Source organism: Telmatherina bonti, assembly GCF_933228915.1.
Source record: "Telmatherina bonti genome assembly, chromosome: 10".
Lineage (NCBI taxonomy): Eukaryota > Metazoa > Chordata > Actinopteri > Atheriniformes > Telmatherinidae > Telmatherina > Telmatherina bonti.
In genome coordinates, this window is record NC_136628.1 from 19,554,172 (window position 1) to 19,698,350 (window position 144,179).

The window sequence follows — 144,179 nt, forward strand, 5'->3', positions numbered from 1 at the left end:
TCATATTAGCCTAATCCTTCTGTTTATGAGATGTTACAATGACGCCGAAAGCCGCTGCGTTGCGCGCTCCCGATGTAGTGCTGTGGCGGGAGGCGGGGCTTAATGCAGAAGAGTCTCAATCCACTCGTTTTGCTCGGGGGCTGGAGTCCAGAGCTGGTTCTGCTGAAAAATGTGGAGAGGCTGTACATGATATGACTGCATACATGTTACTGAAGTGGCTCTTATGAATAATTTTTACTTTATCCAACAGTGCAGAAAACATTCAGAGACAAGAAATGAAGTATAAATGGAGGAAGAAATGGGAACAAGTAACAGCTATTTAGAGGAACTATGAGCTTGTAAGAATTAATCTAAATCCTTTTTTCTGTAATTTATGGGACATTATCTGACTCATCTGACTACACACTTGCTATTGCTATGAAACTGGTATGCATATTTGGGAATTATCTAAATTGATGTAAGACATAATTGATGTAGTCAATAATAACCATAAATGAGTGTGGTAACCACTAAGACCAAAAATATTTAAATGCTATAAATTACTCATGTGTTTATAATGGCCAGCCCACATGCAGTATGGGGGTGACTGGACTGTTAGCTAGATATCCAACTTCCTAGATTTAAGCCTTAAAGACAAAGCTATTACTGTTTCTGCCATGATCTTAACATTGTAATTGCTGGGCTACAGGATGTCTGTTCTAGTGTACCTTGAGGCAAAATGAAACATAATCAAAAAAATAGCATCTAAGAATTGGTGTAGACACATTGTACACTTGCTGTCACATTTTGGAATGTTGATTATATATCTAACCATTCTGTTTTCCTTACCTCTACTGGGTATTTGATATTCTTCCAATTCATTTAATTTGACTGTTTTAGTTCAACTGCTTTGCCTCTACTGACCTACTCTGAGCTGACCTCACTACAATGAGAAGATGGGCCTTTCTTCATTGTAAAACAAACAACAATGTGTGTATATGCGTGTGACCCACAATTCCTGTTAACATATATTCATACAATAATTTCATAGGAACTTAATCTTACAATGAGATGTCTTTGACAAGAGTGTTTCTAATTTAAACAAGAAAAAAGACTAAAGAATGTGACAAATTTCAGATAGATTATTAATTAGTAGAACGTGGTTTACCAATTTGCACTGTAAAGAGACATCTTTAGATAGATAGATAGATAGATAGATAGATAGATAGATAGATAGATAGATAGATAGATAGATAAATAGATAGATAGATAGATAGATAGATAGATAGATAGATAGATAGATAGATAGAAATTAGATGTGAGGACACATTGAGAAAAAGAGGATTGCTGAGTGAGCCAATCCCCATAATTTTTAGTCTTGTCTGTTGTCAGTAGTATCGATCCCATGGCACCAGAACCAGATCTGTATCACATCTCAGTGTAATCTACACTGTTTGTTCTTTCAAGAATGGCTTGTGAGTATAGATAGATTGTAGAAGCAAAGATAGATCCCAACATGATAAGAATGGCTCCCATTCACAACCACATAAACAGAAGATAAATATTTAGTGATAATTTAGTGATAAAAAAAAAAAAAAAAAAAAAGGTAAAATGCTGTAATCAGATTAAAATTTCAATAAAAAAAAAAAAAAACAACTTTTGAAAATAGTAAAGTAAAAAAATTCTTAAATAGGTACAATTCATGCCAGGCTACTTTGTTTTCTCAACATCTTGTTTCTTTATGAGAGTAGAATAAAAGTGACTCCAGTGCCATTTTTGGTCAGAAAGTCATGACTCAAAGCCCGATTTGTCACAAACAATCCTCCACAGAGGCTCTTCATCTCCTCCGTCTGAACTATGGTTGCCTAGTTTTATTCTAGCAACAGAGACAATGCAGCTGTCAGAGACTGAAATAAGACAAAGGATGACAAAGAAGAGAAGGAACAGTAAGAACTCGCTCCAAAGTCAGGAAAGGCTAGTGTTGTCTCCCTGCTGGAGGTTATCCTGAGCTACACTTCATAAGATAACTTTTACAATCTATCCGTACTCACAAACCTGGAAAAAAAACAGTGTTGATTACATGAAATGTGATACAGATCTAGTTCTGGTGCCATGGGATCGATACTACTGACAACAGACAAGACTAAAAATGATGTGGATTGGCTCACTCAGCAATCCTCTTTTTCTCAACATGTCCTCACATCTAATTACACCCTGATATGGAGTGCATACACTTCTTTCACTGCCACTGTCTCTTACCTCAGCTGGAAGAGCTAATTTACAGCTTCATTTTTGTTCTGTAGTCTCTATTAAAATCTGATAAAAAAAAATATGACCATATGAACGTTACTAAAGTCACATAAGTACATTAGAAATGATAACTTGCCTTAAAAAAAAAAAGCTAAACGGGTCAATGTAACAGTTTCTTTAACACCAACAAGGTTTGTGGCATCCTTCCTGTCTCCTGCAAGACTCAGCCTTCGCACAGAAAACACATCCATTAAAAAACAAATCAAACTGTTCTCCTATCAGAAACTGCAGTTCAGACACTGGAAGCTGAAACTGTTCAGTGCCTGGAACACTTAAGTCAGGAGACAGAGAGAAGTACAGGAGAGTAATGGCCGACCTGCATAAAGCCATCACTCCGGTATCAATGGACGCAAACCTTGTTCCATGAGACAACTTGTAAGGAACTTTACTGACTCCTGTGCTAATCAGCTTACTCACAACTTCAAACTCCTTCTTTGGAAATGGATTAAAAATGTCTCATTCAATAGACTCCTGTGCGTCTGAATCAGTCACCACTCCTTGTCCACCATCACTCTCATTGCTGTCCCCTGAGGCTGTGTTTCTGCCCAGTTCTATGCTCCCTCTTCACACATATACAAACACACACACACACACACACACACACGCAATTTCTCTCCCAACTCCAACACCCTCATCAAATTTGCCAGCGACTCCACCGTTGTGGGACTCATAACCAACAATAATGAAACTCTACAGGAAGGAGGTCCTGTGCAACAATGTGGAAGAGGACAGGGACTGACTCACATGCCGACCACCAACTACATCATCAAGAGAGTCCAGCAGAAGCTTCTTTCTCACGACCCTGAGATGCAATAACTTCCATTTAAGACTTCATATCTGTTTTTACTGTTACACTGAGAGCATCCTCCCCAACGGTGCAGTGCTACAGACAAGAAGGACATCTTCCCCACATAAAACTGAGCGACATCCATTCAAGCTGTTTCCTCAAACAAACTACAATCATCCTGCAGGACCCCTCATATCCAGGAAACCCCTTTCTTCACGCTCAGGTATAACGAGAACCCCAGCACACAGAAAAAAAGTTGGAAAAAGCTTTTTTCCACAAAGATATGGATGTCACAACCCCAGCAAACCCTTTGCACACACCTGACAAGAACAAGATCACACCTGGACCCGGTGCAGTAATGGTGTTTATGTCTAATAACGCTTGATTATGCTCGGTCATTTCTTTACCCCTTAGGACCTAAGAAGCCCTCTTAACATGACAACAAGTATGAAGGATTCTGCAAGAATAAAACAATCACACAACTTGTCTCTGGGAAAGGTAAATAATGCAGGAGATGTCATGATTCGTAACTTGTCAAACTCAAGCATATCAAACTACTCACACCACCTAACATGCCTTTAAATGGCATCAAAGTTAACTCATAAGACCCCCAGAGGGTTGATCAGAAAAAGGCAACTTTAGAATGATATGATAGTAAAAAAAAAAAAATTACCTGTTTTATTTTCTGAAGAAGAGGTAAATGAAAGCCAGATGTTTTGTGAAGCCAACAACTAATGACCCTCAGAGGTGTTCCACACAAAGACTCGCATGCACTGAAATTTTTATCCAGTCTACGGTCTGTTTGCTGTTTGGTGCTAAGCATACACAGCACAGCAGGCTTTTAGAGCGTTTGTACTAAAAATAGCTCCCTGCTAGAGATAAAAATTAGCTATTGTGGTGAGAAAGAACTGCATCAGTAGAGTTGTGGTCCAAAGCAAACAATGAGCTGAAGCTCTTTAAAGCTTTGCAAAGTAGAGGCTACCAGGATATCAATGTCAAATTTCTCTGCCGGCTATATATCATCACTTCATACAGATTTTTATCCATTACAACAGTTTTCCATTTGCTATACTGTTTAGTCTAAGTCAGCATGGCGGGGGGGCTGGAGCCTATCCCAGCAATTAACAGGCAGGAGGCAGGGTACACCCTGAGCAGTTCGTCAGTGTATAGCAGGGCTAATACAGAAACACAAACATTTACATGCATTCACAGAGAGAATTTAGAGTGACCACTTGATGTGGCGTGCACGTCTTTGGACTTTTAACACAATTATTAAATAAAGGAAGAAAAAAAACAAAAACAAAACAGGCCGCCACCTTCATCCATCTGTCCTAACTTAATCCAGTTCAGATTCACAGGTGAGGGGTGGAGGTGAGTTATGCTCTGGATAGTTCATCTAAAGTCAATTTTAATGAAAACAAAATGTTAATTTAAGACAAAAATTCTTGAGGATGATTATGATTAAACATGTTTCCAGCTTCATATATACATACATTTTTTTTTTCTGCAACTGCTTGTGCTCGCTGGAGTGTGTGGGCAGGAGTGTGTTTGTTTCCATGTGCATACTCCAAGGTGAAGGCAAATGTGCTCTCCCACAGGGATCAACAGACACATATTGCTGTGAAGCTCCACAGTAAACACACCACTTTGTCTTCCTCTATTCCTCTCACTCCTCCTCTCTGTATCTCATTTCCCCAAACCCTGTAAAACAAGATAGACAGGTATAAAGTACAAGAGGGAGAGAAAGATAAACGATAAGACAAGTGAAAGATATGGATAGAGGAGATAAAATAACCCCTTCATTCAGGGTTAGTCTCAGAAGAATAAATGCAGCCTGTGGGCAGGCACCGCTGACTGTTTTCAATCTGGCCTATAGTAAGCATTCAGTGTAATCTATTGAGCATTTCTATCTGCAGCTGTGACATTGTTCCCTCCTGAAATCAGTCCAACTGAACCGCTAATTAAACACGAACAGGATGAAGTTGATTTGAGAGCTCCATTGTTGGTTTTTTGTTTTGACCACCTTTCGGGAATTGCCACAAAACTGAAAGTGTGTTTCTAACTGTGATTGTTTTCTGCAATTTAAAATAAAATAAAACAAAAAAAAAAACAAGAAACAAAAGAAGAAAAAGGAAGGTAAAAAAGGAAAAAAGTAAGCTGTGATTAATAGGGCAGGTAAAGGAAAATGTATTAGACATGAAAGCATCTACAGGAACTGAAGAGTAATTGTAGAATATAGTCAGACTGGATTCCACAGTGAGGACGGTAAAATGTAGGAGATTGCAGCTACAAATTTGCTGTGGTTAACAACTGGGTGGTCGATAAGCCTCTTCATGTTACCCTTCAGAGGCAAAAAGAGGAGATGGGAGATGAGCTGCTCAAGGTGGCGCGTTGGATTCCGGGTGAGAGCTGATGTGCACCACTGCAAATGAAGGCAGGAGAAAAGAAGCATGAGTGTATGAAAAGAGAAAGCTGAACAGGGAGCAGACCTTTCCAATGAAAAGGTCGTCCAAATAGCTCCAATTTTCAGGCTAATCAGGGAGGGATGGGCTGGACACTAATCGGCTGGTCAGAAGGTTGTGAAAGGTCACTAAAAGGTTAAAAAGGTCACACCGGCCCAGCACAGATCACCTGTCCATCATCTCTACGTATGACCTATCTTTGCAAGATGAGCAGTAGAGCAAGGCGGCTATTAATGTCTCTGTGTTGCAGACATTTTGCTTCGATGGGAATAACACAGTATTTACTGAAAATAGGCACAGCTCATCTGGTTAGACAGAAATTAGCCTCTTAAGAGGAGATAACGAGGGGTGAAGCAAGGGATTTAAAACACAGATGCAGAAATTCTTGAAAGACAGGTGGAAGGGCAATAGAGAAAGAAATGTGTCTGCAATTACAGGAGCCAAAAGATTCTGTATACCGGCAGGATGCAGGATTATACACAGTATTCATTAGAACAGACATATGGAAGCTTTACAAACAACTGATCACTGAAACCAGATGGGTCTAAAATGTATTAAGCCAGAAATTGAAGATGACACATTTCTTTAATGCTTAACCCGAATCAAATTTAAATTTCCATCTTTGACAGGTTGAATTGAAACATGACCTATCTTCATGTATTCTGCTTTCCACATGGAAACTCCTTGTAACACACAGGTGTCAAACTCCAGTCCTCGAGGGCCAGTATCCTGCAGGTTTTTGTTGTCTCCCTGCTCCAACACACCCGACTGAAATTCATAAATAGGTTAACAAGAAGCTGCTGGATCCATTTGATTTGCATCAGGTGTGTTGGTGGATGGAAAAAAAAAAACCTGCCGGATACCGGCCCTCGAGGACTGGAGTTTGACACCCCTGAGCTAAGAGTTGATCATTTTCCCACCAGTGGCTTCTCGCTGTGTTGGATTTCTTTTGTATTTTATAAGCAAAACATTTTAAAAACTCTACACAGACTTGATTATATTGAAGTTGTTTTTTTTTTGTAATTTTTTTTGCCTTTATTTCTTTTGGTTGGTATCCTGGCATAAATGCTATCCTCTTTACATCTTATGCTGTTTTTTATGGTAGATGTGATGTGTGCTTAACAGTATTTGCTAATATAGCATTTTATTAATTATTTTCTTCTATCAGTGAAATCTTCCTTGTGGGAATGTCTGCAACGCAAGCCGAGACCATAATGAACCCATCACGATGCTTAAGAGATGGCAAGAAGCCGTAATTTAAAACTGCACTCTTACATTTCTTTGAAAACTAAAACCTAAAAGTTATTTTTTAATAACTTTATTACCTCTCACATCTTGTTTTTAGTTTTTTATTTGGTTTGTTTAACACAGACATTTTTGCAGTTGCTGCACAGTAAAACTATCCATTTTCTTAACCACTTAGTCAAAATCAGGATAGCGGAGGAGACTGGAGCCTTTCCCAGCAGTCATTGGGCGCCAGGCAGGGTATACCCTGGACAGACCACCAGTCCATCGCAGCACAGTAAAAGTACTTCTACAAAATCTGCTTTACTTGCCCAACTGTGAATGCTAACTACAGCTCTATTGAACTTGGATCAACTGGTGTCCCTACTAATAAAGCTGTAAGAAGTAATAAAGACTGAGACCTTGGTAACAGCTATGTGAACCTCCCATATTTGGTATGTCTGTTGCATGAATCCCTTTTCCTCTTGTCAGTCTAAAATAATACAAAGAATAAAGGAAAGTACAGCATATGCAAACGGGCTTTTATTGTTACAGATCTTGGCAATTACTTTTGAATGGTTTTTCAGCCTTTCATGCACTGCTGTAAAAGAGCCTATGTGAGAAGGACCAATCAAAATAATTATTTTTCATTTAGATGAAAATCTTAATCAGAAATCTTGACAACTTAATTCATTGCCATATGAGGAGGTGACTAAACATCTCTATGGTAATTTATAAAAGAAAAAAACAACTTGTGCAAATGTGATGTTACAATTTCTATTTTCCAATACTTGCTAAAGGTTTAGACAATTCTGTTTGCCAGTCAGAGTTATTTGTGGAAAACAATCTCAAAACAATGGTTGGTTACAAGCCAGACTAACCACTAAGTAGGTATAACTGAACAGCATTTGGCAGAAGAATGACTGGACAGACAGATGGTGGGTGACCAGAGTTGACATCAAAACCAGGAAAAAGACCAAACTGGGCAGGAACATTTCACACATGGGAGTCAAACCTTGGAAAGACATAACTGAATCCCTTCAGACCGTTTCATAACCGGAAACTTTCTATTGACAGAAACTGAAAATAGTTGCCGATGGAAGAAGTGGATGATATGAATAACTGGATGACATGATCTGTTTTATAATGGGCTCATTGTCATTCTGTTTAGTAGGTCTCAACAATCAGGCACTAAAAGAGTTGGTGTTTTAAAATATCTCTGCAGATAAGTTTTAAGACAGTAGAGTTACTCTGATCCAGTGACAATTAGTGTAAGACAGTTTTCCAACAGGAAAAGTTCAATCAGCTGTTGCAAAAATCTACAAAGCACAATTTTTGCTATTTTAGAAATCTAGTGTCAATAATTTAGCAAAAACTGGTCAGTTTCTTCAATAAAAAGTCTGGTAAGTGTGCATACAGATGGAAAACTACATAATTCAGTAATTTAACCTTTTAAAGGCAAACTTTAGAAAAACTGGGGAGAGCTAGCCAGGCAAGTCAGACTCTCTCACTGTACCAGCGTAGAGTCTCAGGACTCACTTGCATCAATGGATTTCTAGGGCGCGACGAACAAGTGTGGAGCAAACCAATCAGAAAAATGGCGGCTGTGACGTCAGTAAAGGGGCAGCCTACAATGTCCAGAAGAGTTCAGTAGAGCGAACGCAACAGTAGAAAACAAACATGACGTAAAAACATTTGATATTTTCCTGGTCATTAAAAACAGCCTTGACGGCAAAAAGAAACGAACTCCCGCTACGTCTGCGTGCCATCTTGAATGTTTTGAAGAATATATGGTGACGCAAGACAAGAGGCAGGAGTCTCCTCAGATCAACCAATCAGAGTGGCCGGTTTGTTTAAGACTGAAGAAAATCTCTGTGAAGGGAAGGAACTCCCGGACAGAGTCGCTCTGTATTAAATATATAGTGCACTTTATTCTGGCATGCTAAGCCATGGGAAGCAGCCCTTTTTTCGTTTTTTAACCCTTTATATGTCCCTTTAACAAAGTTTGAAATAACAAACAATTAATTTTTTGGTATTTAGTACTATGTAAGAGTACTATGTATTCATCTGATTCCTAGTATCTATTAGGAGGCAGAAGACAGGTATTAGATTGTGGTTTTGAGCAAAGTTTCTAACAAAAATTATACAAAATGTCTCAGAAATTGTATGAACCAGATATGATATGTTTGTCTTTATGGTTGAAAGTGACATAATAATATCTGACTGATGAAGAAACTGATTTAGGCTACTGAAGGAGTTGTTTAAGAACATTTATTCTTAAAGGGTTAAACACACATTACTTTAAAGTTTAAGACTGAACTATTAACCGAAGCATTCATCACCACGCAAACCCCTTTCCCATCTGCAGCTGATGTGCTGCTGGACTTGTAGAACATCATGTAGACACACGAGAGTTAGCTTTCCCAGCTTTTTAATGGTGAATATTATTCTGCAGATGTCCTTTAATTAGCGAGGAACACAACTGGTGTTTTATTGGACAAATTATATAATCAACACACGCATTTGTTTCACTATAGGATTATCAAATAAATGCACTGCATCTTTGCCAACAAAGGAATCATGTCTTATACCTGAGTGTTCATAATAGTCTTCCCACATTAATCAGCTGCTTTAGCCCACTATTAACAATCATGCATGTCTATATGTGTTAAGAAACAACAAAGTGTAAAAGTAAACAGAGCCCCAGGTTTAATGAGATTTGAATACCAGCTTGGCCACTGGAGAATTAAAACACTAGACAATAATTATTTCTATTCCTCTTCTTGTTCGCTCACAAATAATTACTTGTCTGATGTTTCAAGCTCAGATGATCTCTTCACCTGAGTTTGAGATTAATTTTTCTGCTTTTAGATGTTTCACCAAAGGTAATCAATTTACTCTGTTTCTCAGACAAAATAAACCGCTATTTTGCTCTAAAACAGGCAATTTGCCAGTAATGTTTGTTTAGTGCTGTTTGTCCACTCGGAGCTGATTTAGCTGTGAGGCACTCATTCATAACTATGTAAATTACTTCAGATGGAATAGACAGATAAAACAACCACTGATATGCTTTTTACATATCGGGAGGGACTAACATTTATGAATTGTGTCTAAGGATAGTTTGTATTCCTAATCCAGATCATCCTGAGCTAAGATTTTCTCACACCCTCTGAAATGTGTAAAAACATTTGAATCTAAAAGTCTCCCCTCCATCAAATTTGGACTGATAGAAACTTTATTAAATCAACAAGCTTCTTATAGATGAAAATGAAATAAATGCTTTCAGAAAAAAATTGTAAGATGTGCATTTTTATTTTCTGAATGCAGGCTTTGATAAAATCTTGATGAATCATGGCAACAACAGCTCAGCATATTTCTCTAATCAGTCAATGTTAAGTCCTTGATGAAGCCTCAGAGGTTTCTAAAGCTCTCTGTATCAGCACTGTGTCTGCCCATTAAACATATACACGACTTGCACAAACCGTATTCTGTATAAGTCATGTGCAGGGGTATGCTTTCTTCAAGTATGGTATGAAGATCAAGAGATAATAACAAACAAATAATAATAACAGGCAGCTGAACCAATTTAATGAACATTATATCAATATCTTCCTCACTTCTTTCTCTGCTTTTGGAGTTTTAGAGAACTGGTCACATGGTAAAAAAAAAAAAAAAAATCACTAACTTTTAGAATACCTTTTAATAGATACAGGGTCTTCAAAAAAATATTTTTGTAACACATGATCTTATTAATCCATTAAAGATTCACTGGGTTTTTGCTTTAACACTTTCATAAAATCACAAAAGCAACAAACTAATTAATTAGTAATGCTGATTGTAAAAACAGCTCTCTGGTGGATGAAACTGCTCGCAGCCATGTTGACTTTCTCTCCTCCAATAAACTCTGGTAGTTAGGTGGAGAAAACAAGCAGGATTAAAGAGATCAATTGCTCAGCATTTAGAAATTTACTGTAATATAACTGACTCTCAGAGGACTGAGGGTGTTCATATGAGCAACCAGCACACCTAAAAGTCAGCTATGAATAAGGAGACAGTAATAATTCGTTGTCCAGGAGATATTTGGGAAAATGATCATTCTACTTATTTTCTCTTTTGACTTCTAAGAGTTATACTGTGACGTGTCATTTTATACACTTTTAGCTTTCCTATGAATCCCCAGCTGCTACTGCAAAGTTCATGGATCAAACTGAACCTATTGGGTTACAAAGGCTCCTGAGTTTCATTCAGTTTTATCCTTTTCATACAGTAATATTAGGAACACGGCTTTTTTTGGCCAGAAACGTACTACTCAACAGAACAAACTGGTATATCTTCATGTAATTCAGTGAATACTATCATGAATTATCGTAGAGTATAATTTTGTCTACAGACAAAGGGTTTGAGACCACTGCACTCTTACAGTACACCTGTAAAACTTGCTAAAAGGATGACATTTTGAACAGTTTGTCCAGCAGATTTGCTTTCCTCACTATCATTCAAATTTTAGGTTTGCTGCACTTGTTAGAGATTCGCATTTACGTGGAAACGTGCAACAATGTCGCACCACAAAATGTGCACAATGAACATTTCTTAACATGTCCAACATGTAGTAAGCGGCGTTAGTATCTACAATTGTAAACTGTGAAATGGGAATTTATACCAGTTGTTTTCTGGATTTAACAACTTTTAACAAACTTTTAACTTTTAACTTGTATTTAACAACTTTTGTAAGATATGATGGCAATTGCAATGCTCAGTTATGTAGGTTACAAATAATCTCTTCATTCTAACTTTAACCACCTACTTTGATGCCTGAACATCTGAATACAGTATGAAAGTAAGAAATTATTAGAGGTTGAGGAAGAGATATGTGAGGCTATTGAAAACTTTGTTAAGACAATTCTAAAAGAAAGTAGTGCTATTTTGAATACTTAGCCATAAAGGTCGACCATTAATAGCTCTTTCCATCTTCTCTGACCTCCTCATCTTTTAAAGGTTTGTGACAGACAAACTAAAGAAACCTTAGAATGAGGTGAATAAGAGACATTGTCATGTAGAACCATGCATGGAGATGTAGTTTGTCAGCTTACTGACAGATTTAAACTCAAGCAGTATCAGTGCAACAAACCAAGTAAACATTTGTAGTTATTTAGCACAGTAAAATCAGTATGTTTGTGCCACGGGCCAATGTATTAATCTCATGAACTACCATGTAAACAGGCTGCAGCATAGCACTCTACATGACAGTAGAGCTGGAATTATCAAACTTTAACCTGACTAGAGGTCCGGTCAGTACAGAAAAGGAAAACTAGTGTTCACACATTTTATTACTAATAATGAAGTTTTGCTCAAACTTCTATGAAAGTTTTTTTTTTTGTCCACATGGCATCAGATATTGGATGTGTCTCCTGAAGCCTTTCTTGTATTACATTATTCCCATGCACAATGCAGCGATTCATATAATCTCTCAGCCATAAAACAAGCAGGTTTCCAACTGCACAACAGGAACAATGGCAACTTAAACAAAGTGTGTTGTAGTTGTGAACTTCATCATTCTCCAACACAGGTCCAGCTTGGATTGCTTTGTTGGTTTGTTTGATCAGGGAAAGTTGCGTCTTAGTCTGACGGGCGAATAGTTGATCAATGTGCTCTTCTGTCCAAGTTCTGGATCATTCTCACTCAGACCTGCATGAAGCCTGGGCTTTAGTGCCTCTTCAGGTGATGTTCTTTCATGAATGCAGGATAAGAAGACAGCGTGTAATGTCAAATGAAAGCCTTCATCCCCATCCTCAGCAGGAAGCTAATGTACCTGCTGAGAGAACAACAACATATAAAATTATTGAAGAGTTTGTGAACATAGCAAACATTTGCAGTGCTTAGGTAAAGGCTGAGAATAGTGCACAAAGGAAGGTAAATATTGGATCATTAAAGGGCTCAGAACATAACTCAAGCATGAGATGCATATGGCTCCATATACGGATGTGGACAGAGTTGTTGGTACTCTTCAGTCAATGAAAGATAAACAAAATAGTCACAGAAATAACTTGAATCTGACAAAAATAATAATAAATAAAAATTCTAAAATGAAATTTGATTATTTCTTAGATTTATTCAACCGCTTTATTTCAGAATATCTAATTTATAAAAAATATTCACCTTTAATCCATTTACCAATAAAAAAGAAAAAAAAAAAAAAAGAAAAATCTCTTTTCCCACTACCCTCTTAGAACTTTTTGGGTTAATCCCCACAAGACTTGCTCACCTGGATTAAAGCAGTTCTTCCTATTCTTCCACACAGAACTTCCTGCGCTCTGTGATATTGTGGTTTTTCAAGGTACAGTGAGCTATCAATGTTAACTATCTGCAGACACAGCATTTATTGTCTTTTTTTTTTCTCAATTATTTTAATCAGTCTGACTTTAAGATGACCCTGTAATGAACTGGTGACCTGTCCAGGTGCACCTGTCTCTCAGCTAATGATTACTGAAATAGGCTCCAACTTCCTCATGGCCCTTGATTAGATGGATGGATGGATGGATGGACGGATGGATGGATGGATGGATGGAAGATCTTACTCAAGATTTGTCTTCAATCAGCTACTTTCATTTTGATATCAGTCCTGGCTAATCTCACTGACCCCGTCACTGTAATACATGTCATGATGCATCCACCACTGTGCAGTTCACTATTTCTGCTGGGTTCTGCTCCATTAGTTCAGTTTCTGCCACAGAAATCAGAAACAACTGTATTACTTTCAGTCTGCTGTTGTTCATTCTTTTAATTGGTATGGTGGTTCTCCTGCTGCACCATTAAGAAAACCAGACAGATGAAAGCTTGCTGACACGGTGCTTCTCGATCACATTCTTGACCCAGTATCTACTTGTGTACTTACACCGTGTGATATGGTGGACTGGGGATGTGTTGTGGGTCAGTGTTATGTTAAAAAAACAAAACAAAAAACAGCACAAAGTAGAAACTTGTCAACTTTGTCTCTTAGTTATAGTTTTGTTCCAGCAGGTTGATCATGAAGGCTCGATGTGGACTTTAAACCAAGGTAAACTGAGTCCCCATTCAGCCTCCGCAGCAGACCCACTGGTTTTACATATCTAAGCATGGAACACAGCCAGACCTTTTCTGTCATTTAAAGCTTTTGCTGTTCAGCCAGATAGCAGGCTCTTTGAATGCTTGCAATAAAGCTCTGGCTTATATTATAATCACATACATTATACATTATACGATTATAGTCCATTTGGATGCTGCAGAATTTCAAATTTAACCTCAGTTAAAAACTGTCTTGTTTAAACTACAGCTGTTTGATCAACTATCATCTAGAAGCTGGCAGGAGATAATTCAACTAACTCACCCTTAATAATACAAGTTGATGGCAATAATCCCTCACCTATGTCCCCCTTCCCCCAATCTATTATCTCATCACTCTGCTTCATCAGGGGTGCTTTATTCTTTATTTAAAAACATTAAGACATCTGTCATCAGGTATTTTCTGAGCAAATCTTTAAAGCTTGTTATGGGTAATTTTCAGTCATGGTCATGGTTCATCCTACCTTACTGGGTTGTGTCTTTGGACTTGGCAGCATGTATATTTGAATGAAACGGCTTGGATCAATTTGTTACATGTTGGGGCATGTTAATGGGTTTCTGATCTATTTATGTTTAACTCTTTTCTTTTCTTCTAAAATAAAGAACACACGCTTACCTGACTAAATCAGACATGTGATCTGGAGTTTGAAAACATGAACCTAAATCATGACAAAGTCGGAAGATTCAGTTAATGATAGGTGCAGTGCATAAAACTTTCTGTAAGACAGGGAGTGTCCAGTGCATTCAACTTTAATTTCTTCTGTACCACAATTATAAAAGCAGACATAAGAATTCCTCATGACTTTAAAAAAAGTTCTTTAAAATAAAATCAATTGTCACACTTATTCAGAACATTGTGAGGCTAATCCAAAATGCTGTGTTGTACTTGATTCTATTATGGCTGTGCTAAAGTGGCTTCAAATTTATATTTCAGCAGAGCGAAAGTAGCTGGAAGTAAATGAGGGAAAGCGGAGGAAGAAAGGCACTAAATGAATTGTAACTGAATCATTTTGTAATATTGTTTATGAACAATTGAAATGAAATTGAATTGAGGGAGATAAAAGAGCGGCGGACAGAATAGGAGCGCGAGACCTGATGCAAGCAGGATTTTAATATGAGAGCTGCTCAATTGCTTCACGAATATATAAGATTCTTCTTTTTCATGCCAGTAAAGCAAAGCCAATTTGAATTCAGCGAGAGACCGGTGCTCTGGCATTAATCAGTCCCATTTCTCTGTGGGAGGAAGGGAGGAGGGGGGGGGGGGGGGGGGCTGAAGGCTCTCTGGTAACAGAGACAATAGACTCACACTGGCGATACTCACGCAGCACATTTTAGACTCCACCTGACCTGCAGCTGAGGAGGACGATGATGAAGACGTGAAGGAACTTTCATCTGCTTATTGTTTGTTTTTCACTGCGCTCCGGACACAATCTGCTAAACCTCGGGCTTCTTATCAAGTCAAAATGTATGTTACTTATCCATAAACGCCAGATGGCGGCGAGTTGAAATATAAACTGCATCCCATCCAAGTGTGTTGGGACAGGACCAGGTGGGTTTTTTTAATTTTTTTTTTATTTTTATTTTTTATTTTTAGGAGGGAGGTTCTAATAAAACTGCGGACAACTTCTTTTTTTTTTTTGCAAATCATTTTTCCCGGTATCATTTATCAATCTATTACCTATATAGGCATATATATAAATCTATTTCTTTCCAAACATCACTGTAGCCCCTTTTTCGCCTACTCCTCCACCACCTCCTCGTCCTCATCCTTTTCTACCAATCGCCTTCACTTGAACAGCCACAGAGAGGACAAGACGACAGTCTTAACTGCGAGCTGTTAACAGGAATCAAAACAATCCGGAGAACAGCAGCAGTAGCAGTAAGAGGACTGGACCTGGACCTGGACCCAGACCAGGATGCTACTTCAGCATAGAGTCTGCTAAACGGTCCCGACAGCCGCCGTCAAAATGTTCAGGAGAGGTAAGAAGAAACAGACTTCACTTGTTTTGATCGCTGATGGTGGCTTTTCATTAATGTGTGTGTGTTCATGAGTTTGGGAAAGCTTCTTCAAGTGTTTATATATATATATATATATATATATATATATATATATATATATATATATATATATATATATATATATATATATATATATATATAATACAATGATTATGTATTCTAATGATGGGTGAACGGAGTCGCAGATGCGTCTTGGTACTGCCTTAACTCGGCCACCGTCCGACGTTTTATCCGCTCCGGCGGCCGAGTCTGGAGAGGAAATTAAATATTAATTCACTTCATGTAAAAATTATTCTTAAAATAGCGAAGTGCTGCCGCACTGCAGTTTGTGGAGACTAGCCAGCACGAGGGGTGGCTGAGGCTCGTGCTGGTGCTGCGTGCGCGTTGGGATGAAAAAAAGCAGCGCGCGAGGATCATTCTAAACAGCGAGAAAAGTTCTCCTTGTGGCTTTTTGTTTTCTTTATTTGCTTGGAAAACTTTTGAACATTTTGTCAATTTGGCGTGCGCGCTCGCGTGCTCGCGGCATGCTTTGACTTCTGCCTGCAGCAGCTCAGCGTCGGGAGAGAGATGTGCGCTCTCCCGGCGGGTCCGCGCGTGCCCACAGAGATTAAAAACTCGACGGAAGAGTAGCCCAGAGAGCAACGGCGCGTGCACGACGCCTGCTGTTTACTTTCACGCCGCCACGCTGCTGTTTCGTGGCCAGAAAACGTATTAAGTTCTCTCTTTTTTTTTTTTTTTTTTGTTCAAGTGACCTTGGTGTTTGTATGGCTTGTCCGGAAAGGCCCAATCCGTCACTTCAACATTTCTGTCTGTGCACGCACGCGCTCAAGTAGGATGTGATAAACTCCAATAAACATAAAAAATTCTTAAAATTCAGTCTGATTTCTTTTGGTAAATGTAACACATCACTCATGGAAATATAAATATAAGCACACAGAGACATTTTAAAGAGCTGTGTTTGTGTTGGAGGGTGACTCACCTGTCAATCCCTCCTAAAAGAAAGACAAAGACAACATACATAGTATGTATAGTATCGTAGGCTTTAGAGCCCAGCTGCTGAACCTTGAGAAGAAACACTTCAGTAGAAACATCGAAGCGCATACATCTGCACACATCACGAGATATTAGCCCACTTGGTTTGCCCGAGTCAGGGCACAAGCTGGGCAATCTCCTTATTAAGGGTGGGATCTAATGGGCTTGACAGAGAGCTGATTAGTGCTGTCATTGTGCATGTCTGTGTGTGTATATGACAGAGAGACAGGGACCGCTGCCTGCTTCAGGGAGACAAGCTTCAATTTTAATCTTCCTTTAATTTCAGATGGATAGCAGCCACCCACCCACCCACACACGCACACAGCAAAATCACGCAGTGGTGAAGGCTGATGCATTGCTTTGTATCTCCACCCACAAATATGTTGCTGTCAGTCACAATAATAAAAACCAGAGTAATTGTACAATCAGCCGGAGATACAGTTATCTTTGTCTGTCACCTTTCCCTGCTGTACCTCTTCGCAGTGGGATGAAACAAGCGCTGGAGAGCTGGAGAAGTGTTTTTGTGTAATGAAAACTCCTACTATCTTTCTCTTCTTGTCTGTCTGTTCTTCATCTATCTTTCTCTGGTTGGCCAGTTCCTGCTGCCAGCATCACTCTGCGAGAAGAGGGGCCTGGCAGGCTGATTGGCGACTGGCTTGGCTGGTTTGGGTAGCTGCCGAAGCTTTGTTTCCCAGCTTGTTTGAAGCTGGATTTGTTTCCCTATCTTGACTTGGCCTTCGTTTCCCAACATTGTGGTTGCCTCTCTATTTATCTACTTTTTCACAGTGATGCACACAGAGATGCTGCGTGAACATAAGCACACCAACCTTTAAATTAGTGAACGACAAGCTGTCTTACTGAAAAGCAAAAAATGCATTTTGTATGTTTAGTTTTAGCAAAAAAAGGGAAGAAAATCACCTTTTTTCAGATACTTTCATACTTCTGATTACTTCTTTTCACCAATTTTTGGAAAAATGTGAACAAATAAGCTACTGATTTACTAAAGCAAAATGCTCAGGTTCCTCCTACACTCAACAAGAGAACATAGGTCAAAATTATTTCTCATCATTTACCAAGAAGCTAATAAAATCCTATAAACAATCTATTCTTGGTCAAGAAAAATGACTAAAAATGTAGGCAGTTATGAATATAGTTGAAGGTGGTTAACAGCTTTGTCATTGGTTCATTTAAAATCAGTCTTTTGCATATTATATTATACAAAGGTTTATTAACAATGCTGAAATATTCATTGACAAATTTCTTTTTTTCACCTCTAATTTGGATGTTATAACAAGCAAAGCCCATGTTTATTTTAATTGTCATTTGCTAAATGTAAAATTCTGTGACAATTATGACCATTTAGTCAATAATTATTCCGGGGAAAAAAACACAGACTCCTAATTTTACTTGGCAGATAGCTTGATTCAGTGCAAGTTGCAAACAAAACGTTTTAAATAGCTTTAAAACGTAGGGATCTGAAAGGACTGGGATCGGCAGCATTGGACAGATTTAGAATATTGTTGTTGTCTGAACGTTGTCAAAGCAGGCTAGAGAAAAACACTTTGGCAGGCGAGCAGACTGAAGAAGCAGCTAAATACCTTCTTTGAACACTGTTGATTTAATCCATTTTCAGGTTAAAGCAATGACAACATAAGCCTTAGTGGACTGTTGTTTCAGTAATTGTAAACTGTGTTAAAAAAACGCGTGAACTTGAATTAAACTTAGTTGCTAATGTAGTCACTTCTCACAAAGTTGTACCTATGGATGCATGGTAACAGGTCAATACTTTGACTTTGACCCAGAAGGACACTGAAAATGCAATCATTGTCAAGTTCTGATGAGCATCTTTTTCTCCGTTGTGACTAAGCCGATTTACAGAAATTCATTCACACTAACGTCTGAAATCATTTCCTGGGGAAATCTGTGCGTTAGATTTGAATGACAACGATGGCTTGGAGGAGTATGAATGCTGATCCACTTATCCCTTTCACCTCATGCCACATCTTTGCCTTGTGTCCCTCCCTTTGTCGTCTCATCTGTACAACACATGAAGACAGCAACTGCAAAACAGCTATGAAAGCCAGTTCTCAGACTTCTTTTAATCTCTTATGATCATTTCTGAAGGATTTGATCCTGTCTCTTGCTTGCGCCACCACTGAATGTGTAACTGTGCTATTACAATCAGCCGTACCATACAAGCAGCCTCAACTCTGTATTTAAATTCAATGATCAATATGAGGTTATGAAGGTAAAATTCTAAGCTGTGTCTTCAGCCTGACTGCAGTACCGGCAGCTTTCTCAGGATCCAAATGACAATTTACTCCCAAATGAATCTTTTCAGCAGTTTCTTGGAGTTCTTACGTAAAGTGAGCCTAAGAGCGTTTAGAAGCCACTGTAAATTAAGATAAAATGGACTTTATCCATGTTTTAAAATCACATAGTTAAATAAGAAGCTGAGCATCTGATGGCGGTGTGACAAAAGACTAATGTCACATGCTTACTTCCTCCCTCTGTGCTGACAGCTGCAATGGCACACATACATTTTGCCTGCAGGCCATTGTCAAGTCTACAGTCAAACAAGCTGCGCCGGCTCTTTTGCGTTCCTATGTGTGTGTTTACTAGCATCTATGATCGCCTTGGTGGATGATAATAACATATGGATTTGTGACTAAATGTTTATATGGGTCGTGAAGCACCAAATGGCAGAGTAATTGAGTGCTGAGATTGATCCAAATTTGCTATAGCAGCGCTGACATCCCGAGGCAGCGGGCAGATTTTATAAATCAGGGCATAATATAAAGAATAAGGTACTTTGTGTTGAGTCTCTGGAAACATCATATTAGAAAACCAAATTGTCGAGGGATGTGATGACTGGTGTGGAATTCAAATGATGATCAATTACATCTCTAATGCAACACGCTGTGGAGAAAGGGATGGAACACATCACCACACACACACACACACACACCAGCGCACGCAGCGAGCGTCCATGTGACGACTGTGCATATCAATGACCTTTGCAACTGCTCCTCCTGCTTCATCTCAAGGTTACTCACAGACTCCTTTTCTCTTCTTTCTGCCGTTTCCTCAGCTCCGAATGCTCTGCCTGCTCAATCCTGTTTTGTCATTCAGTTGCGCAACAGTTTTCTGCGTTGAATTTATAATCGATGCACCATGTGGAAGAAACGATGAAATAATTACATGGACTGACGTGTTTAACAGCTCTGAGCTGCAAAAACCGGTGAACTCTCATAAACAGTGTGGGAGAAAATACTCTTAATGAGCAGAAACTATTTGGATGCTAAATAAACAAACAGCAAGTGCTTCAAATTATGCTGCAAAGAGCTTGAAATAGCATTTCACTATGGCCCTGGAGGTTTCATTCCAACCTTCTCGCCAAGATCACACCTTTTTAAAAAAAAAAAAATTTTCATCTTTTGGTCGTACAAGAATGACAGGTTGGCCATCAAGAGATCTGAGAATCTAAATTTGGAATTTGATGCATTATTTTAGGATCAGATTGTCATTAAATAGATGAATAATTTCGGTCATAAACTTCCACACGAAATCTGAACGAAGGAAAAAATGTGAATGGTTTTGACACTATTAGGACATCGCTCATTGGACACGCTGCACTTTGAAGATAAAAAACAAAAACGTGCCATTGTCAGTCCTTCTCTTCAGGACTGTGACACTTTTAATGTACATTTAATATGTTTATACTTATTGCATAGGGGAATTTGTCTCATCATCCCATTCATTAGACCGAATGGGCACACGCCTGTGCAGAAGTCAGAAATGATGGCTGCTCATGTTCAGCATACTCAGGCTATTTCATGGTGTAACTGGGTTCTGTTTGAATCTGCAGCGTGTTTGAAGTGGTATCTATCTTGTCATGAGATGTCATGAGATAGTGTTGTGGGTGTCTGTGGGTGATTGACACACTTCTGGAGCCAAGTGGCCACTGTGGTTTTTGGCTTCATCCCTCATTTTCTTGCCACTTGAAAACAGGAAGCAGAAATCTGTAATTAGAGATGCATGCCCTCAGCTTAAGTGACAGACTGTGCATCCAGAAAGCCACATACACTACTAAACAAGTCATCATGAGATGATGAGGTCAGTTCTATCTCTGGGAAATATTGCAATTCATGTCATAATTCTGCTAAAGACCATATGATGATCTTTTGTATCCTCCAGCTCTTACAAGAAAAAGCAAAGGAATATGAAGAAAAATCTTAGAAAGTGGTTATACTGTTAAAAAAAAAAAAAAAGCTTTTAAAAACTATTGTGGCAGTGAAAGTAGCTGATTACGCGATTTGCTAAATGGACTCATAATACTCGTCAAATTGCTGCTGCAGTAAAGTGGTTGCTGCTTTGTCTCTAAATATGGTTCAGTAATTTGTGTGTACCATGAGAGCTGGCTGCACTGCCTGTAGGAAGGTCCTGTGTGAATAAAGTGCCCAATCAAATGAGAAATCACTCCCTATCAGGAGTCCTGCAAAGGCCTCTGATTGCAGGTTCACTTAGCAACAACTGGGGCAGGTTGTGTATTTAATACATGCAATTTGTGTGTGTGTGTGTGTGTGTGTGTGTGTGTGTGTGAATGAGTGAAAGAGAGAGAGAGAGACCGAGAGATAGAGGATTTTTCTGCATAGATCTTTTCTATGAAAGGAAAACAAATATGTTTGACCATGTACTGTAGCAAGCATGTAGTGCTAATAAGGAGTGCAGGATTGTGCATGTATCTGTGTGTGAGAGAGCCTCGGGAATCATTAGTGTAAATGTCAGAGCAGGAACAGTACAGAGGAGTTGCACTATAAAACAAGCAGACGCTGGTGTAGACATGCAGAAAAGGAGGACAGATAAAGCCTGAGACAGATGCAGAAATAATTCACAGGTAGAAAATGAGCGATTGTTTAGAAACAGATTTCATCTGGAGGATAAAGGAGAGCACCCTGTTCAAGAAGAGAGCCAGTAGCAGTTGAAGATGGCGGAGCTGATGGGAGCCGATTTTGTGGGTGTGCGCGCTTCAATTTCCCCCTCTCTGGCTCAGGAACTTTGGTATTTACTTGTCACCAGAGGGAGAGGCAGTTGGATGAAGCAGCCGCTTGCAGGAGCCTCCTCTTCAGCTGATTAAAGTGAATGAGCCACAGACATCTTTAAACATTTCTCTCTGAGAGTGACATGAGAGCTTGGATTTAAAATTCATGTCTGCACATCAGGTACAGAGAAAGACTGGCTTAGCTTAGCAATAAAGCTGGAAGCAGCTTGGCTCTGTTTAAAGTTTAAAAATACACCTACTAACACCTCTTGCGTACTGACTAATCGGCTACAGGAGGGTAAAACTGCACTTTTTTCACTGTAGGAAAGTAGCATGTTTAAAGTCATAGCTTAGCTAACAGTTTATCCATCTGGCTTGCTGCTGGTTGCCAGATTAGTTAGTGACTGGTCATTTTCTGACTGTATGGGAGACAAATAAACTAAATCATTACAAAGCAGGTACTAGCATCTTCCCGCCTTACGACTGGTTAACCTGCAGTCAGACTGCAAATGGCAGATGAACTGTAGACACAATTAAAGAAGGAAAGAAAGAAAGAAAGAAAGAAAGAAAGAAAGAAAGAAAGAAAGAAAGAAAGAAAGAAAGAAAGAAGAAACTTTTAAAACTTTTTAACAAAGTGGTTCAAAGTTTGTATTTTTTTGTCTGGTACTAATACATTAATAACAGAAACAACAGCCGAGCCACGTAGGTTATTACTGAACCCATTTACAAAAAAATGATCAATTCAAATCCTTTGTGTCAAACTCCCTTGCAGGAAGGACAGTATCTCCTACCCTACTCCTCTCCCCTCAGATCTTCTCGCCTCCCATGTCTTCGCCGGTTCGCTCTGTACCTGTTGAATAATTGATAGCTGTTTTGGTTTCCGATAAGGCGTTTGTGGTCCCAGCTCTCGGCAGTATGGGTTGCTGCAGATCACACAGCTCAGTCCATCCTTTCACTGCCTCACTGTTCTTTGTCCTCTTTTTTTTATTGTTGATTTCTCATCTTATTCTGCTGGTTTTTCTGCACCACTTGTGTTCTCTGTAACATGTTTTAGTTTCTGATGTGGCCATCAGCTTTCAGGTTTTGATCCAGATGAGCTTAATAGACTTGTTTATATACTTCCCCAGTTTACAAAGAGCTATGTAAACATAAATAAGTGAAGTATTCTGGATATTGCCATGGAAACTAAACTTGTAGACGAAAAACAAAAAAAGTTAATAAGATAAGCTGTTTAATATGCCTACATAAACGATCTCCTGCTGCAGCAGCATCAGCATCATATGCAGAATGAAGCACAGGATTCCAGATGCACACTGGTGTTTACAGAGAGGAAACACACTAAAAGAAACACCTATTATTATTATTATTATTGTTATTATTAAAGTTACATCTTTAAACACACCGATTCAGTACAATAAACTGCATGTTAATATTCAGACACTGTTCAAGATCTCTGGGAGTTTCACCGAATAATTAATAATAACTTGATAGGTCTTTACAAGAATACTATTGTAGTACTTCTTCATTTATGTTCTTTTTGTCATGTTCTGCATTCATCTGAAGAAAAGCTGCTCGAGTGCCAATGTAAAGGGCTCTGGCAAGAAAAAAACCAAGTTGGTTAAACTTTGAATACGGTAAGTCTAGCTAGGATTGGCCAACAAGAACAGAGCCAGAGTCAGGAGCAGCATATTACAGCAGAGCAGCATCTCAAGGAGAGACTGATAACTATTTCCACTTTCTATTCCAAAGACAATAGTTTCTTTTCATAATAGACCGATCAAGCTGCTGATTGTATGCTAGTTTGAGATTTTAATTATATGCTGATCTGTGTTCCTCTTCATAAATACACCTGAGGGCGACTCCAGGATGCTGGATGCTAATAAGTCAAATCCTATAGGTAGTTTCATTAGCAGTGTGGCGTTGAAAGCAGGTAACACGTCAGCTATGCAGTGATGATAGAGAAGGGCTTAGCAAAGACAAAATCCAGCAACAGAACGAAGAGGGTGGAAGGTTAGTTACCAGCAATGACATGAACAAGGCAAAAGATGGGGGAATGGGAGAAGGTTAAGGTTATATACTTCAAGAAAATACACAATTAAACAAGGCTTGAATGTGTGGAAATAATAGATTTTATGATTTAAAGATATTCTGGTCCGGTCATGTTTCATGCATCTCTTGTCTTCATAAGATCACTTCAGACTCTAAAAAAGTCAATAAAATCATGGTCATTAATGCTTGTTTTTTATATGCGAATAAATCTATCTGTGCATTTTAGACTATGTACAATGATATGTGTGACTATAGACTCCACTGATTTAATAAACCATATGGTTGTGCACCGTGTCACTGTGGCAACAATCAATTTCTTTATTTGGATTCTCAAACATAATACCTAATCCTTTTTCTTTCTGCAATGAAAGCTCATGCTTCATCCATTCATGCTTAGGAAGCGTTTGTACTTCGCTAGCTTTATAGTTAAAAGTCCCTTTTCATTTATTATGTATGTTGCTTTGTCTACACCCTGCAACGAACCTCAGCTGGAGTGCTTGAGTATCCAGAAACCTGCTAATTTATTAATATTCATGCTCAGAAACAGCCTTGAAAACTTTCCTCTTCAGTTGTTCACTTGGCCTCTGAGGCTCTCCGGACTTTTCCTGTCTCATCCTTTCTGATTAGTGAAGTCCAGTGTTAGGTGTCTGTACTGGCAGATACCCAGCATGTGGCGAATTGAGGGAGACGGGTTAAAGAGGGAGAAGAGTTCATCAAGCCCTGGACAACAAGTCAATTCCTCTTGATTTACCACATCAATCCCCTTCAGTCCCACAGACTTCCAGCAAATGTGTGTGTGTGTGTGTGTGTGTGTGTGTTTGTGTCCATACATATAGATTAGCTCAAAACAGACCTACTCAGAATCTTCCTTTATTCACATTTTCTGCCCGTCTCTGTACTGCAGGATAGACAAGAGCGGCAGCAGTAGCGGATCTTACATAACCGCCTCACTGCATTAGCAAGCCCATCTGCCTCTGACTGGTGCTCACACTTACACATTGAGTGCTGTTTAAATGACACACCCTTAAAACACTTGCACAAACACCATCAAGACCATCTCTTCAAGCATTTTAAGTAGGACGATCAGGTGAAACCTTCTAAAGCGCCTTGATTTGAGCACATTTTCATTCCTCAAGGTTTACTGGTTTTTATGACCATTATATAAAGGAAACATCGACCGACATGCAGTATTATTACAAATTTAAAGTGCAATCACAGCAGAAAACTGTAGGTAAACAGTCGCTTGGCTGCTTTATAGAAAATTGTTAATTAAATACCTAAAGTCCAATATGAAGCAAAAGTAACAAATGACGTGTCCTTCTGTGTGACATTTTCGGTTTGTTACTCTGGTCTTTGCACATATTCACCTGTGCTTTTTCTGGAGTCAACCTTTGCAGTGAACTCAATGACTTTCAACACACACACAGCTTCCTCAAATACACAAATGCCAGAACCCGCTCATGGGTTCAGCAAAGTTCAGCCTAATCACTTTTTACAAGCTCCAAATCTACCCCCCCCCCCCCCCCCCCCCCCATCCCCCCCTCAACTAAAGCCAGAAATGACTTCACATAAAGCCTATACGTAAGCTCACCCCCACAAAGATGCTGACGCATGAAATGGCTGGAATTAGAAGAAGTACTTTGTGGATGTCTTTGTTTGACGCTGGCTTCAGAGTGACAAGAGGAAGTAGAAGATTGAGTGATGTGAGAGAACAGGAGATGTGGGAATGTGTGATAAACCGTTGTTTGCTTGCTGCCACAGCTTGTTTGTGCCTTCACTCTGAGTCTCATTATAACACTGAGGCATGGTGTTTGTGCATGTGCAATCGTAAGTGTGTGTGTAGCACACTTAGGCTTACATAATGATCAGATGCTCAGCGGGGTAGTGTACAGAGAAATCTCAGGATGTCCTTTTATTGCATTGAATGACGGACACAACTGAAACAGTAACCACAGTAATCAGTAGGACAGGGCTGTGTCGTATATGTGTACTCACTTTAATAGATTTTATGTAAAATGTTGTTACACAAACCTCTCGTCATTTAGTTTTATATTTGGAATAAAATGCATTAAGTGAAGAACTGAGTGAAGTGTAGAATGTATCGAAAACACAATAAAAATGCAAGGAATGCGTTCTGCATTAATGCTTCAAAGGAATAAAGTTCAACTCTTCTACTTTTAACTATGTGTTCTGCCAATTTGGAATGATTTATACATGATGGGTCCAAGATACTGGCTTTAATAATCCATAGTAAATTTTCTTTTTAATGTTGCGACCTTTGTTTTAATGTTTGTAATCACTCAAATGTTGAATTGTGGTTCAGAACTAAACACCTCATTTATGGTACACTTACAGTCGTGTAGTGCATCTACTGTTGAAATATGGAGGGATTATTAAAGGTTGATGTGATAAGAATGGATCAGAATCTTTAGCCACAACTGCGCCATGTGCTGTGAGGAAAAACACTAAATTTAGGGAGGTTTACATAAAAGTGTCAAGATGCTCTACCTGTTGTTGATAGAGCTGGTTTATAAGTGCGCAGCTGTCCTGTGTAAGTGGTGTTTTGTGGGAAACGTGTCCCTGCAGCATTCAGTGTTTTCTGGACTTGGCTCATATACAGGAAGGACAAAAAAAACTCTAAAAGAACAACAAAAAAAGAGTAATGATTCTTGGCAGGAAGGATTGCTGGCTTAAACTCTCACAAATGTCTCCAAGATTTAACAACCACAGGGGCCCTTTAGTGACTTAGTTGTCAGAGATGAACCTTGTGAAAAATCTAGCAAATATTAAAACAAAATTGAACTTCTCTTTCTCAAAGATGAGCTATTTTCAGTAAAGACCCATGCTGTACCTGACTCCCTGGTAATGCCCCGATTTCTTGCCTTTGCTCAGTCATGCTGATCTAATAGCGTTGCCACAAAATGTTTTTTCAAATTGTATGCTACCGCTGCATCAGAGCAGGGACAACAGTGTTGGAATTTACTGGAACACTGCTGTTTTTAGGCTGTTTGAGATAAAAAAAAAAAAAAGGATGTGTGGATAAATCTTCATGGCTTCTCATGGTGTCAAGTGATCTTCCTATGTTGCACTGTGAGAAAAACCAATATAACAGATCTTATTTTACAATTTTATTAGAATTTCAGCATGAATAATTTGCAGTGTGTCTGCTGCTGTTTCCTATGTACACAAACAAGAGCTAGTAAGAGAGTACAACCATGAAACCATGGTTTTTCCACCTCTTTATGTTATACTACTTCAATGCACATTAGAAGTGCTTATTTAAAAGTAGGAAAATATTGCTAAAAGCTTCCAGATTATTTTTTAACGAGTGATATTTTGAGGCTACCCTCAGAGGTTATTTCAGCAGGTTCCTGAGCACGTGTCAGAATGTTATGATGTGGGAGTGAAACAGGTTACCTTGGTATTGATGTGGTGAAGAGAAAATGTAAACAAACAGAGTTAAAGAACATGAAATGTGTCTGATTCCAGGAGAGAAGAAAATTTAGGTGCATTGTATGAGCATAAGCTGTGCTTGTCCTGAATTAGTCTTATGTGTGCTGCAACCCATTACTACATCAAATGGGACATAACATGGAAAAGCTCTTTGCTGTCGCACTCAATTTAAATGGTGCTAACACCTAAATTAGGCACAGAGTTTACAATGTCCTTGTTTCACCGATAAGCTTAAAACTGCACCACTGATCTTTGACAGTCCCCAAACAAAAACTAATTCATCATCTGTCTTGCATGCAGTCTCTTCTCTTAGCCAGTAAAAGCAAGTTTAAAGATAACTCTTATCTATTACTCTGTCCCCTTCTGTCTGTCTTTTCCTCACTTCCCCTAATAAAGCCCTTTTACTTTGCTGCATGAGCCATGATCCCCGTCCAATACAGCCAGTGTGTTGATACCAAGCGGCAACCTCCGACGGTTAAAAGTGAAGCCTATGCGAAAGTGCATAAAACTGCAGTTCCCCCTTCATCCACTAGGGGCTGGCTCCAAAACAGAGCATATCCCCAAAGACTCTCATGTTAAAAAGGCCAACTTCATGGCAGAAATAAACATGTTTACAGCCTGGTTCAAAAATCCATTTTCGGTTTATAAGTCAGGTTTACGCCCTGCGATGGACTGGCGAGCTGTCCAGGGTGTACCCTGCCTGTCGCCCAAAGCCAGCTGGGATAGGCTCCAGCTTCCCCGCAACCCTGAATTGGAATAAGCGGTTCGGAAAATGAATGAATGAATGAAAGTCAGGTTTACCTTCATGACAACTGAGTGAATTTTTTTCTAACTCGCCCGTTTTAAAGTAATTTAATCTCGAAGTTCTGCAAATTTAGGGGTGTGTCCTTTTGATTGACAGGTACCAATCTCGGGCTTCAAGTAAGAACAACGTAGAACAACCGTGGTTTTTAGCCGGTTAACAACGTGACTTAGCTTTAGCCCGCTTACCGCTGTCAGATGGTTAGCTCTTGTTATCTCGGGGTTAGCTCGGTTAGCTTTTAGCTACAGAAAGCTCGGTGTTCGCTAGATGTCAATCATCCACCATGACGCTCACGGCTGCGTGGCAACGGTAGGAACCGCCCACTGAGCTTCAATTCAGCTCTTCAGAAACCTACGGGTGACGTCACAGAGACTCCGTCTATCTCTTTATATACAGTCTATAGTTGATACCCACTTGCTGGCATATGAAGCAGTGCTGTGAATGCAGCTGTGGATTGGTGCTCTGGGCTGGAAAATATCATTATGACGTGTAGTTTCAGGACTCTTTAGGGTAACAAGGGCACCAGGAGTCTACATAATGAATGTCAATGTACCATCAAAATGAGTCAGAAGCTTGGAGTTTTAAGGCTGGAAACCGATGTGATGTTGCTTAAAAATAAACCCACTTTACTTAAAAAAACCTATTACTGTTTATATGCAAATTTCATCAAAAATGTCCACTGGGCTCTTTTATTGGGTCAGTCACTTGCTCAGTAGTGCAACAGCTTAGACTCAGTCAGAAGAGAGCCAATGCCTATATCATATTAGTCCAATATGAGCACAATAATAATTTGCTGGCAACTATTTTGAGCTTGAGCTGTAGATGACGCAACCAACTTGCCTGCATTTGATGAGGCAAAGAGGAAAACATGCACAGCTTGTGACACTGGTGAGAATGCACGTTGGAGATAAAGATAAAAATACTGTGTAGATTGTTGATGGGTGTCAGCACAGTCAGTGTTGGTGCTGTGGCTCTGCTAGAGGATGACTGATGCAACACAGACACCAGGAAATGCATTAGTGGTGGCATGAAGAAAGGCTGAGGACATCCACGTTGCAGCCTCTGAGTTCCTTCTACCCCTCTAACCCGGGCCGTCTTAATCTTCTTAAGCTGTCAACATGACCCACAACTAAAGATGCACAAATGCACAGAGAAGAGAAACTCTTGCCAAGTACACAACAGCTTGTGAGAAACAGCAAGTTGAGCTCAGTTCACCAAGCTCATGACTGAGTCGTAGCTTTAATTACTTCTTTGAGAAAGACTAAAAACCCCAGTTGTTTATGTTCAGGCATGAGTGGGTTCAACTCATAAGGTAGAATGTGTAACCTCCTTATAAACCACAGCAGACCTGGGAATATCACCTTTCTGGACCTTTTTAGCCAGATATGCACCCACACAGTCAGTGACATCCACGTGGTGATGCAGGACTGAATTAATAAAAGGTGTGTGTATGCAGAGGATGTGTGAAACAAAGGTTGTAACACAGCATAGATGTGTGAAAGAGAAAGGACAGGAAACTGAGATAGAGGATGAGTAGGGTTTGGCAGCAACAGCAACATGTGTGATCTTCACAAGGCAGAAGTTTCACACCTTGGCTTGCACCTGTTATTTAGTGATATAAAGACTTGGTAGATAATAACACAGCACATAGCTAACTAACGATACCGCAATTCCCCAAAAACCTGTATGACCTGTGTTGCTGCCTTGATTTCTACAGTGCTACTGCCCCAGTAGGGATCTGGCAGCGACAAGGCGGCACAGCTGTCGTGAAGATGGGCGGCCTGCCCAACTACGCCAGCTGTGCCAGCCCAACCATCACTTAATCATCCAGAGCGGGAAGGAAGAAAGGAGGAAGAGGAGGATGAATGATGGGGTGAGAGATTTAAAAAAAAAAATAAAAAAAGAGCAAAAAGGTGAAGGTGAGAGCACGGGACAAAAAACAAAAAGGAAACTAAAGAAAGCAGAGAGGAGCAATGTTTAGGGAAGAGGAGGATGACGCAGGGAGGGATGAAAACAAGGATGCAGATGTGCAAACAGGAGGAAAGGGGGTGATTGATTCAAGGAATGGATGTGTGTTTAAAAAAACAGTTATGTGAGGAAATGTCAAGACAGATGAAGGTGAGGTGAAAGGTGAGGAGGACAGAGATTGATGGTGGTGAGACTGATAACATGAGGAGATGAATGGCAAGGAAGAGATTTTTTTTTTTTAAAGTAAGAGGTGAGGTGAAAAAAAAGGGCCATGCTGTAGAATGATGAAAAGGATAGGGGTAACATTGTGAAAGAGATAGTCTGGAAAGCAGGAGAGGATGATGTCAAACATATTTCAGGTCAATTTGTCAGCTGGTCAGATCGATACAGCTGCAATCAGTCTAGTAATGGCAAGAGGTGCATGCAACCTCACAAATAGAAGGGAACTATATTTAGCAGCCAACGTAAGACAAACTTTCCACATCTGTCCTGCTTTGATGCAAACATTCAGCCTTGAGATGTGAGGAGTGTGTCTTAAGCTGAGGATGAATCAGCTCATTTTTCAGAATATGAACACAGTTGTGGTGCAGTTTTGCCTTTCTGTCTGTGGCTCACCAGAATAATGAAAATAGCCAACTTCTTTCTTATGCACGCTTCTTGAGTTGCAAGGTATTGTGGGATTCTCTCACATCGACTGCTTGTTTTATTTTAGCTTCATCTCTCCGACTGCTGGCCTCATGTTATCTGCTTTACAGCAGAATTCCAAGCTGAATGAACGACCGCGAACTGCTCTCTTCCTAAGATGGCAAAGCAATCACAACCCTTTTATCACCCTGTTCCACAGCTGGTGCCTTACGGGAGGAAAATTTCTTCAATCGGGTAACAATTCCAAACAGCCTTGTACTGTTAACATGACTCTGAAAATGATATTTCAATAATGTGTGTTTACATGCAGCACACATGTGAACTGAGTTTATGCATTTTTCAAAAGCAGCAATGGGTGACTTCCCAGGAAGAGCATTTGAAGAAAGATGGGGATTTTCCATTTAAACAAACCACTGCTTGGTCATATTTATAACAACTATACATACACACACACACACACACACACACACATATATATATATATATATATATATATATATATATATATATATATATATATATATATATATATATATATATATATATATATATATATATGTATGTATTTGTGCAATTTTAATGATTAAAACTACACATCATATTGCAAACTCCTTACAAAAGATTTTGTACATATATTCATTGATTAAATATAGATTTTATCTAATGGTTTTTGACAGCTAAACATTTTGCTTGCATATTTCTTATGCAGGTTCTTCCAGATTACAGTGACTTAAAAAAAAAACCCAAAAACTCTTGTAGGTTATACATTTTATTACTACTCCTACAGTACGCCACAGATCCTGACTTAGTTCTTAAATGCTCCTTTTTCTCTTTAACAATCAGCCAGTTTTAGACAAATTGGCAGTTAAAATTTACACCAGTGATTTTTCTGGACAGTGAAAAGATTTATTTAAACTATCTTATAGATCTTTTTTTTTAATTACTAACCAGGCTCAGAGGCATCCATGACCTTCAAGGGTCTAACATAGCTCTTTAAATTTTGGCAGGATAAGACATGTTTCACCCAGTGTGATAAATGTGAAGGTGAACTTTTTTTCATTATCTGTACAACTTAATCTGTTTATAGGTACTAATTCAAAGTGATATGTTTGCTTGGCCGGTTACATAAAAGAGAGAAAAAAAAAAGATGTTGTAAGCGTTTACTTAGTGGTGCATGACTATATCAAACTATCTATCATACTCCTCTAATGCCTTTCTCTCCCTGTCCCCTCTCTTTGAATATGTGTGACTAACACCATGCCAGCTACATACTCTCAGAACAAATCATCCATCCTCAGGGCAGATTTCTACTGCACTGCTCAAGATTTAGGGCAAGAAGATGGGTGCATTTGTCTGTATAGTTAAGGCAGGTTGTGCTTTATCTTCCTACTTCCTGACAATGGCTCTATACTGAAAGAAGAATCATTGAGACATAAATAATAAACTAGGCTATTCACACAAACATAGTTTATTGACAGGATAAATCTGTCCCATCATTTAAAGTTATTGTTTCACTTAAGCCTAATCAGTCAGTGGATATCGAACTCAACGCATGTAGTCCCGGAAAACTCTGGGATTGAATTGTATTGAGCTGAATAAGTCACAGCTGCATTCACTGATTTAGTTTGCAAACCGTAACAGATGTAGACAACTCCTCGACTTTGCCGTATGCTGCAAAGTCCAATTCACACAGGAAGTTACAGTGCATGTGAAAATTCCTACCTTCTGCTTGTAGTGGGAGTTGAAATAGCAACAAAGCAATTTTTTTGTCATGCAGGAACTCCAATGCTAATCATCTTTTGATTCACCGTTATTCAGCACAGGTGCGAAAAAAAATCACTTTTATACAGGAGAAGAAAACAAGTTGACAGTAAAGGATTGTCAAGCATGAAAAATGCAATCAAAGAAACAGATTTTTGTTCCCAGCCACAAAAAGTATAAATATTACACCCTTATGAACGTGACACTAATGCAGAGTGCCACAGTTCCTGCCTGGCACTCGGGATATGTTTTGGTCTGCAGTTCCCTCCGCTTGCTCCTACCTGCCCCGTCTCTTCACATCTGTCTCCTCTGCCGTTCCGAGGGAACCTTACATGCTCTGCTCGGCAACATATCGAGACAGCTGCATATTCTCCAAATGTCATCTCACAAGCGTTTCCCCAGACATGCTCACAGAAAAGGTTTTTCATGTAGTCACATCTGAATGTGTCCAACAACTTGTGGGAGCTGAGTATGCTGCTATATGTTTGTCTGGATCAACCTGAGTAATAGCCAATTACATGTTATGTATGTAGGACATTTGATGCCTAATGGAGCTCATGTTTCCATGGCAGGAAGAGAAGTAGGATGTAAAGTAAATGAACTATTGTGAAGTCAGAGATGGGTGGACTTAATTCCTCCTTAATCATCCTGCGATGTCACTGGAACAGAGGGTAATAGCAACTAATCCACTTCTTCAATCCCCCTCCTACTGCTGCTAGTTGTTTGGATTCTCATTTGCTGTTTTAATGACAACAATAGCACTTGAGCAAAGGTAGATAAATTGGATTAAATGTATTGTAGGTCCTAAACCATACACACACAGTGCTTTATTTACACCTCTGCCATGCAACCTTTACATCCCAGTTTCTCTTTCCCACTACAATCCCTCTGCTTTAACCCAAAAGCCCCCTGTGGTCTATCTGCAATGTAGCATAGACTTCCCTTAAAGAGTTAGCACAGTAATATTTTTAGGAATCAGAGTCAGTCAGCCAGGCTGGAACAGAGTTAAGCCCCTCGCTCTGCTCACATCAAAGCGCCTGGGCCATCCACAGCAATCTCCCAGAGAGAGAGGAGAGGCTGAAGGGGGGGGGGGGGGGGGGGGGGGGTGGTGCAAGAACGAGTCGGGCTGTCATATATTCCCTTTATCACTGGGAATTTTACGGTTCAGACCTGTGATTCTGAGGGGAATTTTATGGGCTGACCAAAGATGGGCAGCTTCAATTCAAGAGTAGAGCTGTCTCATCACTTCCAGCAGTATGTGTGTGTGTGTGTGTGTGTGTGTGTGTGTGTGTGTGTGTGTGTGTGTGTGTGTGTGTGTGTGTGTGTGTGTGGAGGACGTGGTTTTGTTGTGTGCCGGCTTGAACTTTCTTCACTTAAAAAGACATATTTTATCATCCTGACAGTTTATTGTTTATCAATCCCTCTTTATACGAGCTGATTCATGCACTGCTGTTGCTGTTCACTCTGACCTGCATTTTTAATTGAATGCTCCACCACAGGGCCAGAAAAAGGCAATCAATTAATCAATTCATTCCCGGGGACAAAGTCGCATTGCCAGTTGTTTCCCTTTTCTCAGATATCACTTTTGTCATTAAAGGCAGCACCCTCAAAAAACACATCAGCTCTCCTTTACTCAGGTGAGCTTGAGATGAATGAACAATTTATCTTTTCATGATATTCATGATATATATATATATATATATATATATTATAGGGCTTTTTAGGCTGCCAGATGCATAATTACAGAATGCCCTAGTCGTCATCATGTGTACAACAAATATGAAAGTAAACACACCAGTTTCATTGACTTAATGAAACATGTTCTGTAGAGATTATTCGTTTTTCTGTTTTTAATAATGAGATGGTCTCACTCCACTATAAGCTTCTTATCTTAGTATGAGCATCAGTTAATTTTAAATGAGCTGCTGATACCCTCGTCTGCGTCCATAAAGATGTGTGTGCGTGCTCCAGTGTCCACACAGAAGCCAGCACAGATGCAGCAGCCATTTTTCCTGAGAACTGTGATATTACAAATACTGTAAACCTGTTCTTTTTTATTAATTCTTGCTATTAACACAAAATATCTGTGTTAAATATAAATCAGAACTTAGTAATCACTGATTCATAAATTAATTTAAGGTGGTTTATCATGTCATCAGTGTCAACACCACCTCTTCAAACCTCATTCTCACAGGCCTGAGTAAAAGTTTGAACTGAGAAAGGGAGTGAAGTAAATCCAGGTTTCATTGTTTTTACCATCAGGAAGTTTTCACCAGAAAACATGACCCACATTGGACTACATGCGTTGAGTTTTATATCCACATACACATCTCAACAAAGTGTTTCCCTTTTACACATGCAAAATATTATTTTCCACATCCAGCAGTTTTAAACAAATGCTCTTAAGGCTGAAATGCAATGACACGAGGAGATGAGCTCTGAGTAGAAAAGGCTACCTGACTGTCTCTCATATAAAGAAATGAGCAATATGCCCATTGCAGTAATTGCAGTCGTAAACACTGTGTACTTTTACAGCTCTAACAAATCGAAACTCAATGGCAGAGGTCTGGATATTTCTCTGCATAATTGGTTTGACAAAAGTATTGACAATGCCCTATCACATCACTACTAACAATAATAACTCAGCCACAGCTCACATCCTCTGCTGTATGTGTGGTCATTGATTGGTGCTCTGTGGATGTTGGGCATAAGCTTGCTAAGGGATTTTATGAAGTGATAAACAAACAAATTAAATACTTAAATAACAAATAAAACAACAGGGGGAAAATTACTGAATACATGACTTGATCTGTTTGAAAACACTAAATTATTCTACAACAATTTTCTTTATATATAAATCTTTTAATTTAAGTGCTATAAAACTGGTTTCAGCACAGGACACAAAGCCCCCTAAAGGCTTCAACTGAGAGACTGTCATTATATGGCCCTTCCTCAGGTGTGAGGTTATTTTGAGACTCCCAGTAGATCTGTATCGCTTCTTTGGTGTGCTATCAAAGGAGTGGGGGCAGCTGCATAGAAGCACCAGCATGGGACTCCGATCTGTCCATGGGAGAGTAGGACGACAGAGCGAGGATGGGCCTTCCAGCTATCCTGCTAGTGTAAAATAAGTCTGATGTTTGAGCAGGCTCAGGAGGCTCAACCAGAGCTGGAATTAGGTTGACAGATTTTCTCATCTGTTTTTCCATTTGAACTGAGAAGTTGAATGACATTTCTAAGTTCCTAGTTGGAAAGCGCATTTAGACTGCCTCCAAAGTTGCATCTCTGGCTGAAAAATCTTGAAAGAACCTCGGCAACCTTAGACCTGAGCAACTTTGACAGCATGAGTATCTCCTGCATAAATGTTGTAAAAACTGCAGTACTCCTCTTTTTTTTGGCTGAAAGCTCTGCTTTTTGGTTTGTAAAATCATTCCCACACATAATGCTGCCCAGCCTTTAGCTGTGAACAGTATCTGTGTGCAAAATTAGGAAAAAGTCTCTTTGATAAATTATGTTTAATCTGGGACACTTCTTCTGTCAATTATTGATACACAATGAGAACTAATTAAGTTTTCCTTTTGTGTCAAACAATATATAAGCTGGAGCATGATGTGTTTGAATTCATTGGCCTTACTTGACTTTACATGTGGTGTAATGCGATTTCTGCGGATTTTGGATCCTTAACCAACCACATCTGGTGAGAAAAACAAGTTCGGAACAATGCAAACTGTACAAAGATGCCATTAACAGGACCCTCTGGTAATGCAGTGTATATTTAATTCATGAATTCCATCATGTCAGAACAAACTCCTTCTTCATGCTTCCTCAAATTATTAAATATACACAGCGAATGCTAATGTACGATAAGCTTAAAGGTGGTTTCCAGATGAGTGAGGGGTCATCCGGCTGAAGGGTCAAAAGCTCACACTGATTAGAGCAACAGCAGGTCACGTGTCATCGGATGTTTGCTGATTTTCATCTGCTTATGACCAAAAAAAAAGAAAAAAAAACAAAAAAAACACTGAAAGAGTTGCAGACATGCTTGCAGGAATTTTAAGTCGGTCAACCATAGCGCTAGCCTAATTGCAAAGTGCTATGCTAAATATTAAATAAGTTCACTCTGCTGGTTCCTGTCATGGAACAGGCATATATAAACAAAAAAACGGCCCTTCTTTAATACACACACACACACACACACACTTGGAGACAGATGACAGAATGCCGGCTAGACTGCATGAAGTTCATTCCAATAACTGTGTTCATTGACTGTGTCACCATGGCATCGGGGATAAACCAATCAATTCTCCTTCATCTACTAGGAGGCCATAGAGGCTCTAAGACCATCTACGGGTTGGCATTATTCATTATGGACAGACCACTTAAGAAACAGAGGCAGAGCTCTGGGGTTGATGAGAGTCTGAGGCAGAAGCTTGAAATAGTAGAGAACAACTGCACAGAGAGACAATGCAAAAAGTCAGATTGATGACATGTAGCAAAGAGGAAATGGAAGAAACAAATAATTTTAGCTGATGAAAAAGAAAGCAACCTATCAAGGAAACCAAAAGAGGTCGATGCAAATGAACGACTTGAAAGTCAAGAGTGTATCAGAGCAGACATTGTATTTTTGCAGTGAAATAAGCTCGAGCCGTTTGCCATCGCTCTCATGGCAGGAAGGGGCGGAGGTATGGCGAAGAGAATGCTGCTGTTTTAGAATCTATGTAAACACATCTGTCACCTATAGCTAAAGCAGAATGATTGCAGCTTAAATCCATAACATCTGCTGCTCTCTTGCTGGGGAGAGCAGACCACCAGAACAGGCCGTTGAAGAAGGATTAAAAACAGGGTTAGATGCAGGGCAGAGGTTCTTTGAGCTGTCACGGTGTCCATCCTATCTGTGCCACCTATATTTGTGATCTGTGCCATCCCACTTTTCTAGAGGCTTTCAGCCCACAGACACATCCGTACCTGTCTCCCAAAGGGGGGGAGGGAGGAAACGAAAAAGAGCAGGAGATGGAGATGGTGTGAGTGAAATGTGTAAAACACAGGCAGATGGACAGGAGATTGTGATCCTCAGCCATGCGAGTGTACATGTGTCAGGGAGTGAAAACAGAGGTTTGGCCTCATTAGGAGCTTGTTTGGGTAGGACAGAGTAAGGTTTTCTGTGAGAAGGAGGATCAAGAGGGAGCTAAGAAGAAGCTTGAAATGCAGCAGGGATTGATGCCAGTTTGAAGGCTAGTTTCTGCAAAGACTGCAGGAGAAGGACATCAAAGAAATGCAGGAAATACAAAGCTAATGGGGGCACTTAAGTGTGTGTCTGTATTCATACAGACTTGCCTTAAAAACACCTTTCAAGTAAGTGAAAAGGTAACAGGCATCCGGAAGAAATGATTTTTCCAATAATGAATACATTTCTAAAAGACGTTTCAGTGTTTCTCTTTTTAGTTCCACATTAAAAGCGGAAGGCTTAGCAAACCTAGATTACACTACATGCAGGTCCATTCTTTCTTTTCTGGGGTAGTAAAGAGGTTAAAGGTGCTTCTTCATGAGTTGCATTCAGACATGCACCACTTTTCATTATTCTGACACTAACGTTATTTGAGCAAAGTTTGAACCGCCAACCCGATGCTGATACACCATTTAAGATGTACCAAAATATTCAATAGGAAGGCATCAGCCGACTTAAATATATTAAGAAGAACAACCTGCATTAGAGATGTTACAGGTAATTTGGATGTAATATTTTGTGTGGGTGAGAGTAAATTATGTTGCACTTTTACAAAAAGGTTCATGATGCTCCCTTGAAGCTATTTTAAACTGTGATTTTTAACAGTGAAATCAGCAATGCAGAGTGGAGGATTTATTTAGTACCTTGCTTTGGGGTATTCCTAATTTAAAGTCTAGCTTTGATGCAAAACTGTTTATAATGTAAACAAATGGTGACAGCAGAGGTAAGGCCATGGGTCATGCTAATTAAAAGCCAATTTAGAAGAATAAATCTTTTGTAACAAGTAAAGAAACTGACACCCAGATGAAGGAAAAAAAAATACAACAATAACAAAAAAAACAATGACACATCCAAACTGTTGACAACCTCTTACGGCACTTGAACAAACTCACACCTCCATCCTTTAGAGGTCCTGATGAAACATGTTAGGATTCTACGTAGCCTGAAATGCCAAAGAGTTCTGAGCCATCTGGTTTTACTTTCTATTCCTGAAAGTAAAGTACGATTTCTGCTTACATCAAGGTTTAAGAGCGTAAGCTTAGAGAAATGTTAGGATCTGGAACTTTGACTTCAGTGTGTACTAAATGTCTTGCAGTAACACGCGCACACATAAAATATGTTTAAACATGCACTTAAAATGTGCAGCGAAGATAAAATGAGAATCTGACTGATTTGATCTCATACCTCACATAACCAGACTTGTATTAAAACAAATTAAACGGGGTTTTGTACGTCTTATTCACCACAAGGCAGTGTAATAGTTTCATTAGTTTTCATTCAGTCCAAGTACAGTAGTTCCATCTGGATGGAGCTGGACACTTTAATTCTTATCTGCATTTTAGATGGAAACGTTCCTGAATAGAAGTATTCTGATGAATATTACTTTTAGTACAGCTGATAGTACAGTTGTACTATCAGTGCAGATATTGTCCATTTGTGCATATTGAACCCCACAAGTTCGATAAAATCAAATTCAAGTGCATTAATCGTTGTCACGGAGGCTGAGTAGACATGGAATTAAAAATACTGCAAGAGAAGAGAGAAAAGAGGAATTTGGAGCAGAATTGATGAGGTGTAAAAAGGAAATGGGGCTGCAGTGGCTTTGATGTTTTCACACAGCATCCCTGACAGCCATGCTGCATTGGGACTAGGAAATTTTCCCATTATTTAAGCTATGACTGTGTATGAATACACCAAGGCTACCTAGTTCACATAGGAGAAAACCAGAAAATAAGCTTGTGAAAACAGAGGTTTTGTGCCAGTTTATACTGGGCTGTTTTAGATGATGGTGCAGCGCTCACTTTACATTTTGTTTTCCTTTAAACCAGCAGTTGAGCAACTGCACACTTTGAGATTGAAAGATTTCAGTACTTTCACATATATTTTTCTCTGCACCTTCCAATAGTTGCCTTGGTTATTTCCTTTTGCACCCACTGTTAAAAATGAGAGAAAGAAACAACACTGCAATATGAAACAAGATGCTTCAGTTCCCACTGCTGTTAAAAAAAAGCCAAAGAATGACTCTGCATCTTATCAGCATGTGTCAGCCGTGTTTTAGTCAAAGCTCCTCTTTTCAGATGTGACTTGACTTAGTCTTTTTTTTTTTTCTATTATGGGTAGGTTTGGGTTGGTTTCTGTTTTTGTTCTGTCACCGAAGGAGCCCTTTGAAGGAGTAGGTTAATATTACATTTCCAGGGCTTTTGCATTTATATGACCTTATAGGGACCCTGTTAAAATCTGACCAATGATAGCGCTGTGAAACAGTACTTCACAAGCATGTTCCTGTTTTTTGGCTGCATGGAACATGTGCAGGTGATAGAAAGCTTATTACTGCCAATAGTTTCACATTATTCAGTGATCGACAGGTGGCGAATATACCACAGCAACATATGGCAACAGCCGGCAAGATGAAGATAGACAGAACAAAAATCACATGAATCTCTTCAGAGAACCAGCTTGGCAAAATGTTGTGAAGAAAGAAAATGCATGCAGCACATTTTAAAGCCTTTATATAAACAATTTGTGCAAATGCAGTTAGACTTTCTTCCAGATTCACTGTTCTGCCTCAACCAGCAGTCATAGAGCTGCTCTTCTCAATTTTAGCCTGTTAGTAGGTCATAAGGACAAACAATAACTTAACAGCTGTTTATTTCAAGCTACTTTTTGTTTTACATTATGGTCGTATTAGTGTTTTTGGATCTCCAGGTTTTTTTCTGCATATCTGGAAAACCTCCTCCTGCAAGTTACTCAGCTCTCCCTTTTCATTTAGCCTGAAACCAAAATGTTCTTCCAGTAATAGTGTTGCTTTACAACCAAATCTAGGGCATAAAAGTCAATATTATTTTAAAAAAAAAGCAGTGTGCTGAATATCTGAAGTGTAGAATCTCAAAACAACTGTGCCTAATAAACAGTGCTTCTGTTCAGTGACAGGAAGAGACAGGGAGACATTAGTATAACTTTACATCAGTTCAGATGCAGCTCTGTTACAGCAACTCTGTTGCACGCTGGTTCCAAACAACACTGGCTCGACCAGCAATGGTAAGACACACATTTGTCCCTATTTCTCTCTGTAATTTCACTTATCCTGCAAAAAGTTAGCTGATTACATAATGAGACATGCAATTACTTGGAAGAATTTATTACACAAAGTAATGCTGTTAATCAAGATGAAATTTCATAATAAGTTGACAGTAGTAAAATTACTAATGTCAAGGCAGCATTTAAACCCCCTCCCCCCCATGAATGTCCCTGATTAACTTCAGAAACAATATCAATGCTGACACTGCCATTACCCTAATACCTTGTTCCACTGCTGAGATACCAGTAGGGACTATAAATTTCCTCACTACAAACTTTCCACTCTGCTTCCGCTTAGCTAAGAACGATTTGGGGAAACTGGGTGATGCCATAGTGAGACATAATTTGAATAAAAAAAGTCTTTTATGCACAACATGCTGAAGGGATGGTTGGCTGTTGCTGAACCAGTGGAAGTTGCAAGCAGGACTCCGGTGTCTGTTGCATACTTTGTGTAGAGTGCCTGAATGTGTATTTGGGTGTATGAGAGAGCATGTTTTCCTGTACACAGATTCTTAACTCAACTCGGCGTTCTGCAGCTGGCTGAACCCTCTTTATGTAATACCGTTTCATATTTCATGCTCTTCTATTTCAGCCCCTGCTCTTGACGCGAGATCCCTCGTAGATAGAAAATGAAGAAATGCCTGAGCTGTGACAGACATATTGAGGAGAAAAATAGACAGTAAGAGGGTGAGAGAAGCAGGCAGCAGACAGTGTAAGTGACTTAGTGAAATACTGAGGCAAACACACCGGTCTGGCTGACAACACAACAGAAACTTTTCAGTTTTCTGGGACTTTCCAAGATATGTTATTTTAGGATTTCTCCATCGAAAGGAAAGCATAGTTTTCTGTACTGACTGCTGACCTGATATGACCTGATAGTTGAAACCACACACATCTGGCGAGGCTAACAGGAAGACGTGCTTTGTTCTTGGTTTTTGGGTGTTTTAACAGGAAAGTGTTGTGTGGCATTATGGCGGCAATCTTTTAAAGACACTAACAGAAAGAAACGGACCAATCGGACCATCGAAGGTTATTGTTCAGCTGTGACATTCGTAAGGATACAGTAATCGCTATGCACTTAAAAATACAAGTGTCCCAGGTTTTAATTTTATAAGAAAGAACATAATGAACTCACCTTTTTTTTACATGCTAGTGTCCATGTGCTAATCAAAGAAAACATTTCTTTAAAACCTTAATTTTGTGTATTTATTGGCTTTATATGAGAGCCTTTCTCCTCATCGTTAGGTTACCATAGCCTAAAGCTTCAAATTAAATTGTTTACCCATACACAGCAGACAACAGCTGAAGCACACACAATCCCACGAACCCTGAGACACAATCTAATCCTTCTTTATTGTCCCGATCTACATCCCCTCTCGTAAGGCCGCAGGAGAAAGGCATTTATGCAAAACAGGCCCAGTGCGCCAACATGGAGGGCATTCACACATTTGTTCATGTCTACACATTCATGCACACACCTCCTCTCTACAGTTGTGTCCCAGATGGAAAGGTGCCAATTACGAAAGGGATTTTGCTGAGGATTTCACAGCAATCACTATGTATGCAAATTCTTAATTTGTTTGAAATAAGTGCCGTCCCATCAGAAAACAATCTGCTTACCTCTCTTGAATTTTGTCCCACACACTCCTGGCGTCAGTCACAAAGCATTGATAAACACCAGCATTTCAACACTGGCAAATTATGAGGGGTTGTGGCAATAAAAGTCTCCCTGAAGTGGATATAGTAAGACAGCTGTGGCAGCACATCACATCACTGCAGCTCTTTCATTTAGTGGCCTGTAGAGACACGAGGTAATGAGTTAAGTCTAAACCAGCACAACGTATGCATGTGCACAGGTGTGCTGTGTGGTTTGAAATTGAACAAACGGTGACAGATTAAAATTTATTACAGCAGAGTGAGACGGTTTGCAGCCAAACAGCCTTTTTCAGTGATTAAAACAGAACCTTGTAAAGTTGAACTGATATTGTGCAATCAGGGCCAATTTAAGTCAATTTAGCATCAGCTATTTCAATTTTAGTACACTCAAACCTAAAAATAAGCTGAGAAATTCACTTTCTGCAAGCCACTGAGCTTATCTCAGAATTCATTTGAACAGCATGATTATGTGTCCCATTTTGTTTCCAATTTTTGTCTAATATGACACGATGGCTTTTGCTTTGATTCATCTCATCATTGTCCTTCATTACAACAAGTAGTGACAGTGTGTAATGTGTTGCATTTTTAGTGCATAGCTACAGACTCTGTGACTTATACCAGAAAGCTGTTGACTGCGACAGCCCTGTCCATTTTGCACATCACTAAAATCACTCTCTGGAAATCCTCTCCATTACTGCTGACAAATGTAACCCATGTCAAGATTTTCTCCATACCAAAAAAGACAGTTTCCAGAGCAACTCACTTTCATCTTCCTCATCCGTGTCAGGTTGCACCTCCATGAAATAAATCTGAAAGATCTTAGACACTGACCACAGCAGTGTCTGCTACAGGCAACTCAAGAGGATAAAAAAAAAAAAAGCTGTCACATCCTTGACAACCAGGTCTCAGCACTCCTCGAAAGAAACAGCAAAGTCCTTCAATCTAGCTTGTGCTGTCATGCATCTGAGTCTAAAGTAAACAGAAACTCATATCCAAAAACTGATGACCCAGCTTTTTCTTCACATTTACAGCCTGGACTGCATCCACTTGTGTACACTGTTGCAAATTGAGGCAATCCATTTTAAACAAAGGTTAAACACACCATTTGGCACACAAGTTGATCTCATTTAGAAGCTAATAACTGAACGCTGCTGTCAACATGTTCACTGACAGCTTCTCTGATGATGGAAATCACTTGGCCAATGAGTCAGATGTCCAACAACAACAATGATAACAATAATAGAAAAAAAAAATGAGGTCTCCTTTGTCGGCTGTGGATGCAAAATAGGTCTGAGGCACAATCAATGAGCAGCAGCTGTGTCTGGCAGAGGCAGGGTGAAGAGTGGGAGGTGTTAGGTTTCTGGTTCAACTTTTTCACACTTCCAATTTCTGCTGGAAAACTCAGCATTTAGAGCTCATAAATATCTTACCTCTCTTTGCTGGCTCCTTTAAACATTCAACTTAAATGAATGTCTTGGAACGACGATGCATTTAAAATATAAAGGATGTTTAATTTCAGTCACACTAATCAAATTTTTCATTGTGTGCACAGCGACTACTATTTAACCACAAGGCCTGCAAATATAGAATATGCACATAGAGGATTTCAAGATATAAAATGAACATATTTCAGGCACTGAAGAAAACTCTTTGAAGGTAGTAACAACTGCTATGGAGTTGGTTGTGCAATGTAAAAACCCAAACAACACATTTATTATTCTTTCTTTGTGTGAATGTGTGAGTTCTCATATTCGCCAACCTCTTTCCACGCTTCAAAACAGTTAGTTTGCTCTAAATTCATCTTAGGAGTGAGTGTGAGTAGTTGTTTAGTCTCACTGCGATGAACTTGCAATAGACTGGTGACCTGTTTAGGGTGTACTCTGCCTCTCACCATAGTGCCTGGCTCCCAGCTCCTCAGTTTTAGAAACTATCTTTCACTAAATTTGTTTTGTTTTTTTTGTTCGTTTGTTTGTTTTTCTTTTCTTTTTTTTCCACACTGTGCACAAGGCCAAAACTCTCTGTGGTGCTTAGAAAATTTCAGCAAAACCTTCATTTTGCACAAAAAAAAAAAAAGAAAAAAAGAAACTTGACATTGCCTGAAGTACTCAATATCAAATGAGCAACTGTAGCTTAGGAAACCTCAACAGTTATAAAAACAAAGAAAACTGTATAATCACAGTACAGCATTAAGTTTAAATGGAGAACCAGCGACTCAACAGCTGTTGTATCTAATTTGTAATAGGTTTTCATTCTCAGACCAAGCAGTGCGCAAAGCTGGGATTCTCTATATCATCATATTCCATATTTAACACCTGCTCAGTTTTGCTGAGAAACATTGAGAAGCAAATGTTCACGCATGCTGACCTTGCCATTTACTTTCACATTTCACAACAACGACAACAAGTTCCCTTCCTATCTCGGTATGCTGTCTGTCTTCAAGCGACCGCCGCAGTAAAAGGATGATGTTACATCTTCCAACGTTTTCAAGTCTCTTCAGGTTCATCGGCTTCATTTAGATTTATATGCTGCTCAGTTGGAGAGTTGCCTGTGAACTTTGCATCTTTTCCTGATCATGTTTGGTGTTTTTCTTCAGATGTTAACATGGATGTTAGGCTGGATTACAACTGCTGCACAAGTATGAACATGAAAGAATTACTTCTTCAGTCAGTTTGTTGACGGCAAATCCTGCCTCTCATCAGCTGGGAAAAACTTTAGCAAAGTAGGTAAAGCTAATGAACAAATGGATTGATGAGCCGAGTCTAGGTCAGGGTTTGAGCCTTTAAAACACAATGTTTAGGTCACAGAGCAAGCTCTTCCCATCCATCAATGCTTACATGACAAAATACAGCAGCACAGTGAACAAATTACAGCAAGTTCTTGTTCTTAAATGAAAAATGTGCTTTAGATGTCCAGCGGTAAGAATCAGTGAATCAGATCTGAGTGTACTTCTGGTCTGTGCAGACAGAGTATGATGTTTCACCTGAAATGAGTATTTCACTTACAAAGACCACACTTTCATGGTGTGATGTCATTTATAAATACTAAATCTAAGAAAAGAGAACATAAAGAGTGAGAAAAGATATAGGGACCTTGTTTAGTTATGGTAAGAAGGAAAACTGCTTTTCAGGGTGGGGTTACATCTCAGGGAAGCTTTTGGTCCTTCATCCTCAGTTCATACACTCATACACCCCCTTTTCCATTTCTCTGAAAAAGGAAATGGAAAAGTTGGAAATTTTAAAAGTTGGGAAGGATTTCCAGAACCGAGACAAATAAGAGGACAAAGAGGTTAAACATGGCCGTATAAGAAGGTACTTGATACTCATCATGTGTCGGGTGGTTGTTGCTCCTCGGTCTTACGGTTCATTCACACCAGCCCTTCTTAACTGAACCTTTGCTGGTAAACTCTGAAGGTCTGGTGCATGTGCTACTAAACTCTGATGTGCAGAAAAGTGAATTCTGGTCTCAGTTCACTCTAACTGAACAGACTCTAAACTCAAAAGTTTTGGTTTGTTTTATTATTAGGTGTCTCGTGGATCAGAAGGTGTGAAAACAACCTTGTGTTCATATTTGTCAGACTTCAGTAAAAGATAAAGAATTGAAAGTTGTACAGATGTTTGTATATTTTTTTTGGCAGCTGTTAAAGTGATGCTTGTGCTGTTTGACATTTAAATGTCATCTTTTATTACGCCTGCTGTTGCAGTACTGCCAAATGTCTTACCAATAAGATTCGTTAACGAGATTCCAATCAGAAACTTTTTCAGGTGTATAGCTGAACTGAAAATAAAGTTTGATTCTGAAAACAGACGACAGACAATTTGTAAGGATTTTTCTTTGCAACATTTAACAGGGAACATTTCATTATGGTGGCAGAGTCATCCAGTCAAGTTTTTCCAGCTCGTCTTTGCTTGATTTTTCCTGCAATGGAATTTTAAGTAAGTCATTCTGCACTGAAGTTGAAGTTCACATTTTGGGCCATAACCACTGACTCCAAAGATGTCACAAAGCATCTAAAGACTGAAAATACTGGAAACCTAAAAGACAAATTCAATAGTAGGTCACTCGACTGGCTATAACTATTATATCAAAAGCTCTGAGTACAAGGCGCTGCAGTGATGTGAGGCAGAGCAGATGGGTGACAACACCATTTAAAAATTGCTCTAACAACTACAATCTTTGAGAGGCCCAGGAGCAACTTGGGCACTTTTTTCCTGATAGGCTACTTGATGTTTTTCTTCATTGCTATTTCCTTTTTAATTTCCTTCAAAGATCTGCGTCGATGAATGCTTGAAAAATGTAACAGCTGAGAATCCACTCACAGCTGGGGAGACGTCAAAGTTTCCTCCTCCACCTCATCAGCTTTGTGCATTTCTCTGGGAAAGGTCACAGCTGCGTGTGAAAGAGTGGCGTGGAAGCAGGCACCCGATGGGCAAAAAAAAAAAAAAAGGACCCATCAAAAATGCAGAAGTTTAACCACCTTGACAGAACGGTGTAAGAAAATTGCAGTCAGTGTAAATGAAAGCTATAGTTACAGCTTCAAGTAATTACCAGGAAAACCAGCGGAGCTTAAAGTAGATGAATCTTTTCCTCCACTGTGGAAAGATGATTGTGAGAGCTGCTCTGATGTATGCTGCTGTGACGCCTGAGCTCCCTTGATCCTGTGTTCATGGTGTGGCATGCCAAGCAGCTGCAGAGCATCCTATGGATTCTACATAACCATGAAGTCTTCACATACTTACCAGCATGGCAAAGCCCCTGCTGAAAACCAATGTTTCCTGACAAAGATGATTACAAAGTAGAAATGGTTGATCTTTTTTCGTTTTCTGAAGCTTTGCTGTGTCTGATGACTTAAAAGTGAAGAGGTTTGCAGCTACCGATGCACAGCAAATGTTAGTCATAGTATAGAGGGAGAAAGTGATTTGTTTGAATCAATCTTCTCAGTGAATCTTGTAATGCTTAAAATGACAAATTAAGAAAGAAAACCTCAAAACTCTTGTGTAAATTTAAACTGCACTATGGAGTGTATTTTCTTAAAAGCTGTGTTGAAAAATATCAAATGTGTCAAAGTAAATCAGCCTAGGTAAACGTACCCAACATTGTGTTGGCACCAGAAAACCACATTATCCAAAATAGTCCAAGATTCATTATTCATATTCTGCTTATGAAAGCAGATCTGCAATTACTCATAGACATGGCAGCAGAATGCCGCTTATGAATCATGTGTTTTGTAACCTATTTTTCCCGTTAAGCTGGTCATTAACAAACATCGTGAGAACAAATGGGAGGCAACTGATCTTTTCCTGAGTACTGCTAGGTCATACACAGTTGGGTCAAAGATATGTGTTGTCCAGCAGTATCACACTGCCGTCGTTTATCTCAGTGGTACTAAAGAAGGATTTCTCAACCCGGTTTAGCGGAATCTGAAAAATTGAGTGCATTGGTGCTTAATATGACATGCTGGAAAAGCAAACCCTCAAAACTCTTTGAATCACTGTGTGCATTTCCTTTACACCTAGAATTGTGCAAAAACTAAATTTTGCAATAATAAACCACTAATGGAAAACCTACATTTTGAAAAAAAGGTCTCAAATATCGCTGAAAAGTTTTTGCACTCTCATTGGGGTGGTTTTTCAGATGTTTTGATGTAGAAACATATTGCAAAAGTGTAATGGAAACACTTTTTTTGCATTTAGGTGTCCCCGGATGTGACGTGGGGCATTGTGACCAGTTCATTTTCGGTAAAGATGACGCAGATTGGGAAAAACAACTGCAAATTTCAGAGTTTTAGACAAGAAAATGAGTGAAAAATGCTTAGAAAAGCCGTAGCAATTTCTCTGCAGCAAATAGAAAACCCTAAAATAACGCTCGGTGGCTACCTAGCATAAGCCGCAATTCTCTTGAGGCTAATGGCCTAAACACTCTTCAGTGGAAACATCTGCAAATCGTAATTGTTGTTTGTTGAAACTTACAAATATTGCTTCTGTTTTGCGAAAAAATGTAATGGAAATGCAGCTTCTGTCTAAAGATAAAAGTGATATATTTGAATAACACTTTTAGAACTTTTAGATTTTTAATAATTTAATTATAAAATCAAAATAAAAATTGCTCTAAGTAATAATCCTCTGTAGCGATAGTGTTGGACACACACACACACACACACACACACACACACACACACACACACACACACACACACACACACACACACACAATATGAGGCCATTTTTACCTTCTTCAAACCAAATAACAAATGTTTAGGCCTTTATGCATGTTTATGCATGATGGTCCATCAGTCTCTATCATGCTTTTTCTTTGTTTTTTTATCTATTATTTTACCACTTCGATATGTGAAAGTACCATGATTGTCAACAATTCCAAGATTTTCTTGTTTATACCTCGCGTATCAAACTTCTGTTAAACTCTCAATGGAGGTCAAATCTACCTTTGGACTGATCAATAACATACCCTTCCAGTTTTTCTCTTTGAAACCTTTAGCTTTCCCCCGTGTGCTGCATGAAGATCTTCATCCTGTTCAACTTTGACTTTAAGACAGATGGTCTCACGTTATTTTCCACCCTTTGATATGATGCAGAATCCATTGTTGAATCAATAATAAGCGGCCAAGTGGCCCTGAGGCAGTGAAGCAAGCCCAAACTAAAACATTTCCAGCACCACGCTTCACAGCTAGTGCGATGTTCTCTTTCTGAAGATGTCTTTGATCTGCGCTAAGTGTGTCTGCTTGTCGCTGTGTCCAAACAACTCAGTTTGATTTGTATGTCCATAATATATTAAACTGAGAAGCCTGGTCTTTGTAACCTGTCATGCCAGATGGTTTGATATGCATCTGAAGCATCTGGAAAGTCATCGCTGCATGCCGTTCAGTAAAGGGCAGCCTCTTGTCAGGCGATTGGATGAACTGCATATCCCACCCCTCAGAATAAAACAGCTGCACTTCCTTAAAACCATTTTTTCGTTAACCTCCCAACAAACCAAATTGCAACACTGCACTTCGTAATGTCTCTCAGTTCTTCAGATAAAGGACTAATAACCTGTAGAGTGAAACCAGCCTCCTAATTGTGTTACTCCTCCATGTCAGGAAACAGAGCTGCATGGGAACAGAACATCCAAACCAAGATACAGTAGATGATTATACTCGTCCAGAATTCTTTCCTATGTACATTCTTACTCTATGTGCGGACGTCACACTCTACTCCAATTTAACTTAGTTCATCACACTTACCTCTTTAAAGCTAAGCTGACTAAAATAGTTCCACATATGAACCCCGCTTGTGACAGATGCGAGTCGGGGGATATGACACCGTTTCATTCCTCTTGGCTATGTCCAAGCTTGAAGGGATATTGGAAAGCAATATTTGAAGCATTTTCTAACTTCTTAAAAGTTATGTTTGATCCAGACCCTCTTACATCACTAGATGAAAGATGTGCTGCTCTGTCTGAAGATAGAAAAATCAGGTACACTCTACAGGTTTCTGAAAAAAAAAAAAATCATATGACGCGGAGACCCAAACTGGATTTTTTTCAGTGAATCTTTTACTCAGATACAAGAATGAACTGTTGTTGAATATTAGACTCATGGTATGTTTCTGTTGAATGGTCAGTGTAGTGGTTGATATGCATCTACATTTTGTGTAGCATGAAGACAGGATTGAGTGAGTTTCCAGCTTTTGATCTACACTGTAACACTAGGAACTTAGACAGTCCTTGAGTATGAGAACATGGCAGTAAGGGTGGAGGGTTTGGGGAACTTCTGTTGATTGGATGGGGTAATGTCTTTAGTTGTGATGCTGTGAAAACTCATAAAAGAAGACTGCAAGAGAATAGTAAAGCTTTCCAGAAGTACCAACTGGTGAATCCAACTCTTCCCGTAGTCAATAGAAAACAAAATTAAAACATCTTGAATAAAAGTAATATGTTTGTGGTTTGCTCCTCTTTCAACACAATTCTATAGATTAGTTGTAAATAATAAAATATCTGCACTGCATCATGGCCATTCAGTGTTGACCATCATCTAACCTAAATGCTCTGGCACAAAGTGCTGCACATTGATTGGTCTGAACGCCACGCTCCAACGCAACTCTCAGTTTTGATCCTGTGAGAATCCAGATAAATAACAAGGTAATGACCTTTGAATTTATTTCAAATGGAAAAGCAAAATTTCAGCTTATATGTTGTTTTTGTTGTGTTTCTCCTGACATATATCCCATAACTGTGTGACTCATTTCTGATATCAGACACACACATCTGACACCACCAGCTGCAAGAGATCAATGAAGATTTTGTGTGAAATGTTGGAAGTTGCTTTAAAGCAACTTGAAAATTTTCCTTTCGTGGAATAATTTAATTCAAACAGCATTTTCTGATCCAGTCCCAAAGACTGGATTGAGGTCCCAGCTTCAATGTTTCTTTTCATTTTTTAATTTTTAATGTCCTCCATGCCAAATATGCTTCTGTTAAGAGTTGTTGCAGAAGATTTTCATCCTGCCTGTCTGTCATTTTTTCAAAGTGGAAAACAAGAGCAGCTAACAGCTACTGTGAAGTGCTTGTGAGCAGAGATTTTCTTCCTAGAGGTCAACAGAGATCAGAAAGCTCTCAGACTGGAGAAACATGGAGGTAGACCGATTGGCTAATAGCTACTCAGAACAGAGACAGTAAAAGAGCTCATTTTTACTATCTTACACTGCTCAAACCTTATAAAAATACAGTTTGAGCAAACATTACATTGTGAATATTTAACCTTCCTGCATTCCTCTGAGTCGAAGGTGGGATGCTTTGGGCGAATGCCAAGCAGTTAACACCTCTTCACTTTGGTCTCAGATAGATATCTTTGGCCTTATACAATAATTTCTCATTTCCACTGTAGTGCAAGGCAACATTACAAGTTGTTTGCATAATGACACCATATTTTAGTGACAACATGGACAAAGAGATAACATACCATGTCAGTGAGTCGCCAGTCATTGAGCATCAGTAGAACCAACATAAGTAAGACAGGCTACACTGTTAGCCCACCTAGAGGTTGTAAATGGTAGATAAGCTTCCACATCAGGTTTTGATTTGTAGCCAGAGATTATGAATAAAAAGGTTGACACAAAACTGTTAAATACAAATAAAGATGAAAAATTCTCCTTTTTTTTCTTTAAACGCCATTAATGTCAGTGGAACATCCTCACATGGTTTTCCTTATGACTGCTGTTACACACCGAGTCCACCTTGGAGAAAAAAAAAAGAAGGAAGACAAAAAACAAACAACATGTTTTGCTTATTGTTGTATCACAGGGTGCTTTGACCTTCACTGTGCAGAATGATGTATGCGCAGAGTTTTCACATTCATCATCTGGGAGCTGTTTCTCTGAGCCCACCCTAAATCTCAATTTAACTTGTGCATACAGGCATGCTTCTGACAACACAATTCTCTGGGAGAAAATTACAGTCTAATATGCAATTTATACATGTGTGAGTTGCAATTTTAAACCACCTGTGCACAAAATACATACAGATTCTATCTAATAGGCATATAAGTAGATTTGAGAGGTTTTTTTTTTAACAAATGGGCCGACGTAGAGGCCATTTGAGATGTTACGTTTTTGTTGAAAATACAAAGACAGGAAGCAAATGATAATTCTTCAAATTATTAATCAATCAAAGTTTTGTATTTCAGTTTGCCAAAAAAAATACTCTGAAATCTTAGTATATGACTGCTAAAATTAAATGGAAGGATCCAGGGAAAAAAGTGATAGACGACCGGCTCTACATCACTGCTAATATGACAGTGAGCTCCAACCTCACTCTTTTATTTATGAGTTTTGCTTTTGGCATGATGTATCTTTCAACTACTATATCTCCATCACTTACTACATCAAATAAAAAGGAAATGTGTCCTTGAGCTAGACACTGAAGCTCCAGATGTGTTATTAAAATGTGAAGCGACTGTCCTTGTGCACTGGAGGCATGTGAAGCAGATAGCAGCGCAGATGAACATCGTATGTGTCTTCATTGTCTAAACTCTTACACATGTCATCCTCAGGTCACGCTGGTGGTCCAACTGGCTCAGCAGTTAGCATGTAATGTGGCTTCACTTGGTCTCGAGTTAACATTGGTTGTTTCTTCGTTTGGTATTTTTTGTATCTGTCTGTTGAGTCTGTCCACTAAGGGAATAAATATGTTTTTAAAAAATAGGTTTAAAAAGAGGTTTTACTGCTGAATCACAATACAAATTCTTCCTCAACAACAACAACATGTAACAGAATTACCACACAGGACTTACTAACCTAACAAGTCACAGCCCTGTGCCTCCAACAGGGTACTCCTTTTTTCTTTCCCTCTCTATTGCTGTCATGCTGCACAAGGACATTGCATTTAGCACTGCTGCTGTAAGCACTGACCTTTTTAAGTCTACTTCCATCCAGCTGAGCTGTACCTTCAGTGGCTAGTGTGTACGCCTCATGGAGCAGACACTGTATTCTCCAATAAAGCTGAGAAATGATTCAACAGTCATCTCATACTTGTGTTTACTCTTCACTTTAAAATCTCTTGTCACATTTTGTTCAACACCTCATATTTCTCTATGTTCATTTTTGTGTGCCCTTAACTTCTCACCAAAAGCCCTGGTTAAAAAATGAGGCAACTGTTTTACAAGTAGCCATTTCTTGCAGTTTATTTGGATAAAGGTTAACCTGACTGAAGGTTTTAAAATTGTTGATTTTCATTGACTTATGTAATTGTAAATGTAATATCTTTGAGTTATGCGGAGTTACAGGTAGAAGACATCTGGCTCTAAAGTAAGAAAGGATGAACCGGTAAATACTTGCAAAATATTTTGCACACACACCTGGGATGTTGTGAGTTTTTCCGCTGGGTAAAAAGCATGCTGTACAATGTTTTTGCCCTTTTGGAGGTGTGGGCACAGGGTTTAAATGGAACAGTGTGGTTTTATAACTCACATCTCCCTGGGCTTCCACCAGTGGAGCGACGGCAACTGGGCAGCCTATCTTGATGTCTTGTGGACTTCCAGAGTGAAACTGCAGCACGGCATTGAATTAAAGGTTCTGATGTGCAGGGTTAGGACCGGGAGTTAAAGAATGCAGACCAGTTCTCAATGGGAAACCGGCTGAGTATTTGGGTTTTATTATATAAAGCTTAAAGGGGTGCTATTATGGTATTTCGAGTTTTCTGAGCTTTCTACAGTGTTACAGTGTTGAATCCTCATCAGACATGTGAACGGCACTGTTTTTTTGTTTTTTTTTATCACCTTAACGCATGTTTGAGTTTAGTTTGAGTTCCAGCTCTCTCGCCGTTCGGTTTCCATGGCAACAAAAAACACGTAGTTTTAGAGAGTTTTTTCTACTTCAAAATACTTGTGACGTCCCGGGGGATAAGGTTCGGTGATTGGTTACCTTCTACTGGTTAACAAGGGCATGTACAAATACATCAGGCAGGTGGAAAACATCTGATAAAGTCATTTCCAACAATGGCTGGTGAGTTTACCAAAGAGAGAAATCCTGCTACATTCGTTGCTGTGGGTTGCTGTTTTCCACTTCGTTTTCAGGGTCTGATTCAGGTTCCAACATGTAGGGCTGTATGCTGTGTGTTGACATTGCAGTTTTTTTTTTTTTTTGAGTTCATATTTGCCTAATCTTTCTGTTTATGAGATGTTACAATGACGGAGTAAGCAGGTGCGGTGCGCGCTCCCAATGTAGCGCAGTGGCGGGAGGCGGGGCTTAATGCGGAAGAGTCTCAATCCACTCGTTTTGTCCACAGGCTGATCTGACAGCCTACGGAGAGGGTCGGTCTGAAGTAAATAAAACGATTTGTGACAATAACTCGATCAATCCCAGCCCTTCTGGTCTCAGGAATAAAAATAAATTAGCCTGAAATGCACATAATAGTTCCACTTTAATATCATTGCTTTTATTCAGCTCTTATTCCATGTTGAGTCCATGCAAACTGGAAACAGAAATACAAAAAGAAGTGAGCTCTGTGTCATAGTTGTGTGGCATCAGATGCAGTGCAGCGTTGTCACAACTTTGCAGTTATTGCAACATCCCTAATATACTTTCATGTCTCCCTGAGCACTGCAGGTCAGAGGTGTAAAAATAATATCTATAGCATCAGAAATCAGAGCCATCCAAAACAAAGACGCTCACTGAGGCTGCTATCCTGGTGCATTAATATGACAGACCCTGCTTGTTACTTGTAAGCTGACAAACACATTAGGTTAAAGCTGTGCAGGTGACTATGTTTATCCTTTAGGCTGCAGCCCTGGATTGGGAGGGTCCAGAACTTGTGCATGATGTCAAAAGCAACCAGGCTCACACTGCCTGTTGTGGTGCACACTTCAGAGCACACGCCACAACATTTTTTCTGGAACAGCATAGTTATTTTGTTATTAAACAAATGCTGTTGCACACGTGCTTTCATGGTGATGCCTGAGTGAATGTGCGCTGCACGTCCTGGATTGTTTGACTGCAGTGTATCTGTCCCACTTTGCTTAATAAACTTTGACATTTACTCGGGCAGTATAAGGTTTTGATGTTCGCTGTGATGACATCCAGATTTCTGTGATCCAGTTATGAATTCATTTTATAAAAAGAAAACGGGCTGAAGGACTAAACTTGCCATTCTGAAGAATGAAAACATCTTTGGGATACCGTATATTCTCTTCTTACAGCTATCAGCCATCTCAAGCACAAAATAGGTTAGGAAGTCTCTTCTGGTGGTTAAGAATAGCACAGTTAGCAGGAAATTGGCTACTGCTAACCTTAGTAAGATAACTGTCTGAGTCTTTTCAGCTTCTACTCTTTGCTGCATGACTACAGTGAATTTTAACAGAGACTTTGCAATGCCAACAGGGAGACTGAGGATTTTTTAATAAATTTTGCACTAAATTATTCACATTAAGAAATAAACTTGGAATAATATTTATCATAAGCTCCACATCTTTTTTAGCAGATGCAGAATTGTGTGTTTTTTTGTGTTTCAGTATTTCCCATTTCTTTTTTTATTGCCACTATTTGCAAGAACACTGTACATCCATGTTTATGACTATGCTGTTATTGTTCATTCTAATATTTCTTTTTCTCTCTGCTTTCCTCTCTTCCTGCTGCTTTATCTGTCACTGTTCCCCCTGAGCTCTTAGCACACAGGTAGACTCATTATATCGCAAGGCCAGCTGGTAATTAGCAGTATTTTAACAAGCTTGGGAATTGCTCCAAGTCCCACCCTTATTCACCTCTCCTTTCTCTTGTCATCAGACTTCTCTCCCTCTCTGTCTCTCTTCTTCAGCAACTGTCTTTCTTGTGTCCCAATTTCAGATGAAATCAAATATCAGATAAACAGCGCAGATTGAGTAGCTATAGTGGCGGAGCCTCAGCATCCTCGCCTGATTGTTTGATTATCATGCTGCCATTGTGTATCCGCAATTAAAAACAGAAGAGGGAGTTTTCACTCGCAGCATCATATCATATCGCGCTTTTGTTCGTAACATTCGAGCCACTCGACACTGTTTACTTGATGTCCTGCCACCTTTCTTTTTTCAATCTGATCTAATCCAATCGCCCAGCAATATTCCTAGTATTTGGTTTGATCACGCAAACCCCCCCCCCCCCCCGCGCCTCTTGAGGCTCCTCTATCATTCTGTTTGTTATGCAGCTCACATGGACCTGTCTAATTACTGTGGAAAAAAGAAGAGATCGAACAAGAACTAGAAACATCCCTTTTCCTCTCCTTCATACCTCTTTTTTCTTGCTCTGTTTTCTTTCATTATATTTAATCTGCCCTTTTTACCCCCCCACCCCACCACACACACACACACACACACACACACACACACACAAAGAAACAGGCTAATGTAAATACACCTTTACTTGTGCACGAGGTACATACTGTCCAGATGGCCGGGGAAGCTGACGACATGAACGGTTGTCATCAGCAGATTTGACTTTCTGCATGTATAAAAGGAAAAATCTGTGCTTGGGGTTTGATAGTCAGCAGATACTTTTTTGCACTTCAAGTAAAGTGAACTTACAACTGGAGAAACACACAAAATCAGTTGAAAAGTATATACAATTTCAGTCTTTCTTTATCACACACACACACACACACACACACACACACACACACACACACTCCTAGATAAGTGTCCTTGGGCGACACAAAGTCCCTTGACTAGCTCGGGGGATCCTGCTCCGTTCTGAGCTGTCCTTGCTGACCTTCCTGTGCGGAGGAGATGGGGAGAAGTAAAGAAAAGTTCCCTACAGGGATGAATAAACCCTCAATCTTAAAACTACACATCTACCAAGTTCTTTTAAGTTCCTAAACTTGGCAGAGTCCTGTTTGATGGCTGATCCAGATGTGTGTTGAACCCACTCTTGTAAGCTTAACAGACTGCAGTTCAGTCAGCCCAGCTTTTATTTCACATGGGAAACCTCAATTAATTTAGGTTGCTTTGTCAGGGCTGGTTGCCATGCCAATTGGTGATCGCGTCGCGCCGGTGCTTTTATAACCTCTGTTTCTCTCATTGCTGCCGTTATGCTACATTTAGCCCAATTGGTGACTGTTATTGTGTTTCTTGGCCTCTGTTTGCTATGAACAGACAACATGCTCTCCTAACAAAGCTGTTCATTCATCTTCATTGGTGAGGATGCATGCTGTAAGTTCAAACCAACCACCTGCTAAGGAACAGGCACAGTGAAAACAAGGAAATTTTTAAAGTAGAGCATGATTCATAGTCATTTGCAAACAGACTATGGGTTCCTTATTTTCCTCTTATAATTGTTTTATTTTTAATTTTTTTAAAGAAAGTTTAGGTTTAATAAAAATGGACAAGGGTTTATTTATCCAAACACTTGAATTAAATTTTCAAATTCATCACAATACTTAAATGCAGTGTGGCTTTTAGTGACTACAAAGAAGCACTCAGTGGTAGAGCTTACAGAACAGCTGATTTAGTGACTTGATAAAGACTTTAGCTGAGTTTAAATTCACTAGGGGAACAAACCTGAAAAAAGTAATTCATGAAGCTATTTGAATTGGGTAAAAACCATCTACGCGTCATCATATCCCCAGAGGACAGAAGATAACTTACAAAATTGTGATTCTGAACTGAGAAAAGCATCAAAATGGAAAAAAAAGTTACTGTGGTGAGGAAAATGTAAAGTCATGTTAAGCTTTTATAATTTCACCCTAATGCAAGCATCATCACACAGTTTATGAACTTGTTGTGCATTAGTGGCATTTTTTTTCTATGTCAATTTGCCGTTCTCTTTCATCTTTCTAATATACACAGTGAATTACAAAAGACAAATAAGTATTTGTTTAGTTTTAAATGAAATGGTTGATTAAAATTAAATTAGCAGATGAAGCTGTTGTCACTGCATCAAGTCCACTTAGACTTTTAATGAATGAGATACGTAGTTAGTAATTTTATTCTTTGAGAGAATTTGTGCCCTGCTTAGTGCAAACTATACGTAATACAGAAGCTTTGAGAATAACTTTTTTTTAAAAATATATTTCTCTTCACATAATTTAAATATATGCCCCCCACTCAAAAAAAACAAACAAACAAACAAAAAAAAAAAAACACCACTTCCCCTGATTTAAATGTTTCCTCATCTCATGTCTCCTTTAGTAGTAGCCAGTATGTAGCAACATTAAGGCCTGGATCTGGAAATAAAGAAGCTGGTGGGTTAATACATTTGCTGAAAGATATCCATCACACAGCCGGAGTTTAAATATAATTATAGACTTTTATTTTTTATTTGTTAGCCTTTAGAGTCAGGTAAAACCGGTTATTCTGGTCTTAACTGAACCCTTTGCACGATGATAGCGCTGAACAGTTTACATGCTTTAAATTCACACAATCACAGGATTGCCTCCATAATCTTCCTGTTTATAAATAATTACATTAATGATGATGGCCTACTGAGCTTTTAAACCATTATGTAAATGTTTCATTTTTGTAAAATCTGAAAACTGATGAGGTGTCTACTCTAAGGTAGACCTGGATTACCTACATGTGTTAATAAGCTGGTGTGTCATCATTTGTGCGTGTTTTATTATTGGTAATGGTATAATAAAATGTTTTATTTATGGTTTGGACAGTCTCTGACCTGACTATCATTACTGGGTCTAGAACACACAGATAAGAGTTTGCGCCCAATTGTGTGCCTGTGAGCTTGTTTTTTGGATTTTGCTGGGATGGCAGAAGTGCTAAAGATGAAGGTTAGGGTTGAGCTAATGGTCGTTAAAGGCCCCAGTGTTTATCTTGTCCTTGTCAACATGAAATATAATCCCCTCCCCCCAACGTGTCTGTGCCAGTAGCTGTGTGTTATTGCTGTAGGTCTCGGTCGTCTGCTCACCTCAAAGCCGGATTCGTGTGTAGCCACCGCAGCGGATCATTGGGAAATTTAATTACCCATCTGAAAGCTCTTTCAATCAGACAGGTTACCCACTCTGTGTTTGCGTGTCTGTGTGTGTGTGTGTCAGCGGGGTGTGCATCTGTGTTTACGAGTGTGCATCCGGGTGTGTCTGTATGTTTTAGCGGGCGTATACGGCCAGTGTGTGTGCCCACTGAGTATCACTCCTGGGAGACCAGAGAGGCAGCGAGCGAGGAGGAACACAGGTCTTTAAAAAGTGCTTTTTTGCTCACATAAGTGAGAGTAAGATTAATGGAGGTCATATTTGTTCTTTTTTTCTCTCATACAAACAGGTTTCTCACAAAGAAAAGCCATTTAACACTGAACTTTTAATATTGGAAGCACGGACTCAGTTTTATTTAAAAGCAACACATAACACACACATGCAGAGCAACGAAGTAACAAATGCAGTTTAGCAACTCAAATGTCTGAACAACTTTGAAGTGTACAACTGCACAAAATGATCAAACAAACATCAGTTTGGTATTCAGGTGTTAGTTTTAGATTTGTTAAAAGATAGCATGACTTTATCCACTATGTTTATCTTTGAGCTTTCTGCTAATCTTGCAGTCATGAGGAATATGTGGTTGTTTTTTTTAAATTTAATACAACGGGACATATAATTCCTGTAAATAATACTCTAATATGATACAGCAAGATTGCTCGTCTGTATTGCCAGAAATAAAGTGGTATACAAACATGGCCCTGACCAGAAGGTAAGTGAAAAACGGACTGTTTAGTTTGCCTTCAACGGCAGAGTTTTGGGCACCTAATTTTAATGACCGACACATCACTGCCAAAGAAACACACACACACACATTGTTTATTTTGAAACTGCTTTGCTGTCCTTATTAATGAGTAAACCATTTTTTTATGTCAAGTAATAAAAAGTAAACAATTTCGTGCTTTTCTGAAAATTTCTCCTCTTTTATAATTCCAGCCGGTGTGGTATTATACATCGTTGGAAAGCCTGATTTATCTTCATAATAAAGTATAGCATGGAATAATTATGGATTTGTGGAAGAAGCAACACAGTTAAATTTATGTGGTGCCACTAGAAAAACCTGCCCAAATCTTGTGCTGTAATTTTCTGTTGATGTTTTAATCTTTGTTATTAAAATGCTGCTATGTGTGTTGCCAGTCATAGCTGCATGACTGGTACCTGACTAGTCGCTAATTAATAGACAGACATGTTGAAAAGCCAGTGGGGATCTCATATCTCCAGAACCTAGGACTCAATTCCATCCTCCAGGATGACAATGTTTGTGCCAGTATAATTAACACGACCCCACTGGTTGACCTCCACCAGCTCCTGGTAGACAAATGGGACGTCGTCTGACTGCAAAATGTGGTCAGGATGATGACCAGCATGAGGAAGAAGTGTCAGCCTCTTGTGGCTGCACATAGATCTTTACACACTACTGAGATCCCTGATAGTGTAAAATAAATAAACTGTGAAAAAAACAGAAAAAAAGGCACATTTGTGTGGCTTTTTCCTTATTACTTTAGAAGCTATACGTCACTGTAAAGATGACTAATCAGGCGTTCCACCAATGTATAACACCAACTTGTTTTTATTATCAAAGGGCCAAAATAATTGTTTAGTTTTTTTAGTTCATTCTAAACAAATATGAAAATATACAGCTTTAATGTTTAACGTGATGATACATTGTTTTATACAGTAGATGAGACAGGAAATACTGGAAAATTAAGCCACAGGCCTTTTAGTTTAGCCTCTAAATAGTTTTGTAGTCCTGTAACTTTTCCTAACCACACAGTACATCAAGGTTTCAGTTTAATTGATTTTCTGTTTTATTAGTCCATTGTTTTTTTCATTTCTAATATTATTAAAAGTATAGCAGAAGTGTTGGTTTTATCATTCTAAACAAAAGCCCCCACTAAACACTTAATTGGATTTCCATTCAATTTGTTGGAGAGGCTGATTAAGCTTTAGGGGTGTAGAGTAAATTTAAATAAATCAGTTCATAAAAGTTCAAATAAACATCTTGGATAAAAAAAATAAATAAATAAAAAAAATAAACCTTAGCCTTTTCCAATTATTCACTATATTAGTCAGTGTAGGCAAGTCTTAAAACATAGTTAGCTTTTACTATGACTTCCTTATAATAATAATAGATCATTTGACTTCTGGTGATTTACGTTAAAATGTGACGAGATCAGGACTCTATCTGGACTTTAGTCACTGAAAGGCATCAGTATAGTCTTCTTTTGTTTAGTTTTTTTTATTTTTATTACCTTAACCTCGTTATCAAGATTAACTAATTATACTACCATAGTGACCTTTTAAGTCCAACAATATCTCACAGGATCAAAGAACTGCTAAACAAAATGGTATATAGTAAATAGAAAGCACTTATATAACGTTTTTCTAGAAAATCCTGAGCGCTCAAAGCATTTTCATACCGCATGTCAGATTCCACCATTCACACACACGCTCATATATCACTTCTGAGGAATAATCAATGGAGTGTTTTCCCTATCACACACTCTAACACACCAATGAGCACATTGAAGATAATGTTAGATGCAGTACATCGACATGTTGTCAAGGGAGGCCGGGATCCAACCACCAACCTTTGACAGAAATTGACAGATGGCCACTGACTCACAGTCTCTGGGTTGCTATGGGTTAACCTGTAAATGTCATTTTGGGAACTGATAGTAAGTTTCAGAGTGGTAGAGACAGAGCATATTCATTGTGATAGCAATTTATCCTTACTCTGAAATGTGTGTTAACCCTTTAGGCGCCAGGGTTTTTAGTTGCTGAATATGAAAAAGAGCTCATGACGGCAGAAAAATTAATCAGATTTCATATTGTGGCATTACACGTTGGCAGCTGTAATAGACTCTATAATCTTCACAATAAATGATGATTTGACAGATTTTCCCAACCTAAGTGAGTTTCCCACATCTAGAAACTCACCTAAGTATTCCAGTTCAGCCTCCCTGACTACAGTTTGGTAAAGCCTCAGTTGTCATCTCCCACATGTTTTGCTTCAGGTACGTTATTATAGATAGATGCACTGCGATTTCCAACAAAAGCATCAGTTTCACTGATGCTGAATCAGCAAATTTCATCCTCAGGAGGCAAATGTTCCCCTCTAAAATCAGAGGCTAATCGCTGATAAAGTACTACGTCAACAGTTAAAAAGCATTTCGATATGCTACATGTTTCTCTGAAATCTGCATGACTGACTTGCAACGAGTGCTGTTTTTTGTCTTTCTGAGTGTTTTTTGATTGAGTGCTGTTTTTTGCCTCCACTTCTTCTACTACAAATTGTGTTCCATTAAAATATTCACATGTCTGCCATCTAGCAGTGGAAAGTGATAACAGGTTTAAGCTCTGTTTCTGGAAATATGGCCTTGCGCTTGTCGTAATTTTGCAACGTTGGTGCTTAGAGGGTTAACAGCATGGGAGGAGATTGAATGATGGATGGAGTCCGAGGTAACAAACAGGGAACAATCTGCTGATTGAAAAACTTCTGCATTTTCACCTCTTGTACATTCCTACGTACAACAAATCTAATTTAGCTGGAAGAGGTGGACCAAACAGGTTTATCCAGAATAGGAAAACTAATCTTTTTCCTTGTTAGTGATCAAAGTTAAGCTACGTCATGTTTCTCACATGTGTAAAATGCCTGCTGAAAGCAGAACCTGGTCACAGTGAATTATTAGGTGAAGATTCAGCTTCACTCGCTTCATAGCTTGAGTGCCTGTACATAGAGTAGACTCATGCAGGAAGAGATTGAATGGACACAATGCCCAATGACATTAAAACACATGTGCACTGTCACTGGTTGGATTACTTACAGAATAAAAATCAGGAATATGAAATGTCTCTGTTGTGCCATCGCAATCTGCTGTTTTTGCTTCTGCTCTGCAACTGTCTGCTGCCTTGGGCACTCACAGAAACAGTGCAGATCAAAGAGCAAGCTAATGTGTAATGTTACAACAAGATTTTAAACAAGACTGTTCACGACTTCTCATCTGACAGAGTACCATCATGGAGAACAAGAAACACATTCTGTCCAAATCATTCCCAAACAATGAGTCTGGGCTGTCTGCCTTGTTACAGAGGAAAAGTTATGAAAAGAAAGAAAGAAAGACTCAAGGGACGAAGGAAAAAAATAAAGAGTGAAAAAAATCATATGCCAGAAACAATTGTGAAATACAAATTTGTGAGCCTAAAGACCTGAAATGTTCCTAAAGGCCATCATAAGAAGAAAATGTCAAATTGGACTCAGGATTTTTAACTCAAGCAGTGACAGGAAACAAATTCTTCTAATACTAGTAACACGTGTTGATATTTAGTGGAGACGATGATAAACAGGAGGCTCTCAAAGTTAATGAGGTTCATCGTTAAAAGTTTGATGCCAAATTTAGAATCCCCCGTAAACCCCTCCAGAGAGCTCCAAAACTCCTGGAGGTACACTTACCCCAGTTTGGGAAATGTGCTACTACATGTAATATGCTCTTCAGTACATAGGGGGAAAAAAAGCCCTCAATATTCAGGGGCTTCCTTTCAGAGTCATGTTGTGCTTGCAAACATCTTAAAACAAAACTATTACTTACATCTGGATTTGAAAAATGACCATTTTCTCTTTTTAGTATTTAACATTTCCAAACAACTCTCAGTTGAATGGAGGACTAAATTAGCCAAAATAAAATAGAAAAATACAGAGAAAAAAGGCAGATTGGAAATACTGTTAAATGTGACTGAAAAAAGGGTCTCACTAAATAAATAAATTAATAAAAATGTCAGATGACAAAAGACACAGAAATTCATTATTTGGAGATAGGAAAATAAGAAAAAAAATAATATAGAAATATATAAAGGTATCAAAATAAGAGAGGAAAGAACAATAAAGTAAATAAATAAGAGTATTAATGCATATTTTAATTTAAAAAGTGAAAATTACAATAACATTTTTTAACATCTTATTCTTTTTTTTTTTTTAAATGAAAAAAGTGTTTTTCTTGTGATAATTTATTTATTGACCCATTTTCATATTTCTGTTATTATTTATGATTTTGGCCGATTCAGATCTCCATATTGAATTCATCTCGCTGTATTTCTTTAATAACAGACAGGTAGTAAAACAGTTTAGGGTCCATAAAATCATTTCACTTGCATGAAGGAGGCATTTACACTCTCATTCCCAAAACGTACCCATTCACTGAAGGGATAACATCTGTTCCTGAAATTTTCCTTGTTGAGGCAATTCATTGCAAATGTGATGAAAACATCTAATGAAAAGATGAGTGTGTGTGTGTGTGTGTGTGTGTGTGTGTGTGTGCGACAGTACAGAGATATCAGCAGCATAAAGCCTGAGCATCTCAAGCCAATACTGTAACAGAAGAGACAGAGCAAGGAACTGCTAAGAAAAGGATATTATAGAATTATGATTGTTCATAACATGCACTATTGCATAACACAAGAGTCTACGCTTTGATTCTTCTGACTGCCTGTGTGCCTCAACTTCCAGCTGAACGGATGCAGTCTTTCAGCTAAAACCCAGTATGCAAATGCTCTTCTGAGAATAGGGGCTTTTGCTGCATAAAAATGTGCTTATTCTACTTCAGCTCTGCCTTCACTTTGCACTTCTACATGAATTAATTTTTTCTGAAAGCTGTCTCAAGCGTGAACGCAGCCATTCTTTAACTTTTATTTGCACACTAGCGTGACAAACTTGCATAGTTTCCCTTGATTGTTTTTATATTCATATCAGCTCTTCTTATTCTCATGTTTCCATAATTATGACTATATAGCAGCGTTTTTCCTTGTCAATATTCATGCCGTTGCCATCTGCTTGCAGCGGTGCAGTACAACAGTATGCACTGTTAGCATCCTAAGTGGACAGTTGTGTTGACATGATGATTTAAAAGTACGCATATATTTGTGTGTTCTTTTTGTTGGTGTGTGCTATAATTATGCACACGCTCCACTGCTGCTGTCCTTTACCATCTGACATTACATTTGACCTCCAAGAGTCAGTTTGCATTCATGTCTTAGTATGTTCCTTGTAGTACATGTCTGTGATGTACAGTCAGGAACAGTCATAGGTCAGAAATTGAGTTGGATGTTCAGTATGAATGAGTCACATCACTGCTGGTTCTCGTCTGTCACTGTTAGCCTCTTCAACTCTGCTGCTGCTCGTTTGAGTTTTCAACTTGTGCTCTAATGTAATGACCTCCCACAGCCAATTCTTTTTTTTTTTCTTTTCTCTTATATTCTTTCATGCGTTTAACTCCCAGATTTACCATGTGACACTCCAGGCTGGGATATACTTCTCTGTTAAACACAATTTTGGACAGAACTGCACATCTCCCCCTAGCTATTCTACTGGCGTCACCGAGAGGTCGTCAATTAGTTAGAGTGCGTTTTAGGGAGTCAGAGTCTGAAACACAGGAACACAGCAACACATTCAGGTCAAAGTTCAATTTTATAAGCAAATTCTTGCAAAAATGATGAGATATCTGCAAATTCTATCTGTATTTTAGGTATCAGCTTGCATGTGTAGAAATACAGTGATAGGTTGGTCATCCTTTTCATCTTACAGCAGAACAGTTCCTGATTTTAAATAGCAGCTGAGTCCTTTAAGCTTTCATAGAGTAGGTTATACTTTACTATAATTGTACAATGATGTGCAGTAAAAGGTGTTAAAAACCAATACGGGGATTTCTCCGAGTACCCTAGCTTTTTTTTCAAAAGTAAAAAAATATATGCATGTCGGAGCAAACTATCCAGAGTGCCCTGTCTCTATGACAAGTCTACAACCACAAACAGGATACATGTAGTTACTAAGTAGGTGTCCAAAGAATTATTTAATGACTATCAAATATTAACATGTTTAACACATTAAAATAAATTATAGGCAGAGGAAGATGTTACCAGGGTTTAAATTCAGACAGCATTGCTAATTCATTCTTTAGCATTAATTACCAACCTACCAAACCTTTGTTTCTGTGTTGCATATATATAATCTGATTCAGCTGTTTTTATGTTTTTTTCACATAGTACACATACAAATTTACTATGGTAAACAAGATTTATCTCAGAGACATCAACATTTAAGTGGATGGATTACTTTTCCAATGTTCAATAGATGCATGCTAGTGTTGAGTACAGAGTATGACCCGAACATTCAGGCCTATACTTAGGAGGTGTGCAGTGCCATAACAGAACATATTTTTCTTAATTCTCCACAGTGAAGACAATTACCATATTCATTTTCCGTGTCACTGGATGTAGGTTGCAACATGGAATTTTGCCGGTACCGTATGTGCAATTTGAAGCTCAGTGCATCACATGTATAATAATTACTGAAATGCTTATTGTAGCATAGTTTTCTCAAGGCAATATACCACCAACAAGGCCAAACTTAATTAAAGACATTGGCTTTGACAAGATGCATGTGAACTGGCTGACACAGTTTTAGAGCATACTGTGAAAATGATTTCAGAATTTAAAATTTTTTTTTTCTCAGCACACATGTAGTTTCCTCAGGAAGATGCCTGACTGGTCACATATTCATTCTACAGAAGGACAACACAAGCTTACAAAACATTGTGAGGTTTAGCAGTAGCATGCATTAGTAGTTACATGATAAGACAGAAAAGGCTGAAATCAGCTTAAATCCAGAGAAAAGTTATGAAAACATGCTAAATCCAAAACCTCTTCTATGATGTGACCAATTTGTTTTTCAAACTGCCTTTTTTTTTATTCTCAATCTTTTACCATTTCTCTTCTCCTCTTAAATCGCACTCATTAAGGGTTACGGTTAGCACATAATGTTTAAGCATCTTCTGCTGCACAAGAATCTCCTGCTCTTTTAGATGCCCTTACAATGATAATCCTATGATCTTCCTAAAAGCATGACTTTTCACATGTTCACTGCTACATATCACAACTAGTGATATGAGTGAGTAATGTTTAAAAGGATCTGTGAACAGCCTGATCCATGCAGGGAATTACTTTCCAGTAATAAATTTGTAACATTCTCTTAAACAGAAACAACATATTTATCAGCATATGTGCCACAACTGTGCCATTTTGCCTAATTGTAATAGAAATTTTCCACATTGACATCTGATATAATTTTTTATCAGACGCATTAATCTTCACTAATACCCACATGCGTCATACCTATTATCTCATGGTATCTTACAGGCTTATGGCTTACAACAATATGCTTTGCACTGAGCTTTTATTCGATTTCATGATGCTTTTGTTTACATGTTTTATGTGCTGGTCAAATTCAGAAAACATGCCACACACACAACATTGCTTAGTTTTGATGCTGTCATTAAAAGTGCTCTTCAAAATGCTGCAGAATGAAAAATATTCTTTATATGTGTGAAAAATGGTATTTCATAAAGGCTTGAAATAGTTACCTGTGTTACAATGTGTGCAGGTCTGACTCCTCTAAAGAAAACTCTTCATTTTTGTTATGCTCTAATTTCTATCTTTACCTGGCTAAAAGTAGAAAGCATCCCTTACTAAATCCTATTTTCCTCTAGCCTTGATAACCTCTTACCTTGGCTAAGCCAGTGAAAAGCCTTCTGGGAAGTGAAACATGAAGCCGGATATTTGATCCCTTCTTTCTGATCCCTGCACACTAACATTCATAAAACCCCAAAGACACACTTAGAGACATACAGACACTGATATAAGCACTGACCTCTACAGCTGGATGACTGCAAGATTGGCCATTTAACATGAAGATGATCCTGTGACCCTGAAGTAACACGTCTACTCTCGGTCAATTGTACCTATTGATGTCTGTCTTCATCTGATGACTTTGATAACAGAAGGCCTGCGTGAAGAGGACTTTGTAGGAGGGGAGGGGGGGACTCCTCTTCCCTAAGGGAGCTGTTCTTCTGAGATGGAATGGATGGTGTGTCACTTTGTGCTGCGTTGGGCAGAAATACAACACTTAAGTGATAGCAACCCACTGACCTTTCCACTAATTCCTCACCAACTATTTCCCTTCAATTTCCAGCATCCATGTGTAGTTTAAATCTACGAGGCCTCGCACGGCCAACTTGGATATCTGTCAGTAGCTTAAATAACTGGACAAGTGCAAGGTTTTTCTATGTGTCATGTCTTGGGTTGTGAAAGTGTGAATATCCATCACGGCCTGGACCTTGAAGTTCGGTGCCTGCATACAAATTTGCCCTCAGTCAAATAAAAAGAAACCTACTATGCAAACCAGTGCAAGGAGCTTTGCATATTTAAAAAAAAGTAATATATTAAACAAGAAAAAAAAAACAAAAAACACAAACGATAACACACTCACACCCTTGTCCTTCCAGTCCTTCCATAATCAAGACAATAGGGTCCCTTACCTCTCCAGACACCGAGGAAAATGTGACTAAAGTGTTCATTTTGTCAAAAGAAGTTCTGGCATTGCAGGTCAGCAAGAAGAGAAATCAAGGAATAAACTTAAAATGAAGTAGCTAAACAAACCCAAAGCAAAACTATTTACTTGATTGGAACCTTTTATCACAAAAACTGTATTGTGAAATGTGAAAGCAGCAAAACAACAGTAGATCTTATTGCAGAGAGCTGATCAAAACAAATGCTCAGAAGTAACATCAGCTTTTACCTTGATTAGCTTATACATGGTACATATGAACCACGTATGTACAAGACATGACTGTGAGTGATTGATATTTGCTCATGTTTCATATGCATAAGTCATGTAAATGTAATGTCAGATAAGCGATAAGCAGCAGCAGACCTGCAACCAAGAAATTATTCATATAGTTTTGGCTACAGGGCTGCAAATTTCTAATAATTTCCTTCCCTGTTGTTATTTTTGCCTCCTATCCAACCACTTACAAAGTGGCACTTTTCTCAAACATATCCCACAGCGCAATGACTTCACACATTAAAACTGACACATCTCTGAAAACATCTAATATGATGCTGGAATTTGCACTCTGCTCTGAGGGAGGAAAATCCTAAACAGAGCAACAAAAATGTGGTGTGATTACAGTACATGCACAGTTGAAAGGAAGCTATGGTTAGAGATCAGCTTGCCTGTTTCACCAACCACTGTCCCCATCCCAGTATACATGTGCAGGAGGATACCGAAGTTACTGACCAGTGTTCGACATGGTGACACTGTCGACGGGAAGGGAAGAAAAACCTTCGCAGAATTTCCACACACATCAACCCAAGGCAAACTCATCCATGCTGACATCTATTAAAATACAAATTACTGTCTGTTTCTACTCCAGATATATTCAGTATTATGCTGAGAAAATGTTCTCACCTCCTCACCACAGTCTGAACCTGCCATGTATGACAGCTGTGGGAAAAGGTGTCAATTATTTCTTGGCTAGTTTTAAAATGGAAATCATTTCCATTTCCAGAGCTGATGTCTGCGGTTCAGAATCAATGATAAGGATGGATTTCAAATAATTCAACGATGATTTTCAAACAATCACAAATATTCCATTTTAGTTCATGATTGAGTGCGAACTGAGCAGTACCACAATGTATATCTGCACAACAACAGAGAGGGGAGTCTAGATTTTTTTTTTTTTTGCTCTCCTACTGTTTAGGAGACACATGCAGGAGCTGATGCTGACTGCCTACTTAATGAAGAGAGAAGTGACTGAGTACTGTTAACTTTTAAATTATATGCATCTACTCTTTACACTTGTTTTGTAGATTTTTAAGCAATACTTTGAATTTATTCTTACATACACTCTTTTATGTATTTGCCATGTATATTTATGTACATTTAACACAATCATTGCACAGGGAAGTTGCTGTGAGTCATGCGACTACAGAGATACTCATTGACAGCAAAGACAAATAAAGCATTTAAGCTAGTTTGATCAGTGCAGGAGTCCATGTGTAAGCTTTGTTTGTGTTTGTGTAAGCTTTGGTGTATTTGATAATGCTAAAACAATACGACAATTCAATTAGCTACAAATAGCATCAGTGAGTTAGTTTTCTTTTAAACACTGGTTTATTTTTGGTCCATGCAAAACAAAGCTGATTATGACTTCATGAGGTGGTTGATGTTACTTAGAACTAGCCGGACTACGATGAGGGTCCACTACTATAATTCACTGCAAAATAGCAAAAATTAAAAAAAAAAATTGGCAGAAGAGGATTAAAACTTTAAATATTCCAAACATTTTTGCCAGACAGTATCTGCATATACAGCATCTGTAACTAGTCCTCAATGTGCAAAATCTTTAATATTACCTTAAGATTCTAACTGTGGAGGGACTTTGTGCACATCGTCAAGATAAAAGTAAACCCTGGTCCAAAGTAATGATTTTTCTTGAACGCACAAACACTGATAATCAGAATTTATGCCTGATTTATCAGACTGTCCTTGTGGCATTGTTTTTTCTCCCCTCCATGCCCTCCCTGCTCCAGCAGCATGTCAAATAGATAATCAATAGCCTCCCGCAGCTTTCTTCCCCTGCGTGCTAGATAATGGTTAGCAATGTCAGTGCGCTGAGCACACCTCATTAACCACTGGTTGCAGCAGTTTGGGCTTCCCAGTACAGTCCCAGCCCCCAGCCAACACTTAGACTAATGCACCTGACATTCAAGGCAATGACACACATATTTCAGTCTTGCTGCCACTGCATGGATGATGGCGTTCTCATCACATTCGGACTCACTTAACTCAAGTTATGGAAAACAGTTGAAATATTTTTCATTTATTTCTTTTTAAATGTATATATTTCATGCCTAAAATAATTAATGTGTACATAGCTTTCTGCGTGCTGTTAATTGTTGATGCAGTCAACCAGAAAGGCGATCTCATATGATGCACACTGCAACCTTATCTACACGCACACACACACACACACACACACACACACACACACACACACACACACACACACACACACACACACACACACACACATACACAAGAGTGAAGAATAATAACAAAAACAAGTATGTGGGAGGTTGAATACAAAAGAGGGACAAGAGAAAAAGAAAACGGAGAAATGGACAGCGACAGACAGTGATGGTTGTGTGAATCATAAAGGATGGAGAAGCTCAGAGATAATCCAGAGACTGCTGTCAGCAGTTCTGCCTTAGTGCGCTTGAGTGCGTGCATGTGTGTGTGTGTGTGTGTGTGTGTGTGTGTGTATCAGAGAATGACAGAGACCTTCATGCAGTAATATCTAAAATCATGCATGTACGTTGTTTCTATTATGGTCTGTTGGGGAGAGACGTCACCTCGCATGTTACACTGGGTTCTTTGTGCGCTGACATTAGGTGAAAAAGAAATCAAAACATTTATACATCAATGTGGAATGTTTTATGTTCTCTGCTGTGAATGTGAACAGGGAAACTTGCAACTTTCCGTGGTGTTAATGGTTTGTTTACACAGTGTATTTCGCATTCACAGATCTAAAACTCCTGCGACGTGGACAGGCAGGAAAATAACTGCAGACAGCTCAGTACAAACAACGCAATCAACAAAGAAACAGCCAATTACAGGACAGAGCAGAATTGAACGCATAATAAGCAAGTGGAAATTTTAATTAGTATCCTCAGTTATCGGGCACAGATTGTGTGCACTTTTTGTGTTCAGGTTTTTTTTTTTTTTTTTCAATGCTTCAGTGAGAAAAGATTACTTTAAGACAAGATGTGTTCGTTTTGAGTCTTATGAGCCTCAGAGCTCAAACATTCTCTCTCTCTCTGAGTGTTGCTCCTCTCAGTGCAGCTCTTCAGTTATTTTTTTATCCACCTCAAATTCCACCTCTTCCTTCATTGGACAAGCTTCTCTTCTGGAGTAGTTGATTGGCTCAGAGGCTCATAATATGTAGTCGTGCTCTCTTTGTATCATGTAGAGACAAGGCTGTGTGGTCTCTATTTCAGTCAGCAGCAGAGAATTACAAAGGTAGATTCACTTCTTTACAATTGAGAAATACAAATGCAAGCCCACAGGTTGATTTTCATCCAAATAGTTGACACTTTTTTTTTTTTATAGAACTGAAATGGATTTATATCTGTGCTCCAATGCCCAAATCAATTAATAAGATGGCATTAAACATAATTCTGAAAAGCAACCAGTGTGATATAAATGATAAAATGCTTTAACTTGGCCTCTTAACAAAGGAAATAGCCAACGTCTGACAGTCACTCAGATGAAATAACAGTGATGTTGGTATGTTTATGAAGTTTGAAAGTAATGAATTGTATTTTGATCCTTAACCAAATTCCTATTAAAGCAGTCACTCTCTGCTCTTCTGAGTGTTATTGTTCATGATTCAACATGGCGCCTGCTGAGGATGTCAAAGCTGTGAATGTAAACATTTCAGCAGAGGCATACATCTTTTTACTTAACTTATAAACAATTCATCTTTAGGAAGATGGACAGCGCTTCACCACATTCTCCCATTGTACTAAAATGAAGACAAACCATCACAGAAAGCACTGCTGTCATATTGCACTGGAGATATCATTTGCAGGCAGTGTCTGTGCGGGAGTGATCAGAAGCTGCACATTTTAAAGACTTTTCAGACTGAACCGTTCTGGGGATTCTCCAGAAGTTACATTTCTTTAATGGACTTCTTTACTGTTAGCGTCACACTGCTGAAAAGAAAGATGAGGGAAGCCATCTGCTGGGCTACAAATCAGAATAGGTGATGACTCTGCTGTAAATAGACGCTCAATAAATTCTGGACTTTACTATAAGTTCAGTTTTAATTATCAAGAGTTTTTAGTTACATTTACAATATTTCATAATATTTATACAGACTGCTAGATTAATATGTTTAACCATTTACTTATACTATCTGGACAAAAAAAAACCCAAAGAAACAAAACAAACAAAAAAAAAACAATATCATGTAATGACATTGCCCATATACCTTAACTGCATTTTGGGGAGATTTACATAAACATACATAGAGTCTAGGAATGACCAAGGGCTTTTTGGGCCAGTGTCTTGCAGATTTTAATCATTTTCCTGCTGCCATAAACCTGGTTCAAATTAAATGGATCCCCAACAGCTTGTTGTCAAGTTCTGCACAAGTCCTCATGACCCATTCAGTTGAATCAGATGTGTTGCAGCAGGGGAGCTTCTAAAACCTGCAGGGCACTGATCCAAAAGGTCCAGAATTAATGATCCCTGACATATAGTCTAGCTTTTTACATATTTTTATTTGCATTTTCAATTTTTTTTCACATTTTTTTAGAAAAATGTGATGAAAAATGCAAACTCCAAAAGAGTTTCTCATTTTTCCTCTCAATTCAGGCAGCTTTACCTTTATAATATAGATCATTTATACAGAAATATATATATATAGCTCTGAAGTTTAAATGCATTTGGGTGTCGTTCGCACAAGCAATCACGTGAACAAAAATGGGTTTTGATTCTAGAGAAAACACAGCTAAACAATAGCATTGATTTTTCATCCTCAAGCAGCTTGTATAAATGTCTTTAATTCATATTTTCCTTTCACATATATGCAAAACAGTTTCACATAGAACTGTTAATAACAGTATGTGAAAGCACATCTGGTGACATAAGCAGTTTTTTAAAATATATGACAGATTCTTGAAAGTTAGCTACCTAAAGATAAAACGAATGAATCCATTAATACAATCCCCATATTTAGTTTCAGTGTCTTTTTTTTAACTTCCTGCATTTGGTGTAGTTCAAATTTTGTGTTATTACTGTTCTGAGGAATCACACGGCCTTGGAGAAAGTGAATTCTGCAGGAGGTTTTCAGTTCTAACTGCATTTGGTGTTCCTCCTTTGCCATTTAGCAAAAGCTGCAGCGAAAGCACAAAACCGAAACTGAGCAGGAGTCGGGCCAAACATGATTCAATTGTGCGGGAACAGATATTAAAAAATTTGACCCTGAAATGTCAAATGCAATGATGAGATGCATGAGCCTCGCTTCAGCTGAATCGTGACTTATGCATAATAAGTATAAATGATGTAATATATGCTGCAGAGCAGCAGAAATATGAAGTTATGTGTTACTTCAGTCCCTTAAAGACAAATAGTTGTCTTTAATTATTTTCTTATTATTATCTATCTGCAGTGTGGTGTGCGACTCAGTTGACAATGTTTCACTACGCAATATCAAATAGCAAATGAACAAAGTTCCTCTAAGGTGTATTATCTTATATAATCTGCCACTCTAACCATATACATTAAACTCCCATATTGGTTGCTGCGCAGACCAAATCCACAGATTACTTTGGGATATGGATAAAAGAAAAAAAAGGACAGAAGAAAGACAAAAAAAAAAAAAACATCAGGGAAAGGTGACAAGAGACGAAGGGAAAGATTGAAAAGGAGGGGATGCACAGATGGGTTCAGAGTGAGGAAAATGACTGATTTGGATTTTCATGACAGATGAGGCAGAGGGAGAGAGATGGAGGGAAAGAGTAAAGGGCTACGTCAGAAAAAGATGAATATTTCATCAAACTTATGAAGGCCTGGAACACAGAGAGAGACAGCTTAAGTGGGGAAGAGTGAGGGGAGGAAAAAAGAAATCTTGTTTAACCAGCTGCTTATGAGTTTAAATTTAAGCCTGTTTACAAAGTGTTCACCGAGAGCAGACTTTAAACCAAAACGTTTAAACAAGCAAATCAAATCGTGCAAAGTTAATAAAATACTTGGTTATTTGTAATAACCTCACCGAGCAAGCGTTTCCTGCTGTTGCACTCTTATCACCAGACAAAGCAGCTTGTAAATACCTTCCAAAAAGAGAAAATCACAATAAGGATAGTTGAGGTTGAAGAAGCAGGACAATGTTAATGTTGATGTGGGATGAAAACGGCTGTCTGCCAAGTCAAAACTGAATCATCATGGTCTCGTGGCGGTTTACTGACCCATCCATCAAGCCTGCCCTCCTCGGAACAAAGTTTTGATCCTCTGTACATAAATATCTGTGTGAATGAATTTATTTCTTACAGACAAGTCTTAACTCACAAAATCATGAGACACGTGTAATTCACTCAATTTCAACAGAAACTGTTAAAACTGTTGTGTCAATATGTACCTCTAGTATGCAAGATGCACAAACCAACAAAAACAGTTTGATGTTGCAGTAAAAGGCTCATTAAGAATGAATGAGGGGGTATTGCTAACATATTTCACTGAAAGCAGGTCCAAAACAGTGCAAAGGTATTGCCAGAACATTGTCTAAAAAACTGTAGTCAATTCTATTTTCTATTAAGTACAAGCATCAGACATGGAAATATGAACAAAACACATTAATTAAAAGTGAATACAAATCTAATTTATCTCAAAGATCTGCATTTAAAATATTCCAAATGAGCATTTAGTCTTTATACAACCGTGGTGAGAAATGCAACATTTATGGCTGAAATCAAATGTTCACAGAATATAACAAATTGCTTAATATATCATTTTAAATGGATAAAATTAGGACAGTTCACCAGGCCATCCAGACAAGCTATTGCTAAACAGAAAGGTTATTATGTAGCTAAAAGCTAAGTGTGATGCAACCACATTACCATCCAGGGAAATATTGCCATAAACCAGAGTCTATCATATATTAATTAGTATTTTAAGGAGGATTGCACTTTATTCAGACATAATGTGTAATATCCAGGCTCAAATGTTTTTGGCTAAGGTTCATGTATCAGCTCTTCTTTAGCAGCTCCACTATTCTCCACTGCAATGCCAACTAGCTGGTAAACATAACCTGTTAATGGCGCTGTTAATGCAGTTTGTTTTCAGAGCTCTTTCATTGGAAACTGCTGAAAATAGCACAAATGAAAAAAAAAGAGAGAGTGAACCAAAACAACAGTTATTCTCCATGAAGCAATGAGCCGAAAAATATCCAGTACTGCTGGGTGAGAATGCAGCCTTTTTCGCATTACTCACCATCTTAGTTACAACAATGGATGCTCACTGTTAATACAAACAGTACATTCAGAGCACTTATGTATTCATTGCATAACCTAATCTAGCAGTGTTTTTTTTTAACCCTACAGAAGAACTTGTAAAAAAAGACTTGCTCTCAAACAGAGAAATGAATTCACAAATAACTATGACAACCCAGACTGGGCTGTCTTATTTTCTTTCTTATACAATGTTTTCCTCCACACTGACGTTCACCTGACTGATATGCTTTTTTCTTAGGATTTTCTTTCCCCCCCATGCTTCTGTCAGTGCCCCCCCCCCCCTTTTTTTTTTATTTTTCATTCCATATCAAAAATGTTTGCGTTTTCTCAGCCCAGCTCTTCCTGGCAGGTTTATTTTAGTTCCACATCCGCCAGTTGTCACCCTTTCCCACCCCACACTCTTCCCCACTCTTGCCACCACTGGCCACTTTACTGGCCTGATTTCCTTCCATTGCCTACATTTTAATCACTTTTTCCCTCCCAGCTGGTCAGTTCAGTCTAAGCCTGCCAGTGCAACTTCTTTCTTTTGTTTATTTTCCTTCTCGCTTCATGTGTCTTTCCTCCCTCGGCCATTTAGTAGGTATATTTTCAGCAGAGGAAAGGAGGCAGTAGCCTCTGTGCTGGGGTTCATCAGTGCTAAAGTGCAAGGACTCAGCCTGAGATGTTGTGTGGGGGGTTACTGCCACAGTGGAACTATAATTACCTCAGCTGTCAGTCAAACAGCAGTGTGTCCACACATGCCCAGATGCACATATACACACACCAACTCTTGTGAAGTCAATAGGACTGTAATTGTTTCTTTGGATTTTGTACTTCCTGCAGGAAGACACTGCAGCTACTACCCCTACTACCAGTTTCATCCTAATTTCAGATTTTGTCTGAGCTCCACTCCTGTTCAGTACCTACTCCTTTCTGGTGCAGTTGTGCTTGGCTTGGTCAAACAAGATTCCTCAGTTTCTAAAGGTTGTCAATTTAGATTCCTGGTCTGCATGTGAAAGGATCACTTGAGGAAAGCTTTAGGGTGCATTCACATCAGGATAGTCCCCTAGACTTGGTCTGATTGGGGACTCTGGTCAGTTGTAGGGGGGTGTATCCATCCTGAGATCGCGTTCACGTTGCACTTTGGTCAAACGCGCCAAACCTTTACAACAATATGTCCCCATTCTCACCAGAGATGCCGCTGCACTAGTATTCAGCAAAAGAAAGCATGAAGAAGAAAACTTCATTTTCCTCCATTTGTAAGCTCAACATGGAGGACAAACAATCACTGTTTTGTTTCTTTTTATTTTGTCTTAAGCAAATATTCTCCAGAAATACACAGCAATAATGGACGCAGTATGTACAACAGATGAGGCAGAGAACCCTTAACATGATAGCTACCCATAATGCAATGCTCTGCCAAATACATGAAGTGACTGGGTTTTTTTTGTGACTTTGTCTGCTTCCTGTATGTGGTCCACTTAAAACAGACTGAGACCTGCGTTTTTAGGCGGACCGGGTCCTCTTCTTTGATCCAAGATGCAGCTAAATATCTGTGAAGCAGGGGTTTGGTTTTAAGTTAATGGTGTACAGGATTTTACACAGACAGAGACATATTTAGAGCATGGCAACATAAAAGGAGAAATACATGAAAAATGAAGTCACTTCACTCCCATTTCAAGACAGATTATGAAAATAGCCCATTAGTTACAAAAAACATCTATCACGCTGAGTATTAAATTGTTAAAATGTCATTTGTGTTTTCTTCTTTGAAAACACATATTCAGTTTTCACAGAAATAAAAACAAAACAAACCAATTATTATTATTATTTTATCAATCCATCAACTGTCTCCATCTAAAAAAAGAGCTTACATTTTTGTTTACATTCAGTCACTTTAGCATTTAGCTTAAATGTCAAACTGGTGTGATGATGTTGTTGTTACACCATCCTGGACTCAACTCGTCTGATCACAGAATTATCGAAAAACAAAGTTAGATTAATTTAAACCAAGTTCCAGCCCTGTAAGCCTGGAAGGAAGCCAATTAGTGATGGGTACTGAGCATGCTACGGTGGACAAAACAGTGCTGTTTGGAGTGCTGCTAACGTAGTGCTGCTTGTATGCTGTGTGTGGATTCAGGGAGAACTGTGTTAAATATTTCAGTTGATGTCCTCGCAGGCATTTGCTGTACTGAGAAAGAGAGAGGCTATTGATGTGTAACGGCTGAAAGATGGATGAGGAGAGATCAAACTAAACCAAAATAGCAATAATAATAAAGCAACAACAGTTTCTGATTTTTGTCTTTCACTGAAGAATCAGTGAACTGCTTTGACTGAGAGTGAAAGCAGGAGATGGAAAAGCTCAAATGTTTCGGACTGAAACGGAGTGATGGACAACTGAGCAGGTCCCAAAGCACAGAAGGATGCGGATGCCAGCTAAGTCAGGAGTCAGTGTGGAGAAGAGGATCACCTGAGCCGGTGTTTGTTTCAGGTGTGATTTCTTCCCATCTCCTTGATCTATTTTTTTTTTTTTTTTTTTTTGCTTCCTTAATTGTGTTCAGTCTCTTTATTTCTCCTTCTGAACTCGTCTTCACCACACTATTGTTCATTCAGTTCTAGGATTTAAACCCAAATACAGTCACAAATCCAACCTCTCAGGTAGTCTTCTCCACCTTCGCCTGTCTCTTTGCTGTCTCTGTCTCAACAAAAAGGTGGATTAAGCCTAGAACACTGACACTAAAAGTAGAAACAGTGTGTGAACGCCCGGCTATCATTTCCAGCTCACTTCATGACGTAATATGCTCAGTGCTCTCTTTTGATATGTACAATAAACTTACTAGAAGAACACCATGGGAGGTCTAAGCAACCACGGGGAGAGGCACAGTGGGGATGGGAGCTTAGGAGCTTATGGACAACCAACACAGCTGTTGTAGACAAAACATCATGGAGATTCCCCCGTCCTGCTGACTGCAAAACACAGCGAACCATGCCGTGCTGTTTTCACAGAGCAGGTGCAAATGTTCATAAGGGGAGATGAATCAATGTATAAAGAAAGAAAGAAATTTAAGAATTTGCCTTTTAAATTCCTTTCACATCGAGCTGTTACTTATGTAGGTTTTAAGACCCAGGGACACTCCCTAAAACCAGACTTTTGACTCCTTTTCCTCATGGAAGCCGTTTAGTTCTCCTAAGTGCATTTCATAGTGCATTTATTCCTCCTGGAGACACTCTCTACAGACTGCACTGAGGGATAGCGCAGCACTAACAGCTCTACCCCACAAGCTGTGGTAGACTACAGTTTCTGGCAGTTTACTGGCTGTTTCTAACTGGACCGCAGGAGCCAGTCGCTCACAGCGGGACTGAGCTGCTAGCTGCTGTGTGGACTGATAAAAAAAAAAATCTTCCCATCTTGTGTTGGCACTCTTTTTCAGTTTCCAAGCCTTGATTTGTGACAGTTTGGTCAAGAAATGTGTGGTTTTATACAGACTGTGGTGATGGATTTACTCTCCTAGCTTTGAGTACAGCAAGGATCGCGTGTGGTGGCATTTTTCCATCACATGCAATGAAATCAGTCACCTAAGAGTAAATGTTGATTATATTCTTTAACATTAAGGACAAAAACCATGTAAAAGTAGCAGGAAACATGTATTTTAACCGACTGAGAGTGACAACATTGATGAATTCCTTTTTTCTACACCTGTGTTGAAGTTCTGACTCATTACATGACTCACCAAGTGTCTCTAATGCAGAGTTTAATCTGTGTTTTTGGGAGGATTATGATTTAGCTCGCCTAATAGCAGAGCAGAAGCTGTAGCGCAGTACTATCAGGCGCTAGAAGTTGCAGCTCTCAGTGTCTGTCATCGTTTGTAGTATTTCTTATTTCATAATCAGGTAAAAAGGGGAAAAAAAGGGAAAAAAAAGTGTGTGTGTTTGTGGGGTGACAGCAAGAGAGAAAGAACGAAAACTCACAGCCCCCTCTCTCTCCTCGTGTTACATGGCTCGTCCTCTAATCGGACTTTTTTGCAAAGCAGAGAGAAGAGAGCATTTCCAGGAGATTTGAGAAGCCCATAAAGTAAAGCGGCTCTCTTCCAAAGGCGGTTAAGAGGCTCAGGGGAGGATGGCAGTCACTGTCTTCTTCCAGAACATGTGCCTCAAAGCAGAGACATGGTGTCACAGGGAGAGAAGAGCACAGATGACAAACAGAGAAAGTGGAAAAAACGTCTCGCAAAGGGGGAAAAAAAAAGAGAAAAAGAGAAGGGAGGGAGAAAGAACTTGGTCAACTTGTCATCCATTATAGATTGCCTATTATTCATTCAGGCCCATCCTGCCTTGTGCTGTGCTGCTCTCCCTCTTTCATCTTTACTCTCTTACTCAATCTCTGTGTATCTGTGTGTGTCTCTAGGCAGAAAACCCACAGAGCAGTATTTTAGGATCTCCATAAGGGCTGCTCTGCTGTGTATAGTTAAGTTACGCGTGGTGCAGGTCCATTAATACACACATTACATATGCACTAAACTTTCTAATCTCATCTTCTAAGATATGAAGCATGAAACAAACACATCTCACTGGTCCTTCTAGAGATATTTCCTTAATAAATTTCACATACTGGATGATGATCCATTGTACATCTTATTTAAATCAAAAGGGATACTGTAGAAATTTCTTCATAAAAAAGGCATTTTAATTTTTTTTTTTTTTTTTTTTACCATCGTAACACACCATGCAAATGTGGTTTTGAAAGAGATGTAAATATAATACACATTATTACCGTACCAATTTTTTGCAGAACATCCCAAATTTTTTCAGGTTTGAGTTGATGTTAGATAGATTGGGAGCAGATGTTACACCTGAAGGAAATCGTCCACATTGTCGTATTTTCTACAAATGTCATTCTGGTTAAATATAAAATCAGCATCAGAACCCTGTTTTAAAAGAAAGATAAATGATTTGGACCATCATTTGTGACGACAGACCTGTCACATGCTATGCAACATTTATGAGGCTGGTCAGAAGTGGTGTACCACATGTGTGCACCACTTCTGCCTTCACATTTCTCTGTAATGCGGTCCCTTCTGAAACCATTTTTAGGTTCCTTTCTGAGGCAACATGTAATGTGACAGCAATAATTCATCATTGTGAAGAATACAGTATAGAGTATGGAGCAATGTTTATTTATTAAGTTACGTCATCTCTACATTTCGTAACTTTGTTTGGTGCTTGCGATATATGGATTGTCACTCAAAAAAATGCATTTCCTTGTGATCAATTGAAACTTCACTGCAAGCTTGGGAAAAACTTAATTTTATCACTTTTTCACTGTCAAGTTTTAGAGAACTTGTGTGGAACGTTACAATAAAAACAGCACTGTAAGAAGTCAGTGAGAAATAAAGTTAGCTTGCTTGATGTGTGACTATGTTTTAATAAATACTTTTTTCAGAGAACGGCTGTGCATTCACTATAAATGTTTCAGTGCAAGCAGCCTGTCAGCAATTTACAATTTAATACCATACTTTTCCAAATACTTATTTAAACATTTGACTGTGAAAAAAAAAAAAAACAATCAAACAACTTCTTTTGGTCTGTAAGCAAACACTTTTTTTTTTTTTTTTTTACCAACATTCCATTTCTAAATGGTCACTTCTAAATCCACTCTGCCTGAGGTCAAATATCACAGCTATATCACTTGGAATACATAGACTGCAATCTAGTTCCCTCATGTACACAGCTAGTTACTCACAAAGTATTTGTTTTGCAATCCCCAAGTTCCCTCATCTCTTAGTTTACCATCTCGTCTCCGTTACTGTAGCTGTACACCTAGATCCCACATCTCAACATCGATATCTAAACACCTTTATCTTGCCGACTCGCATTCTTTTCTACATGATTCCACATGTTCTCACACATACACCTGTACACACAAACACACAGCGAGCTGGACATTCACGTCTTTATTAATAAGTACATTAAAACGGCTCAGTTTTAAGTATTAGTAGTACTATGCTTTTTATATCTTCCAAGGGGGCTTCCCTCCCCAGGATTTTATTAAGTTTTCCTGAAAATACTGCAAATACAAAGTTATTAACAAAGCATCTTGAAGAGAAAGGATCATACCAGTTAAGTATAATGGCAATAAGACGAGAATAATAATTAAAAAATCATTTGTACGAGAATTTCTCCCTTAAATTTGAGCTTTTTTCATGTTGTATAGTCATTGGCATACAATTATGACAACATGGTATCATTACATGAAGCAACATCTGTTAAGATTTATGCAGCTAAGTTAAGTATTATGGCAGATATTATACTGATGTGTAAATTAACTCGGAATAGGCCGGCCAATATTTGCTTCCTGGACATTTTATGCAAATGTATTAGAGGTGAGCAAAAACTTTTTCTTCACTTTAGTATAATATGCATGTCCAACGATAAAATATAAAAAAAAAAAAAGCAAGCTGCTGTAGTTTCACTGATTGCAGAAAATACATTTTCTCATCATGTCTTAAATATTTTGTCGTTTATGTGATTTTTATAGGTGACAATGAAGCAACTTCAACACAAGCTTGATTTTTTTTATTATTATAAAACTAACTTACAGCAATTTGGCCGTATGTGTGCATTAAAAAGTTTTCTATGAGGAGAAACTGCTTTTTTTCAACCAACAACAACTCCACTGTGCAAATCTGCAGCCATATTTCCTAAATCCCATCATTCAGGATTTCTCTTGTGTCAGATAGTTTTCATCCTAGCAACATAATTAAAGTGGGATTTACGCTCGAGCTGAAAGGTGACTGCAGGTAATTACAAGTAAGGAGAGAAAAAAAGAACTTGATTTGAGGATTTGTGACACATGCTCAGCCGCAGATGAACGCATCTGCATATTCTAGGAGCACATGCGTGCACTCTGCTAATGTACAGAATGCAAATGGCATTTTCCCATCATTCTGCTTTCATCTCACTGTCAAACATGTAAAACAATGAATGAGACACTTCTAAAGAGCAACAAATATTCAATTTTGAGATAAAGAAGAAGAAATGTGAAAACCAATAACTTGCACTTGAAATTTTTAAACTTTGCACTATCACAGAAGAAAAAATGTTTTTCAAGTGACAGGAGATGCAAAATTGCCCCAAAGTTTTTATAAATAAGTGTAACTTTATAAATAAGTGTAACTTTAGGTGATAATAATTTTTAAAACTTTATTTAGATTTTCCTAAATTTTTTACATGTTAATTAAATTTTCCATATAGGAGCAGTATTGAGTACAAGTTTTGGTTATTTTCTGTTTAAATAAACAAGCATTATTAAATTTAGGGAAGGGTAAAATGTGTATGTATGCAAACATTTTTTGCAAACATGCACAGACTGTGTATGCATGCAAAATTACATACACAGTAGATTGGTCCAACATGTAATTGTCTTCCTTAATTCCTTTTTTATTTTTTTTATTGCAACAAAAAGTTCTTCTTCACTATGGAAAAAGAAAAACTTTTAATATCATAGTTTTGTTTTTTGTTTTTGTGTTAAAATGTGACATTTTTATTTTTCAGACTGACAGGGTTGCTTAACAGTGTGCATGTTCTTTATGTGACTGCAAAAAAAATGTGCTTGTCTAAAAATGTGAACACAAGTGCAGTCACAAAAACACAAAAGAGCCGCGTTACTTCGATGTCAGACATGTTATTAGCTACAGTATCACAGCAGGATGCAGCCTACTAACCCAAAATCTTTCCTTACATGATTATTTTAGAAGAAAACATTTTCTTCAATACTGTAATTTAATAGCATGGTAAGCTTCACGTCTCTTACGTCAATCATCTGCAGCAAGACTTTCTGGAGGATACAGTTGTCATATCGTGCTGTTGGTATCATGTCTGTCATTAGTAAAATGCATCAGCTGAAACATAAAAAAGGATGAGATAACAGCAGATCCCTCTCCACTAGACTGCAGGCTATAATCTCAACACTATAGCATAAATCTCACACATTCAATCACCATTTTATGTAAGCATCCAGTTTCTGTGTAGATTTACTCATAATGTGGCCTCAATTTTTTTAAAAAGTGTTGTTCATGAAGTATTATTTGTTCTGTATTGCTTTTTACCAACAGCTGCAAAAAGAAAAACATAATAACCTACACTGCAAACTGATGATAAGAAAGTACTGAAATATTAATTAACCCCCCAATATTAAGTGTCCAATAGATAAAGATTGGAGAGGGATGATTGTAGACATAAGCTAAGAGTTTTGGCATCGCTATTAGATTGCTTAAGCTGATGGATTCTGCTAGAGACAGCTGTCATTTCAGCTGACAACATCTGCTGTTGACGGCTTATTTTGTTCCGTTCTGTGTAAATGAAATCTGCACAGAAAACCGCAGATTTAAAGAGGAAAAAAAAAATGCTTCACAGGCATGACTGTAACTCAGGTAGGCTAATCAGCAGCCAGTTACACGGGAACACAGGCTCCCATCTTTTCAGTAGTTATCTGCAGTCTATCAAATTTAAGCTGGAATTGAGCATATAATGAAACTGCACTGGCAATGTTCACGTCTGCATGTTCAGCTATCATTATTTCTCAACTTATGCGTACTTTTTTTGTCTTTACACATCCCACAGAACATATTTGTGCACACGTGTGTTTTGTCTTCTGCTTTCAGCTGAGAATTACTCTAGATAATTACTTAGTTGTTAAATGTTGCGAGGGCAACCCCAAGGCCTGATGGGAGAGGATGTAAACACAAGCTGAACACAGCAGGAAGTTCTGTACATACGAGTGCACCGACTGTGTGTGCATGTTCCTAAGTGTGTCCACAGTGTTATGCATGAAACTGTAATCGGTTTTTAAGGCCAACCAGAGAAAAAAAGATAACGCACTGTACTACACGTAACAAATCCCAGTGTAGCGAATACAGTGAACAGAGAAATCTGTGGAGTTAAAGAGGTGCACAAAATGGCTTCAAAATCCAATTTCCCAACTCTGCTCTACATTCAAGAGAGATTGCTTTTTTCTTGAATGCAGCACAAGTGAGTTTTTTTTTTTTACAAGAACATTCTGAAGGACACACACTTGTACTAGTTTATTGTATTCCTACCTATCTCTCAGCACATGTGCCATCTGAGCATTTATGAAACCAATAGAGGTCAGATGAAAGAGTGAAAACATGGTGCCTGTGTATGCATTTATTGAAGGATTTGGAGGCACACTGATAAATTGCAGTCTTATCTGAGATCTGCATGTTTTTGCACGTCTGTTGTACTGTAAGTATATGCATGGTAATAAATGTATTTCTGAGAAAATGTGTGGATTTGTGTCTGTTCTCCGCTCTGCGAGAGCTCATTTAGGGTTTTCCAGACATTTGTTTTTTAAATCTACATCACTTCAAAGGAGCACATGCAGAGCTGGGGGCCTTCTAGCATATGGGCATTAATTGAGGGAAAGACAAAAAAGAAGATAAAGAAAGAGTAAAATTTGGAATTGAAAGTGCGTGTGTGTGTGTGTGTGTGTGTGTGTGTGTGTGTGTGTGTGTGTGTGTGTGTGTGTGTGTGTGTGTGTGTGTGTGTGTGTTTTGTGTGTGTGTGCGTGTAAATATTGGGGGAGGTTATAGCATATATTTTACCCGGGTGCATTGAGACATTTCTTCATCATGCAAAACTCTGAGGCAAAGAAGTTAATAAATTAGCAGAAACCCACCTCAACACACACACACACACACACACACACACACATACATGTTTATGTTCCTGCTTATACTCAGTGGCAATTTATCTGTTGGAGTTGAAATGAGGAAAATCCAGCTACCAGCTGTCTAGTGTCATGATGAAGGTTTTAGAACTATACTGGATCAATCTCAGACACATCTGGAAAATTTAGTTGCAGAGGAGAAAGAAAAGAGGAGAGAACGGTGAAGGAGTCAAGGGAAAGTCATACAAAGCAGGTGAGAAATGAGATGCTTATGCAGTCATGGTGAGGGTGGGCTGGGTGAGTATAAAAGGGGGCAAGAGGTGGATATATGCATTCATAATTGATTTCCAACTGGTGTTTGGGATTGTGTGTATGTGTTTTTCTGGTTTGTTGCACACTGTCTGTGTGCGTGGGATGGCATTTGTTTGTAAAACAATGCAATTCGTACGAGCTTGCAGAAGAAAGCAAGTGAATGCTTCTATGCATGCAAATGTGGTTAATATAAGCTTTTATGTGAGCCTTAGTTTGTAGGAGGGGGGGGGGTTCAAGGGGCATGTAATTGCAAATTCTTGTGTTTGCGTGTTTTTCCATGGGTACTCACATTTGTATTTTAAATGTTTGTGTATGCTGTGTGTGGCCTTGAGAAAGGGAAATAAAACCCTGTACTGAAAAAGATCAGGGACACCCTACAATGGAAGCGAAGCACGCCTTTCCACTTGGTTCGCTAAGGTAAGCTTTTGATTGGGAGTGGAGGAATTCAAAATCTGCAATGGAAATTTTTTCACCAAAGTTTAGCCTTTCAGATGGCACATCCTCTCAATGAATCAGAGTGCAGTCGTAACCTTTGCAAAGGATGCTGAAAACAGACAAAAATTGAATGAAATCCTCAATAGTCAAATGCCTCTCTACAAAAAAAAAAAAAAAAAAAAAAAAAAAAAAAACATCAGAAAGACCTTCTATGAAGAGTTTTCTGATGTTTTTTTTTTTTTTATCAAAATGATGAATGACAGAGATTTGAGACCTATCACAAAATTTGAAAAACAAAAAGGGGGCAACATATATGAGCTGTAGTCACAAGAAAGTGTGGGAAAAGAAGTCTGGATTACAGTCAGGGCATGTCAGGCAGCTCTTTGGAAGAATACCGTTCCCCGTTTTGTTGATTTAGAGCTTTGTCATTTAAAAAAAAAAAACTATGTAACACTCTGAGATAAAGTGAAAAAAATAAAAATACATGCTCATCATTAAAAAAAACAGATAGAAAAATGAGTGATCAAATTACTGTGGGCAGATGGAGTATTAACAGATAGAAACAATCGAAAGCAGAGCCTGAAATACAATCTAGATTATTCTCATATAATACATTAAAAGCTGTGTGTGATAAAGAGATGACATATCATAGTCTAAAGCACCAAATAGCCCAGAGAGCTTATGAATGCATGCAATGAATTGCGAATGATATTGCTTTAATACTGGCCTCAGCACCATGTCCACTGCCACAAAATGCTTACCACACCATGCTCTCAAATACACAGCAGGGCACATCAGTTAACCTTTTGTCCAAAATGCTCTACAGCCACCAAAATACTTATAATTCAACAAAAAGTGACTCATGCTGTCATAACAATAACAAGTGCTTTCACCCAGCAACGATATTGGGGCAGTGAATGTTCAGTGAGCTAAAAACACAACTGCGAGCATTGTAAATGTCATATAAAGTGTCCCTGTCTCTATTCCTGGGGCATAAATTTCTTCTTTTTTTTATACTGTCTAAAGGAAAAGGGCCAGTAAATAGCAAGTCACAAATTATATAATTTAATAATAAATTAGCAAAAAAAAAAGAAATGAATGTGTGACTTTGGTTTGTGTCTGATGTGAGCAAATAAAGTCTGGGTTTTTATTCACATGTTGTGTTTGTAAAACAGTGGGTGTGTGTGTTTGTGTAAGTTTGAGCATATTTTTCTCATTTTAACAAGGGTTCATAAATGTTTTTTGTAGCTAAATGTCTGCATTCATAATGTCGGAAAATGAATAAAAAATTATAATGACTCAAATATTTGCAGAACACTGCATTCTGTTGTTGATTATTACAGATATGCTTTCTTTCTTATCATAATGCAGCTGCAGTTAACCTCTGAGTCAAGAAATAAGGAAAACTCTAAATAACAATGCAGCCCACATACTTAATTTTTTATCCACTTAATGTAATGAAAGGGTCTAAAGGTACTATTTAAAACACATTATAGAAGAAAAAAATTTAAAAGATAAAAAAGAAAGAAAACATCTATCCAAACAAACACAGTCTGGGGGAAGTGGGGGGGAGTGTAGACGGTAATATGATGGCCCTTTTTGTATTTTATAAAACAGAGAAAAAATTGTATTAAATCATTTGTCTGGATTAATCAAGTCACATTACAGTTGTTACCTATTGCATATTTTTCATAGCACTTGAACTGGGTTGTGTTTAGTCGAGTAAGTATCGCTCTCATTGTTAAAGCACAACTGAAGAGGTTATAACCTTGTCATGGAAAAAATAGTTCCGAAGTTGTCCAGCAGCCTTTATGGTCACTTGTATGAGCATAAAACATATCTGAAGATATTCAGTGACTCAAAAAGCCAAACAAAATATCATTCTTTCAAACATTCCCCATAAAATTTTCAGTTACTTTTTTCCCACATTACTAAACAGGAACACTCAGTCTCTTCCTATTAGTCCTGCCTTCTCAACGTGAAGTGTTATATTTAGCAATTTTATGGTGCATAGTGAGCATAAAGCTCACCAGCAGAGCTTGTGATTGTATTGCAGGAGTGTTTGAAAGGTTTTTGGAAGTGTTTTGTAGCGTTTGGAGATGTTTCTCATGCTGTGACGCATCATCACTGGAAATCTGCTGCAGCTGCTGTGAAATGAAGCTACGCGGCTAACATCATCTGTGCTGGGGCAGGTTGCAGACTTCTCAGTCACTTATAATCTGTTCATACAAGTATCTTATGTTGTAGATGGAGACTCAAGAGGATCAAAATTGTGAGACAGTTGAGAAATAAGCAGACTGCAACCTTGCAGGAACCACAGAGGGAGTCCACAGGGAGCAGCAATACAAAATAGACAGTAGAAGAAGAGGAGGATGAGACACTTCCAGATTATCTTCACCTTCACAGCAGCCAAACTCCATGACTAATGTTGAAGTTCAGCTGACAACCTTCAAGTTAGGCAGATCTTATGACTGATTTAAGGAGTTTAACTGACATGCTTTTCTTGCTTCATCCATCTCTCTTTAGCTGATGGAAAAAAAGCTGTGACACCTTCTTCTTTTCTCTCAATCTTCTCTCCTCTCCCTTTCATGGCCTGCATCGTAATTCCCGACTGCCGTGTCCTCTACACCATTTCTGTCACTCCGGCTGAATGAATTTGCTAAAATAAGTACAGTGTGAAAAATGTCAACAAGAAAAATCGGGCCAAAGGGTGAGTTTAGCACTTTGTAGTGCTAATATCATGCTAATGGTCTTTTAAAAACAGTTACATTGGTATCAGCGGAAAATTATTAGAAACAGTGTGTCTGGATTTAGATTGAGGGGGTTGACCCAGAAAATTCATTTCTGTGCAGAATACTGTACATGTAGTTTTGCTCTCAAGTCATTAATCATTTTGCCACTGTAGGTCGCAGATTTGGCAGCTGCCGGATAACGCAGTTTGGAATCTAACTGATTGCGTCAAGCGCTGCCAGTTCTATAGTGGTTAAAGTCATGCTCCATTGGGAGTCTTTTTAATGAGAGACCTGATGCTGATCCCCTCTTCTTGTTTTGTCCAATGCCTGCCTGCGATTGTCAAAGCAAGTATGCAGCAGCAGCATGTTATCCCATAAAACAGCCTTGTGACAGATGATCGTTCGGTCACGTCACTGTGTTGAAATTGCACAATTCACATGACATTCTGGGTATTTGGATTAGTAACCCTTCATCTCATTTGCAGTTTTTTTCCCCCTTCATCTTCTTTTTTTTTTTTTTTTTTTTTTTTTTTGTCTCTTGTCTTGAATCTGTGTGTGCCTGATTTACAAGCTTAATCCCTGAGCATGACGGAAATTTCCCGCTCTGAGAGCTTCCAAAACAAACTATGTGCAAACAAGGTGTAAGAGCAGAGAGCGTCACTATGAGAGATTTATATTATAACAAGTCCTGATGTACATTTAACAGGCTTTATAATGGAGACAGATGGGGAACTAACCAAACTAATGGTAGGCGAGCAGAGGATGCCGACACAGAGTGATTCATACCTACAGATAGGAAGAGAAATTTTTTCTGGTGCTGGGAGGATTGAACAAACATCTATTAAGAGAAGAAGCAGCTCGCCCTCATGCTGCACTCTCTCTTCCGCTTTTCATTGGCTTGCTGAGCGGGCTCATTTCTCGCCACCTTCCACAGAGGACATCTGCCAAAAAAACATTCCATATCCGGTGATGGCAAGACAAAAGCAAGGCAACCAACCAGCCCCTCAGCCGCGACTCGTGCGCAGCTCGTGTGGATGAACGCACACGAGTACAAATGTTTAAACTGCACGTGCACTTTCATACGCAGCATTTCAGCAAACACAGATTCCTGCTGCCAGATCAGCTTCAGTCAGCTGTGAAATTCCTATGATTGCTGCGCTGGTTGCTCTGCTGGGGCTACTCATCTGGAAGTTAGCGTGTGCGTGTGGCACTTTGCATTTGCATGTATGACTGTAAGTGTGTGGGTTGAGGGGGTGAAGGTGTTAGAGCGGGTTTATCACTAATCACCAGGTTTATGGTTCGAGCCCCAGACTCATTTGTTGCAATGTTAAACCGGTATTTAGAACCCCCCCCCCCCACCACCCCTGAACATAAACTTTGCTTTCCATGGACACTGCACGCTGCTGGTTTTTGTTGCCACAGTTTCAGAAAGGCGCAAGAAGGCAGAGAGCAGATCTGTGCACCCGCTCATATCTTTCCACTAATAGGCCGGATTTAACTAGGAAAAGCTGCGACCTGCATCCCCTGATTATGCATGTGAAGAGAGTTCATGTGTGTTTGCGTGTGTGTGTGTTTATGTGAATGGGACGAAGGCGTGGGCAAAGTTTTTCAGAGTATAATTAGAGCCTGATTAGTGTTGAGATACGCTTAGCCTTTCAAATGACCCAATTATTGCATGTAAAGGGGGTAGGGGTTATTTTTGCGCCTGCTCTCTTCTTCCTTGTCTCTGTCGCACGAGTAGAAAAATACACACTCGCAGTGATCAGAATCTTGTGTGTATTTTTAATGGGCCACTGTGTTATATGCTGAACATCTGTCACAACTAGGGACTGAGGGGAAGAAGGAGGTGGGGTGATGAGAATCAGATCACTATGACTGTCAGAGAGTAGAATGTGGACCAAAGAGGGTTAACAGTTGTTACAAGATACCTTAAAGTATAACTTTCAGACAGGCCTTCCTGAAATTATTCAACAAACGAGGCACCCGTGAAGGGGCTTTGATTTTTATTATTTCACCTCTGCTTCCCTGCTGGACAAAAGGCAGAAAACGCAGCTGTGCTGGAGACTCCCAAGTTAGAGAACCATGACTTCTTATTAGACTTATTAGAAGTAAATCTACAGCCACTAGATTTGTGTGCTAGCATATATACAAGAAGTGGAAACCCCAAACACTCAGTGGTGGTTTGTACAGAGACACAGCCAAAGTTGAAAGCAGAAACTACAGAACAAGTCAGTTTTAAGGTCTTATTGCTAAATTTGCTGTTATGGTTGAGGAGGACTCAATTTGTTCACGTTAGTATAGCACACTAACAAAAATACTTCTGAATATAAAGACCAAACAAAATAATCTTTCCTTTTGCTAATAAACCAATGATCTGCCTAACAAGGAAGCACATCCAATCAGTTGACGCACAAACACACTAGAGGTTCATGACAGTTTCTGCTCTGTGGAGACGAGTCCAGACAAATGCTCTGGATGATGCAGCTTTAAATAAACATGGAGAAGAAGGATATCATGTGAATCCATGGCATTTTCACTGTCCACCTTGAAATATAAGCCAATCTGCTCTCTGCACAGCACTTTGCAGGGGAGAGGAAAAGTGTTTTTTTAAGCATATAAAGGGTAAAGTAAACAAAGGTTTTCAGCTTTTTATGATTTGAGTGGTTTTATGTCTCAATGTGCGTTAAAATTGCAGGTATGTTTCTCTCTCTTTCAACTCAATAAGATATGAAGCCTGGTCTTCTTTCACCAAAAATAACTGCCCAGAGGTATTTTTCCAAAATGGCAGCTGAGTGGAGAGACTTGTATCTATGAAGACATTAATATCTAATTTTGTGTTTGTTGCGAAGAGCCATCAGCTTCTAAACGGCACATTTCAATCGCAAACAGACTTCTTTAGTTTGACCTCACAGTGAAAGAGCTTCATGTCATGGTGTGGAGTTTTTTATGTGGTCTTGGATCTGTTTCACTGTTTCTAGTTTATAGTTTTCCTTGTGTTTTCTGTCTAGCTTGGCTGCCTGCACTAGCTTCATGCCTCTTGTCCCCTGTTCTGCGTTTGGGTCCTCATCTCCACCACTCCTTGATCATTTTTTTGATGTTTGGTTTAGATATTAACCAAACATCATAAATTATTATTAACTAAATGATTGTTAGAACATTAAAAGATGTGGCTTGTAAAACATGCTCAGTGAGGTCGTTCACGTAAAAGCTTTCCAACACAAATAAAGTGGGGCAACAATATTGTGCTTCATTAAACTTAAATGTAAATCTAGTATTTTTTCCCTGTGCTATTCCTCTTGCCACATCCCAGATTTATTACTGACTCAGCTTTTAAGATGTTCTTTAAACACTTCCAATAAGCATAAAGACAAAGGTGTGTCTAAGACTGCATCACTTTCAAGATATTCCTTCTCTGACTGGTCAGAAAATTGTTTGCTTATGAGATTAATGTGACTGTTCTTCATTTTCATTTTGGTTTTGTTTTGTTTTGTTGTCTGGGACAAAACGAATTGATATGAAGGAAACTTTCAACGATACGAAACAGTAACTTTTTAGCCCAAAGGAATCAGTGATGCAAAGCTGGTGGTATTGACCTGATTTGTCTTCAGTATGAAGATGGATGGAATGGTTGTGTACTATATTACATGAGAAGGGCGGATTATTTACTGCAGAGATATTTCAGCTGTGTCTTTGAAGCAATGGCGCCATTTAAATATCTCATTAACTCTGCCAGAGATTTATCACCATTTGAATGAGCAATGCTAAATGATCTTTGGGATTATGCTAAGCTAAATCAACCACTAACAAGAGGCAAACAGCATCTATATTGAGTGCCAGAGTGTACTGCCACCCAGTTATACTCATTTCATTCTTCCCACCTTTGTTAATTTATGTTTTTTTGCTCTTATTTCTTTTTTATTTTAACTTTTGCTTAGCTTTTTTTTATTTTCTCTTTAAAAAAAAAAAAAAAAAAAAATCCTTGCACTCCTGCTAATTAGTGTTGACTGTGTGTGTCTACACGTGGGTGCATGCGCCTGCAGCCAGCTTTCATATGTGTCTGTGTTTACCTGAAGAACATGCTAGTATCATTGTGACGAAATCTTTTCGCCATGCAAGCGCAAGTGTGTAATCACTTTGTAGGAGTTTATCTGAGTCACCTCGCAGAAGGTCACAGAATTAGACGGCAATTTGTCAGAAGTCAGTTGTGCTGTGTGCAGAGCAGACAGACATTTGCACACCTACCCATATAATGGTCCACACTTCACAGTATTATCCCTGTCATCCCCGCCATCCTTTTTTTAGCTACAGTTTCACTTGCTCTGCTCTCTTTCCCTCCCACACTGACGAGCTGTGTCTCTGCTTTCATGTTATAAGAGTTCCTCATTCCCTTTGAGCACGATATTGCCCATTCCTCCCCTCTCTGGCTCCCCTCCCTTTCCCTTCCTTCTCTTAGTTTCTCCTGTGTTTGCCAGAGTGAGTGGCAGGTGTCTCCTGCAGATGCCAAGCGGTTCTTGGAAGGCAGTTGTGACAATGGCCTGACAAGCAGTGTGTGTGCTTGTGCTTTTCTTTCTTTTTTCCTCGTCCTTCTGTGTATGTTTTTGCACATGATGATTTTTTTTTGGGGGGTGTGGGGGATTAGTGTGAGAGAAAGAGACGGTTGTTGTAATTGTACCCTGACTGTGCTTGATGAAGCTTTAGGCTAATATCTAACCCGGGAGGCTGAGATGAGAATCTAGCCAAACAAGCAGCAGGAAATGGACTCAGAGACAAAGAGAGCAACAGACTGAAGGAGGTTTGATTAAATAAGCACCTCTTGCTGAAAAACAGACAATGACCTCCATGAAATGGAAAACATGAATGTTTACAACCCCAAAAAGGACAAATGGACACAATCGTTTGTGTGATAAATACTCCAATCAAGTTGGCATTTTAACAATTCCAGTTTTATCAGTACAAGCCCCCTACCAAGAAGTTGTACTGTGCTACGGTGACACACAGCATCATGGTCCAAAGTCACTAATGCATGTCCTTACAGTCAGGTTCAAAGTTCTTATGGAATACTTTTTACAGAAGTAGGAAAGCTGATAAGGCAGCAGATTACTTTTCAGAGGATCTTTGGGGTATTTTTAAGAACCGATGACAGACATTTGAGAAGAAACAGTAACTGATTGAAAATGAAAACGCAACAGAGGTCCTTGGATGGACTCAAACAGCAGATGCTGCCGTTTACATCTGGGGCTGTAACTCCACAACTGTTCCATTTCTTTAATGGCTCCATCTCTGTGGTCAAGAAGTATTTACCTCAAACAATAAAATATCATGCTCTGGTATATTATGCTTAGCTTCTGTTTGATGAAACGTTTTAGTTGGCAAAACACACCGGCCTTAACACTGAACTGCTTATCAATACATTCACCTTGAGCAGGAAATATTGAGGTAAAAAAACAACAAGGCATTCAACACAGCATCTGGGAATACACACTATGAAGAAAAAAATTAAATTTATGCTGTTATGAGTATTGTCACAGGTTTAGGACTCTGCTTACTGCCAGCTTGATTTCTTGTCTAAATGTTAGCATTTAATTAGCTGCACACAAGTGGAAACTTCCGGTGGTTAAAAGTGTAGTCTACGCTGAAGTGCATAAAACTGCAGTTCCCCCTTCATCCACTAGGGGCTGGCTGCAAAACAGAGCAAATCCCCAAAGACTCTCATGTTAAAAAGGACAACTTCACGGAGGAAATAAACATGTTTACAGCCTGGTTCAAAAATCCATTTTCGGTTTATAGGTCAGGTTTACCTTCATGACAGCTGTGGGGGGAGTGAATTTTTTTCTAACTCGCCCTTTTTAAAGTAATTTAATCTCGAAGTTCGGTAAAGTTAGGGGCATGCCCTTTTGATTGACAGGTACCAATCTCGGGCTTCAAGTAAGAACAACGTAGAACAACCGCGGTTTTTAGCCAGTTAACAACGTGACTTAGCTTTAGCCCGCTTACTTCCGTTAGCTGGGTAGCTCCCGTTATCTCGGGGTTAGCTCGGTTAGCTCTTCGCTACAGAAAGCTCAGAGTTCGCTCGATGTCAATCATCCACCATGATGCTCACGGCTGCCCTCTCAGCTCCACCTCTTTGCCCATATTTGTATTTTCCAGGCGAGATGACGCGCATGACACTGCCAACATGGCAATGGTAGGAACTGCCCACCGAGATTCAATTCAGCTCTTCAGAAACCTATGGGTGACGTCACAGAGACTCCGTCCATCTTTTATATACAGTCTGTGGTTGCACATCATTAATGAGGACCGGGAAGATGTTAAAACATAAAGCAATAGAACAAATAGGATGTTGACCATAAGCTTCCAGTGTTTGCAAATACTGACACTTCAAACATCTGACCCTGTTTTCATTCGGCACGTCAAAATATATAGAAGCAAGAAGCAATCACACATCCAACTGAAACTCTAAAACTCCTGTTTATTGGCCACATCAAAAATATATTTATTTACAAGACATTTTGAAAAATATAATGTATAGAATAAATAATATGAATTACATTTCTCCATAACTACATGCTGTCTGCAAATTGTTCCCCTCCATGTCAAGCAACATTAACAGCTTTCCTATCTTCTCATAATTCTAAGTCTGGAACCTTAAAACATACATCCACAGTAAATATGCAGGCGAAGACGATCATTTTCTCTCAGATGGGAAATGACTTGCATGATGGAGAAAAGGGAAAGATAGAAGATATGATTGGAAAGAATGAAAAGGGTAAAAGGAGAGTCAGATTTACAGCAATGATGAAAATGTAGATAAAAATGAAAGACTGCAGGGGTAAACAAAAGGCAACAAGGGAGAAAAAGCAATTGGAAATGCAAACTAATGCTAGGAGCAATATCATCATAAGCATGTGTCAAGCACACTTATACTGGATTTGTGAAAAATGCAATGGGACTAGTGGGAACATCCTTCTGGACATTTTAACACTGTAAACATGCATTAATTGATTAGAGATCGCAGTAGCAATTTGTGACACAACTGAGATATGAAATCAATAAAATAAAGACAATCAGTGGTTATCAGGTGATTCTCTGACCTCTAAACCTCTAAACAAAGCCATGTACAATTCATGAATATATTTCATGCACTTGCCTACAAAATCACCAACAGCAGTTTTACACCTCATTAAAAGACACAGCAGGTGGGAGAGAGCAGGAAAAAAAGGTGTAGAGGAAGGCGGGTGTAGATGAGAAAGCAAGAAAAAATACATGAAGCGTGCGAGGCTGGCTCAGGTGGACCAATAAAACAAAGTGTGAAGAACAGAAACACCAAATCATACTGAAATCCTGCAATACAGACAAGCACCTGTTCAGCAAAATCACAAATAATACATTTATATTGATCCTTTCCATTTCTATTATTCAGCTTTCTCCCAACCTTTCCATCAGTCTTTCAGTAAGTCACATAAAGCCACAAAGTTTCACCACAAAGTCTAAAATTTCGATTTGCTTTGACAGCAATCCTGTTCTGCTACTAAACTCATTGAGTTTTATAAAACTTAGCTAGTTCAGTCTGGTGAAAATATGAGGCAAAATGTTTTAGTCAAATGACTTCCAACTTGGCTGTCAACAAATTAATGCTGCGTTTGGGTTTACTTTTTTTCAGATCATTGTATTGTATAATTATTAACATTTCACTGTTGCTGCCATCTTTGATTTGAAGTTGTGGTACAAACAATTGAAACTCATTTCCCAAGCATAAGCTTAAATTTGATACAACCTCATTATATAATAATATGCAGGGAGTAATAAAACATGTTTCACTGCTTTAATCATACATCATTAAAAAGTACTTCATGTATCATAAATTTGCTTCTAAATTATGTATTATTATTCAGGATTAAATGGTAAAAAACATGCATAAATCTACAAATAATTAAGCAGTTGTTCGTATCTATTAATATATTATTAAATCATGCACTATTTAAGTTTTGCACAGTGTTTGTTTACTTCTGGTGAATGACAGAGAAGAAGATGATCAGTCATGATGTAAGCCGATTATATGGTTGTTTTTTGTTTTTTTTTTAACAAAAGGTCACTCTTGTCAAATGAAACAAACACGTCTGATAAAATGTCACATTCGCATGACAGATACAACAAACATAGACGCAGGCACATTTTTGTTACTAGTGGAATAGTCTCACACACACACACACACACACACACACACACACACACACACACACACACACACACACACACACACACACACACACACGGGATAATGCTCAAGTGTCCTCAGCTCAGAGCCTGCTGTTTTTTTTAACATAGCAGCCCTGTTCCAGCCAACCTGGCATCTGTCCATCACATCTGTTCATTTTACAGACACACCAATATTTTTGTTGCATTCTTGAAAAGATGTTACTGATATCATGCAATGTCTGCACTGTTAGCCTAAATGCTATTAGTCATATGTCACGATAAACTAAGTGTTAACCCAACATAACCTTTGGGACATTTAGTCTAAATGTTCTGATTGCTCACAAATAACCCCCCCCCCCCCCCCCCCCCCCCCCCACCATGGGCTCACATATAAATGGTTTACATAAGGATATAGCCGTGTGCCCATATGGTGTTCATATTGCATTTCATCTCTGTGTCTGTTAGGATATTGCAGGATCACTGTGTCGTCCCCTTTAGCGCTATCAGCTTTACCCCCCCTTACTTTTTTTTTTTTAATCTCTTCAGTCCTGAGATGCATGGAACAATAAAATGATCCAAGGCTGGAAAGTCAAATAAATAAATAACTGTGAGTGACATGATGGGAATGTGAAAACAAAAAAGTAATATCCACTTCACAGGCCTCCTGCAGATGATTTCTTTGCCTCATCCTCTGTCTCATACCCCCCCCCCCCCTTTTTTTTTTCCTCCTTTCTCTTTTTGTGGGAAAGTATTACAGGTGTGCTGCGTGTTTGCTTGTAAGGACGAGATATATCGATTTTCTGTCACCTTTAGAGGATAACCAAAGGATATAATGCTGTGCATGATTGGTTGATGTGTGTATCTGTGTGTGTGTGTGTGTGTCCCGCTCTGTGAAGACTGTCACAGAAAACCCCAAAAAATAGTTGTACATACCTCTCAGAATATCATAGTGGCACACAATAAAAGGCATCACACTTGCAAGTATTTTTGTAGTTATTTAAAAAAAAAAAAAAAAAGACGCACGCACACACACACACACACACACACACACACACACACACAAAGGACTTGATGGATTTTTAAGGTTTATGTGACACTGGTAACAGTGGTCCTGTGAGCTTTAGATGCAGAAAACACTAAAGTGTATAAAAGGCTCAGAAATAAATGTGACTATAGCCTCACAAAGGAACATGACATATTTAGAGCATATGTGTGTAAGAGAGATTTGTGTCAGAATTGTAATTTGCCTGCACTGAACCGTGCCCATTGTTGTCCTTGTAAACTGAGATCAATGAGTGTTTCATTGAAGGTGTGTCTGATAACAGAATCTCTGCAGTATGAATTCAATTAACTCTGCTTGTATCTCGCTTTCTCTCCTTAACTCTGTCTCTCCATCTTTCTCTTGTCGCAGGTTATGGTGGGGTGGAGCTACTGTTGGTGCTCTGGGGCCTGGATCTCTCTCTGCCCTGTCCTCGCCACTGCATCTGCTACACTTCACCTAGCACCGTTTCCTGCCAAGCCCACAACTTCCATGCCGTGCCCGAGGGCATCCCTGCTCAGAGCGAGCGAGTATTCTTACAAAACAACAAGATCCAACGGTTACTCCGGGGTCACTTCTCGCCCACCACCACCATGTTGTGGCTTTATTCCAACAACATCTCCTACATACAGCCATCCACTTTCCACGGTTTCGACCGCCTAGAGGAGCTTGACCTTGGAGACAATCGGCACCTAAAGGCTATTGCTTCCGACACCTTTGTGGGCCTGGGTCGGCTACATGCCCTGCACCTGTACCACTGTGGCCTGATCAGCCTGCCGGCAGGGATCTTTGCGGGCCTGCATAATCTCCAGTATCTCTACCTACAGGTACTTACATACTTGCTGCTTTTTCTCCCTGCTGTACTATGGCCACATTCACATCACTATATTATTTGTCTGTCAGCTTGGGCTTACTGCTAAGGAAAGCAGAACCTGATCAGATGGCATCCTTAATGTAATTAAAATGCTACAAAAAAAAAAAATTCATGGAGGCCATCAGGGACAAGTGCTGATATTTTAACTCCAAAAAACTCCAAACAGACAGACTTTTAAGAGAACAGATAAAAAAAGATAGTAAAATGAAAAAACACAATGAAATAGAACAAAAGGAAAACGGCTTTATCCTCCGTCAAAACAGAATCAATTTACAAAACAGAAGAACACGATGTGAGAAGGAAAGAGAACACATTACAGAAAATATGACAGCAAAACAAAAAGTTAAATCTAGCAGAGTTATTACAAAATGTATGGTGTGTTTAAATAATTTTCCTTTTTTTTTTTTGTCATTTTTTTGTTTTACCTTGAGTTGTCATAACAGTTATTTGCTCGGGGCCACTGAAAAAAACTATCCCACAACGAAGTGAGTTAGCCAAATTATTAACATACATGAGGAGAAAGAACTCCAACAGAATTCCTAAACCTCAAACGCACCATTCAGTGAGCCTCAGAGAGCTGTACGGATTACAGATTATTCAATGGTCCAGCTTTTCCCCGTGTGACACAACAACCTATTCATTGTGTTGTATAATGTAAATTATTCCAATGTTCTTGTCACAATGTATAATAATGGACGAGCAACATAGTAATACATAGATAGTGTTATCCAACAGCAAATATTTCACAGAAACATAAGCTTATACAAGCCATCAGTCATAAAAAAATGAATGTTTCATATGCTGTGCCTTATTTTAAGTCTTCTTTGTTGTTTTTTTTTTTGTTTTTTTTTTGCTTTCCTCCTTCCTTTACATTACAGGATAACCAGCTAGAATTCTTGGAGGATGATCTGTTCATCGACCTGCTTAACCTCAGTCATCTTTTCCTGCATGGCAATCGACTTTGGAGTCTTCGCCAAAACACTTTCAGAGGTCTGGGGGTCTTAGACCGGCTTCTTCTGCACCAGAACAAAATCCAGTGGGTTGATCGTCAGGCTTTCCATGACCTGCGGCGTCTCACCACCTTATACTTGTTTAATAACTCCCTCACTGAGCTATCTGGTGCCACCATGACTCTGCTGCCAGCCCTAGAGTACCTACGTCTCAACGACAACCCCTGGGAGTGTGACTGCAAGGCCCTTTCACTATGGGATTGGCTGCGGCGGTTCAGAGGCTCCACTTCCTCCTTAATGTGTGTTTTACCACCAGAGCTGACAGGAAAGGACCTGAAGACGTTGAAGAAAGAGGAGCTCCCCAGTTGTCTGTCGGGGGAGGGTCACACTCATGGTGCCCCTGGTGGAGAGATGGAGCATGGAGAGTCTTTAAATCACCTGAATCGTCACAGAAACCATCACAACCATCATCAGAGGCCGTACCTACCCCATGGGGACCAGTACAGCTTACCATCACCCTCGCCCCTGCCGCGGCCACCCAAGGGAAGCCGTAAAAACTGTACCCGCCGAGGACGCAAAACAAAAGGGGGTCTCAATGAGGTGCAGGTACTTCGGGATGGGGGAGAAAAAGACTATGCTCCAGATGGAGGTAAATATGACATGTCTGGAGGAAGGAGGAGGAACAAGTGCATCCCCAGAACTTCTGTTGGCCCACCAAGCGGGGTCCAAAGAGCTACTAATAAAGCAGGTTCACACCTTGCAGAATATATTTCCTATTTCTCATCAGCTCTCATGCTGTCAGTCTATTTTGTGATTCTACGCTGAGACACAAGATGAATACTTTTGTGCTGGTGATGCAACTTTACAATTCATTGTCCTGAAACATCCTGTCCCGGCTCTTCAATGAAGCATGTATGGATAACTGTGTATAAAGAAGTATCCTGAGTATCCCTACAGAATCACTGCAGGGACCCTTATCATAATCAATACATGGAAGTCAGGGAAAACAATGAAGCCCATCATTTTGATGATGTCAGCAAACGAAGCAACGGGAAGACTTTTTGTCTCTTTGGCATCAACTGCTTCACAGAATTTATGTTCTTATAAACACTGTACAGCCACATAAAATGAGCCAATGATTCAATTCAGTTAAAGAAAGAGCACATAGTGAGTATGAAACAGTTTGCCCTCTTGACTCCATGGCATTCTCTAAGCACAACCTTGATCTGTTACTCACTCGAAGACTAAATCATTTATAGCTGTCTCTGCTAACTGAGGAGTACCTTAAGCTCAAGAAACAAAGTACTGCACATGCAAGTGGCAGTGAAATGAGTCATTGTGAAGGGTTTTTAGCAGTAATAGCTATAATCACTGTCAATCTACTGAGAAAGTGGCTTTATTCCCACATATCACGGCAGCTTTTAATGCTCACCTATATGGTTAGCATCTGACAAACACAGCTGAAATTGTGACACAACATAACCGCCAGTTCTTCAGACCAGTATGGCTGGAGATGGTTTGTTCTCATTTTTGCATCCCAACTTAAAAAGCCATTTTAACAGCCATCAGTTCCCATCCTGTATGAATGAGATTTTTTTTCCTGTTTGTATGACAAAAGATGTCCACGAAAAAACACAAAACAACTCAAATTAAAGCTAATACTGAAGCCATGTGGATAGAACGAAGCCTGATATCAAGAGTGCCTAAAGGAAGCCAGTTTCATTAGGGAAGAACTCTAGAGGCGAGAAATTGTTTCATTCCCTCATCATCTCACTGGCTTCAAAGTGCAGGCCTCATCTCTACAGGCCGAGGAAAAGCTGAAGCTTCAGCCTGACTCATAAAACTTTGGATTCCCTGAAAATGATATGCACTTTCCTCTGTAATGCTGTGAAAGCTGTGTGTCATTCGCAGAAAAGTTTCAGAATCAGGAAAAAACAGTTTTTTTTGTGAGGGGGGACCCTCCAGGAGAATATGGAAAACAAAAACAGTCCAGTGATGATCCACAAAGGAAAAAGGAACTCAAAAACTGCTATATTTCCTTCCTCCTCTCTCTTGTGCTGCGCTTCAGAACGGATGGATCCAACAACTCGCAAGCCCGATTGGACAGTTGGATTATATTGCTGCTAGGTCTGAGGAGAGCAAACCCCACAGCTGTTTCGGAGGCCCGGGACTCTTCCTCAGGAATAAATAAGGACAATGAGGATTGCGGGATGCTGTTCCCCTTTTGAAGTGGAGCAAATAAAGCACACACTTTATGACAAAGCTTGATCAATCACGTTCACAACCTACCACACACTTCTAACCCCTTTCTGATCACAGATGTTCTCTTGGTTTAAACTTTAACCCTCAAGTTACTTGCCTGAAGTTTTAAGTGCTTCATTGCAGTAGGTTTAACAGCTACACATGGACGGGTACTTTAACTGGCCAGTAAAGCTGCAAGTTTCTTTACCTCTTACAATACTAAAACATGACAAATTCTATCTTTATACAAACTACCCTCGTTAGCAAACATTGACATAACAAACTAAAATCCTGACAGGCTGAAAAAAAGAAGCACAAAATAATCTGAGTCTGGTTTGTTGGCTACCTAGAATAACCTTGCCTGAATGGGATTCCAAGGGCAGGGGCCACATTTGTACCCTTCTTATGTGTGTTTCCTGCTGGGACCCTCCTTTTTCATGTCTATCTATCTAGATGTCGGGGATGTTCAGAAGCCTGTCACTGGTGTCGTTGTCCTGACGTGTAGGATTAGAGATCCCTACCGGTGAACTTGTTTGTGCTGCTGTTAACCAAGAGGTGATGTAAATTTGTGTCTGTTTATTCCTGTGTGGATGATTTTTATTTAAAAAAAAAAGAAACAAAATAATGAAGAAACTGGCTTTCTGGCTTTTTTTTTTTTTTTTTTTTTTTTTTTGTTGCATCTCAGCAGTTCCCATGAAAAATGAACAGGGAGCTAGAGGCTGGAACTTTTGTTATTTTTAAGAATATTCTTATAATTATTTCCTTATTTGCCTTTTGTCTTTTTGTTTTGTTGACTCATTGAGGATAAACACACCCCACTGCCCTCCCTGCTCCTGTCTTTTCTTACCTCCTATTCATCCCTCTTTCTCCCCCTCCTCCTGTCCCTTCTCCTTCCACGTCTATCTGCTTATTCTCTCTGACCTCTCCTCTTGCGCTGTTCCTTTCTCTTCCACCTCCCAACACACACATGCACACATCTCTCTGCAGTCTCTCCCTCGCCTTTCCTTCTTTGTGCAGGCCAAACGTTTTCTATGTGATTACTGAACAACGCCAGACTGAAAAGCTGTTTATAAATAAAATTAAACAGAAAGTGTCTTCAAACAGCTGAGGTGGTCTGTGTTTGTTTGCATCCCTTTTGTTAGTGCAAGTATACACACATGTCTTGTGTGCAGCTAATAGACATACCTCTAAAAGAGCCCTGAGGCGCAATGATAAAGCAATGAAAGGTAAGGAAAATGGTTCAGGGGGAATTCAAAGGGGAAGAAAATGTAATAAAATAGCAACCTATGCAGGGAAGGAAACACACCCACATTTAACCAGGATACATATTTGGCAGTTTCATGTCCTAGTTTCCCTCACACACTCAACGGCCTTACATAAAATTTGCATCAGAGTGACTGAAAGCACACATGGGCAAAGGCACACACCTGTCGAGGTGTATCAGACGTGAGGATGTGAGGAAGGCATCTTACGACAGGTCAAGGTGAGGTCACAAAGAGCAAAGGCATGTGCCAGGCCTACTGTGAGTGTTTGCAGAGTGTTCATATTCATGTGTGTGTGTGTGTGTGTGTTTGGGAATGTCTGCCGGCGTACCAAGTATGCCTGCTGTCACGGTACATCTAGTCTGACAGCCGGCCAGGGCATGGGGGAGAGGTGTGCCTCTGAGAGGCAGTATCACTGCCCTGTTTGTAAAACAAAGCTGACAATAGGGAGAGAAAGAGAATGAGTAGGAGTTTAAAGGCAGCGCAGTGAAGATATCTGTGAAAGAAATCCATGAAGTAGTTATCAGTGCCAAACAGACCAGCAGTCATGGGAATGGAAATGGGCATAACATGGGAGGCTGCAGCATCAGCGCCTGGATGTGGGCAGTCGGTGACTGGTCTGGGTGCTTACAAGTGTTCATCTATGGAGAGACACCATGAAAAGCAGCGAATTAGACCACAAAGACTTGTGTCGATGAATGCGGAGGGATTTATAAAACGTGTCTCTGAAACATAAGTCACACTGGTAAAGGGATATTATGTATAAAAGTAGAAACATAAAGGTATCAGTATACATCAGTATCGCTGGGGACAACAGAGAATGTCTTTCTTTTCTTACATAGTGCCATAGGGCAGTATGTGGGGGGGGGGGGGGGGGGGGGGGGGGGTTGAGATGAGGAAAGGAAACAAAATGCAGAACAACATGGGGGCATAAAAATAAAAACAGATTTACATTTTAAAGTGACATGATGTCTCTGCATGTTTTACTGTGGGGGAAATAAGAATTTGATTCTTAAGTTTGCCCACTTCCATAGAAATGAACAGACACATTTTAATGGTTGTTTACTGATTATGGACATAAACAGAATATCAGAAAATGCAGAAAAAAAATACACAATATAAAAGTTATAAATTGTTGTACATTTTGTAGCCTCCAAGGCTTTTCCAGGAGGAATAAAACAACTTTTATTTCCCTTTTCTTTTTCTCCTTGGCTGGATTAAATTATGGGCTCTTGATCTCCTCTTGCAGTCAGAGGGGTGTCATCCTAGAGGACTGGAGAAAATTACCTTTTTGACCCGAAAGAGGAGGACGGCTTCGGGTGTATTAGTTTTCTTTTCTTCCCCCCCCCCCCAGATAAACACACAATTCACATTTACCTCCAGATTTCTCTTTCAGGACCTCCTGCAGACCCCAAACCAGATGGTCTGAACAAAACCTCTAACACAGTTTACAGTCCCTTAAGTCAATAGATACGGAATGTCACATCGAACTAAGCAACTGGCCCTTGTCAAAATGACACCTTTACACCTCAAGATAAGACTCAACGGCGCCAGGAGAGAGACCCGGCAACTCTGCTTTGATCCTCCCCGAATATACATTCTGGGTGACAGATCCACCCCTCTTCCCACAGGAAGAAACTCCAGATGCACTTCTTCGTGTCTCCTTTAGATCTCCTTTCACTAACTGGTTTAATGTAGCCTACATGATTTTTGTTGATAGGTTTGACTGAAGTTTCCCTTTTTATTCATTCTCATATGTGATTTAAATCCTTGAACTGATCACACATCAGAATCAATCATGAACACTTTACTACATAATGTTGGTTATATCCTTCCTAGTTTGGAACCCCTGTTAAGCAAATAATAGGAATGGATAAGAATGTAACTCTCTTTCAGGATTCATCGGCTGAGGAAGACAAGTCATGCCAATGGATTAATCCACACTTGATAAGAAATATGTGAAATATACAACAATTGGGTTTCATGTGTAAAAGTATTACTATTGGTAAATGTTCCCTTTTCAAGCAAACAAAACATCTGCATGAGTCCCCAGAATGTTGATTGCCATGCTTAAAGCTAGGAAACAAAGTTAATAATTTGATTATCATGATCATGTTAATGAAATGGGAGAAAGGAACCAGGGCCCGCAGTGAAATAAGACCTGAATCACTCCTACCCTCTTGGTTAACAATCAAAGCTGACCTGATTGGGTAAGACTGACCAGCCTCCTGACGATTAGTGGTTTGTGATTGGTCAGGACCTAGGAGGAAGGGTCCAGTTAAATGGACCCGCGCTCTGGACTTCGTGGGTTTTTTTTCGTCCTCCCTTGTTCTTCTGTCTCGGCCCTTGACTCTCGATCGCCGTGATTCTTGTACTTTGACTTAATTTCGTTGCCCTCTCGCAACTTTCCGCTGTACGCAGCTGTTTCTTTGTTCTCATAAGTTTACTCCATCTCTCTTCTTTTGTGCGCGTAAGATCTTAACGAGATAAGTTCGAACAGAAAAGTAATATTTGTTTTGAAGGCGAAACAAGCCTTGTATAAGTTTACCCAGCGAACATTTTTATTTTTCCTTTTTGAGATCAGTAATTCACCAGAACCGCAGTTCCACTAATTTTTGCGTCTGTACAAGTACTGCCTACCCTCAGACAGTACGCGTGGAACACAACCTTTGGAATAATTTGAGTACGAGAAACACCGCCCTTGGCTCTGGGATTCTGCTGGACAGAGATCCCAACCCGTTCATCAGAGCAGCTCCAGACCTACTTCTCCCGACGCCAGAAGGTCCATTTCCCGGAGACTTGCAGTCCAGGACAGAACCACCCGGTCCGCCGGCTCCATCAACTGACCCAGCGGGAAAAAGTAGGATCTTCATAGCGCTTTGATATCACTTGTGGTGTTCAACAGTACATCAAATTTAACCAAAGTATAAATTTGAATTCTCATCCAAACACAATATCACTAAGTATAATTTTAACAAAGATTTAAGTGAAATAACGATACCGATTTAATTGCTTCAATTCCAACCAGTTCCTTTCTGCCCCATTTCATTCAATTCATTTTTACCTCTCATTATTACTGTCATAAATGAAAATCCCTGTAAACAAATTCACTTGACCATCTCACCAATAACCTCTCCATCATTGCTCATTTTCACTGCTGTATGTTTACCATCATTGTAATAAATATGTATAATCAATTCATCCGTTCTTGTCATAATTTCTGAATGTACAATTTCTGGTTCATTCGTTCTGAGAATTTACTACTTTAAGTGAGACTGTGTTTATTGAATTAAGTATATTTCAGGTTTTCTCATCCTCCTGAATCTTAAGTTAAGTAAAAGTGATGAGTGGTGCTCCGAGGTAATTAAAATTTAATAAGTAGTAATTGATAGAGGCATAGTTTTACTACAATTTTATGAAGGATAATAAGCATTTGATCCCCAACAAGTGTGTAAACTTACACATTCAGCAGGGGAACAAACACAAACTTTCCACCGCTGTATTTGCTGTACCTAAACTGTGGTAAAAGGGATCAAATATTCCCAGACACAACTGTACCCAAGAACAAAGAAGAACAACTGAAGACATGAGGAAAAAGAAGTAATAATGAAGCAAAGGATGAAAGAGTTGACAGTATTTACTGCAACAGTGAAAGTGAAACTTTAAGGGAACCATTTATCAGATGAAGAGGGGTCAAAACAAATAAAGGAATGGAAAATATAGAAAACATGACAGACTGAAAGATAGATGTTTTTGTCAAAGAGAATAACAAAATAACGTGAGAAGGGAAGTAACAACAAAGAGGAGAAAGAAGGAAAGGAAATAGAATAAATGAGAGGGAGTGCAATGAATTAAGGGGGAAAAAGAAGCTGAGGGAACATGAAGGAAAACAGTCATACTTGGAAAATGACGACAGTAAAAAGAACTCAGTCAGAGGAATGTGAGTTCACAGAAAAAAATTAAAGTAGAGAAGCACGAGGAAGGAAAGAAATCATCTAGAGACGCATGTATACAGTCTCCATGATCAAACGGAAGAACAGCTCATCCAGTCCCAAAGCTGAGTATCTGAAATAGCCGCATGTGAATATTTATATATGCCTGTTCCCTTCCAAAGGCAGAGAGGCCAGGCAAAACTGATTTCTCTGTGTGAATCTCTGAGGAGTTGAAACTTAGCTGAAGAAAACCAGAAAGAAGCAGGGGAGAGTGTAAGTAAAGACAGGATGCACTGCTTGTAAAAGAAAAATAAATTATAGCTGTTTTTGTGAACTGAGGGAAACCAAAGTATTGGGAGACACAGTTTGCAAAATGGAAATGTTCCATGTTTCCTCCACACTAACATTATTCCTCCATTCAGTTGAAGGAGAATGCAAGCTGAATATTTTTACCATGTGATTTTACAATCATTTTCATAGCCATCCAAGCACATGGCATCCTCCTCGCACCAGTTCCCCATGCCTCAAAGCCCTCCCCCCACCCCACTGTAAGCACCATTTAACACCAACCAATCTTTTGGCTGTCATAACTACATGTGACTACATTACACTTATTACACACAAATATCCAACTGCAATTAGAATTAAAATAAAACTATGTCACTGTCATGGAGTCAGTGGATGCCATGCAGACATAAAACCATGCGCCTCTATTATGTTAGGTGTGATACAATGTCAGTGTCAGTTTTATCAAATAGCACATTTACTGCAACCCCAGCTGCTCAAATGACTCTATAAAATCTCTATAAGCCCATAAAGAAACAGTAAGAAAAAAAAAAAAAAAAGAAAAAAAAAAAAGGAAAAACAATAAATGCAATAAAAACTGTACACCCTAAAAACATGATGAAACATAAAAACAAACTCAAAATAAATGTTGAACTCAACTGTGTTTAAAAGCCAGTGTAAATGTGAGTCTTAAGGGATTTAAAAACAGAAAATACCATAACAAACAATGTAAAAATAGTCCCGCTGGATCATTTTGAATGGATGGGAGTCTTGGGTTTTCGAAGCAGCCTCTAAAGGAAAAAGAACATTTTGTACCACAGAACTAATCTGCTGTTCTAGTTTAAAAGACTTATCAATATTCAGGTTTCTGGCATGAGGTCGACTGTTAGAGGTCGATGGACCAAGAATGCTGGCAGCACGAAAATAGTCGCTCAGGTTTAAAAGAAGGGGCCTATGCCTTATAAGCCTTGTTTTTTGGTTTTTTTTTTAGAAAGAAACTCAAGTTTAGAAAAAGCCTGTAATTAGAAAAACCTGTGGGATCTACATTTGTTCTTTTCTACTAGGCTGTATATGTTTAACAGCGGTTGGGACATTGCCTGAGGTAAGTGAGGTGCTTACCAAACAAAATAACAAATCCAACAGAACTAAAAGCACTTCTGAATAAAGAGTGTGTTTGAGGGATTTAAACATTTGGGAAAATTTTCTTTCCTCCCTAAACTTTTTCTTGCGCTTTTCTATTTACTTTTTTAATTCCAACTTATGGGCAGATTTTATTCAGCCAAAAAAACTGACCTCTGCTATGTGTCTCTTCCACTGGAAAGTTATAAAAAGAAGCATTATTGATTATATACTTCACTCTTAGAAAAAAGGAAGGGTAGAAAGCTGACACTGCATGCTACCTTACAGGCAGATTTTTATCACCTTGTGGCAGAGCTGAGGTCTTACAGCCAACAGTACTAACAATATCTTGGAGTGTAGAGCGGATGGACAGATTTCTGCTCCTCACTGGCCTCAAACTGACCAGATCAGCAAACTATCGAGCAAACTCAGTTGATCGAGTTTGATTCCACATTTACCAGATAGCTGGGAAAAAAATAAATTAACTTCTTAGTGTAGTAGAATATTCCCCCAAAGAAAAATAAATGTTTCTAACTTTGCATAGTAACAAACAGAATAATGGTTAAATCTCCTGAAACATAAAGAGAATCACTACATTCAGAGTATCTAACTACTGCAGTGGAGAAATACTTCATGACACTATATGGAATTAAGCAACTTTAGATCTATACTACAGGTCTGTGTACTACACTGCTCCCATTCCACCTTCTTTCTGTTGGGTAGATTGAAATGCATTGCTATGTCGTCTTGTGATGTTTTTTCCCCTAGATTATGGGCGACTGGCTGAAAGCCTGGTGGCGAAGAGGAGTGCCCTGTGATTTCCTCTGTGGGTTGTTTGAGGGGATAGTGGATGAGAGGCATTTGGCTGTGCCTTTTTCAAAGGTAAAGGGAAATGCTCAAAAAGCTGGATTTGGCTTGTTACCTCATGCAATACTGGCACAAAGTAAAAGGATTCAACAATCCTCATCCAAGGGATCCAACTATGAATTAGTTCTTGAAGAATGGGTATCAGGTGCTTCTCATTTTCTTATTTTCCAGCCATGTTGTGTCTTCTACTGCCCCAGGACTTACAAAATCCAGAGGGCCTTTCTCTTTTCCTCTTGTCTAAATATCTCGCAGCATTGCAGTCTTGTTTTCCCTACATTAAATCTCCATCAGGTTTAGAATCCGGCTCCTTGCTACTGAAGACACACTCAGATGCAGGCATGAAATCAACTAATTAAATTTGATCACAGAGCCTCAGCTGTTCTGCATTCCCACTTTGTTTCTCCTCACCACATTGTTCACATATGCTCATGTGTTAAATGGTCTACGTCTCTCTGATGCAGCAATGTGTTTCTATTTAAAGGCAGAGTAAAACTAATTTAAATGAGAAATTTGCATGGAAACAATTGTGTTAGTAGCTGTTCTTACATCAAGAGTAGGTTCAACTGAGGTGATGAATTAAAATCAATAAACTGTGTAAAAATGAATTTTCCTCAAAGTATTTTCAGTAGGGATCAACTGGCAGCATTACTTTTTGTCTTAACAAAGTAAAGTAACGCATTTCACTTAGGATGTCAGTAACAAAACTACCGTACTATTCTGTAGGATTGCTGACTCAGTGTGTCCTCACCTGGTAACAGCTGGTGTGTCCACTTCTTGACTTCATAGAATAAAACAAAATTCTTTTATCTGACTTTATCTGACCCTCAACTTCTCAAATGTTGGTCAATATGCCAAAAAATTCCTATTAAATAACATGTGTAACAAGTAGGAGGTGAAAAGTAGCCTCCGCAGTTCCTTTTGAGAACCACCGAGTGAACAGCCGCTGTTCTCTCGTCGCCACAGCAGCAATCGCAGAACAACCAGAAAGTCCAACCTCAGCCTGGTGGTTGTTAAACGAGACTCCCAAACACAGAGAACTGAATCGACAACATTGGCATTATTTATTCCGGTGACCAATGTTCATAAGCGACGCATATTCAGGCAGCAGCTACGTCTGCAGCTCTACGTGCAGAGGCAAACAGTTTGATGGATGAGGCATTCGCCATTCTGACCCACAAACTTTGGGTTTGTGTATAACATTATTTTAGCTAAACAGTTAAAAACACAACAAGCAACTGGCCAACTAAATGTTTTGGATTTTTCACAGAAATAAAACTTTCTTGGATGCAAAGACTTTCGGGAACTTGGGGAGTCTATGAACCACACAGGACAAATGAGAACAAGAAAATCTAGAGGAAAAAAGTTTGAAGAGTAAAAATAAACAGCAGCTCCATCGACAGACAGGCTTTTAGAACATTCATTCATTCATTCATTCATTCATTCATTCATTCATAACCCTAACTGCTTAATCCAATTCAGGGTCGCGGGGAAGCTGGAGCCTATCCCAGCAGTCTTAGGGCGAAAGGCAGGGTACACAGCTTGCCAGTCCATCGCAGGCTTTTAGAACAGAATATGGATTTAGTTCGGCTTCACCCAGATGGAGTACATCCAAACCAAAACACAAAAACACTGAATAAAGATTTTGGCGCTTTGTGCCAATCATTTGTAATCTCTCACTCCTGAAGTACAACAAAATAATAAATCTGAAATGTCATACAGACTTTATTTGTTTTAAATGGGCCAAAAGAAAATCATTATTTCTGCATAGCTGAGTTCTTTTTGTGTGCATTGCGCTGCGCTTGTCATCCTGCAATGCTAAAGTAAACTGGAGTAAAGACAAGGATAAAGAAACAAAAAGCTTGTTATTTGATTGTTTCTTCCCTCACTTTTTTTACCTGCTAGTCAGCATGAAAACCTAAGAGGAAGACCTGTAAGTGGAAGTTAGTGCGTTCAGCTTTATTCAAAGTCGCTTTGGCATTTGTAAGCTCTGACTGCATGTTCTGATGGTGGGATGAACGCTGGTTTGAATGTTGGATGAAAAATAGAGATAAAGATCCATTGAAAAAAAACACACTGCATCATACCTGTGCTCTAAGGCAGAAATGGCCACATGCCAAAACACAGTTAAAGCCATGAACATCCTCAGGCAATGTTAAATTTATAAATCAGCCCACAAATGTGCACATGTGGACCAGCTTCATTCCTCGTCCTCCACATGCCCACATTCAGCCTGAGCTGGGGAGTGCGAAGCACTTCATGAATATTGATGTGATGCACAGAGGGAAGTCTGATGATCAGTGTATGCAGAGAAGAAGACCAAGAAAATGACATTTCTGTCAAAAACTCAAGGGGCTTGTGTGTGAAGTGGGAATTAGAAAGCACAGTTTACTCTGTTTGTCTGTGTGGTAAAGCTGTGTGAGGTGTAGTGCACTCTGCATTTCAACATGCAGCCGTTCTGACACAGAATCTCATGGATCAGAAACTTTTGGGATCATTTACAGCCATGACAGATCAGAGTGAAATGTTTCAGTTTGCATCGCGGCTTTTTTTGTTAACAATGACAGCATTGTTACAGTTTTAAGAGAATAACAAACATAAATGGCATTTAAAAAAAGGATGACAGGTACATTTTTTGTACACTTAAGCAGCACATGAAACACAGAAAACTAAATATTGTTATTTGGAAACACAGCTGACGTCTTCCTTTCCTGCTGTTTAAACATGGCATATTTAGCTTGATTTAGTCTGGTTTTGTCTCTGTGGCTTTGGTTATTACTTCACTGTATCATGATGTGTATCTCTGCAACATCACATAGGATGCTATTGTCTCAGATATATTATTTGGGTTTCTTACTCCATTTTTAATGCGCCGTTTCTTCTGCTAAACATATCTCGATTAATTAACAGAAAGAAAAAGAAGTGGCTCAGGCAAAACATCTCTGGACTAGAGCAAAGCTTATGCAGCCCTTTTGTGGGTATTAATAATAAATAAAGTGAAGACCAAAACAAAGAAAGAGTTGGCTGAATGTATTTTTGATAAAACGTACCTCAGCATGCAGATCTGTGCGCCTGAATGCACAGTGTGCCGAGCCAAGTGCCATCTTTATCCAATATGCGCACACATGCAACATTAAGGCAGCACGCTGTTTTTAAACTGTTAATCTTACTATTCTCTATTCAGTGTATTACCATGCCTACTGTTGTTAATTAGCATTAAACTGCAGGAGGACAGCAGATGCACAGCATTAGATTTCCAACCATTTGTCAAATCACTGTCTGCAAAATTACAGGACACAACAAACACACAAATGACACAAGAAGAAACTCAGGTTTTAATTAGAGTCTGTCAGTCTTATACTGTGTTTCTATATTAAATGAATGGGTATCTAAATAATGCTGCTAAACTGGTTGCCTGGAGGATAAAAGAACTACTACAACAAAAAAAGGTGTTTCTACTCCTGCCTCAACTCTGTAACAAGTAACAAATCACTGTATAATATGACCCATCGAGATGGATCTCTTTACATAGGGGCAGCTGTAGCTCAGGAGGAAGAGCACTCCTTCAACTCGAAAGTTAGAGGATCAATTCTAGGCTTTCCCTGACTGAACCCGAAGTTGCCTCCTGATGTGCCTATGGGGGTATATATGTATGTCGCTTTGGATAAAAGCATCTGCTAAATGACTGTAGAATAGACTAGTACATGATCAAAGTGTGAAACTAAACATATTGCTGAAGAAATCATCTGCTATATATGTGTAAATCATGTGTGAGTGTATTGCCAAATAGTCCATGTTCCTCCGACTTGACGTTTATCCTGAGGGGTGTAAAATCGACTTTTTCTGTATTTTGTCCTACTTTCTCATAAAGAAAAAACTTGGGATCATCAACCAGAGCTCCCCAGCTTAAATTATTTCTGAGTGCTCTGCTGTACTGGGTGAGTTGACATATTCCTGAAGGAGAATGAGTGTCACTTACAGCGCTCCATCCCTCATCTACAGACTGTCCCGACTTTTATCCTTAAAACACCAAAGGTCTTTCTACAAGAGATTATCAATAATTTGTAGTTTTCTGGTACTAAGTCATTCTGTTTGTAATTTTAGAAGCTCAGACACACACCCACAATAAGTTTTAGGATGGCAAGTCAGTTTTTAACAGATTTTTTGACATCTTGCTCAGAACATGGAAACTACTGAGCTTTTTCTCTCTTCATAATGTGGTAAAAACTTGCTTTAAATCAGCAATATGACAGGAATTATTAACTATAATGAGTATAAAATAACAAAAAATGTGAGAAATGTTATCTTCAAAGTGTCATAATTATTCTATTGGAAGCTTTGATGCACACGGAACATACTCATGTGGAAACAGCACAGAAATGATACCTTACATGAGCTCATCACTCACCACAAACCTGCAGCCAGCTCGTCTCAGCAAAGATTACAATGATGATAAACTTGTTCTAAAGTACATTAGATACAGAGCCCGTCACCGGGTATTATGTGGATGCTCCAGGGTTATTCCACACACAGCAACCCACGGCACTCCAGGCAATGTGTTATTTAGAGTGATGATACAGATAAATCCCAACCAAGCAACCCGACTGCAGAATCAGCCTCAGAAACATTTACTGCTTATGGTAGGAATTGTCTGCATACATTTAGTACACGAAAACCCAAATATTCATAGCCTGGATAAGACAGTGATTAGGAGAAGATGACCATCGGTCTCATGAGTCCAGCCATTAAACGGCAGCAGCAAAGATGAAATTGTGATAAGAGGAACCATGAAGAAATTTGTTATTTAAGCCCATTGTGTTGAGTTCAGCTTGGTTTGACTGAATATGAAGCATATTAATATAACTACCAGCTCTGTTTTTAAGAAGCTCAGTCACAGAAATGGATGGCAACAGCAGGAAAGCACCAACAAACAGACCTCCACTTTAAGTTCAACCATTATTCTATTATTAAGGCAGACTCGGATATCAATATATGAGAATGTTTAATAGATAAAAGTGGAAGGTCATTACTTATTTTATGGATTTCCATGGGGAAATCAGTTTTTGAATCCTGCATTTCTACAATAAATAAATGAACAGAACAGCACAGAAAATCAAAAACGTTTTGCAAACGGAAAGTGTATGTACCTGACTCAAAAGATTAAAAAAAAAAGCTTTAGGAGGACTGGTCGCTGATCTAAGTGATCTTTGCTGAACAATCATGTAAAATAGGGATGTGACATTACACTTTCATCCCGATTCTTTTTTACAAATCATATTTCTTGATTTCAGTGAGGAAAAAACACCATAGTAGCCAGACCCTCATTCTGCTACTGTAATGCCCAAGAAGACAAGTAAAAAGATCAATTAAAACAATAAAAATGACAAAATTTTAGAATAGATTATTTGTATTTATTTGAAAAAATAAAAGGATTTCTTAACAAAAGAAAAATATATATATTTGAAAATTGTGAAGCAAAAAATCCCGACATTCAACTACGATTTGATTTCCCACCCCTAGTAAAAATGCTTATTCTGAATAGTCGTATGTCAGTCTGAGCCAGAATTAGTATTTCTGTGAGGAAATATACCGTCACATTCATGTATAAATGGACTAAATATGTGTCATCTATCAATCCAAAGCATTTTGCAACCCAGCTTTCATTTCCAACGTTGAGGTAAATCACTGCTTTCATCATTTAGTGCATTGTCTGATAAAAATTTGACACATGAGAACAGGAATCAGATTCCCAACTTTACAGTTATTTATTATATCTAATTAAGAATATATTTGTAAGAACATCACTTCAAGCGAAAACAAAAGAGCCACCAACATCATGAAGTAATAAGGATGTTTACAAACAGACAGATCCCTAGGGAGGGATTTTTGCTCTACTGATTACTTACCACTGCACAGCACATGACTGCAAGGTTAAACCCCTAAGTGTCCCACAAAAAGTTGTCCTATTTGGGACTTTTTACTCCACAAAATCATAACAGCAACGAAGTGGACATTCAACAGTTAGCATCAATAAACTGAAGCATGTTTGTTAAAGTTTGGAAACTATTAAGTTATTAAAAAGTACATTCATCTATTCATCATCCTTACCACTTAGTCTGCTGAAGGGTCACGGGGGACGCTGGGGTCTATCCCAGCTGTCTTTGGGTGAAAGGCGAGGTACACCCTGGACAGCTCGCCAGTCTTTTTTTCCTTTGTTTATTTCCATTCATGTGATTCACATCTGTGGAGACCAGGTAAGGAGATATTCATTGACTCCAGGTATGTTGGAGAAGGTGTCAAAGATAGTAACTCTGGAGAACTGGACTTGTGCATATATGCCGTAGAAGATGGCACTCATCCCAGCTTGCAACATGATTTGACCCATCCCTGCATTAAATAAATCTGAGAGATATTGTAAATACAGTCTTTTTTTTCTTGTTAGTAAAGGTGCAAGTGTCATAATATGTATTTCTGTAATTGATTAAACCTCATAGCAATATTAGAAATAAGCCACAAGCAAAGGAAAATAGCTGAACTTGATAACAGCTGTTGTTTATTTATAATGGAGCAACACTGTGATAAAATTGGAGTTACAGCCTGGTGAGTGTCCAATAGTCATTCTCCTTCAAGCATTGTTTTTTGGTCCCTTTATCTCCCAATGACGCTGCCAAATTCACTACATGTTCACCAGGTAAATGCCAGCTGTCCATTCTTTGGTGCAGCTGCCCGGTGAGGTTAAAAATATTATCTGAGAGCCAATAGTTTGAATCATCACTTCCCATCAGATGCCTTGACAGTGACATCAATTTTAAGCTTTGCAAATCCACAAATAGACAGTACTTTTAAACAATCAATTCAGTTCAGTTCAAGCTTTTATTGTTGATTTCTGAAGTATGTCAGTACACACAGAAATCAAAAGTGCCATTTGTCTCCAGCCCACAGCGCAAAAATACAAAATATAATATAAAAATAATATGAATAATATGTAATAACAATAAATTTATATAAAGATATACATTACAACACACACACACACACACACACACACACACACACACACACACACACACACACACACACACACACACAGATTGTATAGTGCAGAAAAGACCCATTGACTGTGTAGCAACTGTAGCATCAGAGTTCTTTAAAGTGCAAGTAGTGGGTTCAGAGTCCAGTGGGCGGAGAGGAGACAGAGGTCAGGTTTCTGACAGCTTGGGGGTGAAGCTCTTACAAGTCTGGTAGAGCAGCCCTGGAGGTTTCAGCACCTTCTCCTTCTCCCAGAAGGCAGGAGGATGAACAGCCTGTGCAAACAGTTGCTTGGGTCTCTTATAATGGTGTGTGGTGTTGCAGGTGGGCCTGGTGCTGTAAATGTCCAGAAGGGAAGGATATGAGACACCAACCATCACTTCAAGTTATCAGTGAAAAAATTCTGCAAAGAATTTAAGTGTAACAACTCCATAAAGTAAAAATAACACATAAAGAAGTCATCTGATAAGTTGGTATTATAATAAGAATTTGTCATTCAACTCTAAACTGCAGAGGTAAAAGAAAACATTAGACACAAAAAAAAAAAAAAAAAAAAAAAAAAAAATTACCTCAGCCAAAATCCATTATAAGTTTGCATAAAAATGACCTTTTAACTGTACTCAGTAATTACTCAGAGGTGATTAAATGTTGCACCTACCGACAAAGATTAATAAGACATCTAAGAAAAGCTCATTATTCTAAAAGGATCACTGACTGAAATTCAAGCAAAACATACATCTTTCACACTGTTTTCATGATTTTGTACTGCACGAGTTATGGGTGATAATTAGGTTAATTACAATCAGTCTCCTCTTAACTAAAATAATAAAAATAAAAGGGTTTCAAGTTTCTCTCTTAGCACAACATCTACAACAAGTTAAGAATAGTAGAAAAGAGAGAGGTCATCTCCAGTTTGCCAAAGACAAGTGCACCATATGGCTGAGTGGAGTCAACTTGTTTAGAAGTTATGGATGCTTATGAATCACAGTTAGGAGGAGACACATGATGATGACCCATTTTAATCCTCTTAGTTCTGAGTGTAAGTTTCAAAACATTAATTGCTCGCCGGATACACGAGAACACGGCAACAAAAGTTCACTGATAATACCGAGAGAGTGGACTGTATAAGAGTGGAGCAATCAGGCTTCCATTAAATTTACATCTCCAGCCAGTGTAAAAAGGTCTGGCACAGCTGTTAATCGTGGAGACTCCTCAGACTGAGCGAGGTCTGTGTACAATAGACTGCCTAACCTCAGGGCACAAAATACTGAGACGTGTCCTTCTTAAAATCAAGAATGACTTTTGTCTGGTGGTGGACTGCAGATGATGTTCGGCTGTAATCCTCTTAGTCTAGAGCGCAGATTTAAACTCTGCAAGGCTCCATTTCGATCTGCTGTGTCGTTACAGACATGGCTTTTCTCTTAATCAAAAACGTATGGCACGTTATAGATACCATATGAACAAAACAAACAAAAATATCTAAGTGAAGCTAGAGTATGTTGTTTCAGCTATGCTTTGCATCATTTGTTTGTGCAGTATGTGAGCAATGCTGTCTTTGCCAATGGTGTATAAAAATTTCATCATTCTGTGCAATTTGTAGTTTGCAGTGTATGACTGAAGACAGATGCTTTCATGTAACAATCTTTCTATGTGTAGACCATGAGGAAACTTTTTCATACAGCTGCAGTCATTGTGAGTGGCACAAGCGATTTTTCAGCAAGCATATAAGTGGCTGTTAATTCTAAAATTAATTAAACAAAAGTCCCAAAATATGTATTATTTTAGCTCAGTTGTGAAATCTGAAGAACTGAACTTGTTTTATATTTTTTGTACCCAGTGACATATATAAATCTAGTATGAAGGTTGAGTGATGCAGCATGAGACGTGTGTGGCTTTAGTTGGACATTATGGCGTTGGAGGGGAGGAAAAGGAGCGGTCCACAGCAAGTCGTGGTTGATATTCTGGGGAATACTTTCGATTAAAACCTTCAGTTTCCCTTATTAATTAAAGCTTAAGTGTTTGGAAAATTAAACCCACGAAGAGAAAATGGAAACGAGAAAGAACAATGACTTAAGTGTAGGTGGCTTGTGCCCTGAGCTCTTTGTGTGCATGTACGTGTGTCTGCTAGAGAGAATGCACATTTTTAGTGTTCACATAACAGCAGGCAAAATAGTCTGGAGGAGGGAGAAAACAATGCAGAAAATAAAGGAGAAACAAAGGAGTTTCTTGTCATTCTTGTCCTTATCTTCCTCTCTTCTTCATAACCTTAACCTGTTTATCTGACTTCTGCTGCTGATTCCCTGATCCATCATTTTTTGTGAACATATGAGTCTGCCTTTACCCTCTGTGTCCCACACACCTTCAGCTCTGTGTGTGTAGCTGGTTCTTGATTTCAACACAGAACGCTGTGTGTTTATTGGCTTTGTCAGTATATCCTTTGAGAGTGGCACGCATGTCAGATTCATGTAAACTTTCAAGAAAGGATGCTACAGACAAGATGTTGCCATGGTTATGTTTTGGGGACACCAGCTGTAGGGCAGTTGCTGTGATAGTCATGACAACTAATGATTCTGGTAGGTTGGTAGGCTGACTTCTGGGTTACAGAGTGTTGGATGTAGGCAAACATAGAACTTGTTAAAAATCATCCCTGGCTCCAACGTGTAAAGTATACATTCATTTTTTGGAAGATAACAAAAGTGTTTCAGTTTATTTTTATTGCTGTAAAATCAACTCGGTCGGCCACATTGGTATGTTCTGGTGATGGTTTGTTTTTCACTTCTTGTGCTACTCAACCAACTAAAAGTTTCAGTGACATGGTAGCAGAGCAGCAATACACTATCCAATACAATTTCCCGCTCAGTATCAATTCATGTGTTTGCACCCAATTTAATTTTTTATTTGATTGTACTTTTTAAAATGATAATTAATCAAATATCTCTATAGAAAACAATTTCTACATTGTTCCATAATCTAATGAAAACAAACCATATGTCAAGAAAAATACATGTATTTTTTTCTCTCAAGAAAATAGTCTTTTTTTTTTGTCTATTAGAAATACCAAGATAACTAACTCATTACATATATATAGATGGTGCTAAAAAGAAACCTTTTAAACATGACCGTTGTTGATGGCAGTATGAAACATTTTGGTTAGTGTTACAAAACTATCATGATAAGGGAGGAAAACAAACAATTAAAAATAAATATATTCATTTTAAAAGAGTATAGTCAAGTTTATGGATCCTACTTTGCTGGTTGCCTTGGTCACAAGTAAACATATAAAAATTAAACTTCGTCACTTGCTGGTTGGGTTTAGGCAATAAAATCACGTGGTTAATGTTGGAAACAATGCTACTTGGTTAGCTTTATGAATGCTGGTGTAACATCTCATAACTACTAGAGGCCACATTCTTCAAACATAATCAGAGGCATTTTCTACATGATCACATGAAAATGGACATGTTAAGCTAGTCATGTTCAAACAATGTCTTTCAAGAATCTTTTTGGAGGCAACAAAATCAGCAGGGGATTCCTTTTGATAAAACTTTCTTGTTGTGTGTCTGTGAGTTTCAACGTGACTCAGACACAACTGTCGTCTCATGGCTCAGTTCTCTTCATGTACGCACAATGACGACAGGTTTCTGAAGATGGGTTTTCCCCGGAAGTGCAAAGAATCCATAGATAACTTGTATCTACCAACACCCCACTCCACAAAAAAAAAAAAAGAAAAAAAAAAAAGAAGAATTAAACAATAACTGTCACTCACAGTTTTTCTGTTGCTTTTTTTTTTTTTTACTGGACATTGAAGCTGTCAGCAGACTATGTGGGAAGGCAGCAAGTAGGCATGATTTGTCATTTTTCACGCCCTGCCTCTCTCATCCCACCTTCTCTTACACCCACTCATGCCAGGGAAGCCCATCAGCCCTCCAAGCTCTTTCCAAACAAATGTTAAACCTTTTTTTTTAATTAAAAAAAAAAAAAAAAAAGAAAAAGGCATAAAGACAACATACTGATTCATCTCTGTTAACCTGTTTGCTTCTTTTTTTCTGCTAATCAACACTACCTTACTTCCATCTTTTTCTTCCCTTCATCAGTCTTTCACAACTCCTCGATCCCTCCATCATTCTGTCTACTTTTGTCATACTCACCCACTCTCTAACTCTGTCAACCCTCCTTATGTCTCACATCTCAGTCTCCACCTCCCTCTCCTTTCCTGCCAGATGCCTATGATTCACATTCAAAGTGTTTATCCCTCCTGCTGTTCCTCCCGTTCCTCCCACCATCGCACTTCATAAGCATTCTCCTTCTCTTTTAGCTCCACTTCTGGCTTTTTCTCCCCTTGTTCCTTCACCACTTTGTATCTTCTCCCACTGCTTTTCTGCCTCCTTCTGTAACTCTTAGATAACTGTCTTTGCTGCTGACACTTTCATCGCTTTAAGAGCAGTGGACATGAAGGAGGGCACTACAGCACATTCATGTTGGTCTATCACTTCCTCTTTGTTCATTTGTGTGGATTTCCATACATGTTTTCAAGAATTACCCCCTCCTTTTTTATTATGTAAATCACTTACATGAAAAACAAAACAAAACAAAAAAACTTCAGGAGTTCAGTTCTGTTTAAAACCATCCTCCTCATTTTTTAAACTACCATCAAATTTCTGTTCTGGTAAAAAAAAAAAAAAAAAAAAAAAAAAAAAAAGTCAGTTCATTGGCAGGTTAACACATTTGATAAAATTCACCTGTTAAACATATGTGTGTGATTATAATGATCTAATTCTGTTGTTCCCATTCATAGCTACTACACTCAGTGTTTTTATTTTACTAGCAGATTAAAAGAGGACATGTGGAATAAGTTGATTGTAGTGAGGCTAACAGAACAAAACCTTTTAACTCTGCAGTGCCCCTCCTTTTACCCCCATGAGGCTGTTATCTCTGACTGCTCAAAATGTGCTTTTTATCATATTCCATATGCTTGTATTTGAGTTAAAGCTGTCTGGAAAGCAAGTCAGTGGAAAGCTTGTACCATTACTTTGGAAAAGTGACCCTATAAAATTCTGATAGTTATGAAAAGATAAAAAGCTTTGCCAGACACACAATGATTGTTTATTGGATGATAACTCTGTGCTTGTGTTTTGTACTTCAACCTCTTTCTTTGTGTTTGTAACTGAGGTTGTGTATTTATTTGTTTGTGGAGTTCCACGGATGGGAATTACTTCCTGGTTTGTTTGTTTTTTCATGTTAACAAATAAGGGTTCAGAATTACAGAAATTGATGTGTGTTTGGTTTGGTTTGGTTAAGTTACGTCCTCTTGAGTAACCGGTAATGGAGCCAGTCTCAGAAATGTCACAAACTTACACAAATTCATAAGATCAGAAGTAACTCGTGTGCTCAAGTCTTTCATACAGAGATTATTAAAAGCATATTAAATGCTTCATTCAATATAATTTTATACTTTTAGATACATGCAAAGTGATACTATTTTTCCCTAAACAGATTTCCTGAAGATTGATAAGCATCTAATCATAATTTCACCCTTTCACAAACTGATCACATAGGGAATCAGAATTTTTCCTCCAAGGCACAGATCTACTAAAGGTTTGGGTGTACTAAAATATGTGCAAACCCACTGCACATGCAGAACAAAAAAAAAGTACTGATTTTCTAACAGCAAACACTGAGGATTGTGTGTTTCAAAGGTGCAAAATAGTGCATTTGCCTCCAGTCAGTACAAATGCCACAATGAATATGCTCAATGCACAAAATTTTAGATTGTACACACAAATTACTACTCACAAATAGGAATCTTAGTAGATCTGGCCCTTGTGTGTGAAGTTTACAAGTTCTCCCCATGTATGCGTGGGTTCTTTCCAGGTACTCCGGCCTCCTCCCACCGTTCAAAGACATGAATGTTAGGTTAATTGGTTACTCTAAATTGCCCATAGGAATGAGTGTGAGCGTGGTTGTTTGTCTCTGTGTGGCCCTGCAATGGACTGGCGAGCTGGGATAGGCTCCAGCTTCCCCGCCATCCTTCATTGGATCAAGCGGTTGGGATGATAAATTAATAAATGGCCCTTGTAGCAGATTTTTTTCCACTTTGGCATCTGTCTTGAGTCCTGTCTCTTCTCTGAGTTCTCTGCAGCCAGTAATCTGATGTCGTCTCTTGTTCTGTCACTTTTTGTTTTCTTTTCCTTGCTTCATTCAGTGTCTTGTTTTGTTTTTCTGCTGAACCAGCCACGGTACATGTCCAAAATGGCCAGCGTGGTGCAATCCATTTGTTGACATTTGACATAAAATGATCTTTGAAGTTCCAAAGTGCAGTTTTTCAGCCTCAGGACACTGCAGGGCAATGATGGCTCCAGGAATCTACGTAATGAATGTCAGTGTGCCATCCAAATTAGTCAGAATCACAGAGTTTTAGGGTCACAAAATTAAGCAGTAGCTTGTGTTTAGTTGGTTTAAAGTATTTTTATCAGTTATTTTGTGTCAAGGTTTGGAGAAAGTGGGCCCATAAGCAGAGTAAAGAGGCAAGAGGCAGACAATCAGAGTGCAAAGATTGAAGAAGACATCTGATAAATTTACAAAGACAAAAACAGGAGGAACACAATGAGGATGTGGCAAAGAGTAACAGTAACCACAGGGTATACAGAAATTATAACATCACTAGTTATGAGCGAATGAACAATTATACCAGGTGTGCTGAACAGGAGGTAAAGAAAATAAACACTAAAAGAGTGTGGGTCTAAATAAAAAACTAAAGAAATCAAAACACAGAAGACTAAAGACAACAGAAATTTGAGATCAGAAATGAACCCAAATAAAAAAAAACAAAAAAACAATTAACTGACAATTCTTTAGCAAGAACTCCTTATTTGCTTATATAATGATTGGCCAACAGGTGTAAGTCCATTGATGGTCATTTTCACCTGCTAGAGTGATTAGGTTAATTATGTCTACTCTTCTTTTTAGATATAAGGTTTCTTTTCTTATCAGACAACGAGTGTTTTAGAAAGGAGCTGTAGTTTTGCCTTTGACTGCATTTCAGTCTTTATCAGAAATGTCATCCGATGTCGCTGTGATGTGTCTTTATCAGCGGATGGAACCCTAGTGGATTCCTGAAGATGTGAACCCCCCCTTTAGCAATCTGACAGATTTGCCATTGCATTGACTCTAAGCTCTTTTTTTTCTATGTGCACCACACAAAAGTGAAAATAGCAGCCATTGCTGATTAAGCATGTCAGTCTGATGTAATATTTGCCCTCACTGCAGGCAGCACATTACAGCATCCCCATTTAAACTCCTCAGTCACATCATGCTAAGTGACTCCTGTGTGGTCGTTGCTGGAATTTTCACAGAGAGCTCAGAGAAACAGTTTGCAATCACTTTTCATATGGTTTTCTGCAATTTACAATGAGACTTCAACCTCTTTAAGCTTATGTTACACACACACACACACACACACACACACACACACACACACACACACACACACACACACACACACACACACACACACACACACACACACACAGTTAGGTGACTCAGACAGAGCTCTCTGGTTGTGCCAGATTTGGAGGTTTACAGCAGACAAATACAGCTGGCCAGGCTTGCACACTTTGCTAAACCATTTGTTCTGCAAAACACACACTTTGTAAGGGTTGAAACCATAAAGATGCATGCACACATTAAAAAATGCCTCCATGACCAGGAAGGTATGTACCACCAATGTCTGTTAAATAATTTGGGCAGTATCTTTCAGCATAATTTAATGTCAGGATCTGTTATTGATTTTGATTTTCAGCACTTTTGCTTATAAGATTTAGCCAATGTCCAAATATCCTCATTTTCAACCTTTTGGCATTCCTGTGATGCACATGGAGTACAGTTTCAGTGTTCCTGCAAGATTGCAGAACTCCCACAGAGTCAATACAGCTACATCTCAGAAAATTTGAATATTACGAAAAAGTTCAATATTTTTTATGTGATACCTATGTATTTTATAGATTTATTACACATAGAGTAAAATATTTCAAACATTTATTTCTTAAAGGTTTTGATGATTGTGGCTTATAGATAATGAAAACCCAAAATGCAGTGTCAGAAAATCAGAATATTACATAAGATCAAGGGAAAAAAAAGATATTTTAAACAGAAACGTCAGGTTTCTGAAAAGTATGTTCATTTCCATGCACTCAATACTTGGTTGGGCCTCCTTTTGCAGGAATTGATGCGCTGCATCAATGCGGCGTGGCAATAGAAACGATCAACGTGTGGCACTGCTCAGGTGTAATGGAAGCTGCAGGTTGCTTTGATAGGAGCCTTTAGGTCATCTACATAGTTGGGTCTGGTGTTTCTCATCTTCCTCCTGACAATACCCACAGATTCTCGATGTGGTTCAGATCAGGTGAGTTTGTTGGTTAATCAAGCACAGTAACACCATGGTCATTGAAGCAGCTTTTGGTACCTTTGGCAGTGTAGGCAGGTGCCAAATCTTGCTGGAAAAAAAAGTTGGCATCTACATAAAGCTTGTCAGCAGACGGAAGCATGAAGTGCTCTAAAATGTCCTGGTAGATGCTGTGTTAACTGTGCACTTCAGAAAACACAGAGGACCAACACCAGCAGAAGACATGGCTCCCAATTCCTCACTGACTTTGGAAACTTCACACTGGACTTCAAGCAACATGGATTCTGTGCCTCTCCACTCTTCCTCCAGACTCTGGGACCTTGATTTCCAAATGAAATGCAAAAGTTGCTTTTATCTGAGAAATAGTCGAGTACTTTTCTCCTTAGCCCAGGTGAGATGCTTCTGTTGTTATTACATCAGGGTTTTTAAGAGTGAAATTAAGGGGCATTATATAGATTGAGTTGTTCTTCTTTTCCTTGATAATGTTATTATTACTGTATAACCATTGCAATTAATTATTGTGAACGTATAGATAATACAAACACAGTATAGATAATCATAACTATACTGGTATTTCTATAAAAGAACATGTATTCTTTAAAGAGATATTGATGTACGTACTGATCACTGCCATTATCACTATTTTAAGATGAAAAATGCTGTAATTTATTGGGCTTGTTTTAATAAGCTAATGTTTATTTTTGTTTGTTTTATTTCATTATGTTAAAAAAACATCCTTTGTAAATTTTCAGTCAAAAATACAAAAAGATAATTCCCAGCTATCTAACACTACTAATGAGACAACTTGCTACTACAACCAAAAACATGCTTTTGAACCATCCTCATCTTCCTTAAAAGGCTTTCAGTATTTCCAGATCAGCATTTTTAGCAACAATTACAGTTCCTCCATTTTTGGCTTTTGGAAGAAAAGACAGAAAGCTGACCCGAAGCCCTCAAGTTTTGCTTTCATATAAAAACTACAGTCCATTAGAAAGTTAAGCTGAGTCGTACTACTGTGAAGAGATGATCCATCTGACTCCATGTTCATTCCGTATTATATCCACCTGCTTACTGGCTAAGAACCACACAGGCAGCTATTTACTGATGACAACTAATCTACTGCACATGCTGGAAAATGTTTACTTTCACACACACACACACACACACACACACATATATATATATATATATGTATATATACATATATATATATACATATATATATATATATATGTATATATACATATATATATATATATATATATATATATATATATATATATATATATATATATATATATATATATATATATATATATATATATATATATACATATATATATATATACATATATATATATATATATATATATATATATATATATATATATATATATATATATATATATATATATATATATATATATATATATACATACAAATATGTATGCATTTGGTTTTTGCAAACGTAAATGAAAATACACAACCACTTTATTTCTGGTGAATTGTTCCAGACAGGTTGTCCTGTTCCTGCACATATTCTGCCTTACATTGTCTGTGCGTCCTACTTTTGCCTGACACTCCACCATTCAGCCAAGTAAGACACATGCACAGAGCATACATCATTATGGAGTGGATGTGGAGGGGGGTAGACCTGTTAATTACCAGGTTTTATAAGGAAATCGGACAAAATCACGTTAATTATGTCAAGTCTTAAAGGAGATTTAACAGTGTTGTGTTTAGTGAAATTCATGGTTTGAAAATTAATCAATCCTCCTTCTTAAGTTTTTGAGATTGCAGCCACTTAAAACACCCAGGTATATGCTCTCAAGTACAGAAAAAGTGTTTGTTTTTTTTTCTTTTAATAATTACCCATTAAAATGATGTAGAAGGACCTTTAGAGATCAGTGGATAAATAAATAAGTTTATACTTGAGAACTACATAAGCAATACTCAGTTTGAGCAAAGTGCTCTTCTGATCACTGTTGATCAAAAAGTTGAATGTTTTTGTCCTAATTTGCACTCTTGGAAACTTACTAAAGGAAAAAGTCCATCCTCATGGAACCAACATGCTCTAACTTCCGCTGCCTCTCCAACACGAGAATACCTCTTTCCACAATGTAAAAACCTTCTCCTAGGAATGGCTGAAAGAAAACAACAACAAGCTCAAGATATTGATCTATTCTTCATACTCGACCGATCTAAAGCTGGTAAACCTTTTACAGGCTCTGCCAATACAGGTCTCATCCACAAAGACCCCACACAGCAACCTGTAAATCCCACAAGATCCACTCTCAGCATTCCAGCCAGCAACAGATCGGAGCAGCTTTGGTGGGAGAAAGTGAATCTTTTAGACTGTGAGATGGTGTTAATGTTATGTCTGATGAATATTCATGCTTACAGAGACAAACAAGTACTCACAATGTTACACAGCAAATGTACCTTCTACATTTACTGCCTTGTGTTAAATTTTTCACTGCAGCCATGACTGCAGTTATTCTAGCAGCCTACTCAACCTGAAGATGAGTTTGTAACCCAGACAGTGAGCACCTGAACTGCTCTCCATATCACCTGGAACTCACTTCATATAAAGTGGAGTATCAGCACTTGGGTGCTCCAAAAATCTAACAATTCTTTTGCTTTCTTTCTTCATAGAGGATTTTCATTCAGCTGTTGATGCTTGTGAAAAACGTAGTTGTTTTATATGAGATTTAAATCACTTTTGTATTGTGATGAAACTTATTGATTCTAGTTGAGTGTGTTGCATGAAGTACATAATGAAATAACTATCAAAAAGACTCAGACAGTGCAGATCTCTGCCAAGGAGGTCATTTTTAACCTTCAGTGATTTCCACCCTATGACACATTGATAATGAATCCAGTGTCTTAGCTATTTTGTAGTGTTTGTTATATATTTATATCTTGAATTGTTGTCTTGCAGTGATAAAATTCCAAAGATCCTCTATTTTTCTTGTTCTGGATTATATTATCCAACATTTTGCCTGGATCCAGTTTACCTTTGATATCTTTTAAAACTTGTTGGCAACCTCTTCTGTATTATTTGACCAAACACCCGGACCATTTTTTGTGGACTTAACATGCAAATATACTAAACATTTCCTGATCTTCCAATGAGAAAAAAACACTTAAAAATATCCTGGAACCAGATGGTGATATGGATCACTCCCTAAAATTGAATGGAATCTAAGTTAAACCAAGATTATTTTCTGGAAAAAAAACAAGAAAATCTGTCCAGCAGTTTTTGCATAAAGTTGCAAACACCCAAACAGACAGACAGATAAGCGTCAGAGAAACATAAATTCTTCCATAAATCACTGTAGTTGTGTATGTCTGACTCTTATGTTCTTATGTGCATGTGAAACCCTTAAAATGTAATATATTTTCCCATTATTTAGCAACAACACTGATTTCTTTCCCATAAATGCATATGAATGCACATAAAATATAACATTTGCCTTAGTTCTATGACTGTCCTGTCCTCTAAACCTCTAAGACAGGATTGAAGAGACAAACATAACAATTTGACACCGATGTCCTCCTGCAGTCTCAACACAACACAATAAGTCACTACTCCCCTGAACACCTTCACTACAAGACTATCAGTCATGAAACATGTTATTATTCCTCTGCCAAACACCTCTTCCAAAGCATGATAACCTTCTCTCCAATTATAGTTCAGAAATAAGCTGGAAGAATAAGTTCTTTGCATAGAAGTAATCTACTGTGTCTCTTGAACAGGGACAAAGAGAGCTGTATTTTAAAAAGCGGAGTGAAAAAAATAATCCTTAAAATAAATGAAAGCTCCTTGTGAAAGATCTCAGCATTTCATTAGTTTCTAAGTGAAATGGAATGCCTGATTAAACTGAACTCATTAGCAGAAGGTACGGGATAAATGAGACGGCAAAGACTGGAGGAGCGAGTGATTCTAATGAGACTGACAACAAAGTGAGCAGACAGAATAGCTGTTGTTATCACAAAGATGGCTGGATTTAAGAGGACAATGAAAGATGCTTTCTTGTAGATGATTAGGAAAGCACATACGGTTGCAACGTGAACATTGTCTGTAAATGACCAAATTAAATTAACCCAAAAGTACACTCACTTCCTTAACACCTCTTTTTAATGGAACAAAAATAACAAGCATAATCATTTAATCATATGTAAATATGGGCATGTTTTTGCCTAGCTGTTTGCTTTAGAACAAATCAAAGTTAGCTTGGCATTAAATGAGCTCATAACCTCCACAGCATCACACAGCATGTGATGTGCTTCAACACATACTAAAAGACACATTAAAAATTCACAACTTGCAACTAAATGCTGATAAAGTGGAAGGCCGGAGAGTATAGCAGGCAGACACATTTTAAAGCTGGGAAGCAGTTTAACAGCAAGCATGTGTGGCTCAGTGTTGCATGCAAATTGAATATGCAGCCTATTGAGGCATAGCTTATAGAAATACAACGTTTGACATAAGGATTCATGGGGCATGTGATTATATAATGACTTATGGTGCTTGCCTGAACCCCAGTGAGTCACCATTGATAATGCAAAGTTTTTGTGATAATGAGGTGCTGCAGCTAAAAAGGCTATATCAGAGTCTAACAGCTGTTCGGACACATTTCATGCTTACCTTCACATATATGTGATGTATAAATAAATACTATGTGTGCATTTTTTTTAATACAAGTCGTGCTGAACTCGTTCAGTTTAATGATAGTTGTGGTTCCCCCATCTTAGATACTTTTGCTTGAGACACGCCTCGCCACCATTATTATGCTGGATATTTCTCCACGTTCTGCCAAGTGCTTTGCTTGCAGGCTAAACAGAGGTTCTTGTGCATTGTTGCATTTAATTACACAAAGCTCAAACTAAAAAGATTAAAATCAATGGTACACATGGTACACAATGCCTTATCTTATGGATCTTTATTTCAAATAGTCCTCATTCTTCACAGCATATTATGTAAAGAGAGGAGATAAATGGCTACAGGAATGATTAAGCTGGGAAAGTAAGCCTTAATATGCAAATTAGGCCAGGAGGCAAAAAAATGTAATTCTTGCCTTTGTGAGTACTAGCAGCTGAAGTCCTGCCGAGAGGTTTGTTACAAGAGCAGGCTGTAAAAGAACCTATGACTTGAAAGTTGTCTTTTTCTGGGTTAAATTCATGCCTCAAGGGAATTTAAATGCAACATGGATGCAGTAAAATTGTAAAATATTATTTAGTTTTAGATCAAAACTACAAAAACAAGCTAAATCTTTTCAAACATACTCAGAAGTTTTGACAATTCACATGTATTTCTGATTATGTGTTTTGAGAGCCTCACCACTTGAGTGCAGGAACTGAGCAAGGGGCAGACAGAGATGAAACATAAAATATTGAAGAAGTAGCTTCTTCATCCTGCTTGTGCAATATTCTTCTCTAGCATATAGTGGTGGGTTCTTGTACTGGAGGCTTATGGGGTGTTAAGCATGCTGAGTAAGCCACAGCACTAGGAAGCCACAAGAGATGAACAAAAACGCAGGAAAAAACTTAATATACCCGTCATGTATAACTTCTCTTTTCATAATTTCTTCGTTGTACATGCAAATTAGCCGTAAAGTACCAATAAGAAAGTAATAGTACTTCCTCTAATGTTCTACACAGAACAAACAGACCGCAGGACCTCAACTATCTGGCCAGTTCCAGTCCTTGAGGAGCACTATCCAACAGGTTATAGATGTTTCCCTTCTTCAACAAACCTGACCGAAAGTATATGGATCCAATAACTTATTATCAAGTTGTGCAGGCTAACCCAGTAATCTGAGTCAAGCTTGTTGAAGCAGGGAAGCAACTAAATCCTGCAGGGTTGTGGTACTTTAAGATGTAGCGGAATAGCCTCTACAAATTATGAATTTATTAATTACCTCGGAGCACCACTCATCACCTTTAATTAACTTAAAATTCAGGCGGATGAGACACCTGAAATAAACTCAATTCAATAAACAGTCTCACTTCCAAGGAGTAAATCCTAAGAACGAATGAACCAGAAATCGTGCATTCAGAAATTATGACAATAACGGACGAATTGATTATACATATTTATTTACAATGATGGTAAACATACAGCAGTGAAAATGAGCAATGATGGAGAGATGTTATTGGTGAGATGGTATGATGAATTTGTCAACATGGAATTTCATTTATAACATTAATAAAGAACGCTGAGATTAATTAAATGAGATGGAGCAGGAAGAAACTGGTTGGAATTAAGCAAATAAATCGGGATGATTATCTTACTTAAATCTTTGACAAGAACGTGTTCAATAATTCTAAATTTGGATAAGAATTCGAATTTAATTATTTAATTAGAATTTGATGTACTGGTTTGGGACATCACAAATGTCAGAGCGCTATCAGATCCTACTTTGAACGCTGAATCCGGAGTGTGGGTCGAAGCGGGTGGTTGGTCCCCTATTCGGCGCGTTTCCGGGGGAATTGGATCCTTGGAGCGTCAGAAGATGTAGGTCTACGCAGCTACTCTGGCCTTCTGGATCCGTTCAGCGGAGTTCCAGAGCGGTGTGATGATGATCCAGATTGTCCCAAAAATAGATAGTTCCTGATTTTACGTGTAAAGACGTAATGGAAAAAGTTGGAGCTACGGTTCTAGTTAATTACTGATCTCGGGAAAAATACTGGTTACAAATAAACACTTGTTGTACTTTCTCCCGTTCGGAAGAACGGAGAGGTAAAAACTTATAATGAAATAACAAAAAGAAAAAGAAGACGAAAGGCTAAAGAACTAAACAGAGGACAAAAGAAAAGCAGAAACTTTAAGAGGAGACGAAAAAGTAAAGAAAACTCAGGAGGAGAAAAAAGCTCAGGAAGTTGGTCTGCCAGTCTAATTTAAACCGACCCGCCTTTCGAACTTCCAGCCAATCATGAGTTGCTTCTGTCAGAAGCTGACCAACCTTATCCAATCAGGTCAGCTCTAGTTCCTTCTCTCTGCATCTCATTAATGTGAACAGGATACTTTCAACTCCTTGATTTGTCTGCCGCAATACACATCAAATCACATTCTTTCAGAGTTATGCAGATTCCTCGTTTGCTGGCGAAGGAAAGCATTTTATAGTATTACTTTCACACATGAAAAGATTGGCTACATGTAATTTTTATTAAAGGTGGATTAATTAATTGTCATGACTCGTCCTCATTGGGTGATCCTAAAAAAGAAAACTCACATTTTATTAATTCATATTAGTAGCTTAAGAGAAGTCTGAAGCTTGGAAAACATACTCAACAATTATTTACTGCAGTGTTCATGATTAATGTGTGTGTGTGATCAGTTCAAAGAATTACATTACATATCAAGATAAAATAATTGAAAATAAGAGATTCAACCAAAACAATTAACCACAGTCTTTTAGACTAAGTTAGATCAGTTCCTTCAATTGGGGAAAGAAGTTTGGATTCCTTCTGTCTCCTTCTCCGTCAGGGGAGGGGTTGTTCTGGTGCCCTGGAGTCTCGTCTTTTGGCTTAGAAGTGTCATTTCTGACAAGAACCAGGGTTTGGTCAGATGCGACTCTCAGCATTTCCCCCGACCTGCGACCATAAATTGTTAGATGTGCTTTAATCCTTCGTGTTGACACAGCTGTATTCTGTAGGGAGTAAAGGTGTAAATCTCGGGGTGTCACCCCTCCTCTTGGGTCAAATGGTCACTCTCTACTCGTCCTGTGTGGATCAGTCTTACTGCAGAGAAAGAAATAACAACTATTGTTTAATCCAGTTGAATGTTTTTAATCCTGGGAGGCCAAGATCGCTACAAAGACTATAGTTGAAGAAAAGCATTTTAAAGAGTAAACTAAAAATCAAATAGTGTAAGATAAAACAATAAATAAATCAATGTCTTTAATAGGCATATTAACAAGATTAAAAGCTTGATTTCTAGCAAAGCAGGACAACTGAAGCTGACATCTAAAAGGGGATCTGTAAAGTGTGGATGGAGGTTCTGCAAAAACTTTATTAAAGCCTGTAGAACCTCTGACTGCAAAACGACCACCCGAGAATGAAAGATGAGTAGGTATCACAAGCTTCAAACTTCTTCTGTCTGATCTGAAAAGTTGACTTTTAACCCTTTTATGCATGAATTATTAAAAAAAAAAAAAAAAAAAAAAGCAACATTTTTTTAAATGCAGTACTTTGCCTCTACAGACATATGCAATGATACTTTCTTTGTTTATTAGTGAAATTTTGAATTTATCACAATTTATTATTTATTTTAATGTATTCTATAAAATATTTATAAAATTATATGTAATCAGTTATATTATGTAAATCTTCAATAAAATATAATTGTATTATTTTCTTTTCCTATTTATTGTACAGGCATACATATATAATTACATTATGTTCAATTATATTATATATCCATTTATTCTCCAGTGAGTGGAATAGTATTGGATGACTCACTAAAATACACTGAAGTGGTTTATCTACAAAAACACCATCCTCATTCATGAACATGTAAGAAAAAAACTTGTAAACAGGTGTCCACTATAGGGCCACTATGCATGCAAGGGTTAAGCATGCCCATTGCAAGGTGAGGAGGAGTCGATAAATTCCTGCTCGTAAGACCTTCCCGGCCAGATTTTTCTTAAAAGGATTATTAGAAAAGCCTCGGTGTTAATGAAACCTTGTAAAATTGTAAAATGTTCTTTTAATGGACCTATATAATTTGAGTTTGAATTAAAAGGAGGTAATTACAAGTCCATTGAGTGGTTTAAGGCTGCCATGATATCAGATTACGTAAACAGCTATGATGGACAACAAAATTAACAGTAATGACGCCATTATAGTATCCTTAAGGAAGAAGAAGAAATAACGGTTCTAGCTCAACTCAACAGTTTTTGTTGTGTATTTGTTTTTAACCTGACAGATACTAAACTGCTCTCACAGAAATAACCATGACGTCTCAACACTTATTAAAAAGTAAATGTTCAAAATCACGTGCCAGGACTATAAAAATCAGGGCAATGTTCAGCCCAATTTCACTGAACAGTGTAAAATATGAGAATAGAGACTGATTTCCAAAAAGGATTAGCAACTTAGTAAACACACTGAGAACAGTGTCATTAGATGTAAAAAAAAAAAAAAAAAAAAAAAAAAAAAACACCTCAGGGTGCCTTTGCTTTAACCTTAAAAAGCAGCCCTACGCATCATCTATATGTAGCTGCCACTTTCAGATTGGATAAGTTAGGTTGTCCTTCAACAAAGGTGGTTTATTTCATTTTCTGACAATACTGGGTCAGCTGGATGGACGGCCAAACATTCTTTTCTTTCTTTTACTTTGTGGGATAAAAACAAGAAAGCAGTGCAGAGCGGTGACGTGCTGTGATGTGACATACCTTACCTGCCTTCTACTTCGTCACTCTCACACACCAGGCACTATGTTCATGTTACCAGTTGTCACACGAGCCCTGTGACATTGTTTGTAAGAGCTCAATAACATGGAGTCAAATTTCCCAAAAGGGACAAGTAAATGTTACTCTCTCCACTGTGATCTGAAAGACATTCCTTCGGCGCGCTACCACAAAACAAAGGACCAGTTAAACACATTAAGAGCCAGTGACTCTGAGTTTCACTCTAAGGCGGCTCTTTTTCCAGGTTTATATTTTTCCACTTCTCTACAGACAACACTTACAGTGAGTTTCATAAAATACAAAAAAGAGCAAAAACCAGGCTTAAAGCTACGATAAAAGTGAGCTGAGTTAATTAGCAGTTTTGGGAGGATGACTGATTAACAGATGGTGGAAACTGTAAACGGAAACGTCCCTCTGGGAGACAACTTTATGAGCTGCATTCTTTTATATAATTTAGGTATGAAAAATGACAGCTAAGTATAACTCAAACATTTTCTGCTGTATTGGCCTAAAAACCTCCTTAACTCTTTTCTTAAGAATTCATACTTCCTTTAAATGGTGTTTTCGTCCTTAATCAAATAGTAAACAGCCCAGTGAATTTAATGAAGATCCTTCTATTAAAATGTAACCGATGAACCTGGGAGAAATTCCTAACAAAAACAAACGCAACGGAGCAAGCTTCTGTCCCACCTGCTGGAGTTCAATACATACTGCATATTCAACATGCAACTTCTCATAGGGGGTGTAATTATGTTTGTGGTGTAAACTGGGTAATTAGCCGCATCTCCACTTAGCTCACAGCTGGAAATGGAGAGATGAGCAAAAGAAGTAGAAGACAGACACATTGCTATGTCTGCTAACTGACTCCACAGCAAGGCTTAAGCAAATCATTACAAACCGCAAGATTTATGCTGTATATGCTGTAAGTACAATCTCTTCTGTGCCTCCATCTCTGACTCACCCTTTGTAAGAAAGCCACTTCACTATAAATACATGAATTAGTGTTTACATATTTGCTTCATGACTAACATCTTTAAAAGAACTAAAAGTTTTTTAAATAAAAATAAAAATCTTTTCTCTTAATGTTGCTTTTCATTCATTTGTTGCATCTTTTACTTCCTGTTTTTGTTCTTTCTATTTTAATTCTTGATGAATCAAATGTATTGACCAGTTATGGGGCCAGAAGATACAATAGTTCTGAAATAATCCACAAGAATTTATCATTTATCAGTAGTTTGTCATTGGTTGCACAGCATTCATAAATCTAACAGTATTGATATATTCCACCATTCTGGCCAGTCAGCTGAGTGTCTAACATGTAGTGGTTGTGTGTTCACAGAGCAAGACTGTATGTTTCATCTTACAAAACGTCCAATAATAGAGGTCAGAATTGAAGAATCAAGCCATATAATCAAACTGGGAACAGAAAGATGCTAAGGCTGCGTCTACATTAGCATGTACATCCCCCAGTTAGCATGAGTTTTATTCTGGTGCAGGTTCTGAAACATAACAGAAGAAACACCTGCCTTGCTTCTCTAATATTCCTTTTTATTTGCATCTTAATGTGGATGCTATGTGTCATCACATAATGAGGCTCTGATAATTGTTGACACAGTCTTAGTTTGGGAGGGAAGAAACTAAGACTTGGAAGCCATCATTCAGTTTGGGTTCTGTCATCATTATTTGTCATCTGATTCTTCAAAATTACTCTAAATATGCATGAGTTTGAATTTCAGCATGCAAAGTAGCATAACTGTGAAACATCGCCAGTTCACTTATTACTTTATGACAGGCTAAACCTAATTTGTGGAAATTTCTCTGAGAAATCTGCCTGCTCTCTTCTTCTCCCTACCAGGTAATGGCTAAGTAGAATAAGTTATCTCTGTGCTCTTCTAGCGGGTGCATCTAATCCTTGAGATAAGCAAACCAAACAAGAGGAATTATCGCTGTCATATCTCAGTGATCAGATTCAAGGTTATGAAGATAGAGGCTTAGGACAGTTATCTACTGGCACATCCCGAAGACACTACAGGTGCACAGAGATGGCATCGCACAGACCGACTGAACAACCAGGAGCCATGGGATGACTGCAGCATGAAGAATTAATCTTAACTCTAAAAATATATCACATTTTCCTCATATCAGCACTTTGCACACTTGTCACGCTGCCACTATTTTGAGAATAGTGTGGTTTTTATGACTTTCTGGTTTATTTCCAAGCAGGGACCAAAAGCATAAACCGAAGAGCTGCACAAACTGTTTTGAGAAAAAAAAATGGCCTGCATTTATAACAGCGCTGGGCTACCCCATGATGTCATTTGCTTCAAAACATAGCTGCAGTATCATCTTATCTAATTGCACAAAACCAATTTAATATTAAAATTTCATGTAGCTAAAATGCATAAATACATATAATCTTTACATTTTAAGCCAAAAGAGTTGTGCCCATTATATCTTAGGTAGTACGGACTTTCTTTAAAAACTCTGAATGGTTTATTATCTTTATGCATTTTTATCATTTTAGACTATGTGTTCCTCAGAGGGAGTCCTCTGCACCAGGTGTCATGTTGGCCATAGCTGCAGGGGCACCTTTCACATCATTGGTCTTTTGACTAGTGCCCCTGTTGGTGCTCTTGTTGCTGTGGTCTGGTCTACTCCTGATGCAGACGGTTCCTATTTTAGTGTTTCCTTACCAGGCTCTTCTGTGCTTATCATATTACTAATTGTATGTGTGATAATTAAGAAAGGGGTCTTGGAAATGGGTGTTGAGTGTGTGTGTGTGTGTGTGTGTGTGTGTGTGTGTTAGCTAAGTATGTGATCCTTTGTGTCTTAATAGAGCTGAAGTTTCTTGCAATTTCATTAAATTTCAAATGAATGAAATAGCATGACATGTGACTAAAATAAATATGAATTAAACTGGAGATCTTGTTTCTGTGGTGGTGAACACACCACTTGATCCTCCCTTCAGAATATCACTAAAGCCCTACATTTGTTTTGAATGAGTGAGCTGGAAATAAATAAATGTTCTTTCCATTAAAAAGAAGCATTTTTTCATACTAAATAATCTGGATGGTGATAAGATTACTCTTTGCTTGTTAGACATCAGCATCAGCATGAACATTGCAGTGAACACTTCAGCATTTATCAGTCTAAATCTACCTGACCTTCAATCTCAGAGGAAAATATAAGTAGACATAGACAAGACATTAAACTGGGTTGATTTTATGTATTTTTGCAGGAAAACAAAAACAGAGTACAGTTTTACCTTATAAATTGTTCAAAACATGAATCAAAATTATCATCAGCAATCTACACTGGCCATTCCTCATGTATGTTCAACAATTATGGAACAAAACATCAATCAAGAAAAGATATTATGTGCTTTTTGCCAGTCAAGTGATATTTTCTTTCAACGTACAGACTGTTTTCCCGCCCACTGATATTTTGACACATTACTTTGAACTTTACTGGAGCTTAAGTGAGGAAAGATGGATGAATAGTTGTGACAGCGGCAATCATGAGAGGCAATGCATTTTGGATGCCTTGTATCACAGGTATTATGCCACCCACCTGTCACTTATTCCGGGTACACTGTGACACAACATGCAAGTGATGCATACAGGAAGATGACAAATTCAATTAACATTTTTGGAAAAATTCAACATCCAGTACAACTTGAAAGATTTGCCCGAGAGAAAACTGGAGTTCTATTTGGAGGAAGCAGGTACAGAAAATGGATGAGGGTATGTTTAGAGATTGTTTTTCTCCCAGAAACTCCCCAACATTCAGCTGGAGCAGTTTAATTTGTTCAGATGAAAGGAAAAACATCCTGAGGAAGAAACATTAAAAAAAAAAAAAAAAAAAAAAAAAATCTGGTTTCCTTTGATTAAAACTGAAAATCTACACAGAAATTTTGACGCAATTTTGACGTCCATATCTGACGCAAAGCTAACTTTTTAACCAAAATTTGAAAAAAATAATTTTTTAAAAATTAATTTAAAAAAAATTTATTTTATTAAAATAATTTTACCTTATTTATGAACTTTGTCGTTTTTTAGGGCTGAAACTCAAAACGTTTAACAAAAACACACAAGCTTTGCGTAAGAGACTGTCTGTAGCATCTAGCTAATCTTTACACATACAAGAAGTAATAGATCGTGCTCCTAACACCTCTGCAGTTCATTTTTGTGAAAGTAACCTGATAAAATTACAAAGAGTACAGTTACGTTTGGTCCTGTTTGTCCACAATATCATTCATTCATTTTCTAAGCTGCTTATTCCAATTAATGGTCAAGGGGAAACTGGTACCTATCCGAGCAATCATCAGGCAAGAAGCAGGGTACACTGTGGACAGCTCACCAGTCCAACCCACACAAACATGGGTGAGAACATGCAAACTCCACTGTTCAAACCTTCCCCCCACCAGTTGAACCAGCAACTTGTTTTGCTGTTTAGCTGCAGTGGTAGCCACTATGCAGCCACAATGTCATCTTGTATCTGTTACTAGATAACTTTCTGGTAACAGTAGAGTTATAAATGATAAAAACTAATATTATTTAAAGTGCCACATACTCCACATTTTGCATCCCGGTTTCCTCTATAGAGAAGCTCTTGCAGTAAATCCACTCCAAGCTGTTTTCTGTTTGACTGGCTGAGCTCCAGCCAGCAGAGAACAATCCCCTAGAAATAAAAGGGGGAAAAGGCACAACTGATTGATGATGACTGACGCGAGCCTCTACCAAACCCTGATAATATATTTCTCATAATCACACCCTGTTTCCAACTGAGCTTCAATTGTGCCTCATGCCTGCAGCAATGAAATATCCAAAAGTCAGCTGCCACAGCGTGAGTGCAGCACTCTGCACCACTGGTTCTTTAGAACAGAGCCCAGAGACACCAATTTGTCAATTGACAGCAGCCACAAAAGACCAAAATATTGCATACTGTTTTGAGTAAAGCCTGCTGTTCACGTATTTCAGTTGCACTTGATTCACCTTCTCTCGATGCAGCCTTTGCTCCCATCAACATCACAAATGCAACAAGTTCCTTCACTGTGTCTGATGTATGTTGACACTGGGAAATCAACAGTCTCTAGTATGACAAAATGTAATTATATAAAACAATACTTTGAAATACTCCGAGCACTAATGCAGTTGACAATTTAAGCTATTAACATGCAAAATTACTTATCATGGTTTAGTGCTGCTGCTCCTATGCAGTCTATGTCTGGTACTAAGCAGAGCTGTGCAAAAAAAAAAAAAATGTAAATTTAAGGTAAAATATGTCCTCCAGAGCAGAACATGGGAGTCATTGTACAATCCATCATCAAAGGCTGCGAGTAGAAGTCCATGAAGCATGTTGTGCAGACATGTCTGTTATTTCAAGACCAACCAATGAGCAGATATCATCAGCAGAAGCATCCTGTTCTCAGAGGGAGGCTGAGGGATCAGTAGTGGTAGAACATCGAGAGGTCCACAGAAACACCACAAAAACTCTGAAACTCTGTTTTAATTCTTCCGGGTCCCGCCCCCACTTTTTTCTTTTTTTTTTTTTTGTTCAATTAACTCTGGTGTAGGTGTACTATGTAGCATAGCATGTGATATGACTCCAAATCAGTCTTTGGACATAATGTCTTTTTTATTGATTAATTTATTGTTTGTTTCACACTGACATGTACTGGTTAATATTTACAGTGATGTGAACACAATGTTAGTAATTGCATGCTAATATAGGAAACCAGCTAATTCCATTGACTCTCATCACATAAAAATTCTTTGAGTGTTTTTTTTTTCCTTCCTTATCCTGCACCTTTTCTCTTTGACAACTTACAGGCTCAGAATTATACGACTGCGGTCTGTCATGTCAGCATTTACAGTTTTGATCATTTTAGTGTGAAAATGAATCCACATTTCTAAGTAGGACTTGTGTCCGTACTTATCTTGCTTGATCTTAGTGCTGCATTTGATACAGTCGATCATAACATTCTGTTACAAAGACTAGAACAGGTGATTGGAATTACAGGTACAGCGTTAAGCTGGTTTAAATCATATTTATCTGATAGACTTCAGTTTGTTCATGTAAATGACAAGTCCTCCTCCCAAACTACAGTAAGTCATGGAGTTCCTCAAGGTTCTGTACTTGGACCAATACTCTTCACGCTATATATGCTCCCTTTAGGCAAAATTATTAGACAGCATGGAATAAACTTTCATTGTTATGCAGATGATACTCAACTATACTTATCCTTTAAACCAGATTAAACAAATCAGCCCAATAGGCTACAAAATTGTCTCATAGACATAAAGACTTGGATGTCTAGAAATTTTCTCCTCTTAAACTCAGATAAGACTGAAGTAATTCTCGTTGGATCTGAAAAACTCAGAGCTAAATTTTCCGGTTTTGTAATGAACCTGGATGGCATTACTTTAGCTTCCAGTGCTACAGTGAGAAACCTTGGAGTAATATTTGACCCTGACCTGTCCTTTGGCCCACATATTAAGCAGGTTACTAAAACAGCCTTCTTTCATTTACGTAATATAGCCAAAATTAGGGACATTCTGTCTCGGAGTGATGCAGAAAAACTGGTTCACGCTTTTGTTACTTCGAGACTAGATTACTGTAACTCTCTATTACTGGGCTGTCCTAAATATGCCCTGAAAAGCCTTCAGCTGATCCAGAATTCTGCAGCCAGAGTCCTGACCAGAACCAGCATGAGAGATCATATTTCTCCAGTTTTAGCCTCTCTTCATTGGCTGCCTGTTGAATCTAGAATAGAATTTAAAATCCTTCTCCTTACATATAAAGCCCTCCACAACCAGGCACCACTATATATCAAAGACCTCATTGTTCCTTATATACCAAGTAGAGTACTTCGTTTGCAGACTGCAGGCTTACTTGTGGTTCCTAGAGTCTCAAAGAGCCGAGCAGGAGGCAGAGCCTTTGGTTATCAGGCCCCTCTCTTATGGAATAAGCTCCCAGTTAGTGTTAGGGAAGCAGACACCCTCCCCACCTTTAAGACTAGGCTGAAGACTTATCTTTTTGATAAGTCCTATAGCTAGGGATGGTTAGCATCCCTTAGTTATGCTGCTATAGGTTTAGACTGCTGAGGGACATTTCCTGATACACTGAGCTTCTTTCTTTTTCTCTTTCTTTTACCCCCCCCCCCCCCCCCATAACAGTGTTGCATCATTAACATGTATGTCTCCTGTCTCAGCAGGTCTCCCTGGCCGGGAGTAGCAGTTCCTGTTGTCTGTTGTCTTTCTGTCCTCTTCCCCCCACACAGCAGAGGCAGATGGCTGCCTGTCCTGAGCCGGGTTCTGCTGGAGGTTTCCTTCCTGTTAAAAGGGAGTTTTTTCCTTCCCACTGTTGCCAGTGTGCTTGCTCAGGATGGGAGATTGAGTTGGACTCAACTCAATCTGTTGGTTTCCTTATATAGGCTGTTATGAACTGGCCTTCATTATGTTTTCCCCTCTGTCTGTAAAGCGTCTTGAGATGGCATTGCCGTGATTTGATGCTATATAAATAAAGTTGAATTGAATTGAATTGAATTAAGTTTAACTAAGTTGTTCTCTGTTGTGCCGCAGCCCTGCTAAGCTGTGTTTTCTTTCTGTGTGGCATACATAACTGATTAAAACAGCTCTAAAAATCCTGGTTTATGTACCACATATAATGAAAAAACTGGGTGCAAAATTCCATCACTAATGAAGTCCATTGTGGCACTTTGTGTGATGTCACATTTCAGCTGATGTCATTTAGAGTCTTAGGAGTGCAATCCATGTTTGGACTTATTACGTATGCAGGCCATACCAACATGCCAGTGCCAGTCTACCATACCTGCTGACATCAACCACATATGACCACTGAATTTTCAATTACTCATCGCCGGTATTAATTAACATACAAATCAACCGCACACCTACATGTTGCTCAGCGTATCATAAAAAGCATCTCATTAGTTAATACAGACCTTTGTAATTCTGAAGAATTATCATGCAGAAGCACTGGCTTTTAGTGTGCACAGGGCATTCTGGCCAAAGAGTGAATGTGGCCTTGAGCACATCTTTTATGATGAAGGGAGGCCAATCGGGGAGGTTTAGCTAACTAGTTGGTGGGCAGTACAGAAACAAAGAGGAAAAGATAGAAGCGAGTGCAGAGTACAGAGAGAAATCAATAAGTAACTCAGACAAAAATGTGAAATTCTATGGAAACAGTGTAAGAATCAAAAGATACTGCATGTGATAATGAGGAGAGGAGAAAACAGACAAGGAGACAATTGGAGTTGGTTGGACAAGACATCAAACCAGGATTGTCACTTCGCGCAGAGTGAAAGCTGGCAAGCATGGAGAGCAGTGAAACAAAGCAGCCTCCTAAAGTGTGGAGAGAATTTCAGAGGCATCTGGACCTAGACCTGTTTAGAGAAACTTTTACATCAGTTTTATGCTTTAATCTGCAGTCTTTACAGAACATACCGTATAATCCATCTTCAAAACGTCCTTTCCAAACTTGTTGATTTTTATTTGAGATTTTACCTCTTGTGCAGTCTTAATATAACCTGGATACCTCCTCGCCATTTCTACAGTTCTTTATGAGAGGTGAATGCAGAGCTGTTTCTTGCTACAGGCGAATGAGGCGAATGCCAGGGGCCCCAAAGTCGCCAGGGGGCCCCAAAGCTGCCTCTTCAGCCTCTTCTGAAGAGAATTGAATTGTTGATGTCTTGTGTGTTTATGACTCCCCTTATCAGCTTCAAAATAAATGTTGGTCTAAATAAAAATAAAAAATTGAAATAGTAATCGGTGGCTGTTTTTTTCTTTGATAGCATTACGAGGTCTTTGCATACAGTGTAGCAGTTGGCTTGGGTGGTAGAGCCGCTTGTCTTGAGACTTCATGATTGGTGGTTTGCGTCCAGCTCCTGATGATGCCAGTTCATGAGTCAATGTACTTTTGTGAGTTTTAGTGTTTTGTGTGGGTCTCTTTCTTTCTGTTTTGTTCAGGTTCCGTTGTTAACTTTTGATTTGTACAATTTTGATACAATGCTTTATTTTCAGACTTTGTACACTATATCATTATATTGCTAAAATAATAAATGTTAAAAAAAAAACCGAGTCAAGAGAAAGCCAGCAACTATTCTCGTATTTTGTTCAGCATATGGTTGCAAACACCGGCGAAATATTGAAAGCAGATTGTGCTGAATAAAATTTTTTCAAGTAAGGTTGAATATTAATTTGTTATTGGACCACATTAAAATAAGACAGATAAATCCAAATGCATCAATAACCAATCAAACATGTTAGTATCAAATCATACATTTATTTATATTGTAGCTATCTTATGTCTTTCTTAAATAGTATTAATAGTAGTATTATAAATATATTATGAGGAAATTATTGATGACTTTGCAAATAAATAAGCCAGGAGGCACACATTTTGAGGATGATACACTGTAACTGTTACTCTGAATAATGTGTGTTATTAGGTATTATGCTGATAAGTGTAAGACTAAGGTAATTTAGC

General features: G+C 38.6%; 1 protein-coding gene across 1 annotated transcript; it reads left to right on the forward strand.

Moving 5' to 3' along the window:
- Positions 1-21,898: 21,898 nt before the first annotated feature.
- Positions 21,899-100,945, forward strand: rtn4rl1a (reticulon 4 receptor-like 1a; the record flags this gene model as incomplete). Its single annotated transcript, XM_079247355.1, has 7 exons — positions 21,899-21,972; positions 29,974-30,056; positions 34,207-34,267; positions 35,587-35,704; positions 93,534-93,606; positions 98,669-99,123; positions 100,049-100,945. 7 exons carry the CDS (start codon positions 21,899-21,901, stop codon positions 100,943-100,945), a joined length of 1,761 nt encoding a protein of 586 aa, XP_079103481.1.
- Positions 100,946-144,179: the final 43,234 nt, after the last annotated feature.